The sequence below is a fragment of the Caloenas nicobarica genome, chromosome 5 (assembly GCF_036013445.1).
Source record: "Caloenas nicobarica isolate bCalNic1 chromosome 5, bCalNic1.hap1, whole genome shotgun sequence".
In the NCBI taxonomy this organism is placed as follows: domain Eukaryota; kingdom Metazoa; phylum Chordata; class Aves; order Columbiformes; family Columbidae; genus Caloenas; species Caloenas nicobarica.
The window spans coordinates 25,592,262-25,736,440 of NC_088249.1; the positions used below are offsets into that span (position 1 = coordinate 25,592,262).

General features: G+C 39.0%; 2 protein-coding genes across 2 annotated transcripts; one reads left to right on the forward strand and one right to left on the reverse strand.

Annotated features, from left to right (window-relative positions):
• Positions 1-56,227: 56,227 nt before the first annotated feature.
• Positions 56,228-118,709, reverse strand: TTC6 (tetratricopeptide repeat domain 6). Its single transcript, XM_065636866.1, has 29 exons — positions 117,930-118,709; positions 110,620-110,694; positions 105,889-106,019; positions 102,401-102,610; positions 95,571-95,730; positions 93,909-94,019; positions 91,616-91,678; positions 89,961-90,388; positions 87,797-88,265; positions 85,313-85,442; positions 83,482-83,657; positions 82,899-83,035; positions 80,750-80,919; positions 80,141-80,261; positions 78,685-78,835; positions 77,371-77,453; positions 75,771-75,847; positions 74,722-74,882; positions 72,575-72,709; positions 71,067-71,216; positions 70,676-70,816; positions 70,012-70,125; positions 67,921-68,040; positions 65,598-65,671; positions 63,493-63,703; positions 60,359-60,511; positions 59,991-60,161; positions 57,521-57,746; positions 56,228-56,364 (listed from the first exon to the last, which is right to left on the reverse strand). The coding sequence occupies exons 1-29, from the start codon at positions 118,707-118,709 to the stop codon at positions 56,228-56,230; spliced, it is 5,265 nt and encodes a 1,754-aa protein (XP_065492938.1).
• A 15,169-nt stretch (positions 118,710-133,878) lies between these two features.
• FOXA1 (forkhead box A1) lies at positions 133,879-137,582 on the forward strand. Its single transcript, XM_065636605.1, has 2 exons — positions 133,879-133,950; positions 136,320-137,582. Exons 1-2 carry the CDS (start codon positions 133,879-133,881, stop codon positions 137,580-137,582), a joined length of 1,335 nt encoding a protein of 444 aa, XP_065492677.1.
• Positions 137,583-144,179: the final 6,597 nt, after the last annotated feature.

A 144,179-nucleotide genomic window follows, 5' to 3' on the forward strand; every position in this document is an offset into this window, starting at 1 on the left:
CTCAGCAAGCCCCTTAACTTCAATTCCCTGTTGCTAAACTGTTATCTACTCATTAGTCTTTATTCATGATTTTTGAAAGCTGTTCTGAGCTCTTTAGGTCATGTAAGGTGCTACAAAAAAAGAAAGGGAAACGATAAGTAATAATAATTACCCACAACTGGAAAGAAATTATAGTTATTTATTTGAGAGCCCAAACTGACTTCATTAACAGAACTGCATTTAAAAAGCAGGCAACTACATTCTACTCTTTTATCTTTTACATGCAGAAAGCAAATAATACGTCTTTACATTAGTTTTTCCTCAACTAGAGTTAGAGCTGTGTATTAGTGATTTCCAGGCCATTATGGCACAGTCTGGAGCAACTCTAATGAGATTTATGAGTGCAGCTTGTCTGCTTTGTTGAGTGGTTTTAAATACATTTTTTCCAATTAACTTCTAAAATGTCCATTTCTCATGCAAATAAAACATGATGTTGGAAAATCCAAAGGCTGTTTTGTGAGGGTGGAAAGGAAGAGGAGCTGGGAAGTAGATGAGTCCCTGAACTACTTGCACCACTTATTGTGCTGGGTTAAGAAAGAAGTAGTAATTTAACAGAAGTACAGAGGGATCAAAGTACTTCTTGACATAGCACATACTGCTCAACATAGTCTATACGTTTAGACCATCAATGGCAACTGGCAAATACAGAAACCAGCGCTGTACTAACACACAGAGCAGGGAGGTTTGTTTGGTAGGCAATGTGCATGTGCATGTGTGTATAACTCTGTATCATCTCCTCCTCTCCATGCAACTTTCAGGGACTGTAGACAAGATCATGAAAAAGGAGGATAAATATGTTGTTATGAAAATGATAATAAAAATACATTTATTTTAATCTTGACAGGAGCTGGCATCATTTTCCTTTAAAGCCAAAAAATAGGTTACTGTGTCCTAAGAATCTCTAAATTACAGGAAGCACTGAAAGCTAAGATATTTACAGCTTGCAATCTTCATTTTCAAGAAGTTTGCTTTTCCACTGATTTATACGGAATACACTTAATGGAAGTAAAAGTACTTTGAAAAAGCACTCCCTTTTCAGAGGTAATTCAGTTTTGAAAGCCCAAAGAAAGACTTTAAGGTCACTCAGGCATCTTTTTTGCTTTAATGGAAACCAGATGCACAAATGGATTTGCAAACGTAGCTGCTGATTTTGATTTTGCAATTGACAACAGAGACAAATGGACTCATTACAACAATACTTGTTTACATTTACACTGAGAATCTCATCTCATTCCTCCAACTTTAAATAAAAAAATGCCAATTAATTTTATGAACTTTTCTTGACCTTTTAAATATTTCAGTTTGTTGCCAGCATATATGGTACTGCATTGTGATTGGAAAAATCTGCTAAAACCAGTTTGGTGGTGCTCTATATTGTCATTTTGTGAGTTTGATCAAGACTATCATTGCATGGTAGAACTTTCAAAATGGAAATGGGACAGGTATGCTTGACACCTCTCATGCTTGAAGTAGCTGGAAAGGCAGCGAGGTAAACATCCTCTATTGTACATGCATTTTTTTTCCTTAGAATGTGTAGCTTTACAGTTTCACTATTGAAATAGAAACTTGCATCCAGATTAATGTCAATATTGCTCACTAGAGCCAGGGAGTGACAGTTAGGAGTGCTGACACTTCTCATTTTCTACTTTTGGCAGCATTAAGAATTCAGCAAGGAGAAAGTGTTGATGCATTTCATGCCTCTTTTGTATGTTCCAATCTAATGCAGTTAATGTTCATTGTTTGTGTAGCAAAAACAACCACATATTTCTCAGCTATACTGTGATCACAGAACTGATGAGAACATAATGAAATATTGAAGACACAAGTCCAGATAAGGAGCATTATCTATTTCTTTCTATCCCACTTAAATATTGGTATGCAAAATATCTTGGTAACCAGCATACAGACAAACAGACAAATTAAAGTAGAGCTGACTAAACAAGGGGCCAGAGAATATCAGCCAGCTTTCAGTCAACCATAAGCATAAAACCTTTGAAATACAGGGTGTTTCAAAAAGACAGACCAAATTTGAAATAATTTTGTTTCAAAATTGGGTCCGTCTTTTTGAAACACCCTGTAGATCTTATACCTGGGTCCAAAAAGCCCTGCTTGCTTTTGCATAGAGTAACAGGGAGGTCCCTTTGCTAAGTTAAAATGTTAAGTAGATAAGCAATTAAGATCAGTGCATACAAGACAGAAATTTTATTGCAACCACCCAGGCATTAAATTACCTCCTACCTGCAGTACTTGGAAAGATCTGCACTGGCTTAGGTGTCTTCTGAGTTGTGATGCTGAAGGATACTGTTCTCTTCTCTGAGTACTTTCTTCTACATATCTTTCACATCTTCCTTTCTCATATTCTACAACATTCATTTCCTCCTTTCTCTCTTCTTCTTGCTTCTGTCCACAGCTGTTCAAATCAAGAATCTTTAGTCTCTTTCCAGTACAGGTACAGCTGCCATCTTTGTCTGTCCAGAAAAGTAAATTTCTTGGCATCCCTACAAGGAAGGGAAGGCACAAAGACTCAAAAAGTGCTGCAATGGTTAAGGAGAAAGAAATGTCCAAGCAGTGAGAAAGAAAACAGAACCCCTGGACTGAGCCCAAGACTAAGGTAAAGGTAGAAGGTGAAAAGAATCTGGAAAAAGTGAAACCTAGGAGGGAATCCGTAGTATTGTGAGTTTTCCTTACCATTAACTTGTGATTATCAAGGTAGTTAATGTTTCTGTTTGCTTTTATTAATTTCTGTTCCTTCTTAGTCTCTACACAGAGCTAACATTTGTGTGCTATAGGAATTAATTCATGAAAAATAATGTCAAATGTAAATAAAGTGATTCCTGCGTACTTGTTACACATCTGCATTATCTGTAGATTTGTTGAATACATTGTCAGTTCCTCACTTGTTACTTATTACCTGAATCTTTCCTAGGAAGTAGGCAAGAAAATGCATATTCTAAAAAGGCTTTGGAGCTTTAAAATCAGGTGAAGTAGGTTAAAGAGAGACTAAGAATGTATGAGGGCACATTTCAATGTCATCAGAAAGCAGTGTTAAGTTCACACTCACTTTTGCTTTAAGACGGTATGTTAGCAGCAAGATTGCCAAAGACAGGTATTTGTTAACTTTTCACCACAAGTAATACACACTACTTAAAGGAAGAAGCAGGTATCTCATGTATCTTAAAAATGTGAAAATGTGTTCCCAAAAGGATGATTATGCCTGGAGATATTTCAGTTCAGATAAATCTGAAATCTGCTTACATTGCCAGATTTGTAGTTGTGTGTGCCTGGCATTACTTTCCAACATATATTTATGTCCAGCAGGTAGCATGTGACAATGTCATAAGCCTAACCCAGCTATCTGGGAAATAACGTACTATAACTCCTAATTAATATGCTAGGAAGTGTTTAAATCCTGTCTATTGTGTTGAGCACATTACATTTGTTGTGGGTGACATGTCAGCTATGTTTATTTTCTCAGTGCATTTTTACAATGCATTTAGGTTGTTACTCAATTTGTCTCCTCTCCAGAACAGCAACAGAAAGTCAATGGATATGTGTTTATCACCACTACATTTCCTCTCATCAGCATTATGATTTATTCCATTTGTATTTTTAATCTGACCCAGGGACATAACTGGTGATTGAAAGAGGAAGCACTTTGGTTTTGTGTACATAAAGGAAATGTGTGGCTCCAGATACACAATTATTAATATAAAAGTAAAACATCTTGTATCTGCGGACCACCTGCATGGTTGAAAAAGGTCAGCACTTCAGCAGATGCTAAAAATCATGTAGCTCAAAGATGTTTTTCTCTAGCAAACACACTCTATTTTAGGGACTGCACATTCCTTTTACACATACTTCCATTCAAATTTAGAGTTTACCTGATATGACCATAATGTTATCATTATAAAAGTTTCATGAATACCTCTGCAGAGGATACAAGGAATGGACGGCAAATATTTGGGTTTGTTATCAGTACTGGGGATTTTAAACTTGATTCCAGGTGAAGGTTCATAGAGACAACAAAAAAATTTGTTATACAGGCTTCTAAATAATGGGCAATGTTTAACCTAGTTAGGTTATATTTTTATAACATTCTTACATATCACGAGATTTACTCTAAAAAATTTGGAAATAGGGTCTCAATCCCCATAACATTTTACAACCAAAGATTAAGCATAGAACTCTCTACTCATACCATTCAAAGCTCTTAGCAAAAGGGCAAGCAAGGTGAAACATTAATTTGTATTGAAGATGGAGTGCAGAAAGAAAAGACAGAATAAGGAGACAGACGCTATTATTTTACTTTCATTTTAATTTGAAATCTCAACAGCATATATTTCATGTGATGAAACAAGCATGCAGGATATTTGAACCATATATTATTTATCATTCAAGCAACCTTTTAGCCTTCCATAACTGAATTTATTACTTAGAAATTTCTGTACTAGAGACTGAGATTCATCTGGTGTACAGCCATGATTTTTCCGCCAAACTCTCATTTTATCAAGACTCTGAGAAACGTATTTCAGATTTGATAGGGGCATACAAAGATATCTATTCCTAGTGTCATAAGGCTGCCTTTCTTGCTGCAGCTGACTGGTGGTTTCACTCAAATTTCATGAATGTTTACCTTGTTCACTCTTGCTGCGGTCTCACATGTGCAGTCTTCAGGGCATTTTCCTCCTTCGTGTCAGGCTTTCAGGAGAGAATGGTTTTTACTTTTCTACTGATTACCATTGGGAGCTCTCTAGGCAGTGAATCCTAAAGCTTTCCAATCAAAGAGATTAACCTACAGTGTTGAAAAGTAAAAGGTTAGACAAGTGCCAGCAGCTTGTCACTTCACTTGAATCCTTCTTTCAAATATATTAGCTGCATCTCACCGGCCCAATAATGTGAATTAAGAAGGCTTTTGGCATTTCACGGTTTGGTTCCCACCAGTGTAAGATGTGTTTGCCTAGAAGTACTACTCACTGAGATCCAGGTGGCAGTCTGAGTTTTCAGAGAACTAGTAATTCTAAAAAATCACCCCCCTTGGGCGAGGGAGGCAGTACACAGCTGCTGTGTGGCCACAACTGCTCCAAGGCAGGAGCACAAATATGCCATGTGCCACAGAGCCCTGGAGGTGAAGCAGTACTTGTGCTTGAGTAACTCTTCTGCAAACTGAGTTCTCACATTCACGTCTGCCTCATGACAATTCAGCCTCCAGATCTCCCCATTTTTGTTCAGTGCAGCTTGTCCTGCTGAAAGAGTTCATAAAAGTTATTCAAGATTATAGTATGTTGCTTAACTCTAACACAGATATTCTTTATTTTCTAAACATAGTACTTTCTGTAGATTGTCCAAAATTCCATCGCTCTTCAACATACAACTTATCTACCTTTTTTTCCTTCCCCATTACCACTGCAGGTAGATGGCATGGTACAGATGAAGACACATAGCTCTGCAGCTTCTACTGTGTAGCTGGATCTGGTTCCAGTCCTCACACTATCAATCTATATATTAAAAAATAAGAAATCTCTGAATCTTTTGTGAGCAGAACAAACTAGATTTTTATTAATAGCTTCCCAACACTGCCATTAGGCTTTTGATTTGCACGTACACAGTTTTCCAGAGGTTAAAATATTAGTTCTTGACTATTGTGTTTGGACATAAAAAATAATCTTCATACAGTGTAGCAAAATCCTGTTTACTTACTAGGATGTTTTACTTCACCTATTAGCAAAAAGATTGTGCCATTTTCCAGGAAAGAAAGACACCTCCTGGCTGGATCATGTGGAGAAGAGACTATTTTGAGCTGACTATGACAGCCTGGAACGAAAAACCTAGAGCTACAAAATGAGGTTTCTGGCTCTTGCATGTCACCATTGCAGTCCTTCTCTGCCAGGTGCTTCTGTCAAATAAAACATGTCTCAGCTGAGCGTAAATATACATCATTTAGTGTTGTGTTAAGTTTGATAGCAAATAGTAGGAAACTTTTTAACTAAGACAGCACCATAGCTCATGCAGGTTCCTATTAACCACAGGAAATAGACCCTTTTACTCCCAAAAAAGCATCAGCTTTAAACAAGTGCATACTGGACAGCAGACTACAAAATCCAGCAGAGTTTACTTTTAAGCAGGCACATACACAGAATTCCAGAGCTCTGTACATTAGGAGCAACAGGGATTAATGGGAGAGAAAAACTGGATCCCAGGTGTGCCACATTAACTGGAAAGTTTGTAATGAAACCGTTGACCAAGCTGTGGAACACCATGGAACACTATGTAACTGCATATCCCAGCATACTCAAAATAACTTCCAAAAAGCATTTTTGACAGAAATAGACACAACTATAAAGGGAAAATCAAGAATCGTGTAATTAAAGGCATCATGGAGGTACCCCAAAAGCCAACTTAGGCGGTGGACAACAAGTTCCAAAACAGACTTAATTCTAGCTGGAAAAGTATAGCCAATAAACTGACTGGAAACAGGATTGATACAAATTATTTAGCACTCTGACAACATAAAACACAGATTCAGATACCAGTTTGAGGAGGTTATTGGGGTACGACCACATGAAAATGAGGATCCACAGCATGCACACATTCACTCACAAGAAACAAAACTAGAGGCCTCTCACTCCAGGGTACCCGGAAGATTAGGCAAGGGCTTGCTCAAGGATATATCCAGAACAGAGAAACAACCATTCACCCCAATGAGGTGAGGTGCTCTCAATCCCAGGAAGTCTCCTTAGATGGCATCCCAGTCTAAGGAGAGGACTCCACAGACCCACTGCTCCGAGAAGACCACTCCAAGAGGGCCTTCAGTGGGGACCCCATTTTATAGCCTGGTCAGACCTGGCTGTGGTAATTATGACGTGGTCCAGAAGCTTCTGAGCTTCTCTGGGTACCTTCTTCGAAGACCCTGTCAATTGACCGAGGGTCCCACCCCTCTTGTCCCCGCCGCTGGGTGGAGGTGGAGTTGCCCTGCCCCGGGCTGGGGGAGGACATGACTGTCAGCACCATCCTAGGTGTATACCTGGGGATAGGCACGGGGCGGGGGGGGAAGAAAAGGTGCTAAAGAGCTGTCAGCTGCCCTATTGAAGGCTCCAGATCTCATCAGGGGTTGTGCAACTGCCACAGAATGGTAAGAGGAAGTGACTGGGTCTGGGACAGTAAAATCAAAGGAATAAAATTCATATTCTCTTCTTCATTATTGCTTTTTGTGTTCACAGATTCTGGTAATGACAACTCCAGAAACATGAACTGGATCTATACAGGATTATGACCCTGTAAAATACAAAATACTAGCCACAGAAACAGATCTTGTGGCTTCTGGGTCCAAAAGCCACCAGTTTTGTATTAAAAAAGCAGCCCTCAATTATCTGCAAAGTATGTTGGAAGTTTTTTAACAACATTTTGAGTTTAAAAAAAAAAGTCTTGTGTAAATGTCATCCTTAAAACCTGCTTTAAAAAAAGATTGCTGCTTGTGGCTCTGGGTGTGCCTACCAGCATATGGAGCATATTCATTTCCAGCCTAGCTTCTGGCTTAATATAGTGAAGACTGCATTAGTGATTGTTGTCATGACATTTCCATCTGGAAGATTAAAGTGTTTCCATTCTAGCACTCACAGCTATTATTCAAATAACATAATTCGTGAGTTATATGAACTCGCCCCTTGCCTAGGATGATGAGTTGATGAGGCATTTGTATGAAGAACAATGTTTCATTATTAGCAGTAAAAATATGAAGGTCTTCACAACGGGTTTCTTTGTAAGTTGTGCATGACCCTCTGCTTTATTTTTAGGTTCAGATGTTGATGAGAAGGAGCAGTTGTGCTATGGCAGTGTAGCACTAAGCAAATTTCACTCTCATAACAGCTTCTGCAGTGCTTGGCCATCACAGAAAGTAGTAGCAAATCCCAGCAATGCCATCTGAAACACTCATCCAGTGACTCTTCTCTGCTCAGCAACTGCCTCTATTCTCAGTGCCTACTGTCTGCGCCCCTTGCAGGGTTTCTGTAGGGCACCAGCTGATTCCAAGGCACATGTACTTTTTTAATAAAAGTGAAATTCACAGCCAGCATAACAGAGAAGGCACTGGATTGCTGTGAAGCAGAACTAGGACATGTAGCAGAGTAGTAGGTTCAGCAGCTGCAAAGGCTTCTGTCTTTCTCTGAGTACAGAAGGCATCTGTGATGATTATGTTCTATTAGATGCATCAGATAAATTCCAGAATCATTCATAATGTGTTTTCCATAGATGCCCCTGCCATGCTGTTCTACTCCAGTCATGGATGCTAGTGGCATACAACATCTTGGGTGTTTAAGACCTTGAAAAGCCTGCTACAGAAAAAAATGAAAAGAAGACTGTTTTGCAGCACACCTGGGAAAGATATTCCAGGAAAATAACTAAATTTTAAATTATCGGATGGCTATTACAAACCCTTCTGAGATGACCCAAGGGTGTTTTCTAGTCTGCCCTTCTGAAAAAAAAACCCTGAATTGAAAGCGATTGAAAACATGTGTTGTATATATCACAAGAAGCCAACCTAGCTTGCTGATCCATACTTTGTCATGCACATCAAATCATATTTCTGATCATACCTTTTTATCAGAAGCCAGAATGTGTATTGTTGTCTGTGTTTACTTTTGTTAATTCTGACTGTAGTCTGTCAGATTGTTCTGTTCCCCATATTAAAGATCTAATTAAAAGGCAAAAGAAATTACTAATGTAAAACTCAGTGGCCAATAAATTTAAATTGACAAAGAAAGGTCACTAAAGCTCACGTAGGTGTATCTTCTGCTATGGAAAAGTTTACAAGAAACAAAGAAGCCTGGCAGAGTCTTCAGAGGAAGAGAAGAGATGAAACCTTTGTCAGTCTAGGTGAATATCAAGGGAAATAATATATTGCACAGGAAGACTCTTCCATGGATTCCATTGTGCAAGAAAATTAGCTCTGTCCAACTATTCCATATCTTGGGACAAAACTTAGAACCTGAAGGTGAAAAATAATAACAATTTTTTCCATTATCCCCAAACCAAGTCAAAGATGTTCAACATCAGCTTCATATTTGGTAGTTCTCAAGGGCAAAAATTATTAGCTATATTATTAAAGACAATGGGAAACCAAAATATCCAGCTTATAAAATGTACATCATATATCACAGAATATGCAGTTGTATTCCTATTTCTTGGCTCACAACAAATTAAGAAAAGGCATATGGATACACCAGAAACATCTGCAGGAAACAGGACTGGAAAAAACATCAGGATTATTAATAAAAGATACAGTGGCCTACGGTGCTGAATAAAATGGTGATGAGCATGAGGAATGATAAATAGTTCTTGCTTTGTGCAATGGATCGGGTTTAGAAAATAATCTATTTTACAAGCAAGTGCTGTAGAGAAACCATTTCAGTCCAATAACAGTTCAAGAGAAAGTTTTAAATGGTTCAAGAAAGATAATTTTAAGTAAGGATTCTTACCACTCCTAACTGAGTGATTTGGCTATCTTTAAGCAAGACTGTCAACATATGCCCCAAACCTAAAAATAGTTAATCCAAGACAGAATTGAAACAACTAGTAACAATGTTTACGGATGGAGAAGCACAGGAAACTCAAATATGTGTTTTGAGATTCAAAGCCATTTGGTCCTATCTCAACGATGCCAATTACCTCGCCTCCAGAACCATATCACAGTTCACATCATTTAATAAAACATATTAGATTCAGAGATAAAACTCAAGCCTCTGCCAAGCCTAAAGCCTTCAGATGGTCTCAAATCAAGTACACACACTCTGCAGAGGAAAAACATCCTCTGTTTATCTAGGGAAGAGGCACACCAGATCTAGCTTTTAGCCATGTACATGGAATGATCACAATTGTTCAAAAGCCAGTTTTGACCCATGAATTTCATGAGAACTGCCAAAATTATTCTCCTAAAATTATATCACTGCCTGTATTTAGTGGCAGGTGTATTAGATTCCAGTTTTCAGATGTAGATCGGGCAGCAGAAGGAAACAAAGGCTCTCTCTTAGTTTTCATTATATGTAAATATTATTGAAAATATGAGCATCCAATGTTACACAGCTTCGGTGATCCAGGGTATTTATGTCAGTAGCTTGAGAGGGTCAGAAAATGGGATTCAGTATCAGGTTTTGTCCCAAATGTCATAGGTAAACTGAAAACAGTTTTCTCGGGGTTTGGATAGAAGTTTTTTGCAAAGGTTTATCAAAGACAACCTAAATAGAGGTAAGTACATTTTGCAATTTCTGTCCTAGGGAAAGGTTAACACATAGGTTAATAATTTTCTTTCCAAATCAAGATAAAATTTAAGTTTATATGTGATGGATTCGAGTTTAAAAATATTGGGAGATGTCAACATGATTTTATCTGTACCTGAAATGAATGATTCATTCCGAGTGACTACACTGACCCAAATGCTCTGTGATTAAACTCATCATTCTGCTGAGTTTTTCCCCTTGTGGATTTTGTACGTCCAGTATCCAATACTTCCATTTATTATTAACACACATATGTCCATAGGATCTGACAAGATGCATCCCAGAGTCCCAAAGAAATTGGCTGATGTAGTTGCCAAGCTGTATCCTAGGCTGCATCAAAAGCAGCGTGGCCAGCAGGTCAAGAGAGGTGATTCTGCCCCTCTACTCTGCTCTGGTGAGACCCCACTTGCAGCACTCCATCCAGACCTAGAGTCCTCAGTACAGGAGCAACAGGGACCTGTTGAAGAGGGTCCAGAGGATGGCCACAAAAATGATCAGAGGGGTGGAATACCTCTCCTGTGACAAAAGGCTGAGAGTTGGGGTTGTTCAGCCTGGAGAAGAGAAGTTTCTGGAGAGAACTCATTGTGGATTTTCAGTACTTGAAAGGGGGCTTATAAGAAAGATGGGGAGAGACTTTTCAGTAGGGCCTGTTGCAATAGGGCAAGGGGTAATGGTTTTAAACTAAAAGAGGGGAGATTCAGACTAGATATAAGTAAGAATTTTTTTACAATGTGGGTGGTGAAGCACCAGAACAGGTTGCCCAGAGAGGTGGTAGATGCCCCATCCCATTCAAGGTCAGTTAGATGGGGCTCTGAACAACCTGATCTAGCTGAAGATGTCCCTGCCATTGCAAGGGGGGTTGGACTAGATGACCTTTGAAGGTCCCTCCCAACCCAAACTATTCTGCGATTTTCTCCTCCTTTTCCTTGCCTTCAGTGTATCCTGGGCAGAGCAGTTTTTTCCACAACGCATGCAGAGGCATATGTCTCTAGTGGTGAAACACCATTTGGTTTTAATATATCTGCAATGAATTACAGGAATATTTTTTTTTCTAGAAATATTACTTAGAGGAGAGACTGGGAATTTGAAAACCCCTTCCATAGGGAAATGAGATGCCAGTCAAATGCAGCTAGATGCTTTAAACTGAGTTGATATGGTATGTTTAATTTGTTGAATGTTGAATTAAAAAAATCTGATTCATGTGAAATCAGTTTGATCTAAAATGTTCCAAATTTTAACAACCTGAATAATCACAGATCGTAAAAATACTTCATTACAGCTAGAAAAGACTGAGAGATGCTGTTATTAAAAGCTGTAAATATCTCAAGGTTTAAACAACAGGGAGAGAGAACAGCTATTCAGCTAGCAAAACCAAACTAGAATTTAAACTAGAGCATATAAATATGAACTGCTCAAAGAAATGAAAGCTGTAAATCAGAGGAAAGTGTGACATGTTACTTCCAAAAGGTGCAGCAGGTGCAAGAAATCCATCTCTTTTAAAGATGAAGTGGTATATATATTTATGAAAAAGTTTGTTGTTTGTCATCAAATGATAGAACAGCCCAGTTTGGAAGGGACCTCGAAAGTCCATCTGATCCAACCTTTCATGGGAAAGAAAGCCTAGACGGGATTATCTAGCACCCTGCCCAATAGCAGCCTGAAAACCTCCAGTGATGGTGATTCTACCAAGTCCCTGGGGAGGTCATTACAGTAAATTATTGTTCTAACTGTAAAAAAGTTCTTTCTTATATCAAGATGAAATGGCACCAAAGAACTTCATAAATCAAGATCCCAGCATATCAACTGTCAAAGCTGGTTCACGTTCTTTCTTTCCTAGTGAAAAATAAATTGAGGGTGTAAAATCAGTTTCCCAAGAAAACTGTTTTTCTGTGAAAGTTGAAATTCTTATTGAGAAAGCCATTCTGATATGCCATCACCTTTATACCATGTATCTTAAGTCTTTGTGATTACTTCAAAACAGGCAGCACAACCTTGAGCTCTCTGTCTCTAATCCTTATCAGTAAAATGCAGGTAGTGAATTTTCCTTTCTACTCCCCTAACATTTTCATGTAACTTATCAAGGTGGATAAAGATATATTTTAGGCATCTATTACCTTTTATGTTCAAGATGAGTTAAATGGCAAAATACACCTGAAACCCTGGTCTGTATTCTTATAGCAGTCTCTTACTGTGTATTCTTACAATAACTAGTACAATGAAATTACTTTGCTGAGATTTCTGGTTTATAATTAATAAATGGTTTAGAGTTCCCAGAAAAATACATCTTCTGTAATTAAAGTTAGAACCATCTATACATTAGAAAAATCTTCCAAATAGCTGAAATGATTAGATAGATGTGTGCATGGATCACTTAAAAAAAAAAAAAAAAGTGAAAAAAAATCCCATTGGGATGACATTGTGAGACATCCTTTATACAGCAAATCTTGAGCAGGAAGTGTGGCTCTTACTTGTAAACAAACAATGCTTATTAACCATCATTCATGATCACTTCAGTATCAATTTTTACATCTACTTTCTGAATCTTGCAACTTTGCATTCATCTGTTTCAGCTTCTTTGCCTTAAATATTCTGCACAAAGTCACAGAACTGAGTAAGACGGAATTCTGGTAATACCTATTACCCAATAGCAAGCTGTTACTGGTTGTGCTAAGCAAGCCAAGTTGCTTAGTGCTTTTTCCCTGTAGAGGTAGATGTACTTGTGCATGTCTGATGTTTCTCTTAGAACAAGCTGCTCAGATAATGTCACTGCTACTAAAAAATGTCAAGGACATACTTATGTCTAAGTTGAAATTTTTCTCATTAAAATGAATGATTGGCTCATCTTCGAGCAAACTGCATAATTGGTTGTCTCTGTGTAAAGCCTTCACACTCCTATTTTAAGGAAGAAGCACGTTACTCTTAGTGCCCAAAACATAGATCTCAACCACCGTGAAGGTGATCCTAATGCTTCAGACAAACTAGTATTGGCTAACCCTGACTTCATGCTGGCAGGTTTCCAACTCCATAATAAAGTTCACCAGTCAAGGACTTGTGAGCATTTCATTTTGAACTGTACGTAGAGGGCTTACTTTGTTCCAGTATTAAAAAGAGAAAAAAAGAACAGCCCTACAGGGTAGGACAATTCAATTATACCTTTAACCTCTGAAGTTTTCTCTCCAGCCTCAGAGAAAAAGTGCTGCAAATTTGATTTTGAAACTCCTGACATCAGAATAAGTCAAAGCATTTTTGTGTTGTGCTGAAGAGGATGTGGCATGAAAGTGATACGATAAGCTACACCAAATTGGCAAAAGGATGAGTCCCACACTTAGAGATAAGACACAGTTGATTTATAAAGAGCCTTGAAGACACAGACAACAGCGGTGATTCCTAGATGCCACACAAGCCAGTCCAGGACACTAACCACCAAGAGGTGACCCTGATACCATGGAGTTAGGCTTTACAAACTGTCCTGCAGGTCAGTCTGGGGTTGAACTCTCTCTTTAGTGCCACATAATTCACAGGGCCCAGACACAGCCTGTGCAATGAGAGGACAACCCACATGCTGAAAAACTCACTGTGTGCCCTGAAGGACTGTGTTTAGTAAAACTATGCTACAGTTTGTGACTTACAGCAATCTCATAGAAAGGCTCCATGCTTCTCAGAAAGGCTCCGAGAAATCCCTTCCAGAGGGCATTTGAATGCCCCCGAAGTCCACTGATAGGAGCAGGTGCTCATTCCTTCCCATGCTGTACATTTCAAAAGCAGTTCAATAATAAACTCAAACTTCAGAAATAACAAAGAACAGCACACTTTATTAACATTCCCATAAACCACTAAGAACTTACCTTAGTTGGATTTCAAAAGGCTTCTAGCATGAAGGAATTTTTTTTTTAAGAGGTCCACGTTTATTTTTGTTATAAAACACTTTCAGACACAGCCCTTAATCATGTCACAGGTGATGCCCTGTGCTCTGCCACCATGGGAAGAGAAGCTTCTTAAGAAGAACAGAAATAGCTGTTCAGCTGTTAGCTGATCAGCTATGAATTCTGGATGAATAACATGCATTGACGTGGTGACTGTCCAAATATTTCCTAAACCTTTTGATTGTTTGACACTGAGGTGAATTTAGCCAATTTGCTAGTGAGCAATTGAGTTTCACAGCTGACATTTTTTCAGCTCTTGCTTGACTGCTTCTTCACCTGCAGGAGACAGAGGTGGACATTTGTGGAGCCCAGGCTCTATTTGCAGTGTGTCTAGTAAAACAAAAACTTCCTCTGTGACTGTGAGCAATAAACAATGATGAAAAAGGAAGGGTAAGGCTCAGGTTGTGTTGCTGAGTAACTGCATTTATAGCTACATAAAAATCAGAGCACATCCACACAAAATCCCTTTCAGAGGTGAAAAATCACACAAAACCCCTCTGTTATCCCCGTTACAAAACCGATTGATTTTCAGACTTCTGCACTTCAAAACGCACACGCATCTTCTGGGAACAGACACTATGATTCCTGACACAACTTGACTTCACTGAGTAGCAATATTGATAGCTTAGAACAAAGGAAAAATGAGAGAATATTCAAAGTGGGAAGGGCCCAGTGAGGCGTGTAATTGGGAGAAAACCTCTGGTGAATGTCCACTGTATCAGTGGCAGGAAAGGGCATTGTTTTAATGATTTACATGAATGAGAAAAGACAACTTCATAATTACCAGAACTATGCTGGGGTAAAAAGCTGAAAATAAATTGTTAGAAAAGCACAGAACATCAATTCAGAAATTGAAAATGGCAAACCGAGGAAGCCCATTTCTACCTGATCACTTGGAATATATAAAGGAAAATGGGAAATAATTTTTGAGAAAATTTAAAATGTTCACATTTGTTTTTTAAAAGCAAAGCCTATGCATGCAGTCAGTTTATGTTAAGACCTGGGAATGCAGAAAGCTCTAACTTGTGGCATAGATTTCCAAATAGTGCCAGAGAACATCAGCAGTTTCAGTTGAGGGAACATAAGCTGTTGCTGAAAATCTAGTCCATGAGTAGTACCCTGTCTAAGCCAGGGTATCTTCAGAGATTATGGGTGGTTTCGTGTCTGTAAATGCACATTCTCAGCCTAAGGACCTCTGCACTGAGGTCCCACACAGACAACAGGCAAGATATTTAGTAAGACCTTCATGTCCCATAAACACACACAGAGCCATTTTAAAATGCAACAGTAATGAGCGTGCATGAACTTGTAGATACTTCTTTCAAACCACTTATGAAAGAATGAGTCATCAGAGCCAAGCTTTTTAAAAGACACACATTTGTTCATAAATAGCATACTTTGAAATGTCTGCTGAAATATAGTTACAAATAATTCTACCCAGTCTTCTGATTTCTGTCCTATTTCAAAGATGTGAGATAAGAAAGAAGTGCTTTTGCCTACCATGGGATTTCACCTAAATTCCTATGAATATCAGAATGAGAGAGAACTTATATTTAAGCCAGGTTCCCATACCACAGAGAAATGGTGTTTTTGGGGGGGGCATTTGGTTTTTGCACTGGCCTGCCTAGCGTTCAAACCGTCCAATTTTTTTTCCTTAGTTAGGAACTTCAAAACCTGTTACGCAGCTGAAGTAGACTATTTTGTCTACTAATTTTTAGGTGTTGTGCTCCTGCACAGCAAGACAATCAGTGACTACCCTTTAGAATGAAATTAAGTATAGTAATCTTACTCACAGACCCCTTCTGTGCCCAGGAATTTTTCCTTCCATCTCCCTTCTCAGAGTAGCTTGAATTCAATATGTCAGGAAAGGCTTAGCACATTTCCTAATATGTTCAGGTTTCCTGTTCATCCTCAGCCCCACAGGCAAGGGAAAGTAATTTCATGAGGATGCCTGGATAAGGAGTAGTCATAAAATGTTAAATCCCTTGTAAAAAGCTTCCTACATCCATGGTGTTCTGGCATGGAAATAATGGCATATTTAGGCTGGTCTAAGTACTTTCTGGACCACCTTACTTCCACAGGCTGCTTTCCAAACCAGGACAAGGAATGGTACCAGCACTAAATACAATAGGTTCATTCAGATAACACATCCAGCTTTGATCAGCCATAAATACATTGCTACCCAGCAGACCCTGTTCTGCAGAGGTCACTCATTATGGGCTCCAGTTTCTTCCTTGTCACTATGTTTTAAAATCAGGCCCTCTTCTGTACCAGTATAGCAAATACACAGGCAAAATGCCAGAATACCAGTTATTTTTAACCTATTTTTTGAGTCAGAGAAAATTCCAAGTACCTTATCATCAACAAAACTATATTTCAGAGCCTGGCTATAGTAAGGTATCTCTCCTACACTTCGCATAAGACTAAATGCCAATTGCCATGTACCACTCAGAGGGAGGGTATCAGGCTTGCAACTTTCTCCTCTGAACCTACTGCAGAGTTCGGTGGTGGAGGAGGCAAAGGCACTCTGAGCCTTCCGTTGTAGAGCAGAAACACATTTTCTGTGTTCATGAAGGTGTGGTGCAGTTTTTCCTCAAAGTCCTCTGAAAACCTGAGTGGCAAAAGGGGTGGAAAAAGGGAATTAGCCACTCCTCTGGAACCACCAACTGCTTTTTAGAGGCAACTGAGCAACAGTGAAGCCAGTAGTTCCCAGTAAAAATATTTCAGCAGAGATATAGCCCCAAGTTGCACTCATTCACAAAGTGCCCTTAATATTTGGGTGGCTCTTGGTAAGAGGAGACAAGTTCTGGGACATGAATACAGGCAGCACAGTCATGTCTCAGGCTAGTCAAATACCGTTGCTCCTGTCCTAACTAACCCTGGTATCTCCTGGGACCCTGGAAAGGAAAGTGGAGAGCTTGAAGGCAGCGCCCTTCATTGATGCAGTGACTGGGAAATACAGGTAATTTTGCAAAGATGAGGAACCTTGTAGAACCTTTTTCTGTCACCTCAAACCATTCTGCAGACCTAGATATGACTGCGTGAGGCAGATTTCAGGAAACAATTCTGCTTTAGTGTTCCTGTAGTACAGTGCAAAACATTATCTATGACCCTTCTAAACACAGAATTGCAAAAACCATTAAAACTGGAAGGATAGACTTCAAGCCACTATTATTGTACAAATACCACATATATTAATCATTTATTGTGCTTGATGATCCCTTTTGGCACCATGGAAAACCATAGCAAATACCAGTTGCAAGCTAAAGAATCTGGAAAATACAAGTTAAGTAATTTAAACAGTTCAGAAATCTTGTTTTTTTCTACAGCTACAAAAGATGTCTGAAACCTTCAGGGAGAGCTATGAAAGTGACACCAGAAAAAGGCCATGGAAGTCACAGAACACAGCTGTTACTATGTATACTAGCAGGACTTCAATTTATACCTTGAAGCTGTCTAATTGACTATGCATCATATCCATCTATATGCCAGTTGCTCTCCTGTACTGTCCCTAGTTACAAATATCTCCTCTGACATGCAGTAATAACCCACATATTGCTATTGCAAACAGATACACCCAGATTAACATAGAACACGAGACGCTGCTTTTGCATTGCACAACACGCTTTCCTGTTTCCTGTTGGGAGCTATTTATAGTTGATAGAAGCACTTTTTAATGGGACTACAGAGAACTGGACATCACACTCTTACAGCACGTGTTCTGGACTTAACACCAAGAAATTCTGGGGCTTATTGATTTGGAATGATGGAAAGCAAGCTTGTGTGTTTTGCTTGGTTATAGGATGTTCATAAGCCATCAATATGATGTTGCTGTGAAAAAAGTGAAATGCAATTTTGGAATACATCAGATGAAGTATTTCCATGACATAAGCAACTTCTGTTGAAGATAGACGAATCTAGAGAAGAACAGCTGCAGAAAAGGATTCATAGGATAATCAAGAGACTGTAAAGGCTTTTTCACATGAGGAAACCAAAAAAGACTTGGATATTGAATTGAAGGAACATCATCTAAGCACTCATAGCTATAAAATATTTGTGAATAAACACAGACTCAAAAATAGAGATTGATGAGCACTGGCTCTAAAAGAGCTGATTGGTAGGAGCTGTGAAAACAAAGATAATATTAGATCTAGGTATTATCAAATACATATATGTCACATTACAGCAGAGCAGTTGGTTTAGTTATACATCCTGTACTAGCAACGGAATTTAGCATGCAGTGACTAGCTTTGAAAAACATCACAGGGGAACTTCTACATCTATACCGGCATTTTCATGTAAACCAAAGCTTACAGCTTTGTGTACATGCAACATTTGAACATATAACACAGAGCTGCCAAAGAGGACAATAAAAAAAAGACTCAGACACTACCGTTGACAGCATGACCAGTGGTCCTTCTCAGTGTAATTTGCAATTATAAGCAGAAAACCCTGCAAGAGGAGCACTCCTCCTGAGAAGGACAAGCCCTTCTGTCTCTGTCAAAGACAGAATAAAGGGCTACAGGAACTATTGGTCTAAGCCTGCAGGGATCTTATGCCCATAAACAAGAATTTTGCAACCCTTTTATGAAGAACTGATGTGCAGATTCTACAGTTCCAGTGTTTCGCAATGAAAAGATTTCTTTGCGACATCAGCAAAAGTTATTATGCTTGATGAAGTACAGAGAACTCCACAAAATCTTCAGTAAAACCAGGCTCCAGGCTTTTCAAATTCATATCACAGTTCTGCAATGTATGAGAGGTGAGATCCTTTATTGTTACCCAACCTTCCAAGTTCTTCCGAGACTGAAAGATTAAAAAGACAAAAGTAATCCCCTGCCACAAAGAACTGTTCACCTAAAGTGAATCTAAGACTGTTTCCAAGAAACCTTTTACAGAGTTCAAAGCTAGAAGCAGAAAAAGATGAATTTATTTGCCACAAGGGTGGTGGCTGGCTGACTGACTTGCAGTCGATCATGCACCATTTGAGAAGTGAGATCCCAAATTCTGAGAAAGACTCATCCTCTGTATCCACTTTTCTCAAAAGAATCTATGCTGCAGTTATGAAAATACAAGAACAACGAAAAACAGGTGCTCAAACTGTAGTGCTGCATATAGGAAACAAACACACTGAAAAACCTTTTACAATCCATAAGATCTGTACTACTGTGAAGTTTTATGTTTGGAAACATATCCACTTCACTGCTTAATAAAACTGAAAAGAAATTGAAGAGCTAAGTGAATACTGAAGCACTTTGCTAAAGTTCTTAGCTAAGAAGCAGCATTCACAGCTGATATGTTTTATGAACAAAGCTTGCCTGGATATATAGCATTTCTTATAGCTAATGCATCTGTTCTACTTCATACACTTCTCAGCATGGATGTATATGGAGTAATAGGTTTACACCTATTCCTGAGAAACTTGCCTTCTGAGATGAGAGCAAAATATGCTTTAGAGGAAGAAGAGAAAAACTGGTGAGATGGAAAGAGTTGCTTTACTGTTTCCTTTTTCTCTTTTATCATTTACTTGGAGTAGATTGCATTCATCGAAAATGGAAAACATGCACAAGGAAATTAATTTGCTTGTGTTGTTTCCTACATTTAGATATCCTTATGCTGACTTGTTAGTGTATTATTGCTAGTATATAAGCGCTAAGCAACGCAAGAACTAATACTGATCTCTGCAGAGACAATAAAATGCTTCCCAGGTATCCCTGAAGATCCAAAAGAGATTGCTCACATTGTGAATAAGTTTGATAGCAGAGATAAAATAGACACAGTTAGTAGCTGCAAACCTGAGGTCTATGTTAACGATACATCAAAAAGTAATGTAAATTTTTCCCTGCAGGTGGTCAGGCAAATGAAAAATAAATTAGCAAAAAAGAACTCTGATTTGAATCTTCTCCTCATTCCTGTCTTAACACCTCATGTGGAATTAATTTTCCACAAGGAGAACTATGCAGAAACAAAGTCAGAACAGCATGGCTTGAAGCCATTTTAACATTTCTCTATACATCTGCACTTTATGCAAGAAATATTCCCTGTTTCAAGCCTGACTAGCCTCTTTATGTCACTAATATTCTGGTATTTTATCTGATTCCTTAATTAACTGACTTTTAAATCCATCTTTTAAAGCAAACGAGTTAAGTATGAAGGAATTAGAAGGGCTTTTTTTATATAGACGCTTTCTAAGCATTATACCTTCTTGCAACCCCCGGCCAAGTATGCATTTTTAGTGTTAGTCTGTGTATCTCATGCGTTATTTAAAGATACTACTTTAGGTCAAGTTGAACATAAGGTAACTGTTTTTTAAAAAGTTTAAAATGGAACTGCATGCTTTGAACAAGTATGACAACCTTTTCCTGTCACCTCAGTTTTACAGCTACTGAGATATAGTTATTAATTGATCTCTTTCTCTGGCCTTTAATAAGACTTGGGTCTATTGTATGCCTGGAAGAATAGTTCTTGGAATAATTTCTAATTGTTTTTCACGCTAAAACATGCTCTGATTAATTACCAATTTCTTTATGTAATTTGCTGGACTGTGTTTTTGTTTTACTACAATCAACTTTTCTTTAAACAGATGGATGTTAATATATCGCACAGCCTTGAAAACTTCTATTACAGTGGATTTACCTGAATTAAATCCAGCTTCATTTCGGTAACATTTGCCAGGTGGTGCAATGCTTTGATTATTTTGTATTTGGATTATAAAATTATCTTCTTTACATGCTTCGAATTGTTCTGTGAAATTTCTACCTAATGTTCAGTTTATGGCTGGGAACACTGAGCTTAGGAACAAGCCTCTTACACATTAACATAAAATATGAGAAATTTAATCCCTTAACAAATGTAATTGCTACTTATGTGAAAAACAAGATGGTTGTTTAATTTTTGTACTTGTAAATACGTATTTGCTAAATTAAATACTTCAGTGTACCTTTCTAAAGCATGCTGCCTAGAGACATCTCAGACTTCCAAAATGAAAACAGAAATATTATTCTACATTCTTAGACTGATCCAATAAATTTGAATTTACATCTGGGCAGTTGCTGTCTATCTCTAATATAGTCACCATTAAAAAAAGTCAAATACTCTGAAGTCTTCACAACTCCAAAAGAGGGAAACCAGCAATGATAAATTCTGACACTGTGGGCTTGGGAAATGGCTGGCCAATCCAGCAGAGAAAGATACAGGTCTTTCTGCACTGAGGTAGCCAAGAAACTGTACCTCTGATTTCATCTGACTCTAACCACCGAGTCATCTGGGCCCAGAGGTCCTCCCACATTGCATCTGCAAGGACCTGCTCAAGAGCAACCTCAGACCTGAGTTTATTCTGTGAATTGTGTGGTTTCTAGATCTTCCTAGATCTAGGTCTTTCCAGATGTTCCCAGTCCTGGGAACTAGGGGAACAGGTAACCCCAATGTTAGTCAATGGGAAGGGGCTGCACAGGAGTGTCCATCTTCCTGAGCCTGAAGACAGAGTCTTCTCCGGACATGCTGGAGGAGCTGAAGAGAAACTATGGTGCTATGCTGCAGCTAGTAAGTATGTGAATTGCCACTGATTTGGGGCAAAAATCAAGAAACAGAGGATAATGTTCTCTTTGCCTCCATAAAATGCTTTCCCCGAGACATCGGTCTCTGACAGAAGTCCAGGGTTGAGATTTACTCTGTATCTAGAGCAATGTAAGCACCTTCTGGAGAGAGCTAGTATATCCTGCCATTCCAAGTCTCCATGGTAGCAGAATGGCTCTTCATAGCCCTTCATCCTCAACTAGTCCAAAGTCTAGCCAAATCTTAAAGGTTAACAGCAGATAGGAGCCTCTGTCATGGGCCTACATATTGTGAGCCAAGTGCTAAAAAAATAAGAACAAACATGACCTGTTCCTCACTGAAAATCAGAGCAATGTCAGTGCAAGGAAAATAACACATAGAAATGCCTACCTAAAATCAATTATTCACGGAAGCAATCATTCTCAGTGGCCTCAGAGACTACAGGAGAGAGTACATTCAGATCCATCATCTTTCCCTGTCTCCTGTATTTTGCAGGCTGGATGCTTTGTGTTCAAATGAGGAGAGCAAGAAGAGCTGTACAGCTGGTGTGCTGCTGCGTCCCTGTGGACAGCTGAAATTCTCCTCATCTCCACATACAGAACTGGCAGCAGTTGCTGTTACACAGATCACTGCTATAAAACAGAGTTCCTGTAGGGGAAAGGCAGAACAGACACAATATTGGTTATTACTAAGCATCCATAACTGAAGTGGAAAAATGTTCTGTTTCACTGTTACAAAACTCATTCAGTGTTGGCGGAGACACTGCAGAGATTACACAAGATAATTTCTCTCAGCACTCAGGAAAACAGGAACTAAATGTTCAGCATCTCACCTCATCTTATGGAAAATTTTGAGCCTAAATACCAAAAAAATGCAGTATTTTTCTAAAAAATTTCACAAAAGTATAGTGAGAGTTCACACATTCCCTTAAGGGTCATCTTAATATATTAAGGTCAGCTGTATGAGAGGAGTTACCTGCAGCAAAACAACATCTGCAATTGTTAAAACCAGGAGTGAGTCACTCTGAATTCCCCAGATGTTTCTGCATGGCTAAGTCAGTCGCAGAGACTGGTCTACCCCACTTCGCTGAGTCAGAGTAGTCTGTTCTAAAACTGGATATGTCAGTGGATGGCATGCTAACAATTTTCTTTTTGTCCCACTCTAGGCCTTGACAGCTTGTGTCCTTCATTTCTCTGTTCTGTATTTCTATCCCAATGAACACCAGGATAAGCTGGTATTGAAGTTACAGGTGCCTGAGCACACATAGCAACAAGAATATTGGACATCCGAAAGCTGCAAAGTTAGTGCACTTGTCCTGTCAATAGTGTTGTGCTGTGTATCTGGGACATCCCTGCAATCGCCAGGTAAAAGCTTATGCTTGTAACATCCTTGCTGCTTATGACTAATCTACCTCTAAAGGAAGCACAATGAAGGTTCATCTACTCAGATTATAGTTACGCATACCTGCTGCTACAAAGCCACTAAAGAGATGGACCTGCCAGGCACTTCTGCTTCTAGAAGCCTGTAATGACAGGAGAATAATGTCAACAGAATTATGTTAGAAAACAACATGCACAGTGGCTATCACTGATAACAGTCTTTCCTCCCATGTATACAGAGCATCCTCACAGAGCACTAGAAAACCGGCTGAGTATATGGATAAAAACACCCCTGCACTTCAACACTCTGCTGAACTGAGCCTTGACAAATGTCCTCAGACTCCCCATACCTGCCTCCCAAGTGCATCTGTTTACTCTCAAGGATGCAGATGTAATAAAAGCCAAATCTGTCTTGTTCTACTCTGTCTTTGGTACTTCAGTGCCTTAGCCTCAGTAAAGTTAAGAGTTTACTGTATACAACTCTGTAACCTTTTACCTAAGCCACTGAGGCAGCATTTCCAAAGTCTCTGTGTCATTATTTTTCCCTTATAGTTACCATCCAATTGTACTCTTACTGTTACTCTCACAGCCTTGCACTTGCAAATTCTGATGGTGGTGTTATGGCAGGTTCTCATGTTTGAGTACCATGGGCACCACCAGCATCAGAATCAGCCTTCTCATTGCTCCCCTCCTTTCATTCCCTTTTAATAGATTTCTGTTATATATATTAGAAAAATCCAAAGTACAGTGCACAAGGAAGCAGCTAATAGCCATTTAAATCCTCTAACAAATAACCAATAATTTATGTGCACAGCAGCATAGCAATCAATCAGTGTACAACACTGGCACCTAATCGGTGTACTCCAATCATCACTAATAACATGATTGGGAACAACCCAGAAGGAGTTTGTGTGGGTCCTAATGAAAAATATATATAGCATTAGAGGAAAGATGTCAAAAACTCATCAAAATTGTCACCATTATCACAGCCTGCTGCACTGGAGAGACCCCCCAGAGGAGGATACTTGTCTGGGACCCTATCTCTGCTATTCCCAGCTGGACACTGGGGAGAATTTTCCCTTTCCCTTTAAAAATTTTTTTTCTCTTTCTCTTCCTTTATTTTATCTGTCCCCAAGAACAACTTTGACCAAGAGATCCATCAACTGTGGACCGATATAACTCATAAATCTTTTTGTAAATGAACCTGTCTAAACACCCTTTATGTAATGGTCTCCTGAGCTACTCCCAGGTACCACTGCTACAAGTAGTATAAACAGTACATCTCTTGCCTGCCAGCAGCAATGGTATCTCTGGACACATGCAGGTATGTATAAATTCATTCATAATACTTTTATTTATACTTGCAGGCACATTATGCAAAATGGCAAAAGAAAATCATAATACTCTTTTGGGGTACCCATCTGTTTCAGTGTGTCAACCTTGATATTTCAAGAAGAAATCTTTCTTTGACCTATTTTGATTATTCTAGTGTCCTGTTTTGTCCCTCCTAACTTTATCTCAAACTTGTAAAGTGGTTGACACCAGATGGTTATGCAAAGCCTTTTTTATTTGCCCTGATATGCTTGTGAAAATGAGTACAATATGCCTTCCTAAGGTTCCCCACAGCCACATATCCCCCTCTCTGCCCTGAAAAAAAATAACTATCTTTAGCCAGTCTACTTTCTGTCTTCAAACCTGTGTTTTTGCAGTGTTACACAACAAAGCACTGGACAAGTATCTGAAGAGACCTTAAGAGACCTAAGTCTAAGGCTCAAAACTAGGCTGAAACCACAGTGAGGAGTCTCCTAACATGGAGACAGTACGAGGAATAATGAGAAGGTCTTAACGTAGCAATAATATTTCTGGCAATCAGAGGAGAAATCTACTATATGTACCTGGGAAGGGTCATTACAACATCCTACCTACAAGATTTTTTTTCTCTCAAATGCTCTTCAAAAATAATTTAGATTTAAATGAATTTGGCCTAGAAGTCTGGTAATCATAGAATCATAGAATGTCCTGAGTTGGAAGAGACCCACAAGGATCATCGAGTCAAACTCCTGTCCCTGCATACAACAACCCCACAGTTCACACCATGTGTCTGAGGGCATTGTTCAATCTCTTCTTAAATATCGTCAGGCTTGGGGACACGACTACCTCCCTGGGGAGCCTGTTCCAGTGCTTCACCACCCTCTGGGTGGAGAACCTTTTCCTAATATCCAACCTAAACCTCCCCTGGCACATCTTCCTGCTGTTCCCTTGGGTTCTATTGTTGGTCGCCAAAGAGAAGAGATCAGCACCTGCCCCTCCTCCTCCCCTTGTGAGGAAGCTGTAGCCATGATGAGGTCTCCCCTCAGTCTCTTCCAGGCTGAACAATCCAAGTGACTTTAGCCACTCGTCATACAGCTTCCCCTCTAAACCCTTCACCAACATTTCGGCCCTCTTCTGGGCCATTTCAATGGTTTTGCAGTTCTGTTTTCCCAGTAAGAAAGAACATTGCTTCCCCAGCTGCTCCAGGGAAAGCTAATGCAATGGTCTCATAAAGCTAACTGTTAATATTTGGTCAAACAGGCACAGAGGTATCCACTATCTGCAAGATCTTTCAGAAAAAGACCAGCTGAAAAATAGAACAGAGGATAGGATTCCACTTGAAAGTCTTGGCTTAATTTAGTAGATTCCAAAGTAGCCAGTTGTACATGAAGCATATAGGATTCTTTCAGGGTTTCTCTGGGGAAAAGCAAAGAGCCCAGACACTTCCTGCAGGTAGATGAGGTGTGCTTCATTTTAGATGCCTATAAAAGCAAGGCAATTTTAGGTTAGATTTCTGTAAAATCCTTCTCTATGGGAAAGGCCATATTGTAATTTATCCTTCCCTGCCCCCTGTAGCATTTCATAAATCCTTCTCTGTAGGAAACTATGTTTCAGCTGTTGTGTTCCAAAAACTCTCAACTGCTATGAAGTTTAACTCAATCATGATATATGCAGTCTTAGCTATTCCTTTCAATAAAACATGTTTTCTTACTCTCATATCTAAAAATAAGATTTCTGAATGTCATGTTTTAATGAGAGAAATAACATTATAATTACAATCGAGTTATGAAAATAATTTTATAGGTGTTTGCTTGTTTGTCCTAAAGGGATGAAAAACCAAGCCAATAACATGATATAGCAGGCAGTTTCACAGAAGAAGCACTCCCCAAAATATTCATAGCACCTATTTTTTTGCTAATATAGTAAAACTTGCTGACAGAAGTATTGCCATACAATAATGACAAAAGAAAATCAGGTATGTGTCTACTATAGATGATGTTTTAAATAAATATCTGAATTCAAATAAGCCATCCTTTAGCAAAATAGCAGATATACATAAGACTATCTTTTAAGGACCTTGGAGTCTTTGAAACCTATTGCCTAAATCAGAGTTCACATTGAAGACCTCATTCTGTTGCAAGGATACCAAATATGTCAGAAAGGAGACATAAGCTGCTACATTTCTGTACCTAGGGATCAACTTCCTCCCCTTCTTGGCCTTGGGTATAACCTAGTCCTATAAATTCAGCTTATTTGAGGAATGTTGCAATTTAAATTTGACTTGGGTCATGGACTCACAGATGAATCAAGGAAGTTTCCTTGCTGCCCAAGATAGGGAAGAATGATGTACAAAAGATGACACTCCTCCCTTCGAGCTGTTACCTCTGCCCTAACCTGGCTCGTTTTACCTCCATTGCAGCGCTCAGATTTTCCTAGGCATCTTATCTTTTCCAGAGCTACCTGAACATTTACACTCAGCAGGTACCAAGAGCAGTAACCTGCATACTTCAGTCCAGAAGCAACCTGTCTTAGGGCTGCTTCATTCATTTCAGTCACAGCTTTAGACAAAATGCGTCCACAACTGAAATATGAACCTCCTGCGTGCCAACAGCAGAGGAAGCTGTGCTGCAAGACCCCACTGCTGCCTGGCATGCAGTCACTGAAACTGTTGGCAAAAAAGCCTTCTGAAAGCTTCTATTGCCTTAGTCTGTTGTGTGTTTCCACCTCTTCAGAGAGGAAAAAAAAAAATCCGAAACAGAAAACCTTTCAGAAAAGTGACAACTGAAGTGGTGTTTCTGTGAAGGCGACGTTGACTGCTGATGAACACAATAGACACTGTTAGCTCAATTCCACTCCTGTCCCATAGTCTGAAATCCTATTCAACAGCTTCTCACTATTTCATCTTCATCCCGTAAATCAAATATGGGGACATAAAAAATATTCATCTCACTAGTAATGCCCTGAATTGGATTATGATGCTTGCCTTTGCAGAGGTGATTGATTACGGCACTTTTGAGTAAATGACTGTTGTAGAGAGACAGCAGTATATGACATTCCTCTGATAGACTGCATTGGAAGTGCAGGATGTGACCACATATGTGTGTCAGGCTATTGTTATGACTGCGAACCTCATTTAAAAGCAAACTGGTCATTAAAAAGAAAAAAAAAGGTATCTAACATCCTGTCAGACATACAACACATCCTTTGTAACAAGGTTCCTCTCAGACAAAAATGCATGGGTGGATAGCTGAGAAAATGCTCTGTAAGAACTTTGCTTTCAAAAAACTTTGAAGAAGCTGTATCCCTTTTCTTTTCCTTTCTTTTCCTTTCTTTTCTTTTCCTTTCTTTTCTTTTCTTTCTTTTCTTTTTTTTCTCCCATCTCCATTCTTAGTACATTTACTTAATTTGCTGAGGTAAACCAGCCAAATGTAATATCAAATTATTTAAGGAAGATTATAGGATAATAAGATAGTCAGCAATATATTAGCAAGTAAACTGACTAAAATTCAGAGAAGGAAAGATGCAACACTTGATTGCATCAAAAGGTATCAATTTACAGAGCAAAGTTTAAGTCAGTATCTTGTGTGAATAATTTCTGAACCCAGTAAAAATCAACGCAAGTCACTGGAAAGGATTCCCACTGCATTTTGTATGCTTTATATCATTACCTGTAGATCCCAATAGATAATCTGAGCTTGGAGTAACCCTCCAGGACATCAGTGAGCCATCATCATCAACAATTAAGTGAAAGGCTGATTTTTGAAACTTTTGGTCCACTGGAATATTCAGATTAAGGCCTTTTATAATACTAAATTACTTTCTTAATCCATCTGCCTGCTACATGACAGTAACTCACTAAGGAATGGGCAGCGACAGTATCATAAAAACAAGATTACCTGTGTAAATCATGGAGATGCGTTGTGTCTCTCTGTGGAACTGTCTTACTTCAAAAAACAGTTTTAGAAGTGTTCATAGGGAAAAAATTAATAAAATTAAATATATAGGAGGGTTTAAAACACAACTTTCACTTATGTTGACCTTGTAAGGTTGAATGTATATAAAGTAATCCTGGGTGAGAGTTATAAATTCAATTCTCATATAGCTATCTTTTGGTTTTTTTCAATTGACTGATGTGTCACTTTCAATTTTTCTATTTAAAAATAAGGCAAAAAAAGCACACAGAAAGAAGTAAAAATTACCACTAAGTACATCAAGACAAAATTCCCATTCCAGCAATATGTTCCTCTAGAGATATCAAGAGATATCTCTTCTCATGGCTTGCAAAAGTGCTTCAGGATACAAACATTCATATTCACACTTCTCCCATCAGGAATTTTTAATACATTGGAATTTTCAGTTGGGTTTGAAAGCCATGTGAAAGTTACTTTATCCTTGTCCTGGAATCTTATACACAGATTCACGGCAAAAGGGTCAGTTTTCAGCCACAGATGTCTTTGTTGGTGGAAATCTCCATACCAAACCATTTTCTTCCCAAACTTCTCCATTTGTAGTGCTGAACAGAAAACTTGTACATGCACATAATATCCCTCTATTTTCACATAATTTATTCCTCTGTTGGCATAGATACGCCCACACTGATGTGCTCTCCATCTTTTTACTACTTATCACTAGGTCAGTTTTCTCAATTTTGAACACAGAACTGTAACAAATCAGAAACTGCATCACCATTATCAGACAGATCTCAAGGAATTCACTGGGACTTAGGCACAAGATTAAAGCTTTCCTGAAAGGGATAGAATTACTTGTGTCAAAATAATTTTCTCTTTTGTGCTCATGGCTGAATTTTCTGATTCCACAGATGAAATGACCTGTATGTCACTATCCAATCCTAATGTCTTACCTACACAGTTTCCTTCCTTTGGAAAATTTTCAGAACCTGAGAAATGTTTGACATGACAAGTTTTTTTAAAAAATTGAGAGTAGGTGAGCTGACCTTCTTTATCATTATCCTTTATTGCAAATACTTTATAAATATAAACATATTAATATACACACACATATACATCTGTTTTATGCATACATTTATTTTATATACCTATTTTACATATATGTATACCTGGAATTTTCTTTTACACTCTTCATATGCCTTAACTACTGAGCAATTTCCCTCTTTTTCATCTCGATACTGAAAGAAAAGTCTACACTGAAATAGCTAGAACAGTGCCTTCGTCATCATGTTCCTCTCCTCCTGTCCGCTGCCTGAGCTGTGTGTGAAACACAAATGGATACCATGCTCTATATAGTTCTTATCTTCTATAGAAAAATACATCAAAAAACAAGGGTGGATGCAGTGTAGCAGCACCATAGAAACTACTTAAGCCTCTCAGAAGCATCATACCTGCCACACAGCACAAAACAATTAGGAGATGAGAGATGGTAAGAGCCAACACTGATTTTTAATATCATGCTGTGATTCATTGGGCTACAGATGATGAAAAGGACATTGCCTAGACAGTCAATAAGTAGAGCTAGACAAAGTATAGCACAAAGCTAATTTCTAAATAGAATTTTAAACAATCATTGTTTATCATTTTGCCAGCCACAGACTCTAATGTCTTTGGGGCCTGTCTGGAACAACTCAAGGGATCAATCAACAGCTATCCACTAAAAAATATTTGCCTTTTATTTATAAATAAAATTTACATAGACAATTCACAAGTCACAGAAATACAGTAAATTAGGTCCTGTCCTTGTCTCATGCCAGATCTTCCCAAATAACACACTTGCTCTTTCTTGTTATCATCTGCTTCCTGTTTGTTTGCATTTTTTAAGGCTATATCCTCAGTATTTGGCCTCCAAACAAACATAAACTAAGCTAATCAGGAAATCCTAGTGACAGGAAACTTGAATCCATCAAGATATGAGTCAGTTCCATCTCTAAGTCAACAAATAAGCTGCCCTTGATTTCATAAAATGTTCAATTAGTCCAAGAAGTGGCTATTACCATCCTGGCATTTCCTCTGCATGATCACAGTTGCAAAGCAGTTAAATCTGTCTTTCCTCACCAGTTGCCCATGCACACTCCCAATTTGAATACTTATTACTGAAGTAATTCAGTGATTCATTTTCAAAGTCAACAGCAAACGTGAAACCAAAAGAAATTAAATTACACATATTTACATTGACTGTAACATAGAAAGGAAATGTCTAACCAAAAATTCTTCCTGGAAGCAAAAAAAATCTCCAATAACAGACACGAAAACACCCCTTCCATAATAAACAATTCAACAAAACTTTACTGGGTTCCCAACTGCATAATTCATTGAACTGGAAAAATAAAAGATCATGAACGTTACCCAGAAGTGTACTTCAGATGTACACAGATGTTTCTGCTAAAACTCCTCCTCAGTCCAGTGACAGGGATTATACTGATAAAGAGAAATCAGTGATGTATGTAGGTAGGGTATCTCTCCTGAAACGAGAAACAGCATCAACTAAAATTAGGCCATTTGGTTCTTTTCAAGTAATATAAAGTCTTGGATGCTGGCATGGAGAACTGTTCCCTCAGAGATTATGCATACCAAAAGATATCACAGAGCTTCAGAAAACCTTGCAGAACATATGAGGACAGATGTATTTTACAGTGAACAAGGAATAGTTTATCCATAAGAAGGCAAGCAAAATAGACTACTACAAATAAGAGGAGAGGAGAGGAGAGGAGAGGAGTGGAGAGGAGAGGAGAGGAGAGGAGAGGAGAGGAGAGGAGAGGAGAGGAGAGGAGAGGAGAGGAGAGGAGAGGAGAGGAAAGAGAAGCTCCATTCCTCCTCCCACATAATCAATTAAAAGCATTTGTAAACATCATGGTATGTAGCTATGTCTCAGCCTGCAAAAAAAACCTCCAAGTCCCTTAGTCTCATTAGGAAACCAGGACACATTCAAACAGGTTCAGTGGAGTCTGGCAAAATATGGAGCCTACAGCAGAGCATAGAGGGCCAGTTCAGAGGTGTGTCGGAGAGGTTGTTTTTCTTTTCTCACAGTTAAGTTAGTTCACAACCAGACTGAGGAATACAGAGTATCATTTCATGAAACCCCGCAGGACTAAGGGGAAATAGAGGTACTTTAAAACAGTAATGGATTAAAAGAAAGAGCAAAAGAGGTAAAGCATTTCACTGTACCCAAGCGCAGTAACAATAATATTGATAATTTACTGTCCATTTCAGATTTCAGCATGGCATTATATGTCATTACTGCCCCCCAAATTACATTGTTTCAGCATTTGAACAGAAGTATTGCAGAAAATGGAAAAAAAATATTTTATCTTTCTATTTTCAGAAACTACTCATGGAGTTTTCTCCAAAATTGTCTCAAAATTATTCAACATTTCAGAGTATAATTTTGTCAGATAACCCAACCAAATGTTAGTGTCAACTGCTATCTGAAAACCCCAAGATACTGAATATTTGGAATTGGCATGCTTTCTTCTAGTGTCATGATACAGCATTACTATGCCCTGTGCTTTATCAGGAGAGTGATGGTACACCTAGTGACTCTGCAATCATAAAAGATTTCAGTGTAATTTTTGCAGGAGTAGATATGGTATACACCAATATTCCATCGAGTTATTTCTCTTTAGTCTTTTTAGAGGTTTCAGCCTTTGCTCTAAAATGTTTTTAACCCTGCAGCTGTACCTTTCAGAAGAAGAAGTAACATCAGTTCATGGGTAGAAGTAGTGCCTTTGTCCACCTTCCTTCTCCTTCCTTCTCCATGGAGAATGTGATGCAAAGACAAAACGTTTCTGTTGTAACCAAGATGGTCTCACTAGAGACTCACAGATAAACACTCTGAAACCCTCAACAAGTCATTAGTATGGTTCTATGACTGTATGATTAGCTATATACAGCTTAGGTAGAGTATATAAAAGTGTGTTTTGGAACGAAATTATGCAAGCATGCTGATAAGACAATTGATATCACTTTGCTTCTCATGGAAAATACCAACATAGCCCATTTCTAAGTACATCTGTGTCTAGAGTATGCTGCATTCTAAGCAGGTTACCTGTTGAACAGTGTGGGTATGCTACATCGCTACATCTACAGCTTTCCAGTACCAGTTGTGCACTATCTTTGTGCTTTCTTTCCAGAGTCACAGTAACCTGACAGAAAGCTGAGCAAGCTGAGCTGATTTTTCAACATGTGAAAGGGCTACCAGAAGTATTTCTGACTGCCGGGTCACCGTTTAATGTATTCCCGACTCCAACATGGAAAGAACTTGGTAATATTTTTTGTTTGCTGTGTTTTGCTTATTTTCTTCCTGCAAGTCATATATGAAAAGGGAAAGGAAGCATTTCTATTCTGAACTGACGAGGTAGAATGGGAGATGCATGGGTTTCAGTTATTTAAAAATAGAATGTTTTCCAAGTTCATTTTTAAAAAATATGTCATTTTCTAAATATATACGGTTAATGTTATCCCCCAAATAAAGGAATCAGTAGTCCAAGGATTTACTTGGGTTGTTCTGAAATTAAATCTCTTTCTTAACAAAACAAACAAACAAAAAAGTGGACCAAGTCAAATATTTTTTCCCTTTTTTTTTTTTAAATTGTGTTCATTATGCCAAAAATAGTTATTATTCCCCCAACTGTAGCCATCCATCTTCCAGAAATAGCCTTCTTGGAGGCAAACAAACAAAACAACATTGCTGATATTTTAGAAAATTATCCTCAAAATTTTTTAAAAAAACCAAAAAGACCCAAAAAACCCACTAGAATCAAAGTGATTCTCTAAAACCTCTACAAATGAATTGTAATTTATGAGGTTTTATGAGCCCTCAGGGACCTTCACTGTACCCTAGTACTTTATCCAGAAATGTTCCCATTTGAACCCACTTGGATGAAGTCGGATGATTTAGCATTAAACTCATATTACGATCTTTATTAGTATTTTGGAAGATGTGATGAACTGCCTGTGAATTTAATCCACTGAACTGGAACGTACTTCATATACTGAGAAAGATAAAGGAATAATACAAAGTCATCCTTTCAAGTCTTAAACACTGTCACTGCTACTCTCTTGCTTCTCTCCAGCTCCCCAGTTTTCCTTCATCTGTGATGTGGTGTGCAGAGCACCAAAGCCCATTCCCAGCATGTGGCCCAACATGCATCCCATATATCAGGACGGCAGTGATGTGACAGATGCATTCAGGCTGTCTGCAAAAGACTGTTACTTTTAAGACGATTTATGGAGACTGATTAGCAAAATACAGGATGGGGTGCAATGATGCGAATCTGAAATCAGTTGGAAATAACTACTTAGAAAACATCAACGCAGGAAAAGGCAGCTGCAGTAAATAAACTACAAGAATGTGAGGGAGAGATTCAAGTTCACTTTTTGGCTCAACTATGAACATCTTGAATTGGTTTGGACAACTCAAATGGACCAACATTGTTGAAATCAGAAATATTTGTGCATTAAAGTTCACATATTCAACAAATATAATACTTCTGCCTGTCTAATGGCCACTGCATTTTGACACTTTCAATACACATTTAGAAGTCTAAAGTATAAGCACCTCCACTTGAAAAGTAACTTTTTAATCTTAATGTCTCAGCTTCACACCGAAGATTATGTAGTAGATGCTAAAAGGTCTGTTGTGTCGGCTGAGAAACTGATGGATTAATGATGATAATGATAGTAGTGATGACAAAAACATGAAAACCCTAAAATGAAATAATGTACCGAAACATCAATGTTATGGAAAGCTTCACACTGAGGCCCTGAGGAAAGATCATTCCATTTGTCACAGCATGAATGTGGCATTCGAGTGGCAATGGAAAATATTTGTATATCTTCTGCTAAGTGGGAAAACATACACCAACAGATACGGTATTTGTTAGATTAACAACTTCCGTCTAGCCTGATTTGGAAATAAGAAAAAAAAAATTATCTATAAGACCTAGGGTGCATACTGATATATAAACAATCTCCTTTTCTCACATCATCATTGTCTGTGGTTCACTTTGTGGTCCCACCTGGATTTTGCAGGAAGTGCCATGGCCATGGCCAGTGTGTAATCAGTAAAGATTGTCCAGGTTTTTGTAATGGTGGACGTTTACGGTATCATAAAAGAGAAGCATAAGCACAGTAACAGTTCTGCAAATAAACTTCAGACTAATTCCTTATGACAGTTTTTATCTAAAGAGGTATTTCAGGTTTTCATGTGTCATTTCAACTTATAGCTGATACCTGAAATTTAAACCACCTTGCTAGCTGTACTGAAAGTCACAAACTGAAACGTACTTTTCAGCAGGAGCAAACAGAGAAGATGCAAAATAATGTAATGTTCCAACTGAATATCATTTATTCCTCTAATGTCTGGTTATGCTTTGGGAAACAAAAAGTGAATGTAAAAAGTACGACTTCTACTGACAGACTCCTATTCACCAGTTTCTCCTGTTTCAATGTTATTTGCTATAATTACATTTATTGGACCTGTTTCTCCATGCTGACCACTTGCCTGCTTACATGATGCTGAACGTCATCCCAACAAAATTACTGGCAGCCACGGTCCTGATCGAAACAAGTGAGAGAGAGTGGGGGCAAGGGTCGAGCTCAGTATGATGAAAACAAACTTGAAGAATTAGTGTTGAACATAAGGTAGTGTGAGCTGAATAGGAGCAGATAAAGGGATAGCCCAGGTATGCTCCAAAACTGGGATGAAGAAGTTGCAGAGGAAAGAAGAGCTGGAATAAACTGCTAGTCCACATAAAATAGGGCAAGTCCAGTCTGAACTGTCATGTTTTTTCTTTATCCTCTCATAGGTGGGTTCATTGCAGCTGCTTCTGCTCGCTAAAGTCTCTAGCAGTCATCTATCTGCAGAAATTTTTGCCCACGAAGGTCATTTTGGGAGACTTCAAGGGATTAAAAATGCCAAATCGTGCTTTACAATAAATAGGCATTTTTTTTCTAACTAGAATAAGAGCATAGCTACTCATACATTTTCTGGGTTTTGACCTAAAATTGCATAGTATCCTCTATGCCCTAATTCAGGCATATTGCATTGGTAAGGAAAATACAGATATTAAAAATTGTAATTCAGTTAGCTATCGACAGACCTGAAATGACGAGATAACAAGGAAGACTGCTAGAGGAAAGGTTTAGAAATAACACTTTTTCCATATGCTTTGTATTCGTAGTCAGGAAACTGGGTACTTGGCTACTTCTGCCTCCATCTACCGGGATTTCTCACACAGAAGGTATTGGAAATCACACAGGTGTTCCATTCTGGCAATTTTCATTTGTAAAGAGACACTGTAATAGGTGTGCTGCCATCTCTTTTTTAGAGAAACTCTGGAGACACCCCCAAATTATGGTGGAGACTCAACCAGCCTCTTGCAGTGTCAGCAACCATTAATGCACATGGGGAACGAGGCTGTCCTTGCATGTCCAGCCTCTCCTCTGGTTTTCCAAGCAGAACAGCATTTAAACAGAGCTGACCTAACCAGCTTGTTCAAAAGACACTAATGAAAGCGTACTTTAGAAATCAAAATACCGTGAAAAGAAATCCTGTGGAGAAGTTTCTCTGATCTTCAACCAATTACCCACAAATACTGCTATCTACAGAAAATAAACTACTTGATTAGCTTCTGTTTTGAAAAGGCAACTACTGGGTCATGTCACTGTAGCAGATTACAGGGAAGCTGAGCCATCAGGCAGTGAAACTTGGGCACAATAAAGAACAGAGAATAACAAAGTTGCCTCTTATAAATGCTCCGGTTTTTGAACAGGAGCCTGGATGTTTAGGTAAAATTCTGTTTCTACTGCCATGAATATGCTAATGGATTTTAAAAGCCCCAAGAATGCTGGCACGAATAGAGCAGCACAATGTGCACCAGTGAGAGACCCCAGTGCTTGCTTTCTTAGCATCCTTGAGTTATACAGAACATAAGACAGAATTTATTTTTACTTCTGCCTTTTCTGCAATACACTGTGAACATACTCAACTCAGAGTTGCTTCAGCAACTACTCAGCTTAATTTTTTCACCTGAATTTACTGACACAGCAATATACACATGCTTTGAAAACTTTTATTCTTCTCCCTTTTTAAATCTGTTTGTTTATGCTTGGCCTTCCAAACACCACTTCTTCAGCCTGCATCTACCCAAAGTCTCCTTTCTGAGCCTTTTGCAGCTTCTCCACTGTGAACTTTAATTTCTTTTTCAGATTGTTAGAACTGCCATCTTTGTTTCTCAGACAGTCATATTGCAGAGAGTGTTGCTACGTACTTATGACTTCCTTTTGCTTTCATTTCTGCTGTGAAAACACTGCAGTTCTAGCAGGGCATGCAGAAAATAAGATAATATCTTGGCCTTTCTCTATACCAGGATTCTGCTGTGCCTGTTCCCAGAATAATTTAGAGATCCCACACACTGACTTAACACTTCTCCATAGATAACTATTTCCCCTATTTCTAACCTTGCTTAGGGGTCCAGTAACTGAAATGTGTGCCACATTCATTCCTTCCAGCCAAATCCTTAACATTTCTTCCCGAATTTTGGAAAACATTGATTGGAATATAAGCACAGTCTTGTCAGAGGAAAATTTGGGTCTCTGTTAATTCCCTAAAGTATTCTTCACTTTCTTTTGTCATTTATATACTGAACACTCACTGCACAAAACTAAGCATGCTTAAATGTATGGATTAGTGTTAGAAAAGTCCCAAGAACATTTTATCAGGTAAGTCAGTGCAGGACATTTCCCTGTAGTTCAGTCTCAAAGTACTTACCCACTGTAAATTTTAGGTAATTCAGAGGGTATGAGTTCCATCCATTACTTCTTAAGAGCATCTCATCTGCAAGCAACCATTACCAATATAATACTATTCATTAACAGTTTGCCCAAATTAATTTTGAGAGCTGTTCTTGGGGTTTTTTGTGGTTATTTTTACTGCTTATATTCTCTGCCATTAATTTAGATGATGAATTTGTGTTTATGTGCACCAGTCTGGTTGTTATCACACAGAGAGATAGGCATAAGTGCTGGGGAAGACAGAGGCCTCCTCTAGTGGGTGTAGATAAACTTCCCCAGGCAAGCAGTAAGCACATGAACCTAATTTGATTGTCCTCTGCAAAAGCTCATCTCCTCCATTTGGCTATCCTAGATCCTAGGTAAATCCTAGGTAGATTAGGCTTCCTAAACGAAAATAGTTTCTGTGAATATAGTATAGATTTCCTAGAGACCTTCATAGTCAGCTTATGTACAATTGCCTTTTTAAAAAATTATTTTCTACATAAATCACCTTTACCTGACCTTTGATCTTTCCCTGTTATTGTTCCACAGGCTTCAACTGTATCTAAATACCTCTTCATTGCTGAGCAAGGCAGGTAGTACTGCCTGTGTCAGTCTAAGATGGGGTGTTTCAGTATTTACACCTCAGATTTGCCATTGCTTTTCACTTTTACTCACATTCGTCGTTAAATTATCAGGCACTATGAATTCTAGTTTTACTTTAGAATAATTGCCTTCCAGTTGCTGCTATTTCACAATAGTGAGTACGATTTCCAAGAAGTACATACATGCATTTGCCACTTCTATTTCTGTACAAGACTTTACATAATTGCTTTCACTTGCCAGGTGTTTTTACATTAGGTATATCTGTGAATTAACTCTTAAAGGAAAAGACAAATGAGCATATCTAAACATTAGTATGTAGGAACATGCCGAGTTCCTAGATCCTCAGCTTTGAATGGCCCAGGATGTTTACAAGGCACAGTACAACCACAGTGAAAGGACACATCTCACTAAGGTGGGGGCCGTCAGCCGTAGGACTGGTCCAAGAGTCAACGAAGGTGGCACTTGGTAATAAGTGGGAAACATGGGTCAAACTGGGAAAGTGAGAGCAACACTGTGCAAAGGTGACTAATGGCCACAATGCAAAGTATATGGAGAAACTCCTGAGCTGTTCTTTAAAAAAGTTACAGATGAAGAATGCAGCTGCAATGAGGATAATGTGTTATCGCTCCTTGACCAGGCTGTTTCATGGCACATGAGCAAGGCGATGTGAGAATCAGAGCAATTCCAACACTTGCTGTTCATTGCTGGTTATACACAAGCTATTATCTCAAAGTAATTCACATACTAAGCTTATCTGTGAGCTTATCTCACAGTAAAGTATTAGTTTCTCACTACTCTGAGCTGGATTTTTTTACTAAGTTTCAAATACCTGCTTATTTGTGTTTTCCATTGGTTTCTATCTTTTTTTCCCAGACAAAACCCTCTTTGGTTTTGTTACATCCACTGAAGGTGTGATTTGCTACTTCACTATGTCAAACTTCTGTTCTGTTAAAAGATGTTTGTGTGTTATGTTTTACTAATGACACTTCTAGGGAGTAACTGTCAAAATATTTTGATCTTTTTAAATAATTAAGAATATGCATAAAGGCAATTCTATTTCATTACTCCTCACTCTATTAGGGCTGCATTAACACCAATAAAAAGTGGTCGCTCAATGCACAGTTCAGGTCCCTGTTTTAGAAATGCAAATAAATGGGAAAAAAATGTGCTTATTTGTGTAGTACTGAGCCAGTCTGTCAGCTCCATAGCAACCCTTTTCCCAAGTGCTGTGCAGGAAAGAAAAACCTGTTTAGCACTAATCTGTATGAAGGATCAAATTAGTCTTTAGCTGGCTGCAACATGCTGGAGCCAAAAATCTGCATGAGGTATGTTCCATGCTTTCCGAAAGCAGCAGCTCTAGATGTGCAACTATATAACTGCCTGTGACTGCTTATATTTTTTTACCAAACATCTATGGCCTATGTTATAGAGGAAGTTAAATTAATTGACATCATGGTCAGTTTTGGTGTTATAATCGAAAAATCTATGTTAACGAACTAGCTTAGAAAAAACAGTTAGTAGGCTCCCAAGAAGGATGACTAATGGTATAAAATAAAGTAAAAGACAGGCTGCCTTCTAGTGGGAGTCGTTTTAGTTATACTGATGGTAAATAAACAATAATCAGAAGACAAAGAAATACAGAAACAATCATTCATTCAATATCGAGTAAATCTTTTGCACTTACCTCTGAGGAACACAAAACATTTTCCTGGAGAAATAACAAGTTTAATTTGAGACTACCACCCTTCTCATACTCAACATGATTATCTGCAGTATGTTTGGGGGACAGTGAGGCTTTCAAATTCTTGATTAAGTTTTTGTTTGTGTACCATTAATTACTCGACACCTCTTTCTCTCCTGCCAAAAGATGATTACATTACCTTTTACTTGTACATTAACTTATTATTTATATTAGCTCAATATCCTGTGTGGAATCTGTACAAAGCTGAGAAAAACTGTAGCAGTTTTAAATCTGAAGTATAAAAGTGGATATAAAGTGGGCCATCTCCATCTGTCCATCTTAATCTCTCAGTTGAGTCAGAGGCAGATATACATCATTAGATTCCCTTTATAGCTCATAATTATTCAGGATTTGGAAAATATAACCATTTTCGATCTTGATTATAAAAATTATTCGCTGAGTTCTGATCCTGTGAGGACACCTAGTGAGCAATTCCATACAGAAACAAAATAGTAACTTGCAGCATACACTATGAATCAACATTTTCTTCAAATCTTGTATTGCAGGTAGATATTATTATTACTGTTTGTATTACAGCAGTTTCTAAAGCCAGGCAGTAGTTGCAGTAGGCTCCCTATATGCTCTTCTATAAGCACACAGAAAAGAGAAATCTATGTCCCAAAAGTTTACACTCTAAGGGAAAATTAGCTCACACATTTTCACAAGCACTTATAGAGTCTCCAGTAACATAACTTCTACAGCCTGTTTCAAATATTTATCCTGATATAATTCCTGTAACTACCATCGGGCCATGACTGTAGGATTTTGCTGGAGCAAGAGCTTTCTGGAGAGAGGGTGCAAGGAGCCAGCTGCCAAGCATCTGCAGCTGGCACTGGGAGTGCTGCACAGAGATGCTCTGGAGCAGCAGGAAAAACACCTGAAATGTAGGGGAAGGGAGAAGGAGTGTTTTGCATGCATTTTCATGGAAAAAAACCCTCAAAGTCTGCAGAGTTTTGATAAACCATTTTGATGTCTGACCCTCTCTGGGTATAATATGTACAAGCTTTGTATCAGAAGAGCAACTACAATATCATCAACAAATGATCAGCTATAGTGAACCTCAGCTACAAAATATACCATAACACCTTGATGAAATTTTAAAGGAAGGAAACAACATCTCAAAGACAGTCTGTTACTTTGTGTCTAGTTGTAACATCTTAAAACTTGGAAGGTCTGGAAGAATACTGCATTCAGCCTCCAGAGACAAAATCTCATTTTATACAGTACATAAATGACATGTATATTGAATTGTGCATACAACTGCACTTCCCTGAGGTTCTTTTTGTTCCCTGCAAAGGCAGTAAGTATGTCATTGGAAGACTGCACATAAGAGAGTCTGAGAATATTCTAAATTAGTAACGCCCCAAACATCGTTAATGCAGAAGTATTAACTGACAAGGCTTCCAATTTCCACCTAATTAGTGCACTAACCAATATCTCCAAATCCTCACTAATATTTAAGAAGTTGCGAGGTAATGCAACAAGCTTAATTAAAAATAGGAATTAGTTACAGAAGGAGTTTTTGCTACATCTCACGACATGAGCATTGGCAATGAAAAATACCTGAAAATCCTGTGAAAAGAAGAGCACAAATAGACAAATGCTTTCGTAAAATCGTCAGTTCTGACCTGTGCTAAGGTTTCGCATGCTTGCCCTTTTTGAGTCATCCAGATACATTCACACTTTCAAGAAATTTGCAGTCTAGAAGTGGTAGCTCTGTCATTATTCTGAAATCACCCGCTTCTGTCAGTGGAACTGACAGAAGACAAAGGAGTTAGATTTACGTATTTGAAAAAGTTAATTAGGTATTGTTGTAGAAACATCTTCCTTAATCTTTTGTGAAAACCATTCACAGAATAAACAGTAACGTGTATGTACAAATAAGCAGGATTTAAGAATAAGTATGGGAATTCTGAAAGTATACATTATTTTTTGCTAGCATATAAGCATTGAATATTAAATACTACTTATTGAAATTATTGTCTGAAAATATTTTGACAAACTTCAGAAAAAGAGACTTGATGTTGATTTGATTTCTGTTATTATGTTAACATCTGAAGGACAATTGCCATGTTTCATTATTTGATGAGTTATTTTGTAAAGAGCAACCTAAAATAAGCTTATTTTTTGGTATTGTTTCTGCTCTGAGACAGTTTTAAAGTTATCCACAGACATTCATATTTACTTGAAAAAACTAACACTTGGGAAATGAAAACATGGAGAATTGCTGCAGAGGTACTTTTGGTGTGAATCTTCATGCCAGTAGTCTTGCGCAGTCAAACCACTTAGAAGTGGTAATATCGCAGACCTATAATGAAGTGAAAAGAGAACATTAGAAAGAAGAGCAGAGAAAAAGTTAAATAATTCTGAGATCAACTCCAACATCCAGTGTCTGCACCCAGTTTACTAAAGGAAGAAAAGTCCCTGTTGATCACCAAAGCATCATAGATTCTGCCCCTTACAAGGTCTATAGCATCCAAAAGGAACCTGAGAGATTTGAACAGCTATCTAGGGCAAGAGCTACTCACTCATCAAATTAATGCCACCTAAATGGCTTTGAAAAAATCACTCTTGACAATCATTATACAGAATGCATAATATACACAGAGCTGCACATAAAAATGATTATGCCTTATTTTATTCTAAGGGAAAGGTTAAAACATGACCTCTCGGTTTATGTAACAGCATTTACGAAACTGTTATTTGATTAAAAGACTACTTAACATAATTTCTGTCTAATTTAGTGTGGTTTAAATTTCCCAGAACAATAAATATGAAGATCAAATAAGCTGAATAATCAAGGAGTGCTTTCTGTCAGAACAGCCAAACCACCCTTACTGCATCGGTTGATGTAGCTCAGGCTCTCATTTTTCTTCTTGCTTCTGATTGCATAGCATGGCCAAACACCCTCATCCAGACTCAGACAAGCTGGATTTAACCATTCATGTCCTCACTAACATGTCTTCTCACCTGTGTTTGCAAAGGGACACGATGGGCTACCCTTAAGCTGTGCAAGTCAGAATGGCATAGCTCAAATGACTATGTCTACCTGAAGTAGTCGAGGAAGTGCCCCAGCATCTGCTTCTACTAGCAAAGCTATGAAAGCTTCCAATGCACCCTCACAGGAGGGGTGGTATCACTATTAAACAGCACACTGCCTTGGAAACAAAGTGGTTTAGGTGAGTGGGGCTTAATTCAGTCACACTGCTTTGCAAATACGCCTTTGTTACTTCCACAGTAGATGCCTGATGCAGAACCGGTGGGGATCCCAAGAACTTTGTGCAGACTTCTGCACTCCAGACTTACAATCAAAAGTGCTGGGAAGCACCGTGTGGGAAGGTTCTGCACGGGATTTCTAAAATCAGCCATGCCATCTCTCAGGAGGTGGTTTCCAAAGCCGCCTTGAAACCTGTTTCTTCATCTTGCTTCCTCGCAACTCCGGGACCAAGAGTTCACTAAAGCAGATTCAGTCACACAAAAATGCAAAGATCCAGATTGTGTTCGTTGCTTCATCTGCCTTCACACTTCTCTTTGAGAGCACTGAGGAGCAGAGAAAGAAAGGAGACACTTGATATGCCTATACAGGAGCCAGCCTCTGATGTTGCACCAGATCTGAAACAAGCTCTGGAAACCCCACTGGTGGAGGAGGGTTTATTTGCCTCAGTCAAGGGTGGGCCTTAGTCAGCCGTTTGTGTTTGCTCCAGCAGCTCTCCTGACTAAATCCACACGTGGTTTTATGAGACCTTTTATATTCATGCTCTTTGTCTGCATCAGTTTATCAAACTACTCACTTCAGTACTGCCTTTTTTCACATCTGACATCCTACTTCCATTTTGTTTGCTGTTTACCCCATTTTCACTACAGCTGAAATGCCTGAGCTTTCACCATTACAGGACTATAGACAAAGGGCTCTCTTTTACAGCAACCATACACACTGTAATGCCAGCCACAGGAACTGGGAGAATAAAGCAGCAATCCTTCCCTTGCTTATTTCCAAGAGCCGAATGCATTATCTCCTCATTAGAAATAATACTAAATTATGGTATAAAAAGATGGGATGCAAACGCCAACCTTCAGTGCAACTTACAGCACGAAATAACATTGGTCTTTTTACAGTCATCATTTATGAATGTATTGATCTCAGACTTTCATTAATTTCAATGAAAATATCTTGCATCCAAGAAATGAAAGCTATGTAAAGGCTTTAATTTGCTCATTGCCAATGAACTTTAACAGATCTTAATATCAACTGCAACGGAAAAAAATGCATGCAAAATTCAATTACCAGGGAAAAGAACCATGTTAGATTCTGAAGGACTTTTACTTGGTAATTTCTATAAATAAAAATATTTTCATCAACACAAAACTCCAATGTGTTTATCACAATTCAATTAGTTTGTTTTCATACCCCCATAGAAATTTCCCCCTATGGAGTAAGATTCTTACTGTTTTATTTGTTCTTGTCATTATATCTTGTTTTGGTTTGGTTTGTTTTGGTTTGTTTTTTTCAGATAAACTCAATTAGGATTTTTTTTTTCCCTACTCATTATAGTTAATTTTCTTTGTTAGCTTAGAATTTGAGCTCATGCTTGAATCTGAAGAGAACCATCTGGATCACATGCCTGGAGAACTGAAGCATGAGGATGAGAGGGGGAAAAGAAAGGAACTTTCTCAAACTTCAGTCAGTGTTTTGCTTTGATTTTTCTCTTTCACCAAAGCTGTGTTCTGCTGCAGCAAAACAAAGTACTCACAGGAAAACAGAAATGGTAAAATCTTTTACTTCTAAAAATTACTCCTAGGTTCTAGATATTAACTCCAAGCACATAAAAACCATATTCAGAATACAGAGTCAGAAAAACTAAAACATTCATCGCTAACTGGTAATATGGCACAAGAAAAAGGAAAAGTTTGAGTAGAATTTTCTAAAGAGAGTTATCCCACATTGATTGATAGGAGAACCAGACTTTTTGTTTTTACAGGGAATTAAAAGAATCTGAAAGCTTTCTACAGTTCAGAGAGTAAACAGGAAATTTAAACACCCTTGAGAAATGATATTCCAAATGAAATGTTCTTTTTAATGGACTAGATTTTATTTTAAACCAATTAAAATATTATTACCTCATTTAAACTCCTTTCAGTTTTTTGAGTAAAGTACAACATAACTTCTCAAAACAGAAAATAGCTGTTTCGAAGCAAAGTGTCTTGTTCTGTAAACATCAAAATAGAATGCAAATTAATTGTTTTATTTTGCTGGGCTTCTGTCTAAACAAGAATTCGTTAACATGGACATGCTTCCACCGAACGTCTGGGTTTAACAAAAACAACATTTTTTGACAGAGAAACCTTCTGTCCAAAAATTTATGATTAATGCTAATCATACTGTCTTTAAACAAAAGTTAAATTAGAAATTGGATATATTCCAGATTTTGGGATTTCTATAGACATCTAAATATACAGATAGTCCCCAGCTGGAATATTTTAAAATACATAAATGTATACATTGCTTTTGAAAATGAGAATTAGCCATCTAATCCTTTCAGATAATTCTGCTTTCTCATTTTGAACTATCCTTTTTCCCTTCTTTCTCAGAGAATATGCAGAAAAATCTCATTTTAAGCTCAACAGTTTAATTTTTTAATTATATTTTTTTTGAAGAAAAATTGTTTTGGTAAATCCTGGCAACTGTTTCCCAGAGCAGAAGGTAGGAAAGCTTCACCATTCATGTTGGACTATGTTTTGTCATTCCTACTTGACAACACAGAGTTACATCAGTAGCTGGACTAATGGATCATTAGGGAAGGACTGGGATATCAGCACAGTTGGATCTGTTCTACTCCTGGCTGCCTTGTTTGTTCTAAACAAGTAATCCATCTGTTGTTATTTTCCAAAACTTAGAGGAGGAACTAATAACCAGAGTGAGAGAGCTGCAGCTGCCACAAAACCCCCTGGCTGGACTAAAGTGGCTGCTCTATGTGTCATCCCAGTTCCTGGCAACTGACAGATAATACTGCTAGGGCTTCTAAAATAACCCTCTCTCTTCATCTATCTAGGTCTAGCTTTCATTTCTGCAATAGTCCAGACCACCTCAATACTTTTCAATGGAGCAAGAGTATGTTATTCTACACTTTGCTACAGTATAACAAATACCAGAGAAATTGAAGCAGAAAAAAAAAGCAAAGGATGTGTATATAGCTGTTATACCCAAGTTCCAGGAAGAAATAACCACCTGCATCTGGACAGGCCTGATTTACCTCACTGACTTGAATATCTTAGTACATAAATCATCCGTGTTGTTCACATTTCATTTTCGTTCTGCTGGTCTGTGCAGCTCCACCACTCAGAGTTTCCAATCTTGTTTTGGACAGTCAAATCAGTACACCTGCTAACATCTGCACCAGCTGTTGTAACCCAACATTTCTCTATGCAGCCTGCACAATCTCACCAGGGGCACGTTATCACCTCTTCAAGACAAGAAGCTACTTGTGTTCTTTCATTTGCATTCACTTGCCTTTTCTCAAAATAAGGGTTATATGGTCACCAGCAACTGGAAGAAGTCTTGAGTGGCTTTGTGCCTCCCTTCTATCCAGGGGAGAACCTCTGAGCTGCCATGTGGAGGATGCCATGCCAGAAGTGCTTCTGTTTACCAAGCTGATGGGTTAAGAGCACTTCTGCACAGGAACCAAGGCCAGAAAATGACAGACATTCTCCTGGAACACGCTCTGAAATATTTCACAGAGAAGGGCTGCTAAGAAAAGTACTAGGGTCTCAGGATTTCAAGTGCCAAAATAGTGCCTGGCTATAGTTCCTTTATGAATGCGTCTACACGGATATGGCTCAACATTGCAGATGCCCACACTCCCAAATCCCAGATAATGGCAGCAAAGGGAGAAAAAAACGAGTTTGCAGTTTGTCAGACAAAGATGGTAAGATATAACTCAGTTGTTAAAAGCCATCGATACCACAGCAACCTCTAGAAGCAAGCAGTGTCACCTGGGAACTCAGTAGTGCTGCAGACCACAGCCACATATAGGACTTGCTGCAACCACCTCCAGCCCTATCTTAGCACAGCAGCTACAACAAGAGTTGCAGTCCTTAGAGCCCTTCAGAAGATTGTTGCCTGCTCTCCGCTACAACATCTGCTGCAAAGATGGCTTCTCCTGCTCAGAAATAGGACCGTTAGCTCCTATTTGCACTGACCCAGCCCTTTTACACAAACCTCTGCAAAGACATGAGAGCAGGAACCCCATCCTGAGTTGGAGAGCAATAGCTGGAAAAAGTTGACTGCATAAATACAGCACAGACATACCCACATTGCTTGGACTTACATCTCCACAAAGATAATACTCCATCTCCTGCCCTTTTCTTATATACATACCCTATTTTTTTTTCTTAATATATGTACCAGAAGTCTCACATTTACATTTTAAAACTGACAGACTATCTGCAGTGTCCCTTGATACAGAAATAAACATTGTAATACTTAATGAGATTAGGCAGGTCAGCAAGTTTACAATATTGCTAGAAAATAAAATGGACTTTTTCCCTGTGAGCTCATGAAAACAACCAGGAGAAAAGAATGGAATATTAGATAATGTTATTATTAGGAACCAAGGCTAATGGTTCTTGTACTAATGAGCTCCCTATTGAGACTACCTTAACATATTTGTTCTGCCTGATACACCATTCAGCTACTAAGGAGCTAGTCTTCAGTGATGCAGCTTTTCTTTCTTTACTTCATAGCTTCTGAATAGCTTTAATTTGAATTAAAGTACTATTTGGAAAGCCTCTGGCTAAATAATTTTCATTTTTCTGAGATAACTGGTTGTTTAAAGACTAGTGTATGAAGTTGATAACTGCATGGACACCAAGCTTATCAGAGTCATTAGCATGTAAACTAGCGCCAGGCAAAAAGTTTCAAAAGCACAAATAAGATACCATTTGTGGTTTTTAAGTACAAATAGTTTCTTATCTATACTTTTCAACTCTGTCCTGATGGAAACTAGCTGTGAAAACTATGCAGGACATGAAGATTGTGCAGGATACCTCCTCCTACAGCTGCAGTACAGGCACTGGCTGGCATTGCAGTGGATGGATGCTCACTGCAGAGCCTCCTCCTCCCCCTAAGCTGTCTTCCTGCAAGGGAAGTAAAGAAAAGACAGGAGTTTCCCCCAGCCCTGTCCTTGCTCAGCAAGTGCCCCTCGTGGAGCTGGGTTAGGGTCTGTGGCATCCGTGTAAGCAGGCCTGTCTCCTGCTCTCCTCCAGGCAGTTCCTCTCCTGGGCACAGCCTGGCTGCAGGAACCATGAGCCCTTGGGCCATTCCCCTCTCCTTTAGGTGTGGTGGGAGGGAATAAAGGAACAAACCTACATGTCAGGAATAAGGGACTCCATGTGTATCACCTCAGGAAGAAATCGCTCCTGGTGTTTGCAGCGGGGACAAGCAGAAAGGCTCATCCCTGCCCAGAGAGCCTAGAATATCTGTCCAACATTCATAGCCACCTGACATTCTTGGGGAACAACAGAGACGAGCAGAACTCCGCTCTGCCATGCTCTTGAGACATGTTTTTCTTCCCTTTATATCAGACATTTCAGTTTAAAACTAGTAGAGCCAGCATCCCACTAATAGAAATGAACCTCTGTAGATGTAGAGCTCCTCTACACCACACAGGTCTATTTGGGGAAGTTACTCTCAAGTACAACAGCATATGAGTTTCTAGTGCTTTTTTTGTTTGTTCCTTTCATATTATTTCCCCACGAGGACAGCCTTAGTAAACAGTACACTTATGAGACCACTAAATGAAGTTGCACATAACACTTGACAAAAACACTTAATTGCAAAGTTCTTCATGTGTTATAAATTTACATTTTAGGAATTGTAAATAAGCTCTTTGCCACACTGCATCACTATCAAACATCACAAAAAGCTCATAAATAACACCGTCTTTTCCAATAATGGGTCAATCACACCATTCTGGTTTTCATAAACAAGGGAAAAAGTAATGGCAAGGGAGTATTTGTCATTCTTCTGTAGCCTGTAGATTTGACTCAAAACTTTGTCAAGCACCTTTCACTGAATTTAATGAATTCTGAATCAGGATTTTAATGACCATTATATGCATATGTGCATCTAGTCACCAAAAAATAGAAGACTGTAATCCAGGTAGGAGTCTCACCCAGAAGAGAAAACAGGCTTGCAGCTCTGAAAATGCCTGATGGTTCCTTTCCTTTCATTACAGTTGACAAAGACTTGCTCTAGAAGGTCACAACCTCTGCTTGCTATTCTAAGCTTGGGTTTGGTTTTTTCTTTCCTCAGAGGGAAAGTACTTTACCTTTTCCACTTGCTACAGGCAGAGCTTTGTGTCCATTTTCAGAATGGGGCAGAAAAGGGCAGAGAGGAGGAATGTCTCACGAAGCGAGGTGTGGCCACTTTTTAGCTTTTCTGCTTGAATTCCAACAGAGAGCAGCAATAAGCCTTTTCCCTTTGCAACGAACAGAATTTACTGACTTGGTAGACTGAATAAAAAGAAACATGCTGTAAAATACAGCTGCTGGGAGCAGTTAAAAGATTCCACAGTATTTGCCTGTCTTTTCTGAATGCTGAATTTTGTAGAACAGTATCACAAAACCAGATGAGTGGGGAAAAAAAAAAAAAAGGTCAGAAAAGGAGTTGTTATTCAGGGCTTGTGCTGCTTATTACCTGTGTTATTGCATGTGTGTATACATACACATGGGGTTGTGCTTGTGAACAGGTTCATACCCCTATATGTTTACGTTATAATACTACGGTTTTATGTTACGTAAGAGCTTGTGAGGTATGATAATCTCCATTATAATTCAATTATAAAAGAACTGTATATAACATATCGAAAAGGAAGTGAGAGAACAAGACTGGAAATTAAACAAGACGCATTGCAAAACAGCGGCATACCGGAACGCCTCCTCGCAGCAGTTACCAGAGCCAGCGGCTGCTGGTGCAGCTGGTTCGTTACCCAGCACTAGAGCTGTCCCACTCGAGATTGCAGACTGCCATCTACTGGTGGTCTCACGGAAGGTCACACGATGTAAGAGTTGTCTTTTGAAGACGTTTGCTTAGAGCATCACCTTTATTCACATTGACTTTTTCAGAGCACATTTTGCAAGCAGATTTATTCCAGTATTTTTTTTTTTTTTTTCTCCTGATATCCCACGAAATGGCTCAGGCTGCATCTACATCGCTTTTCAAGGTTCGGTTCATTGCCAAATCAAATCCAAATTTGTGTCCACATAAGCCCACTCTCAAGCACTGGTTTGAGGCCTGGGTTGGGGTGGGATGGAAAGCAGCAGGTAAGTTGAACTAATATTCTTCCTATCTAGGAATGCTCTTACCTTAAGCATATTAGATGGTGCAGGTATACCATGGCTCACCATATCAGCCAAGACCATCCGGTGTTCCGTCTGCCCTTGCGGCAATGGAACACAGGCAATGCCACAAAAAGCAGACAGTCAGAGTGTCCCATACTAAGAAACAGCTTCTGTCTTCAGTCATAGGCGGCCTTTGCTCGGTAATGTCTGTATAGCACCATACAGGCGTTATACCACTCCTGCTGCTCGCAGTGTGCTCATACACAGTTTGGGCAGCTTTAAGGTCAGGCTCGAACCTGGTTTTGGTTCAGCCTTATAAAATGCAGTATAGGTGTAGTATATGCATAAATAACATGAAAAAAATGGCATATTTCTCATTGAAATTAGAAGCACATTACCTACGGATTTCATCTCTTCCACTAGGGTATATTGCATTTGTTTTAATTTGCTGAAAATGACAAATCTGCTGTCATTTGACCCAGCCTTCAAACCAAAATACATTTCTGAGATATGTTTCTTAGGGAAAAAGCATTGAGATCAAAGTGATACAGAAAATAAGATTTGATTCATCTCCCTAACCACTCAAAAAGAAAATTCACTTTCATATGCATACCTGGAAAGGTAAGACTAAAAACTGACTGCTCTGCTCTAAAACTACTGTCTAGTGAGAATCCCACAGCAGCAGCCATAAGATTATCCTTCCCTATGCAACATAATTCCCAGTCTTCCCTCAGTTGACCGAAGCCAGCAGTGCATTATAATCTACTGCATCCTTTCTGCCCAAGAAAAGTAAACTGAAAACACCACGAGCTCAGATAAAATGATAAAGCACTTGCATTCATTACATTTTGACAAAGAAGTTTCCCAAATTATCTTTAAAAGTCAAAGAATTTTTTTTTCTTCTAGAGAGTATCATCTTTCTTGCAAGGCTCATTTTCTACCATAGGTTTGCAGACTTTGGTTTACTTTTACTCATTTTTCACTTTCATTTTTACAGCAATCTTGTGCAGCCCATACATTCTCCAGCACCAGCTATGAATTTCTTACCCGAATTGACTACATTTCTTGTATATGTGGCCAGTTGGGCAGGACTTGTATTTTTGTCAGGTATCCTGTCCCAAAGCCCTGCTTATCAATAAAAAACAACCCCACCCATACACCCAAACTCTCTCAAACTCAGAAGACCATCTGACACAGGAGTTCAGCTGAGAACACGACTTTTTAATTTGCTTTTGTTTTGCTTTCTTTACTGTCATTAAGTTTTCGGTTTGTCACTTTAACGCCAATTTTCTTTCTTTTCTTTCTTTCTTTTCTTTCCTTTCCTTTCTCTTTTCTTTCTTTTCTCTCCTTTCTTTTCTAGCTTTTCTTTGTTTTCTACCTTTTCTTTCTTTCTTTTTCTTTCTGTGAGCTACAAACAGCTATGTACATCTTGTTCATACTAACTCCCAGATGAACTTAAATATTTTTCAGGAATGATTTTAAAGGATTATTTTTAAGTAAATTTCATCTACTTATTTTACAAAGGTGCAGATCTTGAAGACATGGGAAAATCAATGACATTTGTCATTTACACTTTGTGAAATAACAAACTGCAAAATTCGACCCCCCTGCTTTTCACTCTTGGGCTACCCATCTCACTACCACTGATTGTCACACTCTCTCTCAGACTAGGTTATTAAACTGGAGATATACTACTGCTATGCAAATTTTTATCTGACTTCAGTTGTAAATAGATTATATTTAGTCTGATAAAAACAAATTCCTGAACAATAACTTTAGACAAAGGTCTGCTGAAAAACAAGTGCAAAAACCAAAGCAGCTTCCCCAAACTTATAAATAAACAAGTTTCCCACTTTGTTTAAAAAACTACCACTTTCCTTTGCTTTTCAATGGAGGTAACAAAAGATCCACTTCATCATCATTTTGATGGTGTATGCCATCCAAAAAGTTTAAATCATAAAATATTGAAAGAAAATACTTTAACATTCAGTTGACAGACATACCTAACCTAACTTACTATTCCATGAAAGATTACTCATAACTTCCTATTCCCTTATTTGGCTTCAAACAGAAATATTTGCTTTGGTCCTTTTTTTAATTACTTCCTCCCAAGTCATCTACTGCATTCTCTGTTAATCAAACAGTATTACCTGTTTCCCAGTAATGCATCTATTATCAGTATTTTAAAGAGGGAAGAAAAACCCAGATGCAAATGGGGTTCTGTAGTAACTCTATTTGTTTTAGCTACAGTCTATCAAAAAGATTTTCTAGAAAAGGAGAATGAAAGGAAATAAATGCAGAAAAAATGAAGCTCAGATTATCAGATTTTAAATCCAGAAAGAACTAATTTCATCACATGGCAAGAGACAAGAGCTTCTCCTAAACTGCGTTTTTTAAACAAAATTGCATTGATAATGCCCAGTATGGAAATTAACTGGTCTATTATTAGCAACGGAAGTAACCTAAGAGTTGAACACCTGTCCCATACTTAGGCAAAATTCAGAATACCACGAATCTACCATAGTCCCTACCAACAGGGAAGTTCAAGTGCTACTGTTCAGCCTGCAAAACACAATTGCAATTTATTAGTGGAACAGTGGTTCTTAGAGTCACCCATGAGTCTATTAATCTATTAAAAAAAATACATGAAAGAAGTGCCATTATACGAAATAATACCACCTACTTTTAAAAAACTTTAGAAAATATAAAATCTCCTTTAGGTCAGAAAGGACGTTTAAAAGAAAGATTTGAAGAAAAAAATGAGCTGATAATCTATTTTTCAAAGAAAGCAGTAAGTTTTGCTCATGAAACTCTAAATGTTAATGTCTATTGTGCAAATAAGTTCTCCATCCACTTCACATTTTCTTTAAAAAGCATCTAACATGGTCCCTGAATTGTGAATGAGAATGATGTTAAATGATGAAATTGGAAATACAGCGGGACAGCACCCATAAGCATTGTGTAACAGACTAAAAACTCTAAAAATCCAAGTCCATGCAGCCACTTAACAAATGTTCAGTTTTTAAGCATTAAAAAAATAGAACTACACCATCCAGAATAAAAAAAATTGCAAGCAGAAGAGAGATTATGCTAGTCTATATTATTTAAGTCAAGTGACAATATCAATAGTGAGCCAAAACTGATTGTATTTTTTTTCAGTTTTTAAATACGAAGACAAAAATCTTCTAAGTGTCCATTTCTGTTCGATGTTCAAGAGAGGTTAAGCTAAAGAAAATTACAGTGAATATCACAAGGAAAAGACTGAAGGGAAAGGTCTGACCTCTTTTGCTTCTGATTTAAGTTTGATGATGCACTATACATGATGAGGGTACCACTAGCTCACAATCCATCAGCAGGTAATTCATAAGGAGGTCAAAGAAAGGCAAGGCCATAGAATCATGCATAATTTAGCAATTTCATCAATAAACAATTCTTCAGATAATAAAAAAGAACACTGAAAGATGCATGTGGAGGAGAAAGGGATCCAAAGAACCACCAACATCATCTTGCAAGCAAACTTTGACTTTGTGTGCATACAGGAAACTATGTAAATAATTCCTCAATTTGCATCAACAGCCACAATAATCATGCATGGAAATACAGACATACGTGTATTTATACTTTGTATGTTATACTTGATCCACTTGTGTAGGTGATGATACTGCAAAAGTAAATAAGGCAAATAAGAAAAAAGAATAAGAGGGAAAAATCATTCAATCAACTTTAAGTTGACAAGTGATAGGACAAGAGGAAATTACCTCAAGTTGCACCAGAGCAGGTTTAGATTGGATATTAGGAAAAATGTCTTCACTGAAAGGGTTCTTAAACATTGGAACAGGAAGCAGTTGAGTCGCCATCCCTGGGGGTACCTAAAATATGTGTCGATGAGGTGGTTAGGGACATGGTTTAGTGTTGGACATGGCAGTGCTAGATACTTGTTGGACTCGATGATCTTAAAGGTCTTTTCCAACCAAAACAATTCTGTGATTCTACAAAACTTTGCTTTAGTACAGAATAATCAATGTTAAAGGCATAAAAGCAAAACCTCTGAAGAGTGAAACTCTTTACAGAAACTCGTAGCCACAATGGTCTAATCAGACCTGACATAGTTACTCTGAGTCTCGAATTTTGTAATAGTCACAAAGAATTTCTCCCCTTTGTGTGCTGCAGTCTGCCAGAATCTTTTTTTATTGTAGTTATGAAGTGTGGTAAAACTAATACTCCTAATAGCTATTACTAGCAATTCATATTTCAAATTATGGGAGAACAGAAAAGCAGACATTGCTTTTTGATCCTCTCATGATCACATATTTTAATTTAATTTCAAGAAAAACTGTCATTCCAAAGAGATTTCTAGTAAGTAACACTATAATGTATAATAGTAGAAAGAAACATTAATATGCAACATCCTACAGGGACTAGAAATATTTTAATTTATTGTTTATATCTATAAACATTCGTTTTTAAATATCAGAGACACAAATCATGAATAAACAAAAATTAAATACAGAATTTTTTTGAACTTGTTCTAGCTTTTATATGCTAACTGTGATACACCGATTCTGGTCAACCTCAACATCACAGATCTTGCAAGTGCAAAGTCTGATTGTACTGGATATTACAGAACAAGATAAGGGCATAGTCAAGGAGAGTAGAGATGGAGTCAAATGCTTTACTGAGTTAATTGCCTTTAGCTGTGATACTCTGAATTTCCTTTCCACTGTACTTGTTTTCAGCCCAAGTATCATAAGCGTGACAAGCATAAGAATTTTTACAATGTAATGTAATACTACAAAAGCAAAAGTTTAAATACCAGAAAAAAGCTAAAATTCAAGTCATCGTCTGTCACATTGGTTAAACATACACTGCACGGGTATGCAAGAACCGATATTTTACAGAAATAGCATATAGCAATGTGTTAAGTACTCAGAGAAAATAAAATGCAATTCTTTGAGACAAAGCAATGACAACATTTTTACTTTCATCTCAATAGCACATAAATGAAACAAAACAAAACAAACATTTAACTCTAGGAGTGCCAATAAAGGTCAGTTGTGAAGTTAAATGGACCAGTGAAATTCTTTAACACTAATTTTATATAAATCAGATTATTTAATTTTGATTCTATTCTGGATTATTCTCTACTACCTAGGGATTATTCCATGTACAGAACATTAGGTAATTACAGGCACATGTCAGCGTGTGTTAGGTCTATTGTTTTGTGAAGGTCCCTCTCATCTTTTTGTTTTGTCTTTTTTCAAGAGGAAAATTGATAGCCTTTTACATCCAAGGTAAATTGAAATTACACATGCAATGTGTCCTATGACACTGGGATAGTGCATTGAAGTGCCACTTGTGCCTTTATAAATCTTCTCACTGTCTCAAACCACAGGACTGCTTGCATGCCGAATGAGACCTTAAGATTCCTTCTTTTTCTTTTTTCTGAGACAAAGACATCAGGTTTGCTTCATCCTTTTGCTATCTTCACCATACTATGCCAAACTTGGAGGTTTAATTTAGTACATTGGTAGGGCCTGACAATTTTTAAATGCTAGTCACAGATTCACATTTCAGTCTCCATGTTTAGGTGAGAGCCTGTTCTTAAACCCAGTTCTTACAGCTCAGAACATAAAAGTGTGATCTATTATTTATGCATTTTTACCTGCATCTTCAAGCTGGCACAGCATAATATATTTTAGTGGAAGTAAGTAACCTCAACTTTTTACTCACAAACTGAATCATGCCCTTCTCAAATTTCAGTTTTTAGAGTAGTTCTCAAACACTGCAACAGATGGACCTGGCAGGATGGTTGTGAGTAGCAGGAAATATGAAATCTTATGAAGAGGTATAGAAGGAAGATCAGGAAGAAAGTGAGACCTAGTTAGCACTCACAAGCATTTGGTAGCTATCTTAGAATTTTTAGTTCCCAGATGGTCCACGTGACATACAATTAGCATCACTGTAGGCATTTATATTTGGTGGGAAGGGAGAGCGTAGTCTCTTTTATCCTTCCATAACCATTACAGTTCGGGTCTTTTGCCTCTTCTCTGTCCTTCATTTTGCACACAACACAGTCTCTTGACACTAACAAAAAAAGAACAATCTACAACTCATATAAAATTAAATATAGCATTCTGTTCTTAAGTAACTTTGGCTAGTTTTGCACAATCAAGGTAAGTATATTATTTAGACAAATAAAATGTGTGTAGAGTATATGAAAATGACAATAAGTTATGAATTTTTCTTGCATGTTGGACTTCTTTATTAATTAGAGGTCTGAGAAATCTGTAAATAGAACACAAGTGGTATAAGAACTGGTATCTTTTCACATGGAATAAATCTGATCTTGAATGCTGATTGCTTGTTTGTAGTCTTCTACAGCCTCTTTATTGAAACCCAATTTACCACGAATATCAGCTCTAAATTTATACATCAAGGCATCATTAGGCTGAATTGACAATGCTGTAAAAACAAGAAATAGAATGTTAGGGTTGGTTTTTTTTCTTTAACATTGTCATATTATTATGAAGGGAAGCATGGCAGGAAAACTTGTCGGTCCAGATCCCTCTGCAGAACCTTTCTACCCTCAAGCAGATCAACACTCCCACTCAACTTGGTATCCCCGACAAACTTACTAAGGGTGCAGTTGATCCCCTTGTCCAGATCATTGATAAAGAGATTAAACAGAACTGGCCCCAATACTGATTCCTGGGGAACACCACTTGTGACCATCCGCCAACTGGATTTAACTGCATTCACCACAACTCTTTGGGCCCGGCCAGCCAGTCACTTTTTTACCCAGTAAACAGTACGCACGTCCAAGCCATGAGCAGCCAGTTTCTCCATGAGAACACCATGAGAAATGGTGTCAAAGGCTTTATTAAAGTGTAAGTAGACAACATCCATATTATAAAATTAATACAAACTAAACATAGCTTTCGTTACTGGGAGAAGTTTGCCTGTATCCAGAGTTGCTGAATCTCATGTTACTAGCAATGACAGAAGTAGCAATGGAGTAATACAGCTCAGCTGTTTTGAAACTGAAGAAAAGACTTGTTTTTTCACTAAGATCAGGATGAAAGTTTGATTCATCTCTATGATCCATGTCTATTCCCAACAGAAAAGCCTATGGAAATCAAATACTCTTTCAAAATTGGTTCTACAAAGAGCACAATCTTTAAATTTCATGTTTATATATAAAATAAGCTACCTGAATGCTGTTTTCTAGGCACCTAGATACCTCAACACATATACACACACAAAAAACTCAAAAATTTTTCAGACTTGGTAAGTATAGTATTTTTTCACAACTTCTTGCCACAATTTCATTTAGAACGGGGCTCTGTTCAGCTGCTAATGACATTAATGACATTATATGAAACAGTTTATATCCTAATTTGCATGTTCTTTCAATTTTGAGAATCCATTCTCAAAAAAAGCCCATGATGAATTAAACTCTTCTTTTTAATCACATCAGAATATTTGATGAAATTAGGTATAAATTATGTTAGCAAAAATGCACACATACTTTCTTCATTATGAAATAAAGCCAAGTAATTTGTTATTGTAATTGTTAGTATGTTACCAAATATAATCATGACAGGTAAATAAAGATTACCTGTTGAAATGTCTTTCTCAGCTAGTTCATATTGCTTTAATCCATTATAGAAATTGGCCCTGTTAAAATACACTGCTGCAGAGAATGGGCACAGACAAATTGCCTTCTCAAAGTCTTCTTTTGCTTCTTCAGTATTGTTTAGTAATGTATTTGTAACAGCACGATTCATAATAGCAGATTCATTTCTTGGGTCAAGTTGTAATACCTTGGAATAATAGCAATAGGCCTACAAAACACATGAATTTGAGACAAAGTACCCTGTTAAAATTTGAGGAAACGGCTTTATGTACAACTTGTAAATTCCAGTTTGTTTCTTTAAACTGTTAGTATTCTTAAGTCTCTACTCACTTTGTTTAATGTTCTTTGTGCATAAAAGAGAGATACAGCACCTGCATGGTTACCCACCAATAGGTCAATTGCTACCCAGACTTTTGAAAAAAGAACAGCTGTTTATGCTGAATTGTAATTATAGCACAGAAGAAATTAGCTACGCACTAACATCAGTTTGAATTAACATAGAAAATGGTTTATAACGCAACACTCATTCTTAATCTTCTTCCTTCAGAATCAGACAACCTCTGTGAGACAGAGTAAGGAGTCACAGAAATACAATTAAGAGGAAGAACAGCCTCTACAAGACCAGTCATGGAAGAATGATACTAGATGCATAATAAAAGAGATTACATGATCACAGGAGAAGCCACATCAGGGCACTGACCTTGAACTCCTACGGAATTTCTGATCCAAGTCTAACTAATGCTCAAAAGCAACATGGAATCTGAGAGTACTGTGGAGTCCCTTCAGGGTAGAGAGACCTTACAGAGAGATCTCTGTAGACTAGAGAGCTGGGCAATCACCAGCTGTATGATATTTAACAAGAGCAAGTGTTGGATTCTCCACCTGGGACAGGGTAATCCTGGTTATACATACAAATTGGGGGACAAGAGGCTCCAGAGCCTCCCCACAGAAGGAGATCTGGGGGTTTGGGTTGATGGCAAGTTGAACACAACTGTGCCCTGGCAAGCAAAAGGGCCAGCCATGTCCTGGGGTGCATCAAGCACAGCATTGCCAGCTGGTCAAGGGAGGTGATTGTCCCACTCTACACTGCACTGGTGTGGCCACAACTAAAGTACTGTGTGCAGTTTTGGGTGCCACACTGTAAGAAGGACATCAAACTGTTAGAGTGTGTCCAGAGGGGGACAATCAAGGACAAGACTTAAAAGGAATGGCTACGGTCACTTGGCTTGTTCAGCTTGGAGAAGAGAAGGCTGAAGGGTGACCTTATCGCAATCCACAACTTCCACAAGGGGCACAGTGGAGGAGGAAGTGCTGATCTCCTCTCTGTGGTGACCAGCGATAGGACACAAGGAAATGGAATGAAGCTGCATCAAAGGAAGTTCAGATTGGACATTAGGAAAAGGTTCTTCACTGAGAGGGTGTTCAGTCACTCGAACAGGCTCCCCACAGAAGTGATCATGGCACCAACCCTGTCAGAGTTCAAGGAGGCTCTGGGCAACATTCTTAGTCATATGGTTTGTTTTTAGGTAGTCCTGTGAGGAGCAGGGAGTTGGGTCCCTTCCAACTTGAGATATTCTGCAATTCTATTTAAGAACATAAAATTGTTTTCTTACATTATCTATTTCTTGTGCTGTATGAAGTACAAACTATCTGGGTTTAAAATCATATGCCAAGCAAATACTATACATGACTACCTCAGTAAGTGAACTGCAAACTGAAGTGTTTACAGATGCAGCTCTAGGAAAGGATTAATTCAAGTAGATGAAATGTGCTGAAGCATCCATACTGGTTCTGGGTTTCTGCAGCTGCTGGACCACAAAGCTCCAATTAAATAAAAGCCTGCGCCTATGCCCAGGAAATGTGACCGGAAGACCAAAGGAAAAATCATTTCAGGGGCCTCCTCACAGAGAGAAAAATCAATGGTCCTTGCCTTCAAGCAGATTTCGAATTCATAAGAGGAATGTCAGCATCCAGCTCTTCTGTATTTGAAGATGCCAACTGTGTTCAAGCAGAATGAGATGATTTAAAACTCTGAAGTTACTGCGGTAACAGGAGGAAGATCTGAGACGTCTTGATTAAAGTTCATCAGCAGGAGATTCTTTTCACTCTCTTTGTCCTGGTGCTTATAGTGAATCTGGGCAAGTTATTTAATGTATGGGAAATAGACCTGGGGGGAAGTTACTGAACATCCGTGGGATTTTGGTACCTCATTTATTACAAATTTTTGTGATGCATATCCTAGCTATCACGAATCTTAGTTCATTCATAACAATGATAAAATACATAGTAGTAGGGCAATTATTTATTATAACTTCATCTCCTGGTAGAGGATCACAAAATTCAATGTAAGAAATCTTTATGTTAAGTATACTTAAAGACAGCTTTATACGAACAGTATTTATTCAAGGGAAGAAAGTTCTGAAGGCAGTATAAATATAGACTGTAGACCTACCTGTGAAAACTGTCGATTCTGGAAGTAGATGTTTGCTGCATTAAAATAGGCTAATGCATAGTTGGGGTCAACAGAAATCGCTTGTTGATAGTCCTTCATGGCACAGGTTAGATGTCCCATTAAATGATTGATGAAACCCCGATTTGTTAGCAGCGGAGCAGTGGTAGCAAGCTGAAAGGAAATAGAAGATGCATTCTTACTCAGGAAAAATTCACGCTTCTACAGTAACTTTTTCTGGTTTTCAAAGATACATTTACTTGAAAAAAAATGCACCTTCTAATGCAAATTGGCAACTGTTCATGTACAGTATTGTCTGGCTTTATAGCAATAGATTGGTTTTAGTAAAATTGCTTGAAGCTAACACCTACCTTTAATGCAGCATTTGTATCTAGAAATGCAGCAAAAGTTTCACCCATTTGAAGACAGACTGAAGCTCGTCCATCATATGCAGCAAGGCATTTTGGATCCATGAAAATGGCAACTGTAAATTGGTTCCAAGCTCTCTGAAACTTTCCAAGGACCTAAAATTCATTGCAATGCAGATACAATAAGAAACATAAGAAATGCCAAACATACTTATGGCATACTAATTTAAAAAATTACAGCAGAGAATGGAAGCATGCTTATATTTACAAATGCAGTTAACTGAATTACAGAAAAAAATAATCCAAATATCTTGTTAATTACGCAATACTCATTGTCTTTGCAACTATTTAACATATCTGTGACAACAGTTTTTGCTGCAAGTATTACCTCTTCAATATTACAGAATCATGGAATGGTTGAGTTTGGAAGGGATCTCTGGAGACCATCTAGGCCAACTCTGTGCTCGAAGCAGGGTCAGCTAGAGCAGGTTGCGAGGACAGTGTACAGTTAAGCTTTTGAACATCTCCAAGGATGGAGACTCCACAAACCCTGGGCACAACGTGTTCCAGTGTTCATCGTCACAGTACAAAAATTTAAAAAATCTGATGTTTAAATGGAATTTCCTGTATTTTGGTCTGTGCCCATTGCTTCCTCTCCTGTCACTGGACATCATTAAGGAGAGCCTGGATCCATTTTTTCTGCACTCCTCCATCAGATGTTTATAGCCATTTATAAGATCCCCCCTTGAGCCTTCATATCTCTCTCCCTTCTCCTTGTATGACATATGCTTCAAGCCCTTAACCATCTTAGTGGCCCTGCACTGGATGTACACCAGTATGTTGATGTCTCTTTTGTACTGAAGAGCCCAGAACTGGGCACAGCACTCCAGATGTGGCTTCACCAATACTGAGTATAGGAGAAGGATCATCTCTCTTGACTTTCTGGCAATGTTGCTTCTAACATAGCCCAGGGTGCCATTGGTCTTCTTTCTGCAAGGGCACATCACTGACTAATCTTCAGCTTGTTGTTTGTCCGGACCCCCAACTCCTTTTCTGCAAAGCTGCTTTTGAGTCAGTTAGCCCCTAGCCTGTACTGGTGCATGAGGTTATTCCTCCCTAGAGGTAGAACTTCTCCCTTCCCTTTATTGTAGTTCGTGAGGTTCCTGTTCGCCATTTCTCCAGGCTGCCCAGCCTGTCATCCCTCTAAAGGCAGCATCCCTTTAAAGGCAGCACAACCATTCCTCCCAATTTTGTATCATTTGCAAACTTGCTGAAGGTGTACTCTACCCACATCATCCAGGTCATTAATGAACATGTTAAATAGTATTGGACACACTACTGACCCCTGGGGGTACTTCACTAGTGACTGGCCTCCAGCTGGACTTTATGGTACTAATAATGAACCTTTGAGCCTGACAGTTCAACCAGTTTTCAGTTCACCTCACTGTCTACTTGTCTAGCCCATACTTTACCAGGCTTTCTATGAAGACTTTCTATGAAAGACTACTGAAAGCTTTGCTAAAGTCAAGATAAACAACATTTATGGCACACCCTCTCATCCATCAAGCTAGTCATAGAAGGCTATCAGGATAGTTAAGCATGATTTCTCCTTCATAAATCCATCTGACTACTCCAAGTCATCTTCTTGTCCTTCGTATGTTTAAAAATAGTTTCCAGGATTATTTGCTTCATTGAAGTGAGGCTGACCTGCTTGTAGCTCCCCAGATCCTACTTGCCATTTTTGAAGATGGGAGTGATTACTTTCTTCCAGTCTTCAGGAACCTCTGCCAACTGCCGTGACCTTTCAAAAATAATTGAGGGTGGCCTTGCAATGATGTTGGCTAGCTCCTCAACACCCACAAATGTATTCCACTAGGTCCCATAGTCTTGTGTATGTCCATTTTGTTTAATTGTTCTTTAACCTGATCTTCCTCCACCAAGGGTAAGTCCTCCTTGCTCTGGACTTTCCCACTGGTCACAGGGACTTGGGATTCCTGAAAGACAGTCTTACCAGTAAAGACCAAGGTGAAGAAGGCATTGAGTACCTCAACCTTCTGCATGTCCTTTGTCACCAGCTCTGGCATACACTACATCATGAAGGACTTAGCACGGTCAAGAAAGTGCTTAGTTCTGGGCAAGCAGGTCACTTGGGTCCACAGGCAAAATGTAAACATTTTACCTAATATACAGATGAACTAATCAAAGGTGGAATGCTAATTGAATCATTCCCCACATAAAAATACTTCTCCACATGTGTTTATGTTTGAGTCCCAAAAAGTATGAGGCTAAACAGAAGGCATCTAGTGAGGTTCAGAAATTAAGCACCTGCCATTATGTGAACTTTCTGGGTTGCCTCCTGCACCTAAGATCTCATTCCTACCTACTCAGTGATGTAGTCACTCTAGGTTTTTCTCTTGCACAGTACTTCCCAAAGCGCTGTGAAAGTTAGAATTTAAGTGTATTGGCAAAGCTGTAAAAGGAAATTTGCATGACATCTATGCAAGACCACCTGACACAGGCTACTGACGTCAGTCCCTCGTTTACAAAAAATAATTCGCCACAAGATTCATGACAATTCAAGACATTTCAGACAACTGGATATAATAAAGCACAGAAATTAGACACAGACAAAATCTGTCAAGTCATAATATATTCCTTAAGTAAGTAGTTAAGTAGTTTTCAGAGATCATTGTGTATAAGGCCTTTACCAAGGGATTCTAGTAGATTTGCTAACAGTGTAGTTTGGATAATCAGGACATGCAAGATTTTGCTTTACACAGTTTTGTCAACACTTTAGCTGCTTTTTCCTTCAATAAGCAGCTCACACACACAAAACATGCCAGTTCTTAGTGATAGCTTATCAGACAACCATCTATGCAAATCAAATGAGTGTAAGGTTACTTGATATTCCACTATTCAAGAGCAGAACTCCAACAAGATTGGGCACAAATGTGAAAAGAATATAATGGTCTATCCATTTACTTAAAAAGAAAGAAGATGCTATAAGACTCATTTTAAGCATATGGATTATTTTATGTTTATTACAATTTTTTTGTATTATTTAAATATATGCATATAAGATTTATGTTATTTTGTTTGATTAAACATAGCATTGACAATGAATTTTGTTGCGTTACCTGCAAGTTGTATGCTAAGCAAACTCTGGCTTTTATGCACTTTGGATTCAAGTGAATTGCTCTCAAGAAATCTTTTTGTGCTTGTTTACAACCAGCCTCATCTCCATTTTCCATGTATGAATTTCCTCGTCCAATGTAGGCATCCACAGAAACATGATCTAGTTTGAGAACCTGGTCAAATGATCTTACAGCGTCTTCAAACTCATGAATTCTAAAAATAGAGATATTAATGTTGCTGTTTAAAAATTCTATAAATAAAATTCTCAATTTATGAATGATCAGCAAATACTACCCCATAAAACCAATTTCAAGTAGTTCAATTCTGACTGAAAGGAACACTTTTTTTTCCTTAAAGTTTGCTTTCTGTATGTGTTTCCTAATGGTTATAACAGTGAACGCAGTCAGCATAGCACCTTGCAGACTCCTAGTTTGAATTCCTTGGCCTGGGAAAGAAAACAGCAAAACTCTCATTAACTTTTGCTGGGCCAAGATTTCACCTTTTCAACAAGAGTACTCAACACAGAGACTTTATCTGAGTAATTCATGCTGTCCAAATGTCATGACCAAACATGGATTTGGTAGTCTATTCAGGTCCAGAAGTTTCAGCCATAAACATTTACTTCTAATACAAGCTTTCTGTCTGATTTTTCTCACGCCAATTCTTGAATTTATCCAAACTATGCTAAACTTGCAGGGTAAAACGAGATTATGTTCAGAGTTCTAAGCACAGATCATTCTAGTCTAAGAGTAAGACAAATGTGGAACTCCATCCTTAGATAAAACTTGATGCATCTGAGGTATACTAAGTAGGAATAAAAAGGATTAAATACCTGAAATGTTAATGAATGCTAGTAAGTACCTTTACACATAAAGCAAAAACTTTAGTCTGTCAAAGTACAAAATCGTTTTACCAAGACGATACTGAAAGATAAGATATTGTTTGAATATAAGCTACCTGTGTGTCTCTTCCTGAAGCACAGCCTGACGTCTTTAACAAAAGAGGAAAGATTACATATATTTAGCTAACAAATAACTTTAAGGGTTTAAAACCAGATGCACTTATTGCAAAAACAAACTAGGGTTTCATTCCAGTCCTGTTGATAGGCAGTCATGAGGTTAGAGACTGCAGGATGAATCCCAAATGCATCATAAAACAGGTTATACAGCTGAGTTATAGAGTTACTAGTCACTCCTTCTGACTGTTGAATACAGATGTGGGCATCAAAATCATATGCTCAGTTCTTGGAAGCAGGATTTCAGCATTCTTGTGTGAGTTCTGCATCATCCAGACACTGTGAAAGATGGAGCCAGTTATGCCCTAACTATAGCATAGTAACACAAGAAGTTTTGATGGTACAATCCTGAATATGTCCATCTCCACACTGCCTCAGCAGCAACAAGGTTAAGCAGCGATAGATGGCAGAGTAACTGTCGAATAAAATAGATTAGGCTAAACTAATAGGCAGATAGCTATTAAAATTTCCTTTTTATCATAAGAGTTATTTGTATGAAATAGGAGCTATCAAATCCAAGTGCCACTATGATATGTAGGCTAAGGTACTAATGTACATCTTATTTCTTACAGTTTTAAGTGATTAACAGATTTAATTTAGTCTCTAAATAAATCTCATCTTGATGAAACTACACTTCAGAATTTCAAAATAAAAAATTCAGTCAAGGAAGATCATTGACACTTTAGCTTTTCTCTAAAGGACAAAGTGCATGTTTAAACAGAAGTTGCATCCTAACTAATTCTGAACAAACCAACACAACTTCATAGCTACTTCATATTCCACCTGAGGGTGTAGAATACTATCTTTGTTTATCTCAGAATTTTTCATTCTTCAGTCCTTCTCTTGGTTCTGTTTTATCATCCTAGTATTTCCTCCTGATGCTGTCATGAACATACAGTTGCTTGACACCAGAAGATTTTAATACTAGTTGTTGAACTTGAAAAGTATCGAATTTTCTTTTTTCCATTCCTTTTTACCATCTTACCCTCCTCCAGTCCTCAATATACTCAATATGAAGAGGTGAACAGGAATATAAAGCTCAGGAATTATTTCATTTTTCTACTCTGCATCAAACAAAACTACATATCTTACCTATAGTAGCAGATTCCAAGAGCTTGAAAGATCTGGCTGTCATCTGGACTAAGCAATGTTGCTTCTTTAAAGTCCTGAAAAGACATTAAACCATGCAAATTTATATTGTTTCACTTCACCTAAATTGTAGTTTTAGCTAAACAATTTTATATTTCTATATAAAAAGGGAGATTACTTCTGACAAAGGCATTATACTTTCAGAAGTACAGGAGATGTATTTAACTGTTTTCATACTTCTTGTCCCAGACATTGATAGAATAAAATCTCCAAAGTTATGTGGTATCATGGTATTTTTTATATATATTTTTGCTGGAGGCAACATTTCCAGCGAGAAAACCTTCCAGAAAGGTATTTTTTGTTTGTTTTTAATAGAAATACTGTACCTCAGCTGCTATCATTAAATACATGTATATTGAAAATATATTTTGCTATACGCAATTTCAGTAGAATTCTTCAAGTAATAAAATTATCTAGATATTTTCTGGTTTTACTTTGACAAACGTAGTAAACCAAGCTCATATTTGCATTGGGAGACTGTACAATATTCCAGTGAAAAACAAAGGGCTTTTTAACTTTTGCTAACATTCAGAACACTTTTCAAAATGCTTGTGGTTCAATGTATGTCATTCAATTGTAAAAACAGTATAGGTACATTTTAAATCAAATTTCAGTTATGATGTAAGGAAGCACTTTAGGCTTCTGCACGGGAAAGCAATCAGTATGTATTAGGAGTGTTTTAGCTGATGCATCCACTGAACTACAACTTAGAAAGCATTTTTTTTAAAAACTACTGAGACACACTGTTCCCATCCAGCAAAGCCTTCAAAGAATAACCAGCAAAGCTAATGGAATTCTTCATGCACACAAGTTGGAGTATGCACTCTGCTCTGTGTATGGAGCACAGCAAAAGCAGGATCAGAATTTCACGGACCAGGTTTGGTTTATTTAAATCAAAGGTGCTATCCTCATAAGTAACTGCACACGTCACAGAACCAACAGAAAAAGACATCTCTATATAGCAATTCAGATCTTATATAGACCGAATTGTAACTTTTCCTTTTTCTTCCAGTGTAACTAATTCAGGAATACACTTGCTTCTAGTATGTATTTGTGCTTAAGTAATTATATCCTAACTCAACTAGCACTATACATGTATAGAGATATACTCCTTGCAATAAAATATTATGAGAACTGATACACAAGAAGGTCTCAAGCATGTATTTTCTTAAATTAGCTGTTATATTTTTGCGTCTCTTTTTCAATTACTATTTTGTAAATTTGTCTTCACTACAATCCATTCGAAGAACTTTTTGCTGATCTGCTCGTTCCCCTCCAGTCTCTTTCTACTGGCTCTACATATCCATTTGTACCACCTCAGCCTCTTTTCTGAACTTCTCTGATTAACTGCATCTTGAAGTATAAGTGACCAATAACATAGTATTTCTATTTGATTTATTTCTATGCAAGGTCTACCAACTGCAAAGAGCTTTGCTGTGCACTTTCAAGAAGACATTTCTGGGTCGCTGGAATGGGATTCATATTCATTCTTCATTTTTTATTTGCAAATAAGAAATATTACTCAATTTTTAGAATGCTTATGCTGAAATTGTTGCTATCACATAAAGAAGAAAACACATTTTAAAGTTACTAGTCCACAATGGAAGCAATGAATGCACTAGTTATACTGAAAACAAATACCCTTGCTTTTAAGGCAAAAAAAATAAAACTTTTAGAAAACTTTAAAACTATTTAAAATTTAAAAAGAAAAACCCATGTGTGTTAAAGAGTAATGTTTAACAGTGTTAGGTTTCAAGCCTGTACTGCTATACCAGATGGAGAACAAGAGTCGTCTGCACTGTGAGTCAGTGTCAGAAGCACGTGCCATTTTCTTACATTTAAGAAAATTATCTTTAGATCTGACCCTTCCTGCCCTTTCAACAAAAATGGTCGTTTACACACATACACGCACAGAGAAACAGAACAAGCCCACTCAATCAGAACCTCCATTTACTTAGGCTTCTGCAATGAAATAGGACTCATTTGGACCCAGCATAGGCTACTTCAAGATTGAAAAAGAAGGAAAAATCAGATTCTTGATTATTAAATTTTGTCTAACTCTAGCAGCATAAACTTGTGAAACAAGTAAAACTGCTTTTTATTTGCATCTTCACTGCCAGACTGGTATTACATGTTGAGCAAACAAGAACTGGGCACAAACTATTTTAGAAGAATATAAAAACTGTTAAGCTGGTCTTTATACCAGCAATAGCTTAGATTTAACAGAAAACTCTAAAATTCCTTTACTCAAAGAAGGATTTTGTACCTCACATGCATTAGCATAATCACCAAGTTCCATGTAGAGTAGTCCACGATTAATTAACACTTTAAAAGCTATTTCCTCACTCAATTCAAGCAGAAGAATAATTCCATAATCTTTCAAAGCCTACGAAAACATAAAATGTTATTTTAAACCATCATTTACTCAGAGGGATACAATGACACTTCAAAATTTAAAAGGCATGCTTTCAACTTCCTATAAATCATGTGCATACGCACAGATTTCAGTGTGATTATTCCAATGTTTTCCTGTTTCCAGATTGAATTTAACTGAATTTGGAGCCTTCTATAATTACATAGATAACCATTCCTAGACTGCAGAAGCAAAGATGGTGAAAATATATTAAACAGATAAAGTTGGTGAAGGGTTTGGAGGGGAAGCCGTATGAGGAGTGGCTAAAGTCACTTGGTTTGTTCAGCCTGGAGAAAAGGAGACTGAGGGGAGACCTCATTGCAGCTACAGTTTCCTCACAAGGGGAGGAGGAAGGGCAGGTGCCGAACTCTTTTCTCTGGCGATCAATGACAGAACCTGAGGGAATGGCAGGAAGATGTGCCAGGAGATGTTAGGTTGGACATTAGGAAAAGGTTCTTCACCCAGAGGGTGGTGAAGCACTGGAACAGGCTCCCCAGGGAGGCAGTCACAGCCCCAAGTGTGGCAGTATTCAAGAAGAGATTAAACAACACCTGGAGACACATGGTGTGAACTGTGGAGTTGTCATATGCAGGGACAGGAGTTGGACTTGATGATCCTCGTGAGTCCCTTCCAACTCAGGACATTCTATGATTCATTCTATAATTAAAACTTATTTTGTCATCATATAAATTGCAGAGTTATAAATACATCTTCATTACTTCTGCTAAATTTTAAGTCCAAATTCTTATTTTAAAAAAGTATTCTAGACTAATTAGTCATTAATTAACGTCAAAGTAAGGTACTTCTAAGATTAAGAATCTCCAAATATAATTTATTGTTATTGAAAAACCTAAGCACCAGTTGTATTAACTAAATGTGGGTGTAAATTTTGTAAAAGAGCAAATAGTGACATGACTAGGTAAAGTGAAGAAGCCTCAATTCTCAAATTTCTCAAAAATGAACAGTAGTTCAACAATGCTTGATCTGAAGAAGTTCTAATCCAACTCTTTTTTCACCTGAAGAATGAACTTATACAGTATACTTTAGAATAACTAGACAGTTTAAAGCTAATATGACAAAAATCTCCTTGATTGCAGTATTCCATATACTAGCCACTTAAAAAAAGTTCTATTCTTTGTCACTTCTAAACTAAGCCAGATATTACAAACAGTTTTAAAGAAAACGATCCAGTTCTTGCGAGATCTAAGAAATTTCCTCTGACAATTACGTACTACATTTTTTCTGCAACTTCCATTGTACTTTAAGTGGCTTTTCTGGAGAGTGATAGCAAAGAACAGCTTCTATAATACCTTATTTATGAAGAAACTACCTTTTCACATCTTAAACCTTTATCTTCAGTTACTGTAATTACCTATTTTTCTTTACCCATCGCATCAGTCTTGGACAATTAATCTGTAAGCACGATTGGCCTCTGCCCAAGGTCGATTTGACTCGGGAAATCTGCACTCAAATACATAAGACCTAGCGCTATCTCAGAAAACAGGCCTTATCAGAAAGACAGATCAACACGATTGTGTTCCCAGTCTGAAGCTGCATGGTGCCTTTGTGCACCTTGTTGTGCCTTTGCTTTATAACAAAGGTAGAAAGCTGAAACACTTAGAGGCAGGTCACAGGCAAGTTGACAGACGTATAAACACAACCAGAAAAACAGGGCTGTGAATGAGGGCTGGATATAGTCCAAATCCCTGTTTCAATGTAGTCTTCTTCTGGATATAGTTCTTATATTTTCAAAGGAATATCCAATGCAAGTAATATGATAATAGAGACCAAAAAGCCATTTTTAAAACAGTTTCCTGAAGAGCACGACCATTTAGGAAGACATTGCAAGAAGTGAGAAATTTTGACCAATTGTCAATAACAGGTTACTAGCTAATATGAACAATTGAGTGCTCATGTGATGTTGAAAAAAAATCAATACCATACCTTTCTGAAGTCCTTTATTTGATGATAACAGACAGCTCTGTTATAATACGCCAAAACGCAGGTTGCGTTGAGGTCAATAACTTCTGAAAGATCTTCAATTGCAGCTTTAAATGTCTGCACATGAAAAACCACTACGTAAAAATTGTAATTCAGTGTTCATGGCACTACATATTCTTCCTGAAATAACAGCCTATTGTAAAATTTCATTTAATGAGTTTATATTTTGGTTCTTTATCAGTACTGGAAGGCATCCAACCATTTCATTATGTCCTCTCTGAACTATTTACTGCAGTCCTTACTCCAGTGGGAGCACTTCTTCAGGAGCTCTATTTGTGCAAAGACTGGCCAAACTAACATTCTTAGTGTTTTCTTACCTCACTTCCATATATTGCAATACATAATCAGTCCTTAACTTTATTAGCTTACATTTTATACCTTAACTTACCATTATCTTTTGTGGGGTTTTGGTACTTCTATCATTTTCACTTACACAGAACAACCGGACAGTATCTTCAATGGGGAATGGAAAGTATCATAACCTAGTGGAATCCCTTGTTTCCATCAGCAACACTTATTACCATTATTTCATTATTATAAAGTGTCACATAACATACATTAAGTTCTAAGAGAGAATGCAAAAGTACAACAATAAAGACAGTCCCACCTTATTTTGACACTTTAGAATTCCTCGGTAAAAATAAGCTTGCACACTGTTAGGAATAATTTTGATCGCCTCACTGCAATTCAGAATTGCCTGAAAGTATCTACCTTGACTTCCATAGTAAGTAGCAAGAGCCATGTATGCCTGTAGAGATGACAGAATGATGACATGGTAAAAAAAAGCTTTGTTTAGCATTATAAAGCAAGGGTTAAAGAGAAGACTGAAATTACAAGTTTTATAAAAATATACATCTTACGAAACTTGTCATTTATTTAACGTTTGCCATGTGCTTACTTGCAGATTGCAAGGTAATGCCGCCATAAATGCAAAACTTGTCAGTCTTTGAACCCATCCAAACATGCCTCACAGAAACAATCAGGAGTCTTAATATTACCTGGAAATGTGATGGACAAAGGGCAAGTGCTCGACTGAAATCTTGGATGCACTTAGCTTTTCTGAGCTGCATTCTACACAGCCCTCGCTGATAAAACGCATCAGGGTAACGTGAATGTAGTTTGATAGCCATACTAAAAGCATCACGGGCCTAAAAGGATAACAGATCGTCTGGGTTAAATATGGTCTGTTTGTTCACCTGAAACCGTATGCTAACTAACTGATTCTTTTGTACAGCTAGGTATGACCTATTTTTGCAGTTGGAACCCACCATGTGCCTGCATTGTTTTTTACAATTTTCATCCATTTACTGTTACTTAAAATTTTGTAATATTTAACACCCTATCTAATGCAATCATAACTGCAAGGAAGCACAATCTAAATCATTTAATAGTCTTGTTTCTCCAGTGAGACTGCAAAAGTTTGACCAGACATGGTCTGTCTGTAAATAATGAAGTTGTGTATTCTAATGGACAATGGATTAACATGGCTGGTACGAAACCCCTTTAAAATCCATCCAGATAGTTTTCTCCTCTACATTGTATACTAGCTTACAAAGTCATGAGCTTTTCCAGGATCTACAGCTGTAATATCAGATGTACATTGACACAGAAAGTCACCTTTTGCAATTGTCATGTATTACCACACTAGATATTTCAGACAATTTCGACAGCCTTCTTCCAAAACAATATCACTTACAACAAATGGCCAGGGAACCAGACAGAGAATTCATGAGTAAAGTTAAGCTTGGGAAGACGGGAGGGGTAGGAGGGAAGGTGTTTTAAGATCCATTTTCCTCCTCCCTGTGAAATTCTGGTATTTCAAATGTTTCTATTTTCTGTCTTGAGCCTTTTAGTAAATCAACAACTGGAACATATTTAGCAGAATATCAACATAGAAAACATTTCTGCGAACTCGCACTAGGCCTGCCACAAAGCTCACTGATAGGCTTTCAATAGTTTTTAGCAATGTCTCTAATACAGTTTAAAATATCGATTTTGTTAAAAGAAGGGAAATATATTTTTCTTAGATAATGCAGTTTATTTCTTAAATATCATACGTAAGTGCCAAAGAGAACTGGCTAGGGCTGTTCTGAGCTGCAAAAATATAGAAAACAGTTAACAAATTACAACCAACTCCATAATACAATATAGAAATTCCTTTGTCCAAGTTTAGTACCAATTCGCTAAACCACCGATACTCCTACATGACTGGTTTTTGTCTGTAAGGTCTGTGAAGACATTGACAAACAGATAAGAAATTCATGTTGTTTTTTTATTCCATCAGAATGGCGATTAATGACATACATTAAAAAAATCATAACATTAGCACTGGAAAAATTACTCACAAATTTGCAAGCCAGTCTAACATACATCATGAATTCAAAAGAAAATTCCTAAAGGCAGTGGAAGCTGGTTAAAATATTGACATCATTTGCTCAGTTATCATAGTAGTTGTTTACGAGCAGTGGATTTAAAGGCTAATATATTCTATATAATTAATACCAACCCTTAATAAACTTTTTTGCTCCATGTAACACACGCCTGTGAGATAATATATTTCTGCAGTTTCAAATGTTTTAGGCAGGATTTTTGCTGAACTCATCAGGAGATTCACAGCTTTTTTAAAACTTCTCACAGCATCCTGCAATACAGAGAATCTTAAGAGTTGTAAAGCACTTAACTGAAAATCCGCAAGACTTGTTAAGACATTTTTAATTATTTTTCAGTGTTTTTTTCTTAGTCTTTGGAACATTACAGTAAAAATGACTAGTCTAGTGTTACTTGATGTTGTTGGAGTTAGAGACACACTTGATCTCTGAATGGTTCTAATAAGTGACTAGGAAAACAGAAATATTCCTGAGTTTTACTTATATATGACCAAGTAGTTAATGTACATGATCTAGAAATAACATAGAGTTCATTTATACTGTTATTCAGGTACATAGTTAATTACAATTTTTTGTTACTTATATTTATTTCCTTGGGAAGAAAAGGTATATGTTTTGATGGAGTCTGATGATAATGAAGTACTTGCTACAGGTTTCTTTATGTAAATAATGACAAACTATTTTTTCCATAGACAATTTACATAACTTTAATAACCATTAAGAAATATATCGAAAGGATCAATCCTGTATAGGCCCTGAAGGAAATTAAGTGAATAGCATCTCAGAATCTTACCACAACTCACAGATCTGGGCAATATTTTATGCATATTTAATAATACTTTGGTTTAAAGGAGAGTTTAAGGAAAACAACCAAAAAATTAAGAACAGTTCAAGATAAGCTATTCCTCAGCCTCTGAGGATTATGAAGGGACCCAAGTTGAACGTTTCAATATCAAGAAGAGTAAAAGAACTAGCGTTTTTCACTTGAGTCTTTCAAGATAAAGAAGTATTTGTTTAGAAAAATCAGTTTGGAATACCAGTGCCCATAGGGCTGTCTGTAAATACGACACCTGCCTTCCTAAGTTGTCAAGGTAGTAGAAGTTTTAAATGAAACAGGTCTGCATTTACTGCTATTGAAACACTTTTTTTTCTCTATTCCTACAGTTCAAAAATACTCATATTTTAAGGGGAAAAAGAAATGGAGCTACTCGAACTCACACATAATTCTAAAGGCACAGCTGATTCTCAGGGCACTATTGTGGGAAGTCTGATCGTTTTTCCATACCGAGAGTTTGTTGCCGTTCCTCTCCAGCAGAGGTGGCAGTGCAAGTCCTCACCTCTGGGTAAAGCACTGAGAAAGCAGGGAATTACTCATACACATCCTCTTCACCATGACAACTGAAATGGGTTGAATTGGAGGGTACTAACCATCACTGTCTTTCAAAGACAGCAGAACTAACAATGTCCCATTATGGTTTGAGACAAACAAAACATCCAAACCTAACAAAAACAGACTGAGTGGATCAAGAGCTTTTATATGGTACAAGCCCAGGGAGTAGGAGTATAGTTTTTGCAAAGGGCATACCTTTTCATTTAAAAAGAACCTGCAAACATAAGGCTAAGAGGAAACAGAACAACTGTGCATTTCAAACAGAGAACGCAATATATAGGTAGGTCCAAGGTCTTATGAATCTATCTATTGTGCTTAGGGAAACGGGATTTCGTACATTCTGTATAAACAAATAGGACTGTACAAAGAGAAACAGCTAATCTATACTGCCAATTTCAACAATTCTGCAGGCCTCAAACACCAGCTAACTGCTGGACTCAGAGGAGTGATAACATTGCTTAAACCCTATGGCATATGAATATTAACGAAGCTAATACCTGTAACTATACATTATATGTTCAGTTCACATACATGAATTAAACTTTTGTACTCCATTTTGTTTCACAAAAAACTAGACATACTTCTGTATTATTTAATTTCAAAAGAAGCAAAATTATGACATATAACGGACCTCAATCTATATAACTGTATCACTTAGCTGATCATCATAAATGTCTTAAAACTAAAATTGCCTAATTTATGCTGAACTATTAGTGCCGCTGCTGTTGAAAATTTTACTCAGGTCTTCCTATAATTTAAACAATGAGGTACTCTGAAGGTTTATTTATATATTAACACATTTCACAAAATATTAAAAGAATACAGGAAGAAAAACATTGTCTCGATTGGCATGTATATAATGTAAAGTTTTCTAACCTTAGTTTTGTTGGCTTTCATTTGTATTTTTCCTAAAATAACCAACGGTGAAGGCTCAGGCTTAATTGCAGTAGCTTCATATAAGCACTCTATGGCCTTATCGTGATTTTGACAAAATGACTGAATGAGTGCTTGCTGAACAGGCTGAGACATAAAGTATTCTGGAAGGAAACCACAAGAAAAACAGTAATCTCTTTTACTTCAATCTATATGTTTTCCAATATAAAATACCTTTCAATGGTATGCAAACTTTAAAATGCTATTAAAATATTTGGATTATCAAAGTTTGTTGTAACATCCATAAAAATACATATGTAAACTGAATTCCTACAAAAGTCTGATGTTGAACAGTTATTTATCAATGACTGTAGTTTGATTGCTAAACATCTGCAAATATTTACCTTCCTCTCCCCACATGTGAGAAGGCATTGCTCTGTGGAAGTGTCACCATATTCCTGCTTTGGTTTTATATTCTTGTGCCCTGTGTATCCACTCTCGGTCACTACCAGACAGGAAATTAATCTCACACAGTGTGGCTATTCATATGGATTCACTAAGAGCTGCAGGACTGACATTTCGTGCCCAGCACACAACAAGGAACTACTATACTGCAACATTTTTACTGTTCAAAAGCATGGGGAAGGTTTAGTTCTAAAGCTTATTTGATATTTTGTTAGGAAAGACTGCACATAAGTACAGAATGGAATCCTTATTCAATATTCCTTTAAAGCAGAAATTACCAATATTGAAATGTAGATATAAATAAAATTAATTAATTAATTAAATGAAAACCAAACAAGAAATCAAAATATAAAGGAAATTTTGAAATTACAGGTGATAGTACAGGCAATAGTTTACACCATTATTAACTTTAAAGGCTTCAGATATGCAAAAAAAATACTCTAGATAATAAGTTCCTTTATTTTAGCTGATTCATGGTAACTAACCTATTTGCATGCTTGAACTTTTTTTTTTGAACAATTCCTTGGTTACAGACTGTTGCCATGGTTCAGAACAACCTAGAAAAATTGATGGCAAATTGATGTTACCTTCATCCATTTCTGCAAATTGTTGAATACATAAACTTGCCAGCTCATCTTTCTTCAACTCCACTAAATACTGTCCCCTGCAATGAAATATTTGTTGGATGTAATTAGTGAAACTATTTCCAGGCATTTCTTTCAAAATGCAAATACTACTGAAATAGGTTTTAATTAGCAGAAAAGGAGAAAAAGGAAAAATAATGCCTTCCAATTAAAAAATCCCAAGTTTTTCCTTTCTTTTATATGAAATATCTGCCAATTTTTTCTCTCTCACATCGCAGTAACAAGAAATTATATGCTTATCTCTCTTCAGGTAGTTGCAGTCACAAAAATACATTTTCTTTGGATTCCACAGATGGCAATCCTTACAATGTCAAGAACTGCAGCAATAATCTTAATAATACTGTTTCTAATCAACCACAGACTGATAGCTGATAGACACTTTCTGTTTTCAAGGACAACTTCTGCCTCTTCAGATGTCAGCATCAGTATGAGAGGTCATGCTAGCCAAACCACATTATGAGAGACAAGCTGAGAGAAAGTTTGGGGGGGAAGCCATCTGAGGAGCAGCTAAAGTCACTTGGTTTGTTCAGCCTGGAGAAAAGGAGACTGAGGGGAGACCTCATCGAGGCTACAGTTTCCTCACAAGGGGAGGAGGAGGGGCAGGTGCTGATCTCTTCTCTCTGGCAACCAACGACAGGACTCAAGGGAATGGCAGGAAGATGTGCCAGGGGAGGTTCAGGTTGGACATTAGGAAAAGGTTCTTCACCCAGAGGGCGGTGGAGCACTGGAACAGGCTCCTCAGGGAGGTGTCACGGCCCCAAGCCTGACTGTTCAAGAAGAGACTGGACAACACCCTCAGACACATGGTGTGAACTCTGGGGTTGTCCCCATGCAGGGACAGGAGTTGGACTCAATGATCCTTGTGAGTCCCTTCCAACTCAGGACATTCTATGATTCTATGAAATCCACTCTTAAAACTGGAAAAATACCGTATTATTGACTGGCAGTTAGTAACTAATTCTCCTAATACACCTGAGGAATAATATCACAGCATTTCCTTCTTAGTTCTTACGGCTTTTCAGGGTAGGAAACGGCTTTAAGTAGTAATTTGTTTATTAGTCTTGATAATGGCCCCTACTTCTCCCTGGGCTGAAGATGAGATGATGGGAAAGAAGAATACTTCAAACCTAAATTGGCCTGGACTCAATCCTTCACACTCTTTCCTTTATGTGGATTCTGCAGGCAAATCAGGGAAAGACCCAAGCGCTTGGGGAAATCATCTAAAATTATTAAATTTTTAAAAGTTCAAACTTGCTTTTTTGTCATGGCACCTATTTGCTTCTTTTTCCCCAGAGACTTTATGTACCTCAAAGAGCAGTGTCCTGTATATGAAACAAAGTTTCCCCCTCCAAGGTAAAGATTACAACAGTTAGATGACACTACACAGATACAGTTCTTCAGGTTTGGAAATGCTATGGAAATACTACATTTTTTAAAATCCATTCAGAGCAGGTTTCAAAAAATACAAGGGTAACTACCAACAGCATTCCAAATATTTTTTAAGTGACATATCTGTGAAGTTCTCAACTAATTACTTTCCTACCTTATTATGTAAAGTTGTGATTTATCCGGATAAAGATGAATGGCTCGGTTTATGTCCTTCACAGCATTTAGTAAATCATGATTCTGTAATTTATAGAGCAAAACCATCAATTTAATTGCCAATACGAACACAATCTGGAGACACAATTAGCATTTACAAAAATGTGGTTCTGCATGATGCAATGCCCACATGGTAACAACTCACAAGGCACATACACCCTCTGCAAATGAGCTCAACGTGTTTTTAACAGAGGTCTGAAATGTTTACCCTACATATTTCCATACTCTCCCACAGGGCAGATCCAAACTCTAGTTTCTTTTCCAAAATCCAAAGAGTCTGGACTATGGGGAAGGAGTTTATATGCTGAGGAGAAAGATTATTACAATGAAGATCCCAAGGACTGATTCAACCAGCTGGGAGAGCCGCTAACTGGAACTCTAATTGAAGAACAATATTGATGGAATGCATGTACTGAGCTTTTTTTACTGCTTTACATTGAAAAAGATTTTTAAAAATCCCCTCTCGCCCCACCCCGAAAAAAAAGGCAACTTGAGCACTCGTGGATGGCCTCCAATACAAACTATCTGGCACAAGTTCTTAAAGACAGTATCAGAAAAATAACATAACCAACCTACCCAGACGGACTCTAAGTTAAAAGCCATTTCCTTTAGTTGTGGAAGAAAATGGACAGTGTAAGCAATTTCTCAAAATATTTTGAAAAGCAACTAAGAACTGTGAGACACAGCAGTTGTTTCAATTCTGCCGATGAAATTTACAGAAATTAGGTCACAATAAATACTCCATTCCTTGTACTCCTGAGAGGGTCTCAGAAAGCAACTGCTAGCAGAAAGAATTCTCAAATCCCATGCAGAAGTAGAAAACAGTCTGTTTCACTGTAAATTAAAAGATTGAAAATATTTTCACTCCCATTTGTGAAAAATTAGTATTCTTGGGAAACCTCTGTTTAGAAAATACTGTATTTCAAAATGTGTTTGTTTAATATTTAAAAAATACAGATTTTCAAAAATATTTTTGATTTTTTTTTAATTATTAAAACAGATTAGATGTACAGTGGTGTGGAAAAGATGAAATGACACTTGGAATATTTTGTGTCATTGTACAACATGCCAACAATATTTTACAATTGCAATGTATGTAATTCCATTATGGTGACAGGACTACTTGAAATGTATAGCCATAAGCAGGTTCTAACATCTGTATAACACCAAGGCATAAGTATTTAAATACTCACAGCAATGATAAATATAAATAAAGCTATACTAAGTGGCAAACAAAGCAAAAGGAAAGTATTACCTTATGATATGCTTGCGCTCTACATACATAGGCTCGAACATTGAGAGGATCAATTTCAATGACATTAGTAAACTGTTGAATAGCTTCATAGTATTGATCAAGATGCAACAGCAGTATCAAACCAGTATTTAGGTAAGCAAAGATTACAGAGCTAAAAACAGAATTTTTTCCTTTTGTTATTGCATGAAGTATGTCATCGTATTAACCACAACTTATACAGGCTTCATCTCCTCTTATGACATTTACCACATATCTATTTTATGATTGCACTGAGCAAAAGAATTGTAATTGCCAGCAGAGGAGACAGTTCCTTAAAAAACACCATTTCAGTAGCTTGTGATGTTTGGCTGCACACTAGAGTCTCTCTGAACACCAAAACCAGCACTCAAAATATGAATTGTGAAAAAATGATGACAAGTGTCTTTGTCGTAGAAGCTGGATTAGAAATAGAGCTAGCTGGTAATTTCATATATACTGAACACACCAAGAAATACTGAATTCTTCAACACTAAAAACACATTGCAGTTTTAAAGGACTGACAAAGCTTACACATTTTCCATCTAGCATGCTCCCTTATTTTCTGTCATTTCACTTGGCCAACTGCTGGGGAGACCTGGGTTTCCAGAATCTGCAATGTTTTGTGCAGTCCACTCTTACAGACTGTTACTAAGCAAAGTTCAAGACTTCCTAGAGCAGAGCCAAGACAAAGGACAATCTGAGGGGTCTTTAGGCCTGCAACAGATTGGAATGGAAGCCTTTGCTCAAGACAGGACTGCTGAGGTTGCCCAAGGCTGAACAAGAACTCAGCACCTTTAGAGTAAGGTAATTAATACAGCAAACCGGTAAGGGAGACTAGGTGCATACTGCAAGACCATTAACATGGCAAGGCTGCTACAGATATAATCTGTTTCTGAAATATTTTTAAGTAGTTGGAAGAAATGCAATTCAGAGGAATCACATCAGCTTCAGTCATCAACTACCAAGGATAACAAACCGCCTTTTTTTCTTTTTCGTGACACAATTAAATGGCTTTTACTAAAGAAAACATTGTGGTATTTTATTTGGGGGAAAAAAAAATAATTTGACTTTTTACCTGCATTGTAGACACATTACCTCCCAAAAGACCAATTAAATTATTATGGCATGAGTAGTCAACTATAATTAGGACTTCATTTTCACCTTTTTTCTGCCAAATCTGAATAATTTCTTTACCAAGTTGCCATATAAAGCAAAATAAAATTTAATTTTTAAATACATTTAAAATTATTTGTTATTATACTTAGACTGTAGCAAATGAGGCAAAAGATACTAAAAGAAGACATTATGCTTTTGTGTGGTTTAATTCAGGCTATTTGCTGAGTAACTGTTCTGATTCTACTTTCCTTTATTAGTACCTTTATGCCCCCAGGCAATCAGAATATAAACAAAATATATTAAAACTCTCAAGTCCAATCACCTGTCCAAAGCGAGGACACTTTCAAAGTCACAGATTGCAAGTGACCACTCACACTGTTCTGAGTAAACGATGCCACGATGAAGAAAAGAATAGATATTTTCCTTAGTGTCATTGATGAGTACTGTGAGAGAGGTAGAATAAAAATCAACCGTTCAGATATTCACATATATTTCAGTTACTCCATGCAATTCATTTGCACATTACTTTTTACTCTAGTTTTCTTAGAGTTTTATAAAATATCATAGGTAAACCACAACAAAACATGTTAGATCTTAATTAAAACTGTTCAATGTGGCATGAAATATCTTCAAGACGTATTTATAATTCTCAGTTAAACACACTTGAATTGCTAAAAGTGAAGTAGAGAAGCTTAGGAAGCAAAGGTAAAATAACTGAAGAGTAACAACAGGAGCAACTGTCAAGGTCTAATAGCAAACATAATAGAAATGAAAAGGAGCGAGTTATTACTAGACACTGAAAGACAACCATACGTTTCAATATTTGCAACATGAAATATCTGTGTTTTACTGCAGTATGGTAATTACTGGTGAACGGTCATTTCTCTTTTTAATGATAAACATATACACCCTTAAAAGAAACAAACAATACCAGAAACACTGAAGTCCTGCAGAGCCTTTTTTGGATCGGTCTGTCGTAATATGCAACCTCTATAGTAGAATGCTAACCAACAAGAAGGGTCTAGATGAACCGCTGCTGCTAAGTCTTGTATTGCATTTCTATACTGGTGCTGCTTAAAATATGCTCTTCCTCGATACAGCCTAACAAGGAAGAAAGTTTCTCTTTAAATATAATTTCCCTTAGAAAATTATACCTACAGAATGAAGTAATAATGTGAAGTCATGGGCTATTATTTATAACATTAACAGGTTGAGTCAACTTAATATATCAAGAGCTCTTCCATCATTTTTGTCCTGCAATCTTGAGGTAATTATTCAATAAAAAAATATTGAAAAACAGAATAAATATTTAATTTTATTTCTGAGTTTAATAAAGCAAGTCTGAAGTAAACAAGTCCTGTAATCTATACCATATAGGCAGATCACTGCAATTGCATGAATCAAATTCAATGTAATAGAACATCAGAGTAGATCATAGCATATCAGCTTGGGCATCACAGAGCTGGAACTCTCTCCAAGTTCCGTAGCCAGCTCATGCAACTTTTTCTGTATGGGAAATACTAGATTTTGTTAAATCAGATTTAAAAGAAAAAATATAAATCTGCCTTCATTAATACCAAAGCTTTCTGAAAACATCCAAAACATCTGCAATATTTCTTTCAAACAGATATTTTACAAAATCAGATCCTACTGTTTTACACTATTCCTCTCTCAAATTCTGGAAGCTAGCAATATATTTAAACAGCATAAATCACAAGCACAGGTGAAAAAGTGTGAATAGGCAGCAATGGCTGTAAAATCACTTTATTAATGCAAAATCTAATATATAAAACTTACATTTTGGTATTACTGAAGATAGCTTTCACTTATTAAGCAAGTCTTATCCCACTTCTATGCAGAGTTATGCAAAACATATACTATTCCTTTTAAAACCTAACACAGTAAAGTCAGTTCCTCAAGAATTTAAATCACGTGCTTAGCTACACAAACACAAGGCACCGATACTAATCATAGTCACTAGGATTATTCACAGAGCCCACTCATCAACATGTGAGTCTCACTGAACTAGTAGAAACCAAATGCAGCTTCATGTTGCTTCAAGATTTTATTTCAAAGTCAGAGTTTTAAGGTGTGTCTGTAAATTACTTCAGTAGCACAGGACACAGGTGCCTATTTGTAGATGTCTACAACACATGTTAAGTATCTGAGTTTCCATTACAGTTGATGAAGATCTAGTCAACATAATCCAAGGAGATGTGAACAATTATCTTCATCCAAAATATACACTTACTGGCTGTTTAGCTGAACAGCTCTTTAGGCTTTATAGAAAAGTCTATATGCAGTCAACTTAGAGTCTACTAACTGTATTGAGTCCTTGCTGATAATGGCTGCTTAGACACCTACATCCCATGGATACAACGAGCTGACACCTAAATTCAGGTACCGTAATCTGGTATTGAATATCTGCTTTTATTTTTATTTTACATCTATTTTCATGAATCCAGAATAGAATATAAAAAGAATGTAAAACTTTGCAGGAATTATATTAAAAAGAAGTCACATTTTCTAATAGGGAAATCATATAAATTTTTGTGAGTCTTTGTAAGTCAAACCTCAAAAGCATCATTACGATTCAAAAAATAAAGATGCTTCTCATTCGTAATTTAAATTTCTCACAGAAAACATTAATTCAGCATAATGTTAAAACTAGAATTGCCAAGGCAATCAATAGAAATTAGGCACAGAACTACGCATGTTCCACTCCCACAGAGCAATATCACTTTGAGCATGTATTTAAATCCAGCTCTGTTGAGCAAAGGACATATGCATGTGCTTAAGTCTAACTGGCTCTATATTTGCATTACTCCAGGGGGATTGGAGCACACGCTTCTGTGTTTAGCTATATTAATGTCTAGAGACTAATCCAAAGTCATTAAAGCAATACAAAGATTCCCCAATGGATATCAAGGCCTAGAAGTCTTATTCTATTTCTATTAGACATCTCTTTGGAAATGCAACTGCTTTATTATTGTTTTATGCATATTCAGCCCTTTACATATTAATATTATTTTAATAATCCTCTTAAAATTCAAATACTTTTGTCAAACTATATATTCTACCTTGCCTGAGCATTGGTGGGGTCTTCCTTGATCACAGCTGTAAAATCCTGAATTGCTTTCATAAAAACTGAACAGTCAAAGAAATGTATTCCATGTCTCATAAGCGCATCTATTCTTTTTGGGTTATACTGAAAACACTATAATGAATAAAATAAAGCAGTAAATGGTGTTATTCCTAATTGCTATTATTTCTAATGATTAAAAGTCTTAACCAAGCATAAAAATAATATATTCTTTTATTCTCAGATTCCCTTTTTATTCCCTTGTTCTTTAATGTCTATTGCAATTTCCATTAACTGTACAGTGAAATAAAAAAATAGCAATGCAAGCTTATTAGCAGGTGATAAATTGTAGACATTCAGTAATTTATTCAATTAGCTGGCAGGAATAACAGAAATCACGTATTTCCATGGCAGAGATCTTTTTTAAATATAATTCATTTGAAAGGATAGCTGTTCTCCAAGCTATTTATCAGTCATATCCAAATACAGTTTGCTTTTAATAAAGTTACTACAGAGTTCACTTTTATTAAAGTTACACGAAGTTACTGCATTACTGTAACAATACCAAAAAGTGAACTTACTTTGGCATAATCATCCATGGCCAATAACAATTGATTTTCCTCAAAATACAACTCAGCTCGTCTAAAATAAATGTCATCATCTGTAGGGCTGCACTGTATTGCAGAGTTATAACTGATGATTGCCAAGGCATTATTACCCTGTTTCCTGTAAATTTCAGCCATTGACAGGTATGTATCTGAAACAACCACCCAAAAAATAAAAGGCATTATTTAACAGCCCAAAACAATAAGTCATCTCCTTGTTACACAGTAATGAACACAAGCAGTAGGAATAAACCAGTAGATTACACAAAAGGTCAGGAAGTCCCGTTCAAATCTAAGCAACAGAATTCAAAAGTTTAGAGCTGTAGCTGCGTGCTCAAATCATAGAGCCCACACAGCTGTAAAGCAATAGCTCTTACTGGGTACTATGTATCTTCGCTCTCTCTTGAACTTGGTACAAATGGCCTGTTAGGGAATAGAAAACTTCCTTAACATGGCCCATCAAGCCATTTAGTGTAGACCTGTTGATCACAAATATAAACAAGATATTTAGTTTAAATGGGCCCACACAATACTTATCCCACTGTATTGGGTCTGGTCAGGACAGAATTAACTTACTTTATAACAGGCCATACGGTGGTGTGTTTCAGATTTGTGGCTGAAACAGTGTTAATTACACAACAATCTTTTAGCTTTTGCTGAACAATGCTTGCACAGTATCAAGGCTTTATTTTTTTTCCCCCCACTCTGCCCTCTCCCCAGCAAGTAAGCCGGGGGTGGGCAAAACGTTGGGAGCGGACGCAGCTGGGACAGCTGACTTAAGTACCCCAAATGGATATTCTATACCATATCACATCATGCTCAGCAACAAAAAAAATAGTGAAAGAGGAAGAAGAGCCGGGGAGGCATCTTCCAAGTCTACATCTAATGGAAATTTCCTTTGTTGCAACTTGTGACTCCTGCCCCCTGTTGTGCATCTCTCAGGAGAGTCTGATTCTGTCTCCTCTGTTACCATCCATTCTGTAGCTCCGGACAGATTTCCCTCTTAAGGAGGAAAAGGCCTTACCTTCTCCAGGCCAAGCAACTCATCTCCCCCAGCCCTTTCTTAAACAACTTATGCTCCAGACCCCTGAACATCTTAATGACTTTCCAATGGACTCTCTCCAGCTTGTCTTGCTCATACCAGAGGTTCCAAAACTGGACACAGTACTGGAGGTGCAGCATCACAACCAGCCCTGACCTGCAGCTCCTGGTCTGTCAAACAGGTCGTATCTTTCCCTTTCAAGCTCCTTCCCAGTTTTACGTTTATGGTAGAACAGGGCTGAGTGAATGCACACTGTCCCCATTACAGGATTGTTATCAGCTTTTCCCGTGAAATTAATGGACACAATTCCCACCAGTGCTCCTTTTTTGTTTCCCTCCTCCCCCCTTTTTTTTGTATTTTTTAAAAACACACTAAAATTACGTGCTTGATTTTGCATTAGAAACCCAAATCCTGTCCCAGGCCTTTGAATCATAGAATCATTTTGGTTGGAAGAGACCCTTAAGATCATCAGGTCCAATCATACCCTAAATCTAGCACTAAACCATGTCTCTAAGAGCCTCATCTACACATCTTTCAAACACCTCCAGGGATGGTTACTCCACCACTTCCCTGGGCAGCCTGTTCCACTCACTGCTTCACAATCTTTTCCGTGAAGAAATGTTTCAATCTTTTCATAATATGGATAAAATAACCAACGTAATATTAAATAGATACAAAAACATTTGCAGAACTAGGGCCAAAGGCAACTAGAGAAAAAAAAGCATGAAAAATTAACTGTTAAGTTACATTTTAGTAGATACTTACCTGCTTTATTTTTGCTCCATTTAGTTATAAAATTCAGGTCATTTAAAGCAGCAGAAATCCTGTCTTGAAAGAGGTAAATCAAATGTCTATGCCAGTAAGCATCAAGTAGTAGTGGTTCTAAGCTTATAGCCTATAAAAAAAATAAGCAAATAACTTATTTATATTGCAGAAGGAACTTCTCAAATGTGCTAACGATAGTACATAGGAAATGAGAAAATGTTTGCACTGAAATGATTATTTTTTTAAGAAAATTCCCAGACTGACAACTTTTATTTAACCTAAAAATCTGAAAAAATTGAAAAGCATCATGTACTTACACATATGAAGAATCAAAATTCAAGCAATCAGAATATTCAGCACGAAATATTAATCAGTTAGGATATTCCCATGTTTGATGATTTCTTTAAAATACTTATCTGAACATTTTCTAGAAATCAGAATGAGTTCTAGGAGAATCCCAAGGAAGAGATGCTTAGAAACAATCTCGTTCATTGTTCTTCTATTTAAAAGTAATAAATAATTAACCTGTCCCTGTGAAAAAGGAATCAGCTTTTCAAACCATGCTGTTATATGATTCCTACAGAAAGCACTTCACATTCCCTAAGCATCATTTGACAGATATTAACAATCAAACAAGATATTTCACATATATTCATTATGCATATAACACCCACTTAGCAGCCACGTGGAAACAGAGAATGATACAAATCTAGGACTGTTCTACAACAGTAATTCTCAAATTTTGGTCTGTAAACTATTTCTTAGATCCATAAACTACATAGGGACTGTGTTCGTATATCTTAAAAAACTCAATATTTTCACTAAAACATGCAATAGCAATGTCAAGCAATTTTGACAGTTGATATTGGCCCATTGGTCAATGAACCATATGGCCAGGGTATGGAATTTTTATCTTTCAGATCCTTGACAGTCTGTTTCTAAAGTTTCGGGTGAATAAAAATGACACAAGGTAATAATTGAGTTTCTACAAATATGGTCAATTTTCTGGTCAGGTAATTTATGGCATTTGGAAGGTAATATGTACAGATTGGAGGTGCACAAAATAGCTACATATGTCCCATTAAAAATAAATATATAGAGAGAGAGAATTATCCCTAAGAGAAGCATTAACAGAAATTGTGTTATAAAAGGAAATTTCACCCGAAGGCAATAAGCATTTTGCGAAAGACGAGGTCTGGAAATAAAGTAAAATCTGAAGGGCAGATGTCCCTGCAGGACATCCTGTTAGCCTTAAAATTTATTGTAGCTTGAGACTGTTAGCTGAAAGGAATGCAGAAACTAACATGAAGCCAAGCTGGTTTGTACTTCATTGTTCCATTCCTCTGCGCATTTCCAAATATTCCAACTGACTGAGCTCTGCATTTTAGCAAAAGAAATGCTATTTACCTTATTTAAAGGTGCCTGTTGTTAAGATTGTTTTCACGGACACTGGCAGATTGACAGTGTTCTACTCCCACAGAGCAATATCAATGCACAAGATCTGGTTCAGTCTTGCATTATCAAGCACTCCAGTACAAGGATCATGAACCCAAAACAGTTGCTGAGCATTGCTTCTCCAAACACCAAATGCTCTATTAAGAGCCAAGATGTTGGTTAAGGAAAGAAGGACATCTTTTGCTGTATAACGTTATGTACAGGATGAAGTACTTTGGGGTCCCAACCTGGTTATGATTAGCCGTGTGTAACATAGATGTTAAATGACGATGGAAATACCATACCCAAAGTACAACACATGACTTCTCTGCCCAGGTCTCACAAACATATAGAACCATACTATTGCTTAAAGAATGCCTTTGAAAGCTTTCACAGCTTCCACGTTTAAATTATAGACTTTAAAAATATTGTTTTCATTTCTGTTTTTTCAGCAATGTTTTTATTCTGTTTTGGTTGTTTCTTTCTAGTTGTGCAGGGGCTTGGCAGAAGTAATGGCAGGTTTGTAGCACTACAAAGGGAACTCAAAAGTGTTGAAAAAGTAAACATACATAGAAAAATAGTATTAGTGTATAAAATATCAGTGTCAAATGATAGTTTAATTATAAACAGAAAATTCACGATTTTTCAATTTATTTGCTCAGTATGTTTTTGCAGAAATTAAAAATATATTTGCCGGCTTTGCAAGCAGCAAAACTTGAAACAAAAATTTTTTGTCATTTTTTCTATCCTATCTCCAGCTCTATTTTGCAGCGTTGCATCCTGAGCAAGGGTCTCCAAAGAAACATTATGGTGTTTGGAAAACACTAGGGTAAATAAACACAGTTTATTACGAGCCCACATTTTCATTCTTGCAGGACTAAACTTGGATCATGCTATCATACAAAGGTAAAAGGTGGCAGCATTCAGCTAGTTATCAAATCTCTTGCTTATAGTTCTTCACCTGTTCAAGAACTCAGATACTCAGTTTAAAAAAAAAAAAAAAATTTAAAAAGGGTGCTTGATTGAAGTAAAACTTGGACTTAAACTTACTTTTTCCAAGTCATCCATAGCTGACTTTAACTTCCCTAACTTTCTTTGTATTGCTCCGCGTCTGCAGTAATGAAAAGCTGAAGGATTCTCTTCCTTTTCTATTAGCTCAGTCAATCTTGTTATTTCTTTTTCTAAATCTTCAATACTAACTGTTGCACCTTCAAGAAGAACAGGCTGTATTGAGTCAATTAGTTTTATTTGTAGATTTGATTCTTGAGAGTCCACTGACTCAGTTCGTTTTAGTAATTCTGCAGTCCCATGAGAAGGGAAAGTTTCATGAAGCCAGTGGTTCCATATTCCACTGACCCACACGCGAACACAAGTTTCTTTTGGAATTCCACCCCTCACTTCTGCAAACTTTTCAAAATCTAACAAACAAGGGACACTGAGGCTCTGATATTGTTTGATTGCTGAAGACACCTTGATACTGAACTGATCATGAACAGGAAGCCTTCCCAGAGACACAGACCTGAGGAAAAACATACTAAAATTAACAAAAGATTCCCAGATATATTAATGATACTAAATTGCAATCTGCCAGTCAATAACTATTTAAAGCCTATTGTTAGCTCTCTTGTTAATGACAATTTTTTAACATCAGACGTTTATCAAAACTCATTATTGAAGCCACAGGTAAGCAGAATTGTTCTGAAATTATTTCTCTCCCCAGAATGTCCAGCACCTATTCACAGTTGCACGGTTATTTCCTCCGAAGGTTCTACCTTATCTTTACAAGGACAATGCTAAATCTAAGAAGGGACAATATTTCAGACTGGACAATTACCAGTCTGGTTAAATAGTGATAAATCCTAGATGAATTAATATATCAATGATAGATCCCAATAATATTAGGAAGAGGCCATGAGAATATAAGCAGAAAAAAGCAACATTGAGAGGTGAAAAAAAGCACTTGAATGTACAAGGACATTTGCAAAATGATCATCTGAGAAAACTCATAACTTCCAAGATGGGAACCTTCACAAACGCTCAATATCAACATCTGCTTTGAGATGTCTAAGTGAAAGAAACTGAAGTCTTTAACAGAAACACTTGATCTTTATCACAAACAATACCACCCTTGCTAACACAGAAGTGAATACCAGAAGGGAATACAGAGGAAAAAAATTATATATACATGTATTTATAATACTACGTACCAAATATTTATGATATTTTATACATAAAAATCTTACCAGGAAATAAAAAAGTGAAATTAAATAAAAAATGTAGTAGGCCCATGCATGACTGACATGCAAAATAATATGAAGATTAAATCCCCTTGGTTTAGCAAAACTGATATGAAAGCCTCAGACAGCAAAGAACATACAGTACTCCTGTCTAAAACAAGAATTCAGAAAAAGACTCTTAGTCACAGCTCATTATACCAACATATCACACCATCTAAGTATCTTTGATTTTCTTAAGAATAAACCTACTGAAAGGTGCCTGAAAACAAAAAAAGGAGAAGCTGAATGGAAAACTGGCTTGAAGGACCAGGCCTGAGCATCAGTGTAAGTATGACGTGGACACATAACATATGATTGCACACAAAAATATACATTTTTTTCAGGTCATACTTCAAGCGTAAGTAGTTAAGAAATATTAATATCCAAAAAATTAGCAAAACCAAGACTTCTTTTTTTTTTTTTAATACTTAAATATTTTCTAAGGTACCCAATATCTGAAGTATGTAAATAATAACCATTCACTAGAAAAATATTTAGAGTGACACATGAAAACAAAAGGTAAAAAGCAAACTACTTGTTTGATGTAATCTATGAAGTTCGTGGTAGAAAGGAGGTTAGTCCAGCCCAGCATTTCAGTTTCCTAAGAACTTCGAATTTTCTCCTTGTCTTTCAGAAGACAGAAGATTGACCATTTCAATCGTGAATTCATACTTAGATAAAACTTCTTCTGTTGTTGCATGAAGCAATACCATTTCCCATTTAAAGTGCAGTATATATTAAATGTCCTAAAGAGACCTGAACAGTATTTATTTTTTTCTCTGCATTAAAAAAATATATTATTTCTAAATAACTAAACTATCATTACTTAATTTCAGAGCAATACTTAATATTTTAAAAGATAAAACCTCTAATTAGATAATAGAGCTACAAATTAAAATACATTCTTTAAAAAGCAATACACATTAATTAAAGAAAACCTTTTAAGAATCTTTGGAGGCTGACTTAATTTCTTAATCACAGCTTCTAATTTTCTAGGGTTTATTATTTTCTTTGATTTCTTTGTTTTCTTTCTTCTTGGGGAAACAGTACATTTAATCCCAGCCTTTTGAGGTTGCTCCACAAGAACAATGTCATTCTCACTATCCTCTTGTCCACTCAATGTAGTCATTTTTTCTACTGGTATGTCTGTCTGCATTGACTGAGGATCATCACAGATTTCATTGAATAGATGCTTGGTAGGGGAGCTTTTCCCGATCTCTCTCTCAACCTCTAGCTCAGCCATCCATTGCTTCATAACCTCCAACTCTTTCATGCTGGTTTTGAAATTAGCTGATATATTTAACATAATTTCATCTTTGAAAGCAGACATCTCCAGAGCTGAGACTGATCTTTTAATCAAACCTGTCTGTTAAAAAAAAATAAATTTAATTGATCTAATGTTCATTTGAAATAAGATTTATATATCACATTTCCTTAGTTCAAAGCACTTTTTTAATGCTTGGTTACAGACATTTACTAAGAATTATTTAATTTATATATTTATTAGAAAGACACTGCATCAGCCTCTAGTTTATTTTAATAATAAGTTAAAGCACTCCATTTAAGCAATGAATACCTTTCATTCTTTATTTGTGGTAATGCATTATACCCTGTGAAGTTTTGAAAAGAAAAAAAATCTTAATGTCACAAGTGTGTCACATTTCTTTAGGAAAATTATATTTTTTTAAAAAGTCTAAGCTTCAAACTGATTTCTTAGAAAGCTGAAACTCAGTGTAAAGCTACCATTTATCACCACATGTATTTATCATCATCTGTCATTTAAGACCAAATCAAACAGTTTGACTGCAAATTGTATAAATATTGAATCGTTACTTGATAAATTATCTTAATGCACTATGCATAGTTTTTCTAAAGGATTCCTAACTGAATTCAACAAGAGTACTTCTTTTTGAATGTGAAACTAGTATTTTAAAAATCAAGCACCAATACCTAGTTCAAATTGCAAATCTGGTATTTAAATTATTTTATTTATCATTGAGTACAAACTGCTGCCATGCTTCATGTCCGTCTAAAATAACATGGTCACAACATTTTAAGCAGGTCTTTATAGACTATATAGAAGTTTTAAATAAATGCATACTCCTCAAATTCTTACTCAAAATCAAAGTTGCTAATAAAATATTACTTGTATAATGGTATCAAGGTCATCTTTGCACAAGTGTAAAGTTTGCATGGTTTATTGCTATTTTGTGAAACAGCTAGCATAACTTCAATAGCCATAAAAGTACACAGCACTTTACAGATTGGAAACTTGACACATTCTGCCCTGATATTTCTGAAATCCAAGGACCTGATACCACAAGTCTTTACTCAGATATGTTGTTCCACTCATTTCAGGTTAGCTGGAGTACAGAGTACCCGCACTTATCTCTGCCCAAATGCCTGTAAAGTTAACAGGGGTTCTCACTGTAGAGCTATGTTCTCCTATTTAATGCAACTAATCCACTGGAAAAAGACCTTTGAGACTCTCACTTTTGCACCTAATACGAAAATATTAAGCTCAAATCAGTTCAGTGGAAGAATTTCTTCCATAAAATCACAGTTCAGGAACAAATACAAGAAAATATCATACCTCTGAGCTCTCACTGTCAGAAAAATCAGGCAAGGATTGGCATCTTCTCAGTAAACTTTTTGTCTATACATAAAACAAAAAGCAAAATAAGTCTAAATTACTCTGATCCTAATATGAATAGAGCTTTCCAATACATTCTGCTTTTAAAAGGAGAGACTGCCAAAATTAGAGCTAATGTCTAAAGAAATTTGTACTTTCAGAAAAAAAAAAAGAAAACACAACCAAAAAAACACCTTTGCCGGAGTGAAGTAAGAACTGCATTTGCCTGGATTTCTGGATGTCTTAAGCCCATTACTCTGTCAGATGTCAAAAAATTCGAGATACATTCAACTTACGTAGATTAATGCTAAAGAGCAAGTACAGTCAGTGGACATACTCTATATATAATGTGCTCCAATCTCAGAACATGCTCTGAATACGCCATACTGTTGATCATCTAGTGAATTTACTGCATGTATGGAGACATCTTTCCAATGAACATGTTTTAAACTGGACACTTCTTAAAAGTGTCATATTCACATTAAATGACACTAATCACACATACATTCCTATCTTGGGAATCTCAGACAGAAAAATGGCCACATAACATCACCACGATCATAAATTCCAATGAGAATAGTAGTTCTTCCTGAACATCCGTATGTGCTTCATCTGGTTCTAATTGGTTTTGTTAATAGACCTACTTGTACCATAGTAACAGTTTTATTTTTCACTAAGACATGTTCCAAATAAGTCCACAAGTAAATATGGAATAAAATATAATATTTTTGTAACTGCAGACTTTATTACTTCCAGTTATTATATCTAATGGCCTGTTCAACCTGTAGGCAAAGGAATACTAGCACTCTAGCTGGACAATTCCAAACCAGTTTATAGTTACGTATACAGCCATAACCTCTTTGTGCCTGAAGTCAAACACGATACAAAACTCCAAATAGTTTTTAGCCAAGCACAAAATAACTATTTTCATTTGCTGCTGCCAGAGGATGTTGGAGATATGCAAAGCTGATCGCACAATTCTTCTTTTTTGACATACCAAATAAGATTCTCCTCACTACTTCTAGCCAGCTCCTGCAAGAAATGTTCAAACCAGCAAGTGTTCCTTTATCATAGTCGAATTTATCTTTTTGTTCTATTTCCATGTCATCTACAAGTCACATACTCTTGAATGACATATTCTCAGATAGCTATAGTCACTATTGAAAAAGCTTCTTTCAAGGACAAAAGCAAGCACATCTTGCCCAGTATGTTTCACCTTCAAATAGGAAACACACTACCCAGCAGATCTTAACTGCTCTAGTAGTCCAAACTTGCAGATGAGAGCCCTAAATTTTAATATAAAACAGTGTCTCCAAACATTAATCATACATGGGAGCTCAGCTGCAGTAATAATATGCTAGCCTCAGTTTGCCCATTTCTGGCTGTGAATACATCCACTCATACACTAGTTTTCCCCAGTTCCAGCTGAGCTCCCAGCAACAGCACTGGCCAGTTCCAAGGTTTCAGCTATGGTTTAGCTACCAGAACACTTAGTTGTACCTCAAATTCTCTGGTAAAGAAAAATTTTCAGCTTACTTCCCATGGGACTTGGTTAAGTTTTTACCCAGTTCCACCTCTTGAATCTATTCACTTGGAATAGTTAAGCCTATGTAAACACATATCACTGAACACCATCATGAGGCACATCAGGTTCTCTGTGGAGCCTACAGCTCTTATTTCCTACATTGCCTCCACAAACTAGATCAATAGTATTTGAGTTAGTCAGGATTCTGTAAATGGAAAGACCTACAGTGCAGCTTAGAGTCACACTTCAATCTTGCACTTGCAAATCATCTGCACAGAATTATTTGCCTATCCTTTAATATTATATTCAGAAAAATTCTAGATTAAAAAATGCACACACTTTGAAACATCTTTTTCCCCCTATTCTGCTTCTTGACTCTTTTAGTTTTCTAAATGTCTGGGCATAGTAGAACATCCAGAACACTGTGCCACTGAGATATGTCATATTACTCAAAACCTGTTATCTATATCACAGACCCTCTCCTAAATCATCACCTAATGCTATAATAGCGCAAAATAAGAAGCATCTTTAAAATATGCAATTTCATGTTTCAAAAAGTCAGTTAGCATTTTCTAACTATTAAAAAATGAACAATACCAAACATAAAATTGTTTCTAGAAGTCAACTTGCAGAAATATTTTGTCTTACGACTAGATCTTCAAACTGTGAGTAGTTTTGCTAAGCTTAACTTTTAATGTTATATTAAAAACATAGTACTGTAATACACACCAGTTTATAATCATAGAAATCGTTAACATCTTGCTCAGCTTCTAAATCTTCTTTTTCTTCTTCATAATCAGTGAAAAAGTCCTCAGATACAATATCCTCAATAGTACTGCTCTGAAATATTAATATATTTGCACATTTTAATATGTGTAATACTATTATTTTAGTCAGCTATAGAAAACATAGTAAAAGATAAATAAATAAAGCCTCTAACGTATTTGAGCTAAAGATTTATGACAATGAAGACCAACATCACAGAAGCCATTTATGCTAGGTTTCTGATGGAGTGCATTCTTTAAAGTCATCAAAAACTACATGGTGCAAAAAGGGGCAGAAACCTGAGGAAACTGATTACTGCCACCTGATTCTCTAAAGCTTTTAGCTTTGGTAATTTATGTCAGGCCACAGTAGTCTTTATAGTAACAAGAACACAGCTCCCAATTTGTTCATAGTAAGGCTAGGAGATGGGGAACTATGTCAGGTTTATTCTTGCTGTCAATTAATCCATGGATAAGTGTGACTTATTTCTTACACAGGAGTGTGAACCGGATGTGAAATTCTCTGTAACCTTTGCCATATGAAGGTGCATACAATGGGCCTGCTCTTTTACATGAATGGCTCTCACAATAATGTAATGGCAGTGGAGATTTTATATTCAAAACATTTCAAAACTCAAAAACATTGACATTTTCTAAAATCGACTTTGTTACACATAAGAAATATTTTATGTTTCAATAGAAATCACTGCCAGCATAGTATAGCAGAAGAAAATCAATGCAAAAGCAGCTTTCAACATAAATGTAAAGACTTTAAGCAAGGCAACATAATAGCAATTGGCAATTAAGAATTATTACTACCAGAAATTTTATTATTGTAGAAAATGAAATTAAACAATACTATTCAATACACATTATTATAAATTGTACAATTACTTATATACAGTGCTTACAATATAAAAAAGTTTTAATTAGCAGCCTAATATATGACTATTAGAGTTAATATAATGTTAGAAAAAGACGTATTTCTGCAAAAGATGGGAACACTAAAATACATTTAGTATATTTACCTCATATGTAGGAAATAAAATTTCTTTCAATGAAGAAATTGGAGCAGAGAATTTTGGAGGACCCGGAGCCCAAAACTTTTTTAAAGCTTCTGGATAAATGGAAACCTTCAAAACCAATACAATTCAGTTATCAGCTAACATAAACCCAGTTTATAAACGTCTGTACTGAATCTGAACTATTAGGTGATAAAATGCCATTTTTTGCTAAACATAATTTTGTCAAAAACAACTCTACCAAATACAATGAGAGGTATAGGGCTCCACAACCTGAATGAACTACCTAGTTTGCTCTTTTAGCGTTGGTACTTTTCTGTTATTAATTAGCACATTAGCTTATTTTATTACTTCAGCAAAGGAATTAAGAACTGAGACATGACTTTCAGAACACTCTCCATTGATTAAAAACTCCACATCCATTTTTATATTGCATATCGTAAAATGTTGAAAAATCAGCAGAACTTTATTTCCAAGGTGTTCTGTTCTTTTGTTGCATGACACAATTGAAAAAAAGATAAAACCACGCTTTTTCCCCCCAATTTTGTGTCTTAATTTGCATGATTATGCACATACAGCACACATTTATTAAAATGATTTCTTACTTTCTCTGCTAATAGTTCCAATTGTGGCTTTTTAAGACAGTATTCCATTACTTTTTGGCATTCAGTCAGACTTTTTGATGTATGAGGAGGAAGAAAGTGAATCCCATCTGTCCGATTATTCTGGAATTGCTCTGAAATAGGAATTCCTTCATAAAAAATTCTGCAGCAACATAGAAAATGAATTAATTACTCTGATTACATCAGGTATTAACAAAACAAAAATAGCTTGGTTATTAAAGACAAAAAAAAAATAGGTAAAATTTAAATCACATTAGAAATGAATGATGAATAAAACTTTTTTCCTAAAGATTGAAATGACTTAATATACAATGAAACCTAGCACCAAACTTGTAATTTTTGTAGTCACACACCAAATAATTTTACAATTACTTTCATTATCAGCTGTATGGTGTATATTAGAGAAGTCACAAGAAAAATATAACACTAAGCTCTAAATTAGTATGAAACACATTACGTGCATAACTTCATGCATGGCAAATACACCACTCAAGTGCTGTGCTTACAGTCAGATACACTTAAGTGCCAAAGAGAACTGATTTCAGCAGGAATGTCTGGCTGGTTTTGAACAGCACCTTTGTGATTACTTGAGGATTGGTTTCTGATTATTTTTTGTTTGCCTTTTTTAAAAATAAATCTACCAATGGCAAACGACTCACAAAAGGAATATTTCACTTTACAAAGTTGTTGTTTGAAGTAATTATACTTCCCAATTTCCTATCTATCTACAGTTTCAATTTCCAAAAACAGTGAACACTTTCACAGGACACAGTAATTCATTAGTATGTTTATATATGCATATGCAGATATATAGATACATATAAAATCCTGTTATAACTGTTCTACCTTTGTTCCTGGCACCTCTAAAGGGAAATTCAGATTTGAAGAATGTATTACTACTATCAGGCTTGTAAAAGTATTTTAGATATTAGTAGCAAAAACTGTTACCATTTATCACTTGAACAGATATTTTACAGGATTTATATATAAAATGATAATGAATATTGTTATTTAACAGAGAGTAGAAATTACATTTATATTTTTTGTTATTCTTCTGGTAGCTTGTTTTATAGTACAATTACTCAAGTTCTCACTCATCTAGTTCTTACTGCACTAGAAATTACAAGCACAGAATGCAATAAATGGTGAAATACATAATATATATACAAAAGAACAAGAAAAAATTCTCAATTTCATATATTCAGCTATCCATATATGTATGTAAATTTAAACACACATTACATGCAACATTTGACTTTTCTCAACACACTGCCACATTGGTATATGTCAACACTGACATCTACTGGTGTTAGTCAGGTGTGGGGTACTTTTTCTGCAAACACTAATAATGAAGTTTCTTTGTGCTTTCATGGAACTAAAGTATGTAAGTTCTGTTACTTGCAATTTCACTGTCAGACGTGTATCTGCTATAGTGGATACTTTTTTGGATACTCAGTGGATACTCAGATACTTAGTGGATACTCATTTATGCTAAATGCAATTTCCATTTTAAGACCTATTTAAATTGTCAGAATACTGTGTAAATGGGGGGTCTTAACAAAACTGGGAACCAGCCATTTGATTTAGCAAACAAATGCCTTCTGAAGTACATTTGGATGTTAAAAAGGAATCCTTAAAATGTAGCACTAGCCCAGAAGCTGTACTTCTTACACAGAGAGAAAGATTATAGACCTGGGAGTAGTTCTTGAACTCTTTCTGGAATGTTCCTTTCTTCAAGTGGAAGCTTTGACAAAAGATGAAGAAAAACAAGAACTGAAAACCTAACTTTTGACAAGTATTTGGCCTTCCTAGTTTTTCTTTACACCTAAGTATTTGGTGGTTCTGACGCTTCAAGGTGAGTGTCTGCAGAAAAGGAATGTCAAGTGAAGTTGTACAAGATACAGAAAGGTATCAAACAATCAAAATATTCCTTAGCATCTGGCAGTTAAAAGCGTTTTAAGTGAACAATGTAAAAAGAGCTATCCCTCCTTTGGGGCACTTCCGTCATAAATAGTTTTCAATTAAAGGAGTTTATACTAAGTAATCAACTATGAGTTAATGCAAAACAACATTCAGATTTTTCATTTCTGGAAGAGAAAAACAACACAGAGGAAAGCTCGAGTAATAATAATACAGATCTAATAATATTCTGTTTCCATTTGCTGGTAAAAAAATATAAAATCAGAATGTCTCAGGAAGATGCAGGCACTCCTGTGTGAAGGAACCTTAACAAGCATAACATGAAGCTACAAATCCCACTAAGATGTTTGAAGGATATTTGCCAGGAACAGGTTTGACTATCTATATATAACCTTCCTAAAAAGATATTTAGCTTAATACTTGTCTTCATGGCTGAAAATGTAGCTTTTTTAACTCTCGGATAACAGATGCCTGCAAAGTGTGCCAAAATTAAACAGGAGAACAAAGCAAGTCACCTTTGCTATCTGATGAAATGAACTTATACAGTCAGTCCCAGAAGAGAGTTGTAACTGACCTTGGGAAGTTTACATCTTGATAAATCAATACACCCTGCTCCACATGACGATTTTTGCAGATGTGAATGAAAAGTTATATAAATTTTTAAGCCTGTGGATATTTTCCACAGTGAAGACATGACTTTAAGGAAAGTTGTTGCTTTATTAATCTGTTCTACCTTAAACTCCTACCACTGTAGGCTGCTTTGAACTTTGTTACAGTCAAACATGATTCTTTCACAGAAGAACTCAGAACTAGTGCAAAAAAAGTATATATAGATCTATCGTTATTTCAACAGCTGACAAAGTCAATTTTCCTGTCCACTACACAGAAACCATTCTTACCCCCACATAGATCACTTGCATTTGTAAAATTAGCTAAATGCGGGGAATTGGTCAGTGACAAAATGTGAACAGCTTTAATGGACCTAAATTAGTGTCAGGTAAATGATACCTTTGATCTTCAAGGCTCACATAAGGCAACCAGTTTTAAAAATTAAAACCAGAAGATGATGGTAAATGATGCCACTAGATGGCAGTGCTCCAAAGAATTTCGAGGATTAAACTAATTTGGCAAGGAATTTTGGTATGGGCTTCTTTTTAAACTTTAATTCTCTCCATCTCTGGGAAAGGTAGCTCTCAATGTAAAAATTCCTTCCCAAAAATTTCTACTGATTCATAAAGCTCAGACTCACTGTCGATTTCCTCAACCTGTTGGCTACTTCTTGAAAACCAAAGCATACTCTTTCAAATACTATCCTCCCATAGCTTGTACAATTCATCTCTCCTAGTTCCACTCCCATCTAACTCCTTCAGCTTCCTGGGTATTTCAAGGGGTTCTGTTCTCTTCCTCCTCTATTTCTAGTAATGTTCTAGTCAAAGACCATGTACAGGTTCCTTCTCCAGAGTGCGATTCATCACTTTGTTCTGCAACAACAAAAATATCAGATGATCTTCCTTCTTAGGGATGTCAAGCTGCCACTGCTAGTTCAGCAAGGCTGAAAGAGAAGGATCTTACGTGCCTTTCCCTTCTCAACCTTCATGGCCTCCTCACTACTTTTTTTCTTCATGAGTACAGCTAGCATCCCATCATTCACACAGACTCAGAGCACACGTATTATTCAAAACATTCTAAAAATAAAGTATTTTTCTAATCTCTCTACAAAGCTAGTCTGGTGTTTAATTTCATATCTCACTTGCTGCAGCATCTGTTTCTTTAGCCTGGACAAGCATCACCTTGTCCTATTCACATTCATTCAAAGTGCTACTGCAAAGATCATAGCTGCTTGCTTTGAATGTTATCCCATTCTTTGAAGTATTAATAATAGAAAAAGAGAAGTTCATTCAAATATAAAATGCTCCTCAGCTTTCAAAGTCTTCACTGCCTTTCATTTTTAGTTATGTCTTGATCAGTAAAGTGATAACAACTTCTATTTTTGTGACTTCTAATGACATCACCGACTTCCTAGGGTTGTTTTTTTTCCTTTTTGAACATCATCTTGCCTGCTCTCATGTTGCCTCCCATATCTGAGAAAAGCTCACTACAGCCATCAATTTATTCTCTCAGAATTTCCTTAAGTCCTCTTCCACCATGACCCACAAAATGGTTAATGGCTGGGCTACTGGTATGCTGAAACCCTTGCTTACAGTGCTGATCAGTGTCCTTTTTCTCATTGAGTCCTTATCTTCTCTGTCTGTATATGTCCAACAGCCAGAAAATGCTGCCGAATCAAAAGCAAGCACTCTAATTATGGCCATGAATGATATTCATATGCTACTCAAATTTCTCACAGAAGTAGAAGCTCATAATAACTACAGAAAATCATCAGGGTCTAATCCTGTACCCTGAAATAATGCCATCCTTGATGGTTAGGGTAATCTTAACTACATCAAAAGAATTCAATGACTAAAAACTTTCATAAAGCAATTTATGAATTCATATCTTAAGGTCAGAAAGAAGCATCATGGTTACCCAACCTGACCTTCTAAATAATACAGATAATAAAACTTCATCAGTATTCCTGCATCAAGCTCACAATTTCCTGGGTGAAACTCAGGATATACCTCAGAAAGAAATCCAGTTTTGATTTAAAGGCTGTAAGTAATGGACGATTTCAGAAGCTGCTACTCTCATTGCTATACATTGAAATCTTATAGCTACTCTCAATTTGTCTAGACTGAAACCTCAGCTACTGGGTCTGTTGTGTTTTCATTTAGCAAATCCAGCCCCTTGCATCAGAAACTACCATGCAGGTAAATGTTCAAATCAATTCTATATCTCTTGCGTAAAACCAACGTAATGATCTTTTAAAGCGTCTGAATACAGAACTGGTATTCAAGAAAAGGATGGCATACAGGAATCGACACTTTTGCTTGCTCTCCTAGAATGGTACTTGCAACACTTTGTTAAGTGCATTAAGTGCACAACATTTCTAGAAACCTTCATATGGAAGAATAATCACAGATTAACCAATGGGAAATCTGCTGCTCCTCTCTGGAGCTTTAAGATGTTTCAGGGGCTGCAGGCAAAAATTTCCCTCCATTTCAAATCCAGAACACGGAGCCCTCTTCTAAGGGCGGACGTATCCACCCTTTCAAGGAACAGCAAAGTGATTTTTTTTTTCTTTTATAAGACAGGAAAAAAAAGCAGAGTGGTGACTTTCACCTCTTTATGGTAATTCATTATTGAAGCACAGAGCCAGGAAATGAGAATTCGTTGCTTATCTGAGGATTCAAACCTCACTCACCATTAGATTACTTGACCATTCTGGGTACAGGAAGTTGTGCTGTTGAGCAGAAAAGAATGCAAAAGTCATGCAGCCCAGAGAGAGAACAAGTGGTGACATGACTATCTCACTTGTTAGAGCACTTACCTGGAACAGAAAAGCTCTGTATAATATTTCTAATTCCGAAACTTTTTCCTATATTATTTCTACTGTCTCACCTCCTTTATTTTAAGGTAAACATGTTTAATTAAAAGTTCAGAGAGTATTACACAGCCATCTTCTGTTGCTTATCTTTCAAGACTGTAAAGCTCCTTTCAGAGTTACCGCTTTTCAGGATACAATCTCCCTTCCTACAAAGGATGACCCTAAATCCCTATTCTTATCCTTATGACCTTGCATTTGGCTGCACTAAAACACATGTTTTTCAAGCAAGCCCAAGTTAACAAGCTAAACAAATTGCCCTGTAAAACTGACCTAACCTTATCCTTATTTACCACTCTACCATTCTTTAGATCACTACAGACTTTATGAGCAAAAATTTTATACTTCTGGAGCTGGTGAAACACAGAAACTGTAAGTAGCAAACTGTAAAGTCTGAAAAACCATCATGAAAAACTTGAGAGTATAAAGGCTCCAATTCTGAATTTTTTGACGTTACTCTAAAAAATAGAAAGGCACAAGAAAGCAAAAATGCAACCAAAGTAATAAGCAATGAAAAAATAATACGCTTCATATTCATTCTTATGCACATTATTTTAGTGCAAAACATGTTTAAAAAATATTTAGGAATTTACTACCGTCAAATATACAAACTGGTAAAATAATAACATGATAAAACTGAGCAGGCTTATTCTAAAATCCATTTACATTTCCTCATTACTTCTTACAGAACAGTTTTTTGACAGATCTTGTTACATGCTGCATCAACCTCAGAAAAATTAACTGTCTTGCATTTTGTTCTACTTCAGCTCCTCATTCATTAAAGATGCAGGATCCTGCAGTTATCACATGACTACCTTTTACATGAATACTCCTGGCTACAAGTTTATCTAGGTCCTAGTTCTGTATGTGCTTAATTTTGTACGTGTTGAGCTCAACAGAACTACACTCAATTAGTTGAAGTTATGCTTGTTCCTAAGTGCTTGTAGAATCAGGATTGAGGTAAGATTGTCTCTGTGATAAAGGGCTAGTGGGTGTGCACTTTAAACCTTTTACTATTGTAGAATTTTACATTCACAGAAAGCCTACTCTATTTGGTCAGTATTTCTTGTTATTTCAATGGGACCTCTCATGAGTAGAGTGAAGTATAAAAATTCCTGTATTTATAACCTAAATTGTGATATATAACTTAAAATATCTCTACAAAATGCCATTTATTTTTAAAAACAAACAATACATTATACATTTTATGCAAGATACAAGACTTTTCATATTCTTGTTCTAATTATTTTAGAACACACCTACCAAATACAGCAATTTTTTCAAATCTTTTTCTTTGCTCCTTCTTTGAAACTACTAAATACTGAAGCACCATGAAAGCCATTTCTCAACATATAATCTTTTAACTTAAAAAATTAACTAAATCACAGTAACTCAGAAAATAAGTTCATACCTTTTCTTTTCAGCTTGCTCTTTCAAATTCATATATTTGGAACACGTTGGTCCTTCCTCCTTATTGTCCGCGTCCTCTGCTGTAAGTAAGATATTGTGACCTCTTCTGTCGAAAGTATGATAAATTCTAGAAACCAGTTGTAAATAAGGAGGCAATATAAAACCAGGAAAAGCAGTACATAGGTGATGAATGCCTGGATAATCTTGACCTCTAGAAAGGAAAACAAAGAAATCAGGAATCTTAATATTCATTCTCTATATTCTAAAGGACATAGTTTATCAAATACTATGTTGTGACATTAATTGCTTACATAATGCTTGGCATTAAGTGCCTGGTAATTTCTACTAAAAGTAGAGATCATATTATTCAGAAAAGAAAAGCAGGTAAAAGCTAAAAGGTTGGTAATAAAGTAAAAAATAAGTGCTTTTCCAACTTCAGTAGAGTTTTCACTTGCTGCACGGAAAACTTAAACCAAGTAATGATGATTTACAGCTTAAATTGGGTATGTGAATAAATGTTATGTTAAAATGTTACATGTACATTCATCTGCAAATTCTCTCCCACAATGAAGTACCTTGTAAATACCTTTAAAACTTTGAATTAGTTTTATGATATGCAATCACTTGAACTTCTTCCTAGCTTTTCAATTCAGCTGTTGATTTTCGAGGAAACACGGGGTCTTTTACTATCTTTGAAAAGTTAATAACTAAAAAATTCTACCACTTAGCCCTCCAATGTAAGTTGTACTGAAGGTGATGAAAGTCTATTGACTCCCACAGGCCATGGATCAAATTCTAAAAACAGTCTCTGGCTACTGTATGAACTCTACAAAGTTAATAAATGTCTAACGTCCAGACAGTTACAACATGAAGAGCAGAAAATGTCTGAGATGTAAAAAAACTCAAAACTGACTCCCCAAATATATGCTGTTTTTAATTAAAGTTCACAAGTGCCTTCATACTTTAAGAGAAAATCCCAAATTAAAATGGTTGAAATTCCACTTCAAAATTACACTGAAGAGTTTTTAGGTTTAACTATTTTTCTGAGGTTCTCCTGAGCCAATGATATTTTCAACATCTTGGGTTTTTTGTTTTACTGAAAATTATGGCTTATGTTATAAACAGATATTATAAAGGGAAAATCAGTGAGAACTGCAAAATGAAGTAAGAAAATACACAAGATTCATTTACCATGCAATACATATTCAAGTTACAAAAATTCTGGTTTATATTTGCTTAAATTTTCTGAAAAACGACAGCAAAAAAAAGGTAAAATACAAAAATCACACGTAAAGAAAAAAACACATGAAAATCAGTGTAATATAACAGAAATTTGACTCACAATCAAGAAATTGTCCTATCAAGTATAGACCAGAGATATCTCCGTTACATTAATATTGTTTGAGTCCCTAAGTTTATAGGCACATGAAAACTCAACAGGAAAGATTGTCACTGAGTCTTTTGATTTTAATTAAAGGTCCTCAAAATATTTTTTTCGAGCCATACAGCTTTAATACATAGAAAAGAGCATAGTTACGTTTCACCAGATCTTACACTCCAAAGTCTCTACTGAAAGCAGTGGCATTTTTGCCTGAAAGAGACCAGGGTCAAGGTTATAAAATAAAATGTGGAAACTGAACATAAAAATGAAATATCCAGTTTGAAAAGCAACTCAATCACACAATACATGAGACTGATGAGGATTTAAGGCATGCTTACAGCAACCCCATTCAATGCAAAGGATAATCTTTTTTTTAACTAATTGAATACATTTACAGCATATATGGAAATAACTGGTTTGGAGTGTGAAATCAGAGATCAGCGCTTTAATAAGTAGATCACATTAATTTAAAATTAGAAAGTAATATTTCACACTGCTTTTTTAACTCACTAGAGAGTATATAAGCTTCATAAATGTTTATAATAGTTAATCTCAGGGTGCTCTAACAGTTCATTTTCTCTGCAATGCAATTAGCAACAATTAAAAAAATATGGCAAACCATTTAACTTTGAACTTACAATATTTTGAGTGATTTCTGTAAACCATGGCAGGCAAAATAATTTTAAAATTCCCTAGGAAATTTTCTCTAAGTTTTGTCATTTAATTTAAATAAATAGAAACAATTTTAATGTTATTTTAATTACATGAGCGTTACTGCTCTTGTATAGAAGTTTATAAGTTCATTGAATGAACTAACTGAATGCTTTATCAATGTAAACTGAAATATTTGGGGTAAGATGCAGGTAAAGGTGAATGCTTTTACAGCACACACTCTCCTAAAACAGACTATTTATCATTCTTTGAAAAAAAGGGACATGAAAAAACAATACTATGTGTGTGGCCTACATTACCTTCACTTAATGCACTAAATACGGCTTTTTTAGAAAATCGTGCAGTTTCTGCACCATTGATAATCTGACAGTAAGTATTTATTGAAGGTAAAACACTCATTGTCTGTTGACACTATTTGTTTTAATATATAATCTTGCTAACCAAATGAGCTTTAAGCAATGCAGATAAGCAATGGCATGCAAAGGGTCACTTAAATGCCAATTTGCCTGTTTCATAAACTTAAGCATTCTTTTCCCATGACTATTCTCAGCTACTTAATTGAAAGTATTATCCATTTACAAACTTTAGGTCTGCCATAAAAAGGCTCTTTTCTGCATCCAATAGACCTTTCAGGACCCTAAGAACAACAAAAGCTAATAATTAAAGCTGCTTCTTTTTTTTTTCTCCTTTTCTCAATAGAAAATTGAAGAAGCAACCTATGGTACATCTAAACATCGCTGTCTATAAAGATCTTATTAGCAGTGAAGACCATAAAACTGAAGAGTCTCACTTGACATAGGAGGGACAGGATCAGCTAAATTAGAACACGGTCTGTACTACTTTTGTAATCTGCACTCCTACTACAGAATGACAGATACAACCTACGACAAGAGCAAGGTAATAAGCAGTTGTCCTTAAATTATAGCTCTCCATGTAAAATCTCCTGAATTTCAGACAAGCACTGAATGTAATACAAATTCAACTTAATGAATTTTTAATACATCTTCTCTATTTAAAGATGATGACTTACGGCTGGCATTGCTTATATTAAATTTGTGGTATTTTCCATTGTTTGTTTTTAATTATTTTGATTAGATTATGCTTGGAATTGTATGGACAAATTCAACCCCCACATAAGCAACTTCAGTTTCTGCTGCAATCAAGAGAAGTTTCATCTCCATACAACAGGAGTGAATAGGCTCTTCAGACTTTAAAAAAATGTAAATCAGAACTATTTCAAGGAGATAAATAACAAATTAAAACTAGAGATGCCAAACTAAACTTGATACTTTAGATGAGAAATTGCAAGTGTTCAGATCCAAAGTTGAGGGGATGGCATTATTTTTTCGCCAAACTTATCTACCATGCTATGCACTAATAACTTAATATCTTCTCAATCTTCTTCTCATAATAATGAAATAAGATTAAAAAATTACTTGACATTTGAAGCCTGAGGAGGCAAAGACTGTTGCAAGTCATGTTCCTCTTGTATCTCCTTCTGAACTTCATCTGGCTTAATTTTTGATATTGCTTTTCCTTCCACCCGTAGCACATCCAAGGACAAAGCCTAAAATGTTCATGAAGTGGACAAACACAGTGTTACAAACCGGTAAGTTATATGGATATTTTCACACCCACTCTGGAGTAGAACAAGGAGCATTGGCACACAAGCAACTCTGACCATCAGAAACCACAATTCAATTAAACTAGAGTAGTTTAGAACTGTTGTCACTACACAGATCATAGCAGTGCCCACAGCTATTCAGGATACAGAATAAGCAGACGGGTGTGATAAAATAAAATGTCCAGTGTACCTTACCTAAACTGCATTTCTGAATAGTGTATGAGTGTATTTCAATATATTACAAAGAGAATAACAAAAAGAGCACCAAAATTATAATATTACTATTCAGAACTATTAGAAGAGCATGAACAAATCTAAAATTTGTATTATATTTATATGCAAATTCAAACAGATATGTACGGTTTAAATGATGAGCTTTTATAAAAGTTTCTTCAAGGTTATGTTTATAAATACAGGAACTTCAGGAGGAATACAGATGTGAGGAATTCCTACTGTTTCTACCCACAGCTGGTTATTCCTATTTATTAGAGCACCACCTGCTTAGTTGTGCCAAAATTGTTTTTTTCACATTGCAATATAGATCAGATAACTGATCCCTGTTGAAAAAAGTAGTAAAAAAAAGTGTGAAGGGAAGACAGAAATTAATCTAGATCTCTGATTCCCTTTGTAGAGTGTCACCACATAGAAATTTAGCTAGGGGCAGCTCACTGTAATCCAGGAGCAAGAGCAAACAGCAAGGGAAAGGAACTACTGAAGTTATTATTGCTGCCAAAGTGTTTGCATCTGTTTCATAAAACTCAGGTTCAGAATCCATACCCTTGTGCTGCTTTTTCCATATTGTGATGACCTCCAGAGGTCACTTCCAACCTCAACCATTCCACAGTTCTGTTTCCTGCAAACTGTTAAGCATCTTCCTAAAACAGACTAGCAGTGCCATCAATAAAAGTATTCTTCTGAACTCCACTTAAAAGCTTGCACACATAACACAGCAAAGAAGGTTCAATAAAATAAAGAAGTATAATCATAGCATTACGAAGACAGAAACAGAACAACACAGTGGGGTAAATTAATTTTAAAGTGCTTTGTCTTGAAAAAAAATTCTGTCTCATTATGAAAAGCAAGTCCTTTTTTTTTGCCCAGCTCTTCCTGATAAACCATGGTAATAACTAAGCTAGTCAGCCTTATGGAAGTATATAGGAACCCAAATAATACAACTTTAATGACCAAATGCCTTTCTAATTAAGATTTTTCAGGCACATATCTGGTTAAATGAATCACAATAGCATAAGATTTTACTCTTCTTTGTCCACTCATATACTTTATTTATCCCAGAATATAACTGAGCACACTTACTCTCTTTACTGATATATTCAGCAATATTTAAGTTCTTCACGAAAAAAATATGGAAGCTTACAGTTCATAAACAAGTATATTAATCAAGTCAAAGATACTGAGAACTGTAGAAGATACCCAAATGAATCATTACCTTCTCAAAAGGCTGATTCAAAATTAAAATGGTTTCGTCTACTGATAGGTTATTTTTGAAACCAACACCACCACTTATAGCAGAACATATATGAAAAAATATGAAGGACTGAAATCAGCTATTTCATGTTTACCAGAGAAACTGGAAGCCAATCAAAAATTTACAAAGAGAAAATAGGCTAACAAAAATAAGGAATACAGAAAAGTTTGAAAGCAATATGCCTACCTGGAAACATATCATTAAAATAAGCCAAATATAAAACCATGATTTCTTGATTTTGAATGTCAGGTAAATGTTTCTGTCATGACCTCTTGTCCAATTTAAAGAAAAAAAAATGGTACCTTACTGGATGCATTGCTGTTAACAGCTTTTGGAATGCCCAGACACTCAAATGATTTGAAAAACATGCTATGTAAATTACATTCAAAGTAACAGAGATACTCACCAACACAGCTAATGAAAACCTCCAAAACTAAAATTACAGCAGCTACTCGTTTAAAATTAGAAGCCAAAGGTTCTGTGGTCTTGTATTTTTTGTGAAATACAACATGAAGGGAAACTTCAACACAGTCCTGCTAATGAATTATGAAGACTATACTAAGTAGAGGGGAGTTCCTGTAAGCCTAAAATCAGAGAACATGAGCCAACATACTTACTATTGGATGGACATTCTAAATGTGTGCAATCTCATATTTTCTTTATAGAAATATCAATGAACTAACACACAATGTTTTAATCAAAATATTTGTGTAATTCAGTTACAGACATAATGTAAAATTACAATAACTAAAGCAAATATCGGCATTTTTTTATCTGACTGCTTTGTGCACAACCAAACTGCAAGTTCAACTGCACAGCCAATCGATTTATCTTGAAATCACATGGGGCCTACAGCCCACTAAGCAAAGTAAGTTAAAAAAAAAGTCACAAAAACATGCCAATGAATAGTGATCTATAAAATATACTAATATACAGTACACTGCCATTGCTCTGTACAGAAACAGTTCTGCTAAGGATGCAACAGGGCATTTAGTTAATACATATGCATTCTTAAAACTATTTCTCCTTTTTCTAAAACTTTTTCTCCATTATTTTTTCCATGTGTAAAAGTATGCACTTTGAAATTAAATATTATCTTAAAATTATGTAGTAGTTATGTTAAATAGAACCAAACATGTTATCTTTTCAGGTGCCATTCTTCAAACTACTTTGTGTTGTTAGATCACTGAACACACACTGATGGGTGTTGTTGCAACAATACCACCAGTGCATTACAGAAGTGGCATGCTGCCCAAAATAACACTGTCTAAAAAACATAATCACCGTACCCCAGCACTGTTTAAATAACTGTGAAACTGTTCTGTTGGCAAATAGTATATAATTTAGAAGTAATAAACCATCTTACTATATTCATGAATATTATAAAAATTACCATCATTGACATTGTACTGTGTATTGTTTACACACCATTTAGCACATTTAGTTTAGTAACCAACTGATGTTGCAGAGTATACTATTTAAAACTAGCTGCAAACACCATTATAAGTATTAATGATATAAAACAGTATAGCCAAGTACAGATGGCACATGAGACTTCAGTTACTGAAGGATTAGAAAAATTTCTGACCTATAGACAGATAAATATTGTAAGGAAAATTTCAAAACACAATTATTTTTTCTAATTTAGCAGATTTTTTTTGAAGTAATAGAATTTCATTTTCATCCATTTTCTTCAACAGAAGAACTCTAACCCATCTAACAGAAATAATTTTGCTACCAGAAAATGTGCTAGGAAATCTGAATCCTTAGCTGTAGGAGAACGCCTGCCAACTGGAACCTCAGGCCAGCATCACCGGGTCTCTTAGGGTGCTATTTCATGTCTGCTGTAGCCCCATTGCAGAACGCAGTGCCAGGACTGATGAGAAGCTTCTGTCTCACTCTGTCACCCTGTGACTCACTCCCAGAGCTCCCCTGACCTTCAGGGTAAGCTGTAAGGATCTTTAGTTCTTCCTATCCTAAAATTGATCAGGAAAGCTGGTTGCTAATGCTCTGGAATTCTAGGCACATGCCTACCCCTCTCTATCCCTTTCTCCATGCAGCTTGAAGAGACACAATCAGGGCCAAACTACAATCAGTGGGAGAAGCTGAAGAAGCTGCTGCCGCAAGGCCCTTAGACATTCAGAAGGTTTTTCATTTTGACTAGACCTTGAAACAACATACTCCCCAATACCGGGCCATCAACAAGCATCCCACATGTGCCTCACATCCTCTTTTCATTTTGGTCCCTTTAACTCGTTCTTTCCAACACCTGTATCTGTCTTCCCATGTAGCTTATCCAACCTTGTGTCCATCTCATTTATTTAAGTTTAGGCCAAGGCTATCTGGTATCTCTGCCCATAACACTGCCCAGGGGAAACATAGCCCATTCTTGGTTGTCCTCGTTATACCATTGTAAACATAACACATAGTGTTATTCTCTTTTATAATAAGCATATATAATAACTTTAAGGGAAATAATCATTCACATCGAAGCTGCAGAAGGAACTAAGTTAGGGTTTTATTTTAGTATCTGGTTATACCCTTGAAATACAAGAATGCTAGAAATTGAAAACATATGGGAAAAGACATTTAGTCTTAGCAACAAATTTGTCCTCTGAGGTACTGTCTCTATAAACTTCATAAGTGTTCTCTACTAAACATCTAAGCTTTATAAAGCTAATAACTTAATTACAGTTTTTTGTCGTGTGAAATATCGCAAAATCAAAAGGATATTGAGCATTATGCCATTTTCCAGGAAAGCAACCACTTGTTAAATGTAGATTAGGATTCTATTTATACGTTGTTTCATTTGCAATCTTCTTTCCAATCTCATAAAGAAAGCCTAACCCAACATCTGACCGAATGAACCTTACTAATTTGTTTTTTCCTCTAACCTTAAGCTGCAAGACCAGTATGAAGACCTGTTTTTACAGAAAATCTTCTTTTAAAGGGCAGGTGGTAAGGAAACAGCTACTAGATCTCTGTATGCTCTAAAGCATCAAAACCTTAAGCATGGGAAAACTAACACTATCTCACGATAGTACTAAATCTGCTTACCTGCTTCACCTGTTTATCATGTGTTAACAGCTCATCTTTAGGCCAAGATTCATTTTCTGCCGCTTGAGATTCTTTCTGAGGGAAAGGGGAAAAGAAAAAAATATGTAAGAGGTGAATGTACAATATTTTTTTTAAAACACCTTTGTGCTCCCTGACAGGTACTTCAGTATAATTTTTATTATACGGAATAATTCTTTCATCATCCATGCATTTTTATGAAGCACCTAGAAGGTTTAATCAATTTTATTTTCAGCCAAATATTTCCTCAGCAGCTAACCAGATTTACAAAATAAAGTATAGTAACAGACAAAGGACCTGCAGCAATTAACACTAGATATTAATGTTTCTAGATATTTCTTATCAAAGATCTGGTCTGCTTCTTCTACAAATTGCACTTCCAAAATGTAAGAAGAAACATACATCAGAAATTCATATCAAGACATCTATGATCCTTTAAAGCAAATAAATCATTAATATCTCTAAACATTAAGTATCCCCCAACTATATCTAAGTTTAAATATTTGAATTTTAAAAACAGTTGGAATGAAAGGCATAGAATGATGAGCACTAATATATATGAATATAGATGAATGTCTTGTGATTCTATTGCCCTAACTGGCATGCTACTTAATAATTATTAAATGAAATTCTTTATATAGAGCAGTTGGACAATCAAACACCACAAGAAAATGAATGAAAAAGAACCACAAAAGGGAAAGACAGAAAAATAAAGGTATACTTATCATTTATGAAGAACCAAAATGTTTTCAAGGACTATTTCATTTCCTTCCCAGTTTTGTCACTTTAAAATATGAACTATTAATAGCTATCTTAACAACTCTGCAAGCAAATAGAAACACTATTAACTTATTATATTTTAACATTCCTAGATAATGCAGAATGTTACTAGGCTTGCTTGGTGAAAACTTGGCAGGGCTTGAGACTCAGTTTTTATTTCCTCATGTTCAATTGGTGCCTGCTGTATAAGCAAGAGAAGAAAACTAGTGTCGAACTATAATGCTAAAAACAAAAATTATTCATACTACCTTACAGCACAAAACAATATCAAAGCAATATATAGGCATAAATTAAAGTTTGGATCTTCATTACACAAATTAGTTTGAAAGGAACAAGTACATTCAGAGACAAATGACCTTAGGCTCATCTTTTACAAACATTTACACACATGCTTAACTATAACTTCTCCATGGAACTCCTTCTATTAGAGAAGTTTAAAAGCTGACTGCAATTTTCAGTTAATTTTCTCCACAGGGGAAAATTATAATTGCTCCACTAGCAGAAAAGTTACTACAAAATTTGAAGTTGTTCTCAGTTCCCAGACAGACTGCTCTGTCTCATCAAAGGAATAGGTCAAGTAGTCCCCTTTTGGTTAATGTATATCCATATTTTTTTAAAAAGCAGAAGTAAACCCCAGCAATACTTTCAAAAGAGCTGATAGTTTTAATGACAGCGTGCTTCCTAAGCACCTGGTTGGCATACATGTGTGTAACTCAGTACTTTACCCTTTGTGCCATGTACTGGCTTGAGGAACCAAGTTTTAAAGATAACAGTAACAGAAGTATCACATCTAAACTACATTTCATTTTAGGATACAAAAATGCTACAGAAATTTTAAATACTTCTGCGGAAAATATTTCAGTGCCCTAAATCAACGCAAGAATGCATTAAAGCTATCAGCTGAATGTGTGTTATCATAGAAGCAGCCCACCACTTCAAGAAAAAAAAACCTTTTCTGGCACTGAAAGTGTTCATTTGCTCTTTTAATGTAAGAATCTTCCACACAGTAGAATTTTTATTCCAGTGAGTGTATTGTCCACCTGGCAATCTAAAAATATTTTCAATGCCTAGGATATTTTGCATCTAACACTACATTTCATTTTAATAGCACTTAAGAGGCATATTCTGACCTGTAACATTGTTTTTCTTGCATATTAGAAAATGAAAATGAAAAAAGGAGGAGTCTGCAGGCCAACAAAAAGTGATATGTATATGCTACCCCAAAAATGTAAACTATGAAGCAATAAAATGCTATGGCTTTGCAGAAGATTGCACACATTGGTGTTTTGCTTTTAACCAAAGCCTTAGTAATTTATCTACTTTTGACAGAAAAGATAGCCTAAGGAAAAAAAAAATCATATTACATATTTTTTCATCACCATGAGGGCAAGGAACTAAATGTGTGTGGTAACAACTCAGACTAAAGAACAGGTTCAGCATTGTCTTCTCAAGCTATACTGAATAACCTTCCTCGCTTCGCAATACGTGCATGTTTTCAAATGTGGTGATTACCATGGACTATTAATTATTACAATCCACCTCAGCCAACTGTAACTCTTTCCCCGTGCAATTTGTTATCCAATTCATGGAATCAACAAGAAACTTTCACGGAGCCTTTCATTAAACCAGACTGGATCAACTTACATTTCTAGCTATGACATAATATGTAAATTAAAACTTTACATATTAATTCTCCTGTTCTGTCAAAACCAACAGAATTCTATTAGCAAATATTATCTTAAATTCATTTTAGACACCTACACGTTATGTGATTGCTTTCCTTTGTTGGGTGTGGTGTTTTCTCTTTTGTCCAGTCCCCATGGGAGAATCGCAGGCACAATGCTATTGTGTTATTTTAATAAAATTATGTGTACTGTGTATATATGTACTATGGGCTGTGTGTTTACATTAACAAAAAACAAGGTCAAAGAGGTGTGATCTAACTTTGGGAAATAAAAGAGCTGAGAACTGTGGCAACTCTTAATTCCTGTGGGAATCTGTTCCTGACTGTTCTGCCCATTTTTGAGGAAGCTGCTTCCTGTATGTCTGTGGTATCCTTTGTAGCTGTTGTGGTTTAACCCCAGCCAGCAACGCAGCAGCACGCAGCCACTCGCTCACTCTCCCCTAGTGGGATGGGGGAGAGAATCAGAAGAGTAAAAGTGAGAAAACTCATGGGTTGAGATAAAGTTTAATAGGTAAAGCAAAAGCCGCCCATGCAAGCAAAGCAAAACAAGGAATTAATTCACTCCTTCCCATGGGCAGGCAGGCAGGTGTTCAGCCAGCTCCAGGACAGCAGGGATCCATCACTGTAACAGTTACTTGGGAAGACAATGGCCATAACTCCAAACATCCCCTCCTTCCTTCTTCTTCCCCCAGCTTTCTATACTGAGCATGATGTCACATGGTGTGGAATATCCTTTTGGTCAGCTGGTGTCAGCTCTCCTGCCTGTGCCCCATTACAGCTCCTTGTGCACCTGGCACAGCATCAGAAGCTGAGAAGTCCACAACTGCTTAGCAACAACTAAACAACTACAACATCAGTGCGTTATCAACATTATTCTCATTCTAAATCCAAAACACAGCACTACATTAGCTACTCAGAAGAAAATTAACTCTATCCCAGCTAAAACTTAAATATTTTGATCTGGTATTTCTTTGATTCTTTATTTGATAGTGACATGCTATTAAAATAAATTATTTTCCTCTCTGTTTTGACAAGAAAAATCTCTATCATCAGTGCAGAAAAGACCCTGACAAATGACAAAAAGCCAACCTAGATGTGTGAACATACAAATATTTTAAAACATTCTTTTAACATTGTGAATTTATACAAACAATTTATACACAAACATAACCAATCACCCTGCACTCCTTTGACAAAGCTTGAAACTCTGGGAGATTACAATCTACCCGATTAAAAACAGTTTGTTCTCATATTATAACAGCAGTTTACTGACATAAAGAGGATTAGTCTCCCATTTTGTTAAACTTCAGGGTAGAAAGACAGTCCTTGCCCCATAAAGGCTGTGGCATTTTTAAGACAAGTACAAATTATGTGGGCCAAATGATCATAAGAAACTGGAAAGTTGTTGATAAAACGTAAAAAACTTAATTAGTTACTTGCACTGGTAAATTTGAAGAAATAAACAGATTTCAGAAGTCAACACAGGTAAACCATCTACCCAGCATCTCTTCCTAGGCAGTTTCTTGCAATGTTATGAAAATAAAGTATCTTGGCAAAAAAAAAATCTAAAGTAGTATGAGTTAACTGTTCCAGAAAAAATAGTTTTCATGTATACAGGAGCGGCAGTTTCCACCCCTGGAGACTGAGCAGCTCCCTTCAGCAAGTGGCAGGAAGAGCCACAGCCTTTGCCATGATTAACCATAGTCAATAACATGTGCTTCCTGAATTAATAATGTCATAGCAAACTCATGATAAAAAGCACCATGGTCTTGATTTACCTACATTTTAACAGATGCTAAGACCATGAGAAGAACATTCCACGAGCCACCTGTAAGGAGAAAATAAGAAAACCTACAGGAAGAGCTAGGGTTTTCCCATTTAAAGAGAACTGACCAAAATAAATTAGTCTCTTGTTGCATTATATTCAGCATGCACCTTATAGCGCCTAGAGGGAAAAAAAATTAAATAGTTTCAATAAGCCACTTAAGAATACCGCTTTATCAGAAAACAACACATAATCTGTTGCATAATTTTCATGTCAGCTGAAATATAAAGCACATGTAGAGCAACTAGGTGAAATATGGTAGTTACGAGCAAATACCTGTTTCTATTTGCTTATAAACGCAAGTCTATCTCTTCTTGAATTTTAACAATAACTAATCTCCATCAAACCACTTTTGAGACAGTATGAATACATTACAAAGAAATCTTCTCAAGACCTCACTATTGAGATTAGCTGACAAGAGCTAGAGATTTTTTTTTAAACTAAAGTATATTTTATGTTGGCTTGATGCTATTATAGGGCACTGTATAGCCTTATTTAATAAAAGCACTCAAATTTGATGGTATTTTTCAAGAACAAAAACATTGATCATTTAGTTACCACTCTCACAAGCTCATCTGAGATATCAAAGAACTGATCTGCTGAAAACAGTAACTAACTAAAGATGAGCTGTAGGCTCATCACCAAAAAAGCTGAACATCAAGCAGAATAGCAAGAAAATGCATTTCTGAAATGAATATAAACACCCTCCTAGAGATACTAAATCCAGCATATAACTTAATATACTTCAGGGGTAGCAACAAGCCTCAAGGCAACAAAATTACTTCAGGCATTGGAAATATTATTCTTACAGTAAACATCCTACTTTTTAACAGAAAATGTGGCAGGATTCATTATTCATAACTGATTTCCCTCAAAGGAAACAGGGCTAAATACTAATGTCCCACCGAGCTAGTATTCTATTCCCCAGATAATGCTCTTTTCAACGCGAGGGGAAAAACAGCGCTCAGCCCCTGCAGCAATATCATGAGCTGTCAATCCCAACCAGCCATTAGTGCAATATGGAGAGCAGGATAAAGAGAACAGAATTTTTTGTAAGAAATGAAAAACACATTTAATTCTGAGAGCTTGTTTTCATTTTAGTAGTTCTGTTCTTTTTCTCAGTATTTCTTTTTCATTTAAAAGAATACATTTCTTACTTCATTAGAGAAGGCAAGCCTTGAAGCTCAGTTTAAAGTAAATAAACCATGTATAATAATAATAAAGAATTGCTAGAGTCTTCATCCTATTTATAAGGTCACTTAAGTTCAAAAGACACCTGCTGCAAATGCCTTTGATTTAAAAAAAAAGTAATCAGCAAGGGTGTTATTCATCCTCACTAAGGTCCATATGTCTATACCTAAAAAAAATATAAACATTAAACAACAAATAACAAGACAAGAAGGTCATCACCAAGCTCAAATTTTCATTTGACTTTGAACCTGATTGATGTAAGCTTTAGAAATAATTAAACATCACAGTACTCCAGAGGTCAGATTTTGAAAGCTCAGAGCCCAGTAGCTTCCACTACGAACAGCAGAAAATCCGTTCTCTTCACTAGAAATTGCTAGAGGGCAAACTTTTAAAATCATACCTAGAACATAGCCATATTTATAAAAGAGTAAGAAAAAGCACTCAATGCTGCACATGTTACTGATCGCTAATAATTATTTTGGATAAGCTGAACAAGACATGACTTTTCAGATCCAGGATCTTCTGTAGCCTTCTTCCCATCTGCCCTGAAGTATTTTTGTATCCAGTTGGCAAATTTCAACCAAAAAGAACAGTCCCAAGTTATTACATTCCTGAAATACAAGTCAAGCAATGAAGAGAGATCACGTCAATGCTGCCACACTGCGGAAAGTCTCTGATTTCAATCCCAATTGCAATACACTAGAAAATATACAGAGAGCTGGAGACACTGTGAATGCCTCAACCACACAAAGAGATCTCAGAAGAACAGAAGAAAATCAAATCAGAGGATACCAATCTATTGGAAATGCAGTTTCAGACTATTGCTGTTTGTGGACTCAGTTCAGGATTCCTTTTTCTCCTAACTTTTGTATTGAATCAAAAGACATTAAGGGAATGTAAGTTACTGCACTTACATCCTATGAGAAATACTCTATGATCGTAAAAGGTAACATTCTGACAATTGTGGGAAACTATGTTCTTTATCATCTCTTAAAACACAGGTTCATATGCTTTTCACCTGTCTTCCATACTTCCTTGCAGAGGCAGTTGCTGCTGAAAAGGAGTAGTTCACCTTCCATGGGTCTATTCATTCCATGGCATCCTTAACGAGTGCTAGCATGAACACCACGTGTGACAGTGACTCTTGTGACATGTCTCAGCCCCCTTGGAACCAGAACAAAACTATTAGTATTGCTAAGATGTGACAAAGAGCCATCTGATAGTAGGTTACTAGTCTAGTTAACAAATGAATCAGCAAGCCTTTGGTGAAAACCTCAAAGTTTTCTGAAGCATCTATCTGATGCCTAGTATGACTGATATCCCCTCCTGTAATTAATTGAAGGGACCATCTTACAGCTGCTTACACAATCTACGTAACTGTGACAACAAAAAATTTGTCTTATCAAGACCTCACAAGCTAAACAATAACTAAAAGAAGCAATACTTCCAACAATATCCCAAATGCATTTAATGCACTTTTTCATCAGTTAGACTGGAATATGGCACCTTAAAAAAGAGAGAGTAAGGGAAAAGGTGTATTATTCTACATGCAGTATAATAAAAACAACACCCCAGAAGAGCTTATGTTTTAATATATTTTGATATTGGCTCATTTTCATTTTTAAGGGACATTAAAAAACTGGAAGAAGAAACAGCAAAGAATATTCTATGATACGTTGGTGTCTTTATCCATTTGTTTTGTCTGGCTTCTGTGTTGTAACACATTGTAGGAGCTAGAAAAAAAATATACAACTCTTATAAAAGTAATATTTACCCAAGAGAAAAATATTGCTCTTGTTCTGGTTCACCTACTTCCATTTTTATATTGTAGTTCTGGCCAAGAACACCCTCCAGGAGTGCTTTGATCGTCTGGTCTGAGGGAGATGGAGAAGTAGACTGCAGGGAAGCAATTATTTCATCAATAGACCTTGCAACCACTTTCACAGGCAATGCTGGTGTGGAAGTAGGCTCTTCTGGTTTGCTCTGCTGGAAGTTCTTGTATATTTTTGAAGTGTCTGGTCTAGTCACATCTCTTGCCTCTTCCAGCCGTTCTTGAGCAGACCTCACACTTGGCTGCTTGCTTCCTCGTCTCGGCACTCTTCCCAATTCAAAGTCTAAATCTTGCTGATTTGCTTTTGAAATCACTCTACTTCTCTTCTTACAGCTTTCCCCAGTTATTTTTCCCTTTCTTGAAATGTTTTCACTTGTATCAGTACCTGTAGAGCTAAATCCATCACCATCTTTAATCATAGTATCTGTTTCTTCAGTTTTGTCTTTTTTTAAATTCTGAGGATCCATCTGTAGCATATGCACTCTATCCTTTACTTTAATAACACCTTTTGTCTTTTCTAATGAGATAGGGGAGCTATTAGCATGAAAATTAGACATGCAGTAACTTGGCTTGTGAGGACGTGCTGGGTGCTCGACCATTACAATTTTTTTAGTGGTACCTGCAAATGAGGCAATTACCGGCAGTTTTACAACTCTACTTTCATTACTACAAGTGGTATTTTCTCTGTGAACTTTTTCAGAGCCACTTCTCCGACTTTTGTCAGCACTGTCTTCTTCCACAGATTTATTTCTTTGAGTCATCACCCTGAGATCAGGAGTTTGTTTTTTCATGTCTCTTACTTCAGAAGATATCCTTACTTTCTGTGAACTTTAGAACACCCAATGAATTAATTAGGAATATTTTTATTTATATTCATGACAGGCTTATGTGGACTCTTTGACCTCTGGAGAGGATAATGTTCTTAACTGATGTGATTGATCTGGTATTAAATCTTCCAATAAGGGCGAAATGCTCACGTTTCTAGGAGCAGCAACTATTGCTTGTTTGATCTTCACACTATCCCACTGAGATTCCCTGCATATAGTCTCATGTTCCTTAATCATATTCAGCTCTTCCACAGAATTCAGTCCAAAGTAGCCGTGTTTTGTGGCAATTTTCTCCTACTGTATGCAGCCTGTAAATTCAAACAGAAATTAGGTTTTTGTCTTTTATATGCCAACACAGAACCCAGTCTTACTTCATTTTGCTAAGGGCCCCATTGATTTTAACAAGACTGTTCTGAACGTGTATAATTAAGCACCAGAAATGGCTATTAGCATTTTACCCGAGGAAACAAGTGAATAATTTCTATCTTTGGGAGCATTAATTGGGAGTCAGACGGAAACTCCCGAAAGAGAAAAAAACTGAGAAAGGATAAAGCTCAACGCTTTCTCAAAGTAAGCACAAAAAGCCTTCCACCTGCAACAACTAGCGACCTCGGACCCCTCCAAGCCCCACTTCTTCCCCTCGAGGAGGTAAAGGGCCTCCCTCCCCTCAGAAAAGTACCTCACAGCCTGACAGGCCGCAGCCAGGCCGCCGGCAGGAGCGGCACGACACGGAGCAGTGCCCACGCCACGCACCGGCACAGGCCCCACGCAGGGCAGCTCGCGTGCCCCGCACGGCGCTGACGGCCTCGGGGGCGAAGACAGGCCGGGCCCGCAGCCCCAGGAGGAGCCGCCGCGGCCGCCGCTCCCCGTTGAGCCGGCGGGCAGGGGAAGGACGCGCTGCGTAACCAAGCAACGAGGCTGCCGCGGGGGGAAAGAGAGGGCAGCGCCGGCTGCCACCCCTGGTTAGCGCCCCCTGCCGGCGGGGAGGGCTCGGCCGGCGCCACGCCGCGTCCCGCAGCGCGCCCCGCGCCGGCGGCATCGCCCGGGCGCAGGCGACACGCGTGACCGCCCCGCCGTCCCCACATCCCTCCCCGTGGGAGATGGAGAGGTGAAGTCTTTTACATGTGGGCCACCGGTGGCAATTTACTCCCCTTGGTGAGGTTGTATCTGAAGGTCTGCAAGTTTTAGCGTCATCTGGAGACGTCGTTATAAAGGTCCAAGCTGAGCCACGGGTCTCTGAAGGGCACGGTATGGGCGAGGGTGTCTGAACCATGGTAGCCTGGTTTCTCTTCTGCGTATGGCAACCCTTGTTCTGCTGTCTGTCACGGGCTCTTTAAAGTTTTGCCCTAAAACCCGAATGTAGGAATGGCATTATTAGAAATTTGTATGCATGCAGTGCAGCTGCCCCCTAAATGCAGTTACGGATGCATTTTTCCTGTCAAACTAATTTTCCTAATTGTCGAAGAGCCAGTTTGGAGATGAAAGCCCAACCCAACCCAAAGTGTTTGACTCGTTTATCATCATCAATAAAGTTTCTGTCATTGGGATTTAATTTACAATACTGGGGATTGCCTGCAACAGGACAGTCTCCATCTCAGACTCTGTAAGTAACCAGCTTTGCAGTATTACCATGAGCAAAATTCTGAAACAAGTTTTCTGAGATAAATCCTGACTCCATGTCTTACAGTCTTGTCTTGCTAGCATGTCCTCCAAAGAACAGAGATATCAAATATATTTGATGGCTGTCTGATGAAAGGTAAAAAGAGTTTCCTGGATATAATCTGAGCTCAAGGCACTAGAATTCCCATTAATCTCTGGCTGCAACAGTTCACCAAATTATGTTTGTAATCCACCTGTGTCTCTTCTAGTGGGTAAAAATAAAGTCGCTTTTTTTTCTCCCTGAGTTTGGGTTCCCAAACACCAGTGTGAATACGAGGAACTGTAGGGACTAGCTGCATATATTGAATTCAAATAATTCACTCAACTGGTTGAAAGGCTCCACTGATCTAACAGGCAAATGTCTTCTATTACCTTCTTTCTTTGTAGCTTTCAGCTACAGCTTTGTAACTTTTTTTCTCCTACCTAGTTGTCTTCCTGGAGTTCAAGGGAGTAACCAGTTTACTTCTTGAAAACAATACTTCTTACACTGGGTTAGATGGCTCACTTTTAGGTTGCTAATGCAACTAAAAAGTTATTCAAGATGAAAAACTCATTAGCCAGTCACATTATACACCAATTAAGAGCAGGTTTTCTTCTTCTGATAAAGCCCTGTAACACACCCTAGGAAGCTTATCTGTTTGGTATCTAATTCATTTCCTCCTCTCTCTAGCAGGAATCCCAGAGTAGCTGGAGGAGCAGTAGGTGGAATATGAAGTCGTTGATCTGTGTTGAAGGATTCCCATCAGCTCTCCAGGCCATTAGAGCAGTTCAGAACAGGAATGAAGTGTCTGATTGCCTCATTGAAGATGAATCCTGTTAGCAGTCTGATGCAATTGTAAGCCTAGAAAACACATCCATTCCAAATTAGTTAAACAGTAAGTAAAACCTCAAGAATTTCATTTACCTGGAACAGTTTGTCTCTTCAGGAATCACAGTGGGATGTGGAAGAAAAGACACTGCATATGAAGAGATATTTGCATCAGGAAGTTCCAGTAAGAAGCAGCTGAATGGCAAGAAGTATTTACATCCGAAAAATCTTGGGAAGAAGGAAAAGTCCTTACACATGGGTTTCCTCTTTAGGAATAGTTGTGGTAAAATGCAAAATTAGCATGCTCTGTTATCTTGCTGTATCTGTTGTCTGCCAGGTCTGCTTGTAGCAAACCAGGGGTTGGTTCCTGGAGAATGTAGTTAGGTTGTAAGAAAGGTTCAAACCTTGGCTCATAAGTGTTTCCAGTTTTACAGCATTAAGACTCTAGGTCTTGCAAGCCAAGGGAATAAGCACCCAGTGGGAGCTGACGTCAAGTTAAACCCCAAATGCTATATTTTTTTTTTTTTTGCTGAACAGTCATTCCAGAAGTGAGTGTTGCTCAAATATCCTCTAGATCTTCAGCTTGAGCTTCAGAGATGACAGCTACAGAGATTCTTGTCTCTGATACACACGAAAACAGGGAAAGCTTTTTCCCTTTTCCCCAGGTATTATTAGCATGTGCTCTTCTCTTAATGATCACAGTGATGCTTGAAACCTGGAGGTGGTTTTTTATTAACATTAAGTATTTAGTTAAACAGGTTAAGCTTCATCTCTGTAGCTTGCAAAGTCCAAAATTGAATCAGTAGATGAATCCCTATACTTAGCAAATGGATCTAGATTTGGAAAACCTTGTGCAAGTTCAGTCCCTCGGTACACATTATTATTTTTCTTAATTAGCCTCACCAGATCCCTAAGCTTTCTAATATCACGTAAATTTTTTCATCGAAGTTATTAGTCTATTAATGTTACAAGAAAGGTTTTTTTTTTCTTTTTAGAGAGAAAAGCCATCATTAAAAAATGTTCAGTTGGTTGGAGAAAGTCTGAAAACAGTTTCTTTCCTCCGAAATTAGCTGAGTCCACGCCATGTAGGAAATCTTATCCCCAGTGCACATCATCGCCGCAATCCAGGTTCATGCTGGACTGAGGCTGAGATGCACATGGGGCCCACAGGCTTTGGGAGGAAACCAGAGCACATCCAGGAGGAGTTAATGATGCCCTCAAATAGTCACCTTCATCTAGGCAATCAGGAATCAGGACAGCATGGTGCATATGAAATATGTACAGCCTTGTATGGGCTCTCCAGAAAATGACAGTTATTGGGAAGATGAATAACAATTACTTAGAGGAAAGAAATGAAGCAAAAGCATAAATACTTTGCTAGATCTTCTGTGGCTTACATCTAGTTTGTCACTAGACACTAAGCCTGGCTTTGGTTATCCTTTTCCAGCTGGCTGTGAAAATCTGTTTGGATGGAACAGTCCAAAGGCCCACCAGCCCTGCTGAGGGATGCTGCTCTCTGCCTTTTGGTGTGCTACAGCCAAAGCACCAGTCTAGTCTGCCTCAAAATGGCAGAACATTTACTCAAAACTGTTCACCAATGCAATGGTTCTATCAAGGATAACAGCATATTTACAAATAGAGTTTCACCATGATGCCCAGGTAGCATTATCCCATTTTACAGACTGGGAGCTAGAGCGAAGAGAGTTTGAATGACTTTCCAAAGTCCCCTAGTAGAACTGGTGGCAGATTCATAACTGAGTCTGTGCTTCTGACTGTGAGTAAACAGAAAATCAGAGGTATGTCCTCAGGCTACAGGCTACTGTTGACTCTTTCAGGGCATCAACATCTTTGTTTTAATATTTCTGCCATGTAAATATATGTAAAATGGCTGTAAATACTCAGAGAAAATAAATTAATTTTAAGCTAAAATACTGAACTGTGAAGTATGGCCATTGGGAATATAGCACACAAACTTCTCTGACAGTTACACATTGGGGCAGTAATCTGCAGCAGAAGAGTGGAGTAAACAGGTTGGGGGGCAACTAATCTCTTTAAATCAGACAGTGTCAATACTGAAAAGCTTTTTGGTTAGTTGCAAGGGTTTGATCCAGCTGAGCTGAAGGAAATACTTTTTTTTTCAGCGATCAATCCATATTGAATTCTTTGTGCGGTAAGCAGCAATAGAAAGGTTTTGTGGAATTAGTATTATAAATCACACATCCAATCCTTTTGTCAGTGTCGAAAGCATTGTCATTGTTCTAATCACTATATCCTGTCTTTGATGCATAACAAATATGCACACCCAGCTCTACTAATCTCCACCATGATTGTGAGATATCTGTATTTGCCAGCACTATGCCAGCAGAAATAGTTAAAATTTTTCTTCCTCCTATGACTTTGGGATTTGTTTTCTTTTTTCATCTGATTGAAACCCATTATTTAAATAATGGCATTTCCTTTATAATTCAACATAACAATAAATAAAAAGTTGGAAACAAGATGGACCCCTTTTATTTTAAAAAAGTCATTACAGTGAGAAAATCATTTGGTCATTTTAAGTCATTATGAATCCAGATTTACTTTTTAGCATGACATGATTGTAATATTTTCAGATATGTGCCATTATATTATGTAGCCCAAGATAAATTACATTAGTTACTCCTAGAAGCCCATCACACACAGCCTTTATTATAGGCGCAAGGTCAGAGACACTCCTGGCTTTGAAGAAGGCTGTGAGCAATAAATTGAGAAATTACAGCTAAACACCTGCCAAAGTCTTTCCTGGGCTCAGCCCTTTACTTGCTTTAGTTTAAAAATTTTATCATATTATCTCTGCTCTCCATTGTCTTTCAAGTTGATACACCAGATTTTCCATCAGCTTTTCAGTCCAACTCTTCTGTTCTCTTAGGACAACAGCTTGACTGTGGATATATAGATGTAGATACATACATGTGTGTTTGTAGATCTCATAGGTTTCGCATCTGAAGATTCAGGGTTGGGGGACATAGAAATCCCATTCAAACACAAGAAAAATCTTCGCATCTGATCAGTTTCTTCAGCAAAAGGAAATGCCCTGAGAGAGTGGGAAGAGGTGTCTGTGGAGGCTGAAGTTCCAGCTGTGTCTAAGGGTAATGTTAGAAAAGATTTAAAGGATTTCTGTCACAGTATGAATGGTGAACGGAATATTCCTAGATAGTGATCCTGAAAGGAGGAAAAGGATTGTTTGTTCAATGGTTAATAGGAAAGCCACCCAATCCATCTATGAAATTGTTGGAATGAAAGAGAGGATCTTTCTCTTTTGGAGGGACTGATGGAAATGTCAGGTGTTGGATTCCCTCCCTATCATCCCACTTTAAGTTGCTTCCTAAAAAGGAGTAAACCTGAAACCACGTGCACTGCAGAAATACTTACGCAGCTGCCTTGTTGGCTGGGGAGGGGTGGAGGAGGAATGAAATAAATCTGATTCTTCCTTGTCTCACCAGTATCTGCACAGGGAACTGAGCCCACGTGATGGCAGAAGGGAAGGCACACAGTGAGTTAAGTGACCTTCCGGATGTCATTCTCTTAAATCTGCTCAGCAGGGAGATTCACCCTTAAAATACTTGAAGCAGCAGCAGAAGGTTAAGACAAATGCTGGGAGGACCAACCACTCTCCAAAACACTGAACAGCTGCTGCCCCTGAGGAGTCCTAAAATGTTACCAAATCCAGATCTTCTTCAATTTTCCCATAGATGCTAGTTGACTATCATATTTTATGGGTCTTGCTTTTGATATTAGAGTCTTCTGCTTCTACCAAGCTCAAGATAAGAGCATCCCAACACGTAGGAAGTCAAGGAAGGGAGCCAGGAGACCTGCTTGGTTAAACAAGGAACTGCTGGGCAAGCTCAAGTGGGAGAGGAGAGTTTACAGATCATGGAAGGAGGGGCTGGCCACTTGGGAAGAATATAAGGCTGTTGTCAGAGGATGTAGGGAGGCAACTAGGAAAGCTAAGGCCTCCTTAGAATTAAACCTGGCGAGATGGGTCAAGGACAACAGAAAGAGCTTCTTCAAATACATGGCAGATAAAACTAACACCAGAGGCAATGTAGGCCCACTGATGAATGAGGTGGGTGCCCTGGTGACAGAAGATGCAGAGAAGGCAGAGTTACTGAATGCCTTCTTTATCTCTGTCTACTCTGCTGGAGAGTGTCCTGAGGAGCCCCGTACCCCTGAGGCCCCAGGGGAAGGCAGGGCAATGGAGGAGTCTGCCTTGGTTGATGAGGACTGGGTTAGGGAGCAATTAAGCAATTCATAAATCCATGGGTCCAGATGGGATGCACCCACGGGTGCTGAGGGAGCTGGCTGAAGTCATTGCTGGACCATTCTCCATCATCGTTGCCAAGTCTTGGGAAATGGGAGAGGTGCCTGAGGACTGGAGGAAAGCAAATGTCACTCCAGTCTTCAAAAAGGGCAAGAAGGAGGACCCGGGTAACTATAGACCGGTCAGCCTCACCTCCATCCCTGGGAAAGTGATGGAACACCTTATCCTTGGTGCCATCTCAAGGCATATCAAGGATAAGAGGGTCATTAGGGGCAGTCAACATGGCTTCACCAAGGGGAAGTTGTGCTTGCCCAGACTCATAGCCTTTTATGAGGACATAACCAGGTGGATAGATGATGTCAGAGCAGTGGATGTGGTCTACCTTGACTTCAGTAAAGCATTTGACACCATCTCCCACAGCATCCTCACGGCTAAAGTGAGGAAGTGTGGACTGGACAATCAGATAGTGAGGTGGACTGCAAACTGGCTGAAGCAAAGAAGCCAGAGAGTCGTGGACAATGGGACGGAGTCTAGTTGGAGGCCTGTATCTAGTGGAGTGCCTCAAGGGTTGATACTGGGGCCAGTATTATTCAATATATTCATCAATGACTTGGATGAGGGAATTGAGTGTACTCTCAGCAAGTTTGCTGATGACACCAAGCTGGGAGGAGTGGCTGACATGCCAGAAGACTGTGCTGCCATCCAACAAGACCTGGACAGGCTGGAGAGCTGGGCAGGAAAATATTTAATGAAATATAACAAGTGAAAATGTAGAGTCTTACATCTGGGTAGGAACAACCCCAGGTTCCAGTATAGGTCGGGGAATGACCTATTAGAGAGCAGTGTAGGGGAAAGGGACCTGGGGGTCCTGGTGGACAGCAGGATGACCATGAGCCAGCACTGTGCCCTTGTGGCCAAGAAGGCCAATGGCATCCTGGGGTGTATTAGAAGGGGGGTGGTTAGTAGGTCAAGAGAGGTTCTCCTTCCCCCTCTACTCTGCCCTGGTGAGACCTCATCTGGAATATTGTATCCAGTTCTGGGCCCCTCTAGTTCAAGAAGGACAGGGAACTGCTGGAGACAGTCCAGCGCAGGGCAACGAAGATGATTAAGGGAGTGCAGCATCTCCCTTATGAGGAAAAGCTGAGGGAGCCGGGTCTCTTTAGCTTGGAGAAGAGGAGACTGAGGGTTGACCTCATTAATGTTTGTAAATATATAAAGGGTGACTGTCACGAGGATGGAGCCAGGCTCTTCTCAGTGACAACCAACAGTAAGACAAGGGGTAATGGTTTCAAACTGGAACACAAGAGGTTCCACTTAAATATGAAAAGAAACTTCTTCTCAGTGAGGGTAACAGAACACTGGAACAGGCTGCCCAGGAGAGTTGTGGATTCTCCTTCTCTGGAGATATTCAAATCCTGCCTGGACGCCTTCCTGTGTAGCCTCATCTAGGTATTCCTGCTCTGGTAGGGGTATTGGACTAGATGATCTTTTGAGGTCCCTTCCAATCCCTAACATTCTGTGATTCTGTGATTCTGTGTTACCAGTTGGTACTCACATTCTCACATTTCAGTGTAAAACTATGGGATGTCTTACACAGGGCCTCTGGGCATCCTTTTCCAGAGCAAACATCATTTTTACTGTATATAGGGTAATGTATGTCCCCTGATGAAGTATGTGTGCTCATGCTGCCATGCATCCCACAATTGCTGACTGTCCAGGTTAATATAGCTCAAGAAAATGTGCAGTTAATGCAGCCTGAATTCATTTGTGCTCTAGGAACTGCAATTTGGGTAAAGCTGTGGAACTGCTCCCTGGAGAGGAGTTTAAATAAGCCAGCCTTGATTTTGTACATTTGATTCTTCAGAGCTGAAGCCAGCTAAGAAAGCTGTTTGTGATGGATACTGGTCTCTCCCAATGCTTTTCTGTAAAACTACTATAGAGACAGAGACAGGGAAATGAGTAACTTTTTACACATAAAGAAGAACAGAGCAAACAATTTGAAAATTATGATGCTATGCAGTAAAAGAAAGGTAGTGTTCCTCTGCTCTCCATTGCTCAAAATTCAAGGTACAAAACCAAGTCCACCTTCTGCATAGGAAGGTCAGTTTGCAGAAGAACTGGAGTATTATATTGGCATGAGTATTACAAGCAGTTGATCAACCTTGCATGTCTTGTCCAATAAGATATTTGGTTTACATTAGTAAAACAGATGTTCTCATTGGGAACTCACCGCAGGTTTTGGAGAAACAAGACTCATGGAGAGTGGAAATACCTTTTGTTCAACCAGTCGATATTGGTGGGGGGGAAAAAGGACAGACTTCGGTCCGTGAAGTCACTTGGGCAGCTTTAATGAAGAAATAATTCTAGGATTCATGCAAAAGTGTCTCTCCTACTAAGCTTTGTTTCTTATGCCAGTTTATATAGATTAACCCCACTCACTGTCTCAGTTTGCTTTCTTGCTTCCTTATACATGTATTGCAAAAAATCTGTGTATGTCTTGAAATACCATTTTTGCAGTTTTGGTGAGTTTCTACAAAGTGGATGCCATTGATGTATATGTGTTTATCTCTGTGCACAATCTAATTCCCTCACCTCTGATACTGTTTCTTCCATGCCATATTACTGCAGCTAATTTAAAACAAAACAAACAAAACTTTCAAAAATATATGGATTGATTGCATAAGAATTGGCACACTGATTGAAATAAACAATGGAAGCATTTCCATTTATGCTTCAGTAAATCATAACATAAATAAACACCGAATAGTTGAAATAAATACCTACATGGCTGCTCTTGGATCAAATGAGAAATATCCAGTGCATTCAATTTTACATAAAGTAAGTAAAACACACTTGGTCAATCACACACTGCAGTGTGGACATCCTGCCAACTGGAGTTCTGCAAACAGCATACACACATCTAGCACTACAAGCAAAAACAAAGTAATTGTATGCAATGGGTCATGATTTACTCAGTTAAGAACGCCTTTGCTACAGTAAATAAAAAATAAACAAGAAAACAACAGCTTCCTTACTCTCATCTCTTCAACCACCGGATATTAATTTATTTGGAATTATTCCTTTTGTTATTTGTGCTTCTTTCTCCTTTCACTGATCTGATACATAAGTATCGTAGGGTAGGAGGTATCATTTTTTACGTCGGGGGTGTCGCTCAAGTCACTACATGTTGAATGATGCCAATATAATATAATATAATATAATATAATATAATATAATATAATAAAATAAAATAATCTGGCAACGGAAAGTCGCTAATGCAATGAGCCACACAATGTCTGCAGAATCTCCTACAGCGCCCATGAAAGGCGCACACTGAGAGTGATCCGTGAGAGCCCGGCAGGCCCGGTACCCTCGGGAGCGCTCCCGGTGCCCCGAGGGCGCGGCCCCGGCAGGTCTGGGCTTCCGGAGGGGCAACTCGCCGCTGCCCTCCCGCTGGCAGCAGAGCGGCACCTGCCCGGCGGGGGCGGCTGAAAGGGAGGAAAAGCCCACACGCAGGCAGCGAGGAGGCAAGGCCCGGCTGGGTGAAGGGCGCGTCCCCCCGGCCCACCCTGCCGGGGACGAGGCAGCGGGAGGGCAAGTCTAGTCCGCCCGGGAGGATCCAGACCACGGGTCTTGAGGAGGAGGTGCAGCAAGAAAATGGGGTGCCCCTTCCTACCTCGGGTCGGTCGGGGGAAGGGAGTTGCTTGGTCGTCACGGTCGGAGATACGAAAACGTCACGCAGAAAAGGTTCCAAAGCAAGTGTTGACCCTACGCAGTGCCCTCACCTGCCCAGGCACTGCTCCTGAACGAGAGGAAGGTAAACGCCACCTTATCGCACCGCACCAGCTGGAGAACTCCGGGGACCGAAGCCGCGGGAGCCACCGCCCCGCCGTGGGTTGCTCCGGGCAGTGAGAGCCCGGACGGGTCGAGGGGGAGCCCCGCCGGCTCTTGTTGAGGGCTCAGCGGCAGGAGAACAGACACAGGGCTGCTCTGCCTGTGTGAGGGTGGGAAAAAAGCCCTCCGTCTCGACGGGCTCCCTCCGGACTGAGGGGCGCTCCCAGCAGTCACCGACCTCTGCTCCGGGAGCGCCGCAGGACCGCCCGGGCTCCCACGCCGTCCAGGGGACCCGGCTACCCGGACACGATTACTGTTTCCCCTCTTGGGTGGGAGAGAATTCCGTGTTGGAAACAAATGGGAAGAGGGATTTCCCACGGTCGGGAAGGATGGATGAGTAAGGACAGGGATAGGGTGGGAGAGGCTCAGGGATCCCACGGCGTTTGAGGCGTTCCGCAGCGCAGGGTTGGGGCCCACTGGAAAGTCGGGTACCAGCGACCCTCGGCAGGAGACAAATCCACGGAAAATAAAATAACGCTGTACACTGAGGAACAAGGAATGCATCCTGACGCGGAGCTCACTTCGCAGCTCCTTCTCGAGCTAGACCTCTGCCTCGCACAAGTATTGCCGAGACATTCCCGGCCAGGAGATGATGACGTTTAGTTAAAATAAAATAAGACCCTGCAAGTTTAACCTAAATGGTGGCCGGCAGGTGCTGCACCTGTAGCGAAAAGTCGCTCCTAGGCTGGAGCGAACTAAAATTGCTCTCCGAAGTTAAAATTAAAGCCCCAGCTGATTCCTACGGCCGCCCTCCCCACGCGTGGGGCAGTACCTGCGGGCGGCGCTCCCGAGCAGGGCTGGGCAAGGGGCGCCAACGGTCTCTCGGGCAGGGGCGGCTCGCCGCGTGGGCAGCGCTGCATCGGTGCCGGTTCCAGTCCCCGCAGTACAGCCGAATTACCCTTCCCACGGGCGAGTCCCCTCGGCCCGGCCTGGCAGCCGGGACCCCGTAGCGGTGCGCTTCCTAAAAGTAGCCGCTTGCTGAGTGCTCTTTGCGGGGCCCAGCTCACTGCCAGCGCTAGTAACACGGGCTCCCGTGGACGTCCTCCCCTCCCTGCGCACACGCACACACACACACCCTCAAACCACACACACATACTTTCCTCTTTTAGGTCAGTTATTATGAGACCTGCTCCCTTTTAGGTGGGGAAAATACAGCCCACCTCAGCCTGCGCTTTTTTCCGGCCGGCACAAACAGCTGCTCCTGGAAAAAAAAAAAAAATATATATTTAATTAATTAATTAATTAAAAGCCGGTGTACGGCTTGATCGGAAACTGTCGCTACTCTAACCAGGGTAAAGACTCTGTGTAAGTCGGGCCAGGGCTACCGTCCTGAAATCTAGCAGACACATAAACAGCTAAGTGCGTCTGGAGAGCTCCAGCCTGCTGTCCCTCATGTTCTGTCCTAGGACAGTTCTTCCCTTCCCACTGGGCCAGCTGCAAAGGGTACAAACAAATCGTGCTGGACTCTCGGATCATCCGACATATAGTTTCGCAGAGGCTCAAATGCAGGGAAAGGGCAACTACCGAAATACCCTGTTTTTCCTGTGGCCGTGGGCAGAGCCGTCATGATCCTCTTCTTCCCACACGGAAGGCTTTTCTCCATCAGGGTTGCGATACGGCAACCGGAGCTGGAGGCAATTTCCAGCAGCGGCTGACTCTGCCTCGGGCTTATTGATTTGTACACCAAACTCAAACACTCTCTAAAAAGATTACGGACAGAAGCCGGTCTGTGCTCTCACCTCGGGGAACAGCCTCAGACAGAGGGCGCTGAGCCCGGAGCCGCAGCTGGACAACAGGAGGCGCTGCGACTTTGCACAACCCCTGGCCTCTCCTCGCTCCCCGCCCGGCGCGGAGCGGCCCGGCCGGCGGGCACCCCGGCGGGGACGTCCAGGGGAGCCGGTCGGCGCGGAGAGCGGCTTTGCCGGGCGCCACGTTTGCTCGGCCCGACTAAACGCCTCCGCGATTTGTAGCAGCATCCGAGGAGCGTGGCCGGCTTCGTGCCTGCACTTTTTTTCGAGGTACGGAGTGAGCCTTGAGTGGTCTGCCCGGCGTCCCGGCGGGTGTTGCTCCTGCGGCGTTGGGCTCCGGGAATTGGGGCAGCACCGCCTCGAGGTCACTCAGTGGGGAGGCGCTATTAGTGGGGTCGTTGGGACCGCTGCCTCCCTCCCAGCCCCGCTGCATGCAGCTGTACTGGCGGGGTGGTTCTAAACAGACGTCAGGTACTGAAATGAGCAAGCCATCGCCTGAGAGTCTCCGTTTCCAGATGTACAGACCGCTTCCATGAGGGAAACAGGGAGTGTGCATACATAAAGACCACAATTTTAATGTATTTTATATTTTTTCACTGAGTTTTATTCCAATTTGCATGGGTGTAGTTTGACCATTTGAAAAAGTGGAGTTTTAATCCAGTGCTTTTATCTATTTTATTTCCTTCAAGACATGTTTTCATCCCTTGTTCTCGTCTGCTGATTCCAGAGTTTTGTTTGTCTCGAGGATTTGACTTAATTCTGTTGCCAGATTTAAAGAAAGAAGGACGAGGAGGGAAAGAATAAAGAAAGGGATAACAGAAAACGCATTTAGAGGACAAGTTAAAACATATTTGTCGAGGCGGAGATATGCTGTATCTCGTTATTTGAATCCTGGGTCTCTGTATAAGAAACTTTAAAATCGAGTTGGTGAGAGTGACGTTTTCGCCGATCACTCGAGGACAAATCTCTGTGGAAGCAACAGTGATCCTGCTGGACGATAAACATGCCAGGCAGAAATTCAGACCCAGATGTGCGTTTTAGTTTGTGTGGGATGATACACAAGCCTTCTTCAAAATCCCAAGAAATTTTATTTCCCCTTCAAATCCCCATTCCCTGGAAAGTTATTTGAGGTGGGGGCGGGGAGGGGGCTTGCTTGATTGGTTGGTGAGTGGGCTTTTTGATTTTGTCTTTTTTTTTACTATCAGGTGATAAAAGTTGTAGCAGCTAGGTAGGAACCAACTCATAAAGGATAGGGCAGAGAAACCCAAGAAAAGTCTGTGGTCTTGACATAAACTCGAAGAGCCGGACAGGGCAGGAGCAGAAAATGTTCGATCCGTCTGCAAAGACTGAGACATTCTCTCCATAATAATAAAGAGTGTTGTTCAATGTCAATGTTTTATTGCCGTTGCCTCTTTTTACCTTTTACCAGCCTGTGTAGGTTCCTCCTCCCCTGTTCTTTGCGAGAAATCAGGTTAATGAGCAAGAAGTTGGTAACGAGATACCCGCTACTTATTATTGCTGCTTCTGGGTGCCTGGCATCAGAGACGGCTTCCAAATGAGCCTTCTGGGCTGGAGGCCTTCCACGTAAAGACATAAAATGGTTCCAGTGACTCACCTGATGTTTGCCAAGTAGAGGTTAATATCGGTGGATCCGCGTTCAAGCCTCTGTCCGCATTTATTGTGTGCCTGTAGTGTTATGTCTCAACGCGGTGACTCACATGGTTTCTAAACGTAAAGCACTAGAAAAGAAATATCATCATCACCATCTACATAGGACGGCAGCCCCATTTGAAGGGCTAGATCCAGCCCAACGGGGAGGCGGAGGGCTTTGGGGAGCGCGGAGCCGAGCCCTCCTGCTCGCAGCCCGGAGCGTCGAGTCCCGGTCCCCCGCCCCGCCGCCCCGGCAGCGCGGGGGGCTCCGCGGTAGAGGCTGGGGGCGCCGCGGATGTACCTGCGCGGTAACCAGCTTTGAAGTGAAGGGCGGGAGCGAGGAGACCGTGTGGGCTGCAGGACTCGGGACTTTGGAGTACGTCCTGGCCCTCATGTTAAAGGAGCATCTACTGGACTTTAGTAAATATTGCCCCTAATCTCAGGGCTTTAAGGCTGGATGGCCTTTTGCATTCTCTTCAAACAGAGCGGGCTGCCCTTCCCTTATCTACCTCATTTCGTTTCCACCGATCCCTCCTAGCATTTGTCCTGTCCATCTGAATGGGTGGGTTCCTCCTCCCCCGCTTTTCTACTCTCTCCCCCTTTACCACCTCTGTCTCTACTTCTTTCCCCATAAGCTTAAACCAATTACGCCGCTTTGCAAATAAAGTGCCGCCCCGGGGGGAGTTGCAGGCGAGGGGAACTGCCTTGTTTGCAGGTGCATCTCCAGCTTTGTAGGTGCGAACGCCTTTGTGCGACGGACAAATGGGGAGAGGAGGAGGAGGAGGTGGGTACTTCTGCGACGTAAGATCCACATCAGCTCAACTCCACTCACATCCCAGCCGGCACTTCCTCACTTTCTCAACTGTCTCGCCCCACACCGCTCCCTGCCTCCTTTTTGGCTGGTTATAGAGGAGAATTCAGCACCCCCCCGCCCCTTCTGAGAGCTGGCTTCCTGCTAGGTCGGGCTTTCGGGCTCTTTTCCTGCTGTCTGTCGCTCGCTTGCAAAGAGGGCTGGATGGTTACACCGGGCAGGTTGGCTCCATAATGTTAGGGACTGTGAAAATGGAAGGGCATGAAACCAGCGACTGGAACAGCTACTACGCTGACACTCAGGAGGTGAGTAAATCCCAGGGTCTGGCTCCGCTGCTGCCCCTCTGCAAGGGGGGCGACAGGGGAGGACGGAATGGGGGGAGGGCTGGGGTTCTGGAGGGGGGCAGCAATCGGAGGAATCAGTTTGTACTCCAGATCCTGCCAGCGCAAACGTGCCTTCCCCTTTCCTCCGGCGCTGAAGCTGGTCAGGCTTCCCCGAGGAAAACAAGGCTTCCGAGAGCCTCGGGAGGCGTTTGAGGGAGACCCGGGGCGGCTGCGGGCCCGCTGGGAGGGCCGGGGGTCCGGAGGCAGCCCTTGATCTCATCTAAAGAGGCATAACCTCCGTTTGTGGCGCGCATAAAAGCGCCCCGTAAACTCTTGGCTCGGGACAGAGGACCCGCCGCGCTGCCGGCCCCCGGCTCCTTCCCAGCAGATGGCAGGGGGCGAGGGAGCCGGTCGCTAGCGCGTCCCGGGGCGGGGGCAGCGCCTTCTCCGGGCTCCTCGGTGAGGCCGCCGGCCCCTCCACTCGCCGTCTCCAGGGACCTCACCTGTTAAAGCCGGGTGAAAAGAAAGGAGGGCGGTGGAAAATCGCCGTTTGTTCGTACTTTGCCAGACCGGTTGCCTGCGGCGTGCGCTGCTGCAGCGGGCCGGCGGGCGGCGCTGCCGAGAGCGGCCCCGGGAGCCAGCCCGGGAGGGGGGCCCGGCCTCGATCCCCGGCCCCTGTCCGACCCTGTCCGTGGCACCCCGGAAGGAGCGTCCGTCCCCCGCGCCTGTTTGAGAAGACTGTGCAAAGCAAGGGGGACAACCCAAGCGCCAATAACTACGGCAGAGGAGAGGGCCACGGAAGCGCCTGGAGCCCTCCCCATGGCGCGCCTCGGCCCTGCCGGGGCCCGGGGTTCGCGCTGTGCCGCTGCGGCTCTGCCCGGGGTTTCCCAGAAGGCAGCGCCTTGCAGAACCGCCAGCCGCCCCTCGGATTCCCGCCCGGGAACGAGCCGTTTTAAGGAAGTGTGGTAGCGAGGCGGTCACCTAGGTGTGCGCACCCGGGCATTGCATCAGCACACCCGGACACAGGGCTCCACAGTCCCCACGCCTTGTGCCTGCACCTCGGAGCTGGCACACAGCGCCCATAGGGCCACGCGGGCACAGGCAGATACGTGTCACCCTCCTGGCACCTTATTTAACAGAGGAAAGTCAACTAAGGGCAAATAAGGGTCATCCTAATTATGTGCCGTTTCCAGACACATTGATCCTCGCCATACTCACTATCCACAAACATAAAGTTAAACGACTTTCGCTTTTGCTATTTTTTAACCTCGATCTTTTATGCTCTCCTGCTATTTAATTTTAATCATGGCATGGATGCAAGGTGGGAAATCCATCCACCTTCTACCATCTCAAATAATTAATATGATCCTCTAAAATAAAGCACAGTTATAAGCTCGTGGAATTTGTAGTGAACAGTAATGAATTTTATACATTTAACCGCCGCCTAAACAGCTTTTTCTTAGCCGTATTGCCTTTGTTCGAAGTAAACTGGAAATATCTTTCTTCCTCCTGTTAAATCGGATGCCGTACTGGAAAGCACAATTTCAGGCTCTCCTGCCTTTTTTAAGAGTTGTGTTATGTGGTAGGGTGCTATAATTTTTGCACGTCGGGCAATTGTAGAAAACTTTAGGCAGGGAAAGCTCAGGCTTTTCGTACTTTGGGAAAGTTATGGATATTTTTTGTTTTGTTTTACTTGAAGACTTAATGACTGAAAATGCAGACAAGGCGCAAGCTTTCCACAGATAAAACGCGTGGACGTGATCGGTTGGTTTTGATATTTTTTCCGACAAGACGTTATCATATCTTGTGTAGGAATAAAAATTTAAATCAAGTGAGAGAGATGCGTGAGATTCTAAGAAAGCACAGGCAGACAGTTTACACCCGTGAAATTCAGTAATCTGAAGAGTTCAAATATTCAGGTGGCGAGACGAAACACAAAATCAGCAAAAACGCCGGAATACACCGGGAGGAAACCTCCTCCCAGGGCAGATAAAGCCCGCAGCCCGGCTCTGCGGGGATGCGGAGCTGCTCCGGGGAGGCCATCGGACCGTGTGCCCCGGTGATCCCAGCGCAGCCCGCGCCAGCCGCGCCAAGCCGGTAAAACGGGAGCGAGTCGGGACCGAGCAGCCCACCTCCATCTCTATTTATAAACACATACACTATGAATTAGACCTTTTCATGGCGCCAACGGCCTTTCTGTGTAGCTTTGAGAAAGCACTCTCCCGGGCGTCAGGGAAGCGGACAGTGTCCCGAGGTAGGACGTTTGCACGGCATGCAGGACGGGTGGATCCGGCTCCATCGGGGTCCTGCTTGCCCCTGTCTCCCTCTCTAACCCTGTCTCTCTGCCCTAGGCCTATTCCTCGGTGCCCGTGAGCAACATGAACTCGGGGCTGGGCTCCATGAACACCATGAACACCTACATGACCATGAACACCATGACTACGAGCGGCAACATGACCTCCAGCTCCTTCAACATGTCCTACGCCAACACAGGGCTGGGGGCCGGGCTGAGTCCCGGTGCCGTGGCCGGCATGCCAGCGGGATCGGCGGGGCCTGTGAACGGCATGCCAGCTGGTGTGGCAGCCATGGGCACGGCACTGAGCCCCAGTGGCATCAATGCCATGTCAGCCCAGCCAGGCTCCATGAATGGGCTCAGCCCCTACGGCAGCATGAACCCCTGCATGAGCCCTATGGCCTACACCCAGTCCAACCTCGGCAGGACGCGGGATGCCAAGACCTTCAAGCGGAGCTACCCCCACGCCAAGCCGCCCTACTCCTACATCTCCCTCATCACCATGGCCATCCAGCAGGCACCCAGCAAGATGCTGACGCTGAGTGAGATCTACCAGTGGATCATGGACCTTTTCCCCTACTACCGGCAGAACCAGCAGCGCTGGCAGAACAGCATTCGCCACTCGCTCTCCTTCAACGACTGCTTCGTCAAGGTGGCCCGCTCCCCTGACAAGCCCGGCAAGGGCTCCTACTGGACCCTGCATCCTGACTCTGGCAACATGTTTGAAAACGGCTGCTACCTCCGCCGGCAAAAGCGGTTCAAGTGTGAGAAGCCAGCGAACAGCAAAGCCCCTCAGGAGGGCAGGAAAGATCAGGCCGGGGCCTCCAGTTCCAGTTCTAACTCCCCCCTGCACAGAAGCCACAATAAAACCGCGCAGCTGGACACCTCCACCTCCCTTTCCAGCTCCAATCCATCCACCAGCCCCCAGTCTATGGACCACAGCGGATCAAGCACGGAGCTAAAGACCTCGGCCTCGGCCGCCTCCTCCACCATCAGCTCTGTGCCCACCTTGGCCTCTGTCCCGCACCCCCCTCACTCCTTAGCCCACGAACCCCAGCTCCACCTCAAGGGTGATCCCCACTACTCCTTCAACCATCCCTTTTCCATCAACAACCTCATGTCCTCCTCGGAGCAGCAGCACAAGCTGGACTTCAAAGCCTACGAGCAAGCGCTGCAATATTCCTCCTACGGGGCCAGTATCCCCAGCGGGCTGCCCCTGGGCAGCGCCTCCATGGCAGGCCGGAGCAGCATCGAGCCCTCGGCCCTAGAGCCCTCCTACTACCAAGGTGTGTATTCCAGACCTGTGCTAAACACCTCCTAGCTCTGCATCCCCCATCGCCGGGGGTGAGCCCCTCTTCGCCCCCTCCTCCCCTTTCCTGGCTTCTCTTCGCGCTTTCCCTCTCCTTGCGACAAACCGAGGTGTTTCCGCACGCTGCGTGCAAAGGACTGTTACTTTTTAATTGTCTCGCAACGCGTTGTGTGTTGTTACGATCCACCACGACCTCCTGCAAAGCCGGCCGCATCCCGCTTGTACATACCCCCTCCCGTTCCCCCGCCTGCCCCTCTTCCCGGAGATCCCCCCTAGCCGTTGCAGGGTGTTACTAAAAAGAAGAAAAAATTGTTGAGCTTGTAAACTACTTGTTTGTGCTTTCCGCCCCCTCGCCTTCCCCCCTTCTGTGCTCTATAATCTCATGTAAGTTTACAGGTATGTGGCAATACTTTAACAATACGGAGATGAAGAAGCGAGTAGACATTTAAGGCTTTTTTTAATTAAAAAGGCTTTGAAGGACAATACTGCTGTGAAGTAGCAAAACACTAAGAGAATCTCTAAGCAACAAGAGGACTATTTACTTTCTCGGATCATCCTTTTGATACTTGCAAAATAAACCTTCGGCTAGTACAACCCGCATACACCCAGATGCTGCGGGCCGGATCCTGCACTCCCGAGGGAACCAACTGGAGCTTTGGAGTGCAGGATGCGACCTTTATTTTTTTCCAAGTGTTACCTGTCTTGGGGTGTAATATAAAGTTACAAGAGGTCACAGCCAGTTGGATTTTTTTTATTTCCTTCCCATCTGTTACTGAAGATTCTCGTTCATCAGGAACTCTCATCAACATGTGGATGACATGCTTATTTAATTTAAGTGTCCCTTCATTGTGTACCAGCTAGTACTGTGTATCTATAACAAGTTTATTTTCCCCCTCCCCTAGGAAGCATTGACGATTACACCGACACAAGGAAAAGAGGAGAGCTCTTTCTCTCTCCCCTTTTCCAACTTGTTAAATAAATTCCACATCCATTTTTTGTGGCCGTTTAATTTTCGCCACCGTTAGCTTGTTTCATCCAGTGTTAATGCACTTTCCACAGTTTTACACGGTGTTAGCATAGCCAGACGGGTTTTATTATTATTCCTGTTCGCTGTCTCAATGTTCTTAATTTATTGCATGGTTTATATTTTTTTCTTTCTTTACAGCTGGAAATTGCTTTAAATGACAGTTAAAAAGAGAATTACACGTGAATTTAAGAAATTTTGTTAATTTTATAAATGTGATTGTAACTGAAAAATATTTTGATTTAAAACGATAACTGAGAATTTAATGCGTGAAGTATGTTTTTGATCATTTGCAGTTAAGGACTTTAAATAAATCAAATGTTAACAATGAAATACTTCTGCTATTTTATTTCAAAATTTCTGGGGCGGGCTGCGGAGGACGGAGTCGTGTACCAGAAAAAACAAAAGTAGCACTAAAGCGTGGATGTGAAGAGGAACGATGCGTACGGCCGAGTTCGTGCGGTGGGCCTGGGGGGCCGGCGTAGCTGCGGGAAGGGGACGCGCCCGCAGCCTCTGTTTGCGGGGCGCTGCGATGCCACCGGCTTGTGCGGGTGTGTATGTGGTAGTGTCTTTTTTTTAATTTATTTTTTTTTTTTAATTCACGGTGCCGGGCTCTGTTGAGAGAGGGACGGAAAAAGCCACCCGAGGCGGTGTAACCGCCCGGGTGCTTTGCGGCCGGGGTTGCCGGCGCGACGACAGCCAGGGCTGGCGTTTCCACGCCGGACGGGGAGAGGCCCGAGGGGAGCATCTCTAGCGCTGCTCCGTCTCGCCCCGGGCCGCTGGAAAGGCCGAGCCGAACTCCCAGCCTTTGTAGCCCCGGCTCGGATCGACTCCGGTATTAACTGCAGCCGCGCTGGTCGCCAGCAAGAGGCATCGTCGGGGGGGCGGTTTAAACGTGAACAGATCTCGCTGTGCTCAGCCCCATTCATGCTCGGCCGCCAGATGAAAGAACTATGTAATTCTTATAATTATCACATAATTGGCCCCTGACGGGCTAGGGACAGCGGCGGCAAACTGACTTTAAGGGTCGATTTAGAAAAGACAAGCCAAGCCAGCGTTTCAGAAATCTCACCAAATTCCTCCAGCGCTGCTACCCAGCGAAAAACGGGAGAAAAAGCATATTGGAGAGCCCCTCTGCCGTGGGCTTTGCAGGTGTGGCTGGATCGGCCTCTGGCAGCCGGGTAGTGGGTGGCCGAGGTGCGGGCATGGAGCTCCCGGCAAGAGGCAGCCGACGCCGGCGTTGTGCTACGCGGGTGCACTCGGTCGGGTGGACATTTACTGCGGGTCGCGCCCGGGCTGCCGCCTGCGGGTCCTGCGGCGTAGGGCAGCGGGGTTTTGTTCCCGGGACGCCGGGTTTGGGCGAATACCCCATGACCCGGCTGTGCTGCTCCTTCGCCCTCAATATTTCCTGAACTGGCAAACACCAACAGATCCCTTGTAGCCAGGGGCAGCTCAGGGTTGCTCGGCACCAAGTCCGGGCAGGTGGATCCTATTTAAAGTCCCACTTCTTCTGCCAAAAGGAGTTTCGTGCGAATCGAGACAGGATGAAGCCCGTTTTCAGCAGGACTTCACTTGTCTCCCACAGACTAGTCTACAGAGAATATGCCGCTGCGGAGTGGAGACATTGATTTAATGCCTTGAGCTTGTACACAGAAAATATCAATCGACAGACAGCGATAAGGCAGCAGGTTTCACATATCAGCTGAGGAGCACAGACCGTGTGTAATGGAAATATTCGGGGCGTGGGTAATAAAAGGGTTTAAGCGGACCGACGTGGCTCCAAACCTCTCATAGATAAGGAGCGGAGCCTGTCACGGATACAGCGTGTGCCCCTTCGCCACTCGTCATCAAGATTATATTCCTTTCCTTTCTTCTCACAGGCAAAAGGTGGCTGCAGTGGGCAATGATTCACTGCCATAACAGGGATGCGGTTCATGCTAAGAATGCGGGTCCTCGCCGCAGTGGGTGCAGCTTTCTGTCCTCAGTTTAAGACCTGGAAGTCAACAGATGTGAGAAGAGTGCCCTGTTTTCTGTCCCGCTTCCAGCTGCTCTGCTGCTGCTTTAATCCTCTGCCCAAGAAGCCCCTAGCCACAGTGCAAAAGTAAACTAAAAGTAGGCTCCATAGGAAAGAGGATGCATCCCTCCGCTCCGCAATATGTAGAGGGGAGCTTACGAGCATCTCCTTCCAGCCGGACCGCTCGCTCTGTGCCAGGAAGGAAGGAGCTGGCGGGTGTGGGGTGGTTTGCCCGTGTCGGAGGTGGTGTCTCAGCCCCGCGGCCGGGACACAGGTAAAGCGGGGACCCGCCAGGCTGCAGGCTCCGGCCGCCGCTGCAATTTATACGGGAACTTCGCCTTTTCCTACACGGCAATTATCTCCAGCCGGCCACGTGCGAGGGAGCAAAAACGGTTCATTTAACGTCATTAAATACTAGCGGGGAGTCATTCAGGGCGGCAGGGGATCTCTGTAAAGACTTACGCTGAGTTTGGGCGGTGAGGAGGCCCCCGGCCTGGTGCGGGGGGCGGGCGTCGGGCGCATTTGCAGGGCGCGCCGGCGGGGCAGGGGACATCGAGGCAGCGCGACAGGGCCGGCCGGGGCTCCGCGAGGCTGGGCAGGGGCAGCTCCCACAGCCGGGGGCTACGAGCCGCGGTGGGTCCTGCGGAGGGCACAGCGGGGCCCTCCTCTGTCGCGGTGGCTGGCGGTCCTGCATCCCCCGGCAAGGGACATAGGATGGGGCCCTCGCCCGTGGCACCTCCTGGGAGCACCTGCGTACAGCACTTTCCCTCTGGAGAAGAGGGTCTATGGAATAAAAACAATTTCAGCGGCCCAAGCCAGGGAGGAGAAATAAAATCACAAGTACCTCCGGGGTTGTTTTCTGAGTGCGAATGGACAACACTGACACCTACATCGGCAAACAATCGGAGGGGGTACATTCATTGGAAGGAATTCATTTCAAATGTTCGGGACAGAAAGATGAGAAGAAGTATTTTCCGGACAGTTTTTCCCTCCGAAACTTAGTCGTGTCAGTAAAATATAAGTAAATCGTAAAAGAATGGCGCGAGAAAACACTTCAGCCGTTGGCATACCTTAAAAAATTGTTTTGAAATATTGAGTAGATATTGAATACTTGAATCGTTACTGGTCCGTCAAGACAAACCCGAAACAAATGAATTTTCTTGCTGTAACACCAAATAGCCTTTAAAAGAGCAATTGACTTGATTTCAATTTTACAGCGAAATTGCAGACAAAACACTTGATTGTGATAACAATACACCTTGTATTATTTCTTTTCTGCTATGATAAAAAAGGATCTAGGCATATCTGCGTGAGTATATGTGATTAATCACTCTGAAAAAAGTATTTAAAAGACAGTAACTCAATAAATATTTACTTTTCGTGTGCATTTTCGTGATAATTTTAATTCGTGAAGAAGCAAATTATCCTCCTATAAACAAAGGATAGAAAGTTCTCTCGGGAGCCATATAGATGCATATATTGTATATATTAACATATATATAATTAATATGTATTTGTTTCCAGAGGAGACAAGTGGAAATATACACAACACACAATGACCAGGCAAAAATCACATAGTGCATAGAGAGTGACCAGGTTACGGAATGTACACGTAAGTTCTCGCAAAACTCCCACGCTGCAATATTGTGTTAGGAAATATAGAAGAATGGTTAACAGCTAAAATAAAAATGCAATTAGTTTGATTATTTAAATGTCAAGGGTGGTGCTGCAAAATGGGTCTTTTTTTTTTCCCCCTCTCTCTTAATGCAAGCCCAGGTTTCTCAGCTACTACCAAAGGCAGAGTAACAACTAAAAAAATTGATTGTACATTTTCTGCGATTTGCAGTGTCGAAAGGTCTTTTTCAGCGGGAGAAAATAATTGAGGGAAGAGAAGAGTGGAAAACGGGAGGTGATAAGAAGAAAACCTGCCTTTGTTCTCACTGGTTATTTTCTACTAATTATTCTGCCCATTGTGACAAAGTAGCAGTTAAGGATAGATTAGTGTAAATAATCTCGCATTTCACTCCCAAACCCTGCAACTTTCTGGCCCAAGCCGTGCCGTGGTGTTTGTGTTTCTCCCCTTCACCTCAAACAGAAACTCATTGAGATTTCAGATCTTTGAACTTTGGACAGATCAAACTGCCAGCGCTCACCTTTGTCTCCAGTCATTAGGATTTCAAACACATGTAGCCTCATGGCAGAATCCGTTTGTCTCCACGAGGGGAAAAAAATTCCAATCTCGTCTCTTTTCCCCATCCCAAAACTCCTACATTTAGTTGAATTGATTGGAACGACCATTTCCCGGAATGGCGTCTCTGCTGTGTGAGCATTGCTCGAATGGGTTTTGCCCAGGCGGCTTATTTTAAGGGAAGCCCCTCGCTGCTTGTCGTCGTTATTTTGCCACTACTGTTTTATTGTTGGTCATCTAATATTTATTGTGAATTGTTCATACACCTGCTCGTTATTCCAAGGGGGAGCTACGGGCAAAATTACTATTATTATTATTATTATTATTATTATTATTATTATTATTATTATTATTATTATTATTATTATTATTATTATTATTATTCCAGGCGGGACGCGCTTAATCTGAGCATTGCTGTGCCCCCGCTGCCCTGGGCGCGCCTCTGCAGCGGCGCTGAGGCGACACGGCAGCGGGCGGGACCGGGTCCCGGCGGCCGTGGGCTGCTGGATGCGGGTGCCGCTTCTCTCCCCTCCCGCTCCGCTCTGCTGTCCGGCCCCGGTAGCCCGAGCCAGCGGGCGGCGGGCAGCGTTGCCCACCTGTGGTCCAGCCCAGTTTGGGTTTGCGACCTCCGTCCTTCGCCTTCACTGGGTCCCTGGGGGGGAATAGCAGGGGCGGGAGTCCCCGGGTGGACATGTTTCGGGTGTCCGCATTTCTGCTTAGGAAATCGGGCCCGTTCACACACCTCTTGGCAGTGAAAGGGTGCCGAGACCGCCGTCATCCGGGGGAAAAAACACGCCCCGCAGCTAAGGCCGGGGCTTCTTCTTGACGGACGGGGCCCACGTTGGCCATGAGCAGTCAGGCGGCGGTGCCCTGTGCCCCAAGGCTGGCTTCAGGAGGGCTCCAGGAGCTGCTCCACGCCGCTGAGAGTGGGCCCCGTGTGATTGCATCCCACGCCACCCTAGCGAGGCACGGGGGTGCCGAGGCGGTCATCTCGCTCCCAACCAGCCCGGGCAACAGGGCGCAGAGCCGCCTGTCCCGGGAGCAGGATCTGGCCCGCTCGCAGCCACCATTTCTTCGGCAAACACCGCCTTTGTGCCCGATACCTCTACGTGCTCCCTGATCATCTACATTTGCAACCTACTGCGCGGTAGCTGAAATACATTTTTGCCTTTTATTCCTTCTCCTCTCCCAGCCTGCCCGGCAGGTCGCTAACACACATTTCCTCCGGTTATGACCGGCGGAAAATGTAAACATCTTGGTAACTAGGAGGTGGGCCTCATTCTGCAAACTGGGATCTCTCCATAGTGACTCTCAGTAATGACCTCTTTAGCATAATAAAACCCCGAGGGCGGGGAATCTTTGAACTGCGGGGCAGGAGATTGG

Excerpts from the sequence above, each read along its gene's own strand:
- TTC6 (XM_065636866.1), bottom strand. The coding sequence starts at position 118,709 with ATGACTCAAAGAAATAAATCTGTGGAAGAAGACAGTGCTGACAAAAGT. Across the intron at positions 80,920-82,898 it reads CCCACCAATGCTCAGGCAAG|GCTGTATCGAGGAAGAGCAT; the intron begins GTAGAATATATA and ends CTTCCTTGTTAG. Across the intron at positions 70,817-71,066 it reads TTTGTCCATCACATTTCCAG|GCATACATGGCTCTTGCTAC; the intron begins GTAATATTAAGA and ends TCATCTCTACAG.
- FOXA1 (XM_065636605.1), top strand. The coding sequence starts at position 133,879 with ATGTTAGGGACTGTGAAAATGGAAGGGCATGAAACCAGCGACTGGAAC. Across the intron at positions 133,951-136,319 it reads ACTACGCTGACACTCAGGAG|GCCTATTCCTCGGTGCCCGT; the intron begins GTGAGTAAATCC and ends TCTCTGCCCTAG.